The sequence below is a fragment of the Pogona vitticeps genome, chromosome 1 (genome assembly GCF_051106095.1).
Source record: "Pogona vitticeps strain Pit_001003342236 chromosome 1, PviZW2.1, whole genome shotgun sequence".
NCBI lineage: Eukaryota > Metazoa > Chordata > Lepidosauria > Squamata > Agamidae > Pogona > Pogona vitticeps.
The window spans coordinates 301,538,164-301,682,342 of NC_135783.1; the positions used below are offsets into that span (position 1 = coordinate 301,538,164).

Sequence of the window (144,179 nt, forward strand, 5' to 3'; positions counted from 1 at the left end):
CATCACCTTGCCAACAAAAGTCCGAATAGTCAAAGCTATGGTTTTTCCTGTAGTGTTGTATGGAAGTGAGATCTGGACCATAAAGAAAGCTGACCACCGAAGAATTGATGCCTTTGAATTGTGGTGCTGGAGGAGACTCTTGAGAGTTCCTTGGACTGCAGAGAGAACAAACCTATCAATTCTAAAGGAAATCAACCCCGAGTGCTCATTGGAAGGACAGATCCTGAAGCTGAGGCTCCAGTACTTTGGCCATCTCATGAGAAGAGAACACTCCTTGGAACAGACTTTGATGTTGGGAAAGTGTGAAGGCAAGAGGAGAAGGGGACGACCGAGGATGAGATGGTTGGACAGTGTCATCGAAGCAACCAACATGAATTTGACACAACTCCGGGTTGGCGGTGGAAGATAGGAGGGCCTGGCGTGCTCTGGTCCATGGGGTCACGAAGAGTCGGACACGACTAAACGACTGAACAAACACAACAAGATGTCAGCTTCAGGGGTCTTTTTGGTTCTGCACCTGAGTTCCAGTAATGAATAGCCATGTTGACTAGGGAATTCTGGGAGTTGTAGTCCAAAAGGTTGTGTCTCTGCTTCCTCGTCACATCTGATGGAAAAGGGAAAGGTTAGGGGTACCCATTAATCTGCAGTGGTTTATGAAATTAATGTAACAGTTTCATGCAATCTACTCAAGGATTTTATGTAGTTCAAGGGCTAGAGCTTGCCCATCCATGCCCAATATAATTGTTTTAACTAGTGGGCTACTTCCTGTAAGCAAGACAGAATGTAAAGTTGGGACCTTGTTTGTTTGCTTGCTTTTTGGTTTGTTTGTTAAATTTCTATACTACCCCATTTAGTGCAAGAGCTTTCAAAGTGTGCACTGTAGCGCCCTGCAGCCCTCACAGTTCCCTGTGGCTCCCTGGTGCACCTCCAAGCCAGCCGGGAGCTTTGTTTTTTCACTGAGATGTCGGTGGTGGTGGTGCTGCTCTTCCAGCCCCAGTTCTGGCTCTTTCGGGCTTCTTTGGTTCCTGCTGCACCCAACTCCCCTTGCTGCTGCTCCTGCTCTGCCACTGCTGCCACTACTCAGGGAAGCTACGAGTCCAAAAAGTTTGGGAACCACTGATCTAGTGACATGGCTACTACTTCAATATTTAGAAAACAGCTAAGACTTGAAACTGGTAGAGCCTTCCACAGAGAAGCAGCCACCACCCAGAATTCCTGCTCCTGGTGGAAGATTTCCTGTCTTCCCTCATTATATTGAGATATAATATAAGGTGAAAACAACAGCACTTCTCCATACTCTAGATTTAATGCATTTCACTTACCAATGAAAATTAGAGGAGAGAACTTGCATTACCCCAGCATTATAATTGTGTATACTGGAAGTCTCAGATCAAATGTCAAACATGGAAGTAGAATGGTTATATTTTTGTTTTATTTACAAAGTCCCATTTGTTTTAATAAGTTTGTTTTAGTTTTTTCTTCTACAGAACAGTGTTGCACAGCACTTTTTATAATGGTCACATACATTACAGTATTTCAACATTCCCTGCAATGACCCTTAAGATGATCCCAAATCATTATCATCCCTTTATTAAAGAAGGAAGGAGAGTGCAGTTTTAAAAGAGCCAGTGGCTGAAAGGAATCCAGTAATTCACAATTTGACATTTGATCTCTGTCCTTACCTCTATTAGCCTTCACAGTTTACCAGCTCACTAGAGGTTCATAAATTACAACCAGTAATTTAGCAGAAATAAATAGTGTTCTGGAAGGGACAGAAAAATCACTTGTGATTTTATGGTCTTTCTCACCTGATTTATTCACCCCATTCCACAACTTTTCAGTCTTTATTTAAGCACAATAACATGGCTACCCACTTTGCCCTAGTTTGTTTGTTTATTTAACTTATACACCACACTGATTAGTGATAAACACTACTCTGGGCAGTTTACATCCAAAATGAAACCAATATAACATAAATGGAACTAAATCATAAATCATATACTGAAGTCTAGACTACTTTCAGAAAAATAAAGCAACCCATATCTAATAAATCAAAAAAGAAAACCCAACTGTTGGCAACAAGCAACATTGTGGTGGTCCATCAGTAAAAGAGGGTGTTCTCAAAGGCTTTGACAGCCTTGTTTTGAGCCTCCTCTTAAAACTGGAAGGAAGGAGACCAGGTACAGCTCCACTGGGAGCCCATCCCAAAGGTCCTGTTTCAAGTTGATGATGTCCTGGCCTCCCTCAATGTGACAACTTGAAGGACGATAGCCTGGTAGGATTGACTGGCATAGGTAGATGTCCTCAGGAAAGATGCTCCAACAAATACCAATGTCCCAAACTATGAAAGGCATTAGAGGTAAGAACCAACACCTTGAATCTGGTCTGTTACAACACAGGGAACCAGAGAAGGCTAGTTAGAATTGAGGGAATGTGTTCAAACATATTCACAATCAATAGCAGTCTGACTGCTGCATTCTGTATCTACTGATGTTTTCATGTCAGGTTCATGGGAAGCCCCACATAGCCAGCATTGCATCAGTAGATCTTTGAGATCACCAGCACATGCACCAATGTTTTCAGGGCCACCCTGCCCAGCTCAACAAGCAGCCTCAGCTGATAAAATTTAGACCTGGACATGGCTGCTATCTGGGATTCCCATGAAAGGACTGGATCCAGGAAAATGCCCAGAATACATACTTGATCCCAAAAGGAAGGGTTACATTATCCAGCCTGGTTATTTTTAAACAACTTAAGGTATATTGATATATAATTTTATTTTCTACTTTAATAATCCTATTTACAAGGGGACAGCTTCTGTGCTAAATGAATATGATTTAAATCAACTGAAGACAGATCTAAGTATCCCTAAAGTCATACTAATCACATATCTTTAGCTTCTTAGCTAAATGAAGGTGTTGTTTTTGGGGATGACAATTATGCCAAGTGATTGGTTTCTTCCCCCCCCTCCTGTCATGTGTTAGAAATTATAGAAAGTGAGAAATACAATGGACCAGCTTTGTCATTATCAACAGATCTACCGTTTGGTACTTCAGAGCAGAGCTAGTCACACATATTTCAGAACCCCAAAAATTGCATCTTCACTCAAGCAGTTTCCACTGAAAGCAAACAATAATGTTTACATAAAATAGTATCATCATCCTCATGTGCCATTAAGTCAATTCTGACTTATGGCGACTCCTTCCCATGGTTTTCTAGGCAGAGAGTACTCGGAAGTGGTTCATCATTCCCTTCTTCTGGGAGGCACCCTGGGATTGTGCAGCTTGCCCAAGGCCACACAGGCTGGCTTTTCTCCCTGGAGGCACAGTGAGGAATCGAACTCCCAAACTCTGACTTTGCAGCCAGAAACCTAGCTCACTGAGTATGATAGCATATTTTAAATATGGAAATATAAAACTGACAAATATTTATTTGCAAAGCACTTGACTTTGCAGTACATTTGTCACAAAAGTTCCGTTTGGCAGAAATGTCATAGCGATAATATGAATGATTATATTTATATCGAATTTTATTCAGAGCCGTTTGTCCATTGGTTCCAATAGAGATTTTGTTGTCATCACTGCCTTGGGGATAGCCATTTGTTTTTACAACACTCTTTATCATGCCTGTGCATTGGTTTAATTATCTTTCTACACTTTGTTGTCTAGTGCAAAGTGTGATAAGTGTTTGTTAACAATACTGCCCGCAGTGCAAAATCCTGGTTTTCCATATTGCACAAATTTAGGATTGATTTTAAACATGCAGTTATTTTAGATAGCATATATTTCAAACAAAGCATAAACCACCCAAATGCACAGTGCTGTGGATCTTGGCTTGATATGATTGACAATCCATCCAAAGAAATGCCAAGGTCTATTGAGAATGTTTCATGACCTTCGTGGTGAACATGGTTTTGCTGAAGTCCTTCCACTAGACTGCAGCACATCATATTTTGGAAACTCCGTGGTATTAGCGTCATCCAAGCAGCAGCACAGCTCTTGCTTAGACTAACTTACAAGAGGAAATCAGTGACAAGTCACTTAACCAGTAGGTTTTGTGTCTGTGTGTAAGAACAGTGAATGGGATGTTTTTATGCCGGGAACAGAGGAGAGAAGCTCGGCTGCCTCCTCCGACCCGCTACATATGGAGCCTATTCCGGGTTTTCTCCAAAGGCAAAGATTCCAGAACCTTGGAGAGCTCCCGAGTCCTACATAGCCAAAGCTTGAACACGCTCGCCTATGGCTTGCTCGAACAGTCAGTTCGTGTCGCCTGACAATTACTATTACCCCAGCTTGGTATCTGTACGAAAAGTAGTCTTCTGCACGACAGATTTCCTCTCTCCTTTACCTTCCCCTACTCTCTTTACACGCGCACACACATACACACACTCACTACCCCAAAACATCCCTCCCCCACGTTCTCTTTCTGCTAGAGAGCATGAAAATGGTCCCATTACCCGCTCTTATCCCTTCGCCCCACCTGTATATGTGCCCGTGCATAGATACAGATAGAGGTGAAAATGAACTATATCTATTTTTTAAAAATAAACTATGTGCAAAAAGCGCTTGGTGGGATGTTTGCACCCTTGGACCTCGCCAAACTCATGCCATATAAGTACAGTATGCAAAGCGGTTTGGACACATGGTTCATTTCCCTAGTGCCACACTTAGGTCCTGTAGATCCCGCTAGCAAAGGTCCTGAGCGTTGTATCTCCCCCCCCCCCGCCGGTTGTTCTCTGTATGCGCGCCCCCAGCCCGTGTTTGCTTCTCTACTGCCCAGTCCGCTACGTGGGAGACCCCTTGGCAGGCATTCCGCACATGCAAGGAAACCGGCAAAACAACAACAGCAGCAGCAGCAGCAGCCGGGGCTCCCCGATGCCCTTGGCGGCGCCTCACCTCCTCTCCGGCATCTGCAGCTGCAGTCCCCGCGGCTTCTTGAGCATCGGTTGCCGTCGTTTCGGCGGCCGATTCGGGCTCCCCTTCCGGAGACATCCTTTGCCATTCCAGATCTCTCAGGCTGCAAAGAAGCCGGACGGTGGAAAAGTCCCCCCCCCCAACCAGCAGCTGGAGGGCCGGATCCGGCTCGCTCAGGCCGGGCTGGGAAGTTGAAGGCCGGGCGGGGGTGGCGGCGGGGAGAGCGAGAGCAATCTAGCGGTCTCTGCCTTGGGACTGCAGCTGTCCTCCCCCTGGTCCGGTTACATCCCCAGGATTCTCGCTGGCATCCTCCGAGCGGGAAACGGGAAAACTCTTAGAACAGAGAGGAAACCCCACCAAGGCGTATCCCCGGTTGGCGAGCGGGGGCTCCTTCCCTGCAAGGCTTAAAAGAGACACCGCCAGCTGTGGTGGCTCTCTGGGCGAAGGGGCTCCCGTTGACGCGGGCATCCCCGCCGGTCTGGCAGGTCGGGAACTACTGCGGCTGCTCGTCGTAACTTTCGCCGGGAAGGGAGGGCAGGGCAGGGGAGATCGATGGGGAAGACGCCGGACCAGGCGCCTCTGGGAGACGCGCTGCGCGAAGCGGTGGCGGCGGCGGCGGCGGCTGCGATGGCTTGGCCAAGGCCGGGGACCGTGGGCAGCCTCCGCCGCCGCTCTCCCGGCCAATAAATCTTCAGCCTTTGCAGTACCCAACTCTGCAGCGGAACTTGTTGGCTGCCAACTTTGCCCGCTCCTCTGGGAGAAGCAAGCCAAGATCTGCTGGGGACATGGCCAGCGGGGCGGGAGGGGCTTGGGGGGGCAACGGGGGGAGGGGGGGAGAGAGGAGGTGCCCACGAGGAGGACTCCCTGCAGCTCCTTCCTGCAGATCTCCTGGGAAAGCAAGGTAGTCTTGAGGACGATGGTGTGGCCTCAGCCAAGGGCTGGCACAGAAGAGGTCCCCCGGGGTGGTCTCAGGGGTGGATTAAAATTCTACATATGGAGACACGCCTGCCAGACATCTCCCAGGAACCCAAGTGGTCTGGCATCCCTTCCGGAAGAAGAACTATTAATCTTGACCTTCCCTGTTGAGATTTTAATATCTAGATATTATCTCCTGTGCAAAACCTCCAGCCTACTCAGACATTCAGAGCCTTAGATGTCAGCAAAGCAGATTGTTCCATAAATTGCCGGCTTCTCATCCATTTCCCCTACACCCCAGTATTCTGCGGGAATAAGAAGCCTAACTTTGAATGCCTATAACATCTCAACCTCTAGGATTTCTCTCTGCTTGTTTCAAATTCAGTTTAACAAGTTATCTCGCTTGTTAAACGGAAAACAACCTATTTTTGGTTGTTTTCTGGAAGGGACAGATTTAATAGACTGGCACCAAATGGCTACAGAAATTCACAGATTTATTTCAGATGCTGTTGGAATACACCCAGCTGCTGGATGTGCACAGATATGCATCTGATTTGCCTACTCTTCCTCTCTCTTTCCTGGGCCTCCAAATATAACAGTATAGAACAGCACTGTGTACTTAGCTTCTGTAGGGGTGGCACATTTAATTTTTCATCTTCCAACTCTTACCATTTCTTTTCCATGCTTTTAGAGCTCGGCCAGGACCCTGGTATAGCCAGGATCTGCGAGCGATGAAGCAAATAAGGAGACGGCTAGAGTGCATTTGGAGGAAGGAACCGACGGTTTACAATAAGCTTGCTGTCAGGATCGCAACTAACCGTTACCTTTATAAGGTAAAGGCTGCTAGAAGAGCTTATGTCGCTGACCGGATAAGCGAAGCATCCAACCGGCAGGCGGAACTTTTCCGTATAGTTCGCGATCTATCCGGAATTGGCCAGGGTGAAGGGCCTCCTTCTATCATCTCACCTGTCCAATTTGCAGCGTTTTTTAAATCTAAAGTGGAGGCCATCCGCCGTTACCTTTCGCCTTTTTTAAATACAATGGATCGAGCAGAGATGTCCAGCGCTCTGTCCTGCCCGGTAATTCTCGATTCTTTTCAGCCTGTAACATCAGAGCTGGTAGACAAGGCGCTTGATCGCTGTCGGGCCACCACCTCTTCTCTCGACCCTTGCCCGGCCTGGCTAATCAAAGCAGCCAGGCCGGTAACAACTGAGTGGGCCACTGCAATAATTAATGGGTCTCTCCAGGAGGGCAAGGTACCCCTTGCCCTCAAGGAGACACTCATTAGACCCATCAGGAAGAAACCTAATCTGGCGGCAGATGAAATTGGCAATTATAGGCCCGTCGCCAGTGTGTCCTTCCTCAGCAAAGTTGTTGAGAGGGTGGTGGCAGACCAGCTTCAGGCGCTCTTAGATGAAACCAATGCTCTAGACCCATTTCAGTCGGGCTTCAGGCCGCGCTATGGTACAGAGACGGCACTGGTCGCACTGCTGGATGACCTGTTGAGGGAGGCCGACAGGGGCAATGTGTCCTTGTTGGTCCTCCTCGACATCTCAGCTGCCTTTGATACCGTCGACCACGGTATCCTCCTGGGGAGGCTCTCCGAACTGGGAGTCGGCGGCCTGGCACTTGCCTGGCTCCACTCCTTCCTGGAGGACCGCCCCCAGAGAGTGCAGATTGGGGAGAATGTCTCGGCCCCGTGGAGTCTCAATTGTGGGGTTCCGCAGGGGTCGATCATCTCCCCAATGCTGTTTAACATCTTCATGAGGCCGCTGGGCGGGGTCATCAGAGGGTGTGGGGCATTGTGTCACCAGTACGCTGATGACACACAGCTCTACATCTCTTTTACTCCAACTTCAGTGGATGTCGTCCAGTCCCTTCAGCGCTGCCTGGACACCGTACTGGAATGGATGCAGTCAAATGGATTGAGGCTGAACCCGGACAAGACGGAGGTCTTGAGGGTGGGTGGCCCCCCTGTCAGCGGCATAGGTGATTCCCTTTCTTTTGGAGGGATGACCCTTGCCACAAAGAGTGAGGTCCGCAGCTTGGGGATACATCTGGACCTGGCGCTAACCATGGAAACCCAGGTGGCGTCCGTGGTCCGTTCTGCCTATTTTCATCTATGGCGGATTGCCCAGCTGCGGCCATATCTTGATCGGGGGGCCCTCACTACTCTAGTCCACGTGCTCGTAATCTTGAGACTAGACCTTTGTAATGCACTCTATGTGGGGCTGCCTTTGAGGCTCATGTGGAAACTCCAGATGGTCCAGAACGCGGCAGCCAGGCTTATTAGTGGGGTGAGAAAATATCAGCACATCTCCCCCACTCTGGCTGCGCTGCACTGGTTATCTATTCGTTTCCGCATTGACTTCAAAGTATTACTGATTACATATAAAGCCCTAAACAGTTTGGGACCTCAATATTTGGCAGATCGCCTCCTCCCACCCAGATCTACCCGAGTCACCCGACATAGCCAGCAGGGACGGCTGAGGGGACTGACGCCGAGGGAGGCCCGGAAGGAGAAAACAAGAAACCGGGCCTTCTCGGCAGTTGCCCCTCGGCTGTGGAACAACTTCCCACTGAAATTCGGCTGGCACCCTCGCTGGGTGTGTTCAAAAACCAACTAAAAACATGGTTATTCAGACAGGCCTTCCCCCCAGTCACCTAAGTTCTTTTCCCCCTTTTTTCTGGTTCTTAATGTTGCCATCTTGGATAATATTAATTATAATAATTGCATTATGTTAGTTATTGTTCTACATTGTTTTAATGTGTTTTAATTTTTGTAAGCCGCCCCGAGTAGATGTTGTCTAGGGGGGGGCGGGGTAAAAATTGAATAAATAAATAAAATAAATAAATAAAATAAAGAGAATATGACCACATTTGCTCCCCATGTTTTCCTCTGTGGGTGAATTCATTCTTTTTCTTTCTCATGCTGAAAAAACTCTGTGGGGTCACCAAACCTTTGCTTGCATGCTTTATGCATAGTTATCCTCACATTATCCTTATCATCTAGACTCTCTCCCTTTCTCTCTTTGGGGTCCTAAACAAGCATCTGCTTTCATTTTTGAGGTTTGAGTAAACAATAATCTTACACCACTAGGATATACAAAATCTCACCCCTGTCTCTGCAGAACCATCAAACTGCAATCATGGGGATTGAAAGCACAGTGTGTTTGTCATGGAGTATAAGTACCTAGATGGACAGATTCTGCTAGATTCTAAATAGTTAGAGGCTCAAAATGAACCAAGGGGTTGTTGGGACAAAATAAAAACACTATCAAGAAAGTGCATGGAATACAGAATGGACAATGTCTAGAGGTGGAAGGAATTTAGAGAAGACAGAAATATTGAATGGAGACTAACAGAAAGAGTAAGCAAGAAAAGGAAGAGCAAAAGTTGGTGCTGAACATATAACAGTGAGACACAGCAAAAACACTCCCTTCATAGCTGGCTCGTCCTTTTATGAATAGCTTCTTCCAGGACCTTTCAGGGAGAACCCCAAGAATTCATTAAGTAATGCCAGTCCAAATATGGCAGCTTTTTTTAAAAAAAGAAAACATTAGCAGCCTGTAAATTTGACTATTAAGAACATGAGACTGCCATTAACATAGTACGTCCTGATTTCAAAAAGCGTTTGACACGTGTCAGTGTCAACAAGACAGTAAAGAGGCTCCGAGTAGCATTACTTTTAGGCAGATCCACAGTCCATTGGACAACCATACTACTCAACACACAAAGAATGGCTCTTTATCAGTCTGGTGGGACACTTTGATCCTCACAGAGTTCTGTCCTGGGCTATGTGCATTCAATATGTTTTAAATAATATGGATGGGAATGTAGAGAGAACACTGATCAAATTTGCAAATGACACAAAATTGGAACAAACAGCACTATAGAGCAGTGGTCCCCAACCTTGGGCCTCCAGATGTTCTGGGACTAAAGCTCCCAGAAACCTTCACCACCACCTCTGCTGGCCAGGATTTCTGCGAGTTGAAGTCCAAGAACATCTGGAGGCCCAAGGTTGGGGACCACTGCTATAGAGGACACAGTCAAGGTTCAAATGGTCTTCACAGGCTGGACCAGTGGGCAAAAGGTAACAAGGTTAAATTTAACAGAAGGGAATGTCATGCCTGCTTTTACTTAAAAAACACATCTACAGTATAAACTCAGGTTTTCACTTTGGTGTGCTTCCAGATTCATCTCTGGATGGCTATGAGTGCATTTCCATAGTTAAAAGTAGTGCACTAGCTACTAATCTGGCTACAGTAGCACGTGCCTTAGTTACATTCCACTTTGGGCACTATTCAGAATACTGCTTATGACTTATAAAGGCCTATACGACTTAGGCTCACATTATCTCCCATACAAGGCTGGTTGGCCTTGGAAATATGCAGAAGAGGTCTTCCTCTTAGCCCTTATACTCACAGAGGTTTGTTTGGTGAGGATGCCTCTCTCAGACTTTTGACCTCCCTTCCACGGAATGCTAGTCTGGTCCCCCTTCATTTGCACTTCTACCTTTCTGTTCATTCATGCCTTTGGAAACCAACTACCTGTTCAGTTGCAAGGGTTTCAACTGGATATGCTGATATATTTAATTTTTAATACTATCATTGGTATTTGAACTGAACTTATTAAAAGTGTTTTCATTTTAATTATATTTTGATATTGATAGTTACTGTGTTTGTAATAGTACCATTGCTGTACTGTAGTACACCCACACACATACACACACACATTGTAAGCTGCCTTTGGTCCCTACCCTGGGAGAAAGGTGCCCTATGTATAACATAAAGAGACAAATAAAAATCAAAGGCACAAGTATAGAACGGGGAAGATTTAGCTGTGCCTAGCATATATCTCAAAAACCTAGGTGTCCTGGTGCACTGCATGCTGAACATATTGTCATGTAAGAAGGCTGCTGACAAAGCGAAGAAGGTCCAAAGAAGTGTAACCAGGATGGTTATGAGTCTGGAAGCACGACCTGTGAGGACCGGTTGAAAGAGCTGGGTAATTTTAGTTGGGATAAGAGAAGGTTAAGGGCAGACAAGAGAGTGATCTCCAAATCTCTGAAGAACAGTTGTACAGAAGGCTAAACAGACCTATGCTCTGTTTCTACAGATGGAGGGCTAAAACTAATTGAACAGAAATTGCAGGAAAGCAGATATCACCTAAACATTAGGAGAAACTTCCGAACAGTAGGAGCTGTTTGATAGTGAAACAGACACAGATTCTCCATCACTGGAGATATAGAAGCATAGGCTAAATGGCAATCTTTGAAAGACACTGTATCTGAGCCCTGCACTGAGCAGGAGATTGGACTAGGTGATCTCCAAAGTAATTTCTAGTAATGTGGTTCTACAAAGACACCACAGAAAATTGACTAATTCAAAGTGCACTTTACTGAAGGCCAATCAAGATGTGCAGAGAAGGGCCTGAAGGGAGATCTTTGGTACACTACTTTGGCAAACAGTTCCACATCCCGTATCATGGGATGTTTTCAGCCAAAGTAGAATACAGAGTGATGAAAGAATTTGGGTGCAACATCACTAAAAAAAACCCCGCAGGAACTGCTGTAGCGAGTTGAAAGGAATGTGGTCATTGTTCAAGATGTTACCATTCTATGGATAGTAAACATCGACTGCTTTTTATATGATGGAATCTGCCTATTGCCAAGTGTGTGCCCTTTAAAATATACCTAAAACCAGTTTTATATGAGCAAAGCTCTTTAGACCTGCAGTCTGGTACTCAAATGTTTTGGAGCAATCATCCCCAACCTTGGGGCCCCGGATGTTCTCGGACGACAACTTTCAGAAACCCTGGCCAGCACACCTAACATTGAAGACTTCGGGGAGTTTTTAATCCAACAACAACTGGAGAGCCAAGGTTGGGAACCATTGTTCTAGAGATATTACAACTGATGTACAATAAAGTGTATTGTCCATTGGTCAGTTACAGGATGTACGTACATTGGCACTAGTCACCTTGTCCACTGTCACAGCTGAACACATATACACATAAGCGTTTAAACCTCTCTATTTGCACCCTTTGTTACAAAAAGGTCTAACCAAAGTGACCTTTCAATTGTATGTGTATGTTTATTTTACTGTCTTTCCTTTCACCAGTCTGAATCAATTGTGATACGATTAGTTTCATATCTTGCTTATCAGAACCACTTTTTGTGTGTCTGTTTAAAGATACCAGTTTCCTGTGTTGAGTCAAATGGCTTATTATATGCAAATATAATATGGTGGCGCTGCGAGCTAAACCACAGAAGCCTTTGTGTGCTGCAGGGTCAGAAGACCAGCAGTCGTAAGATCGAATCCACGCGACAGAGTGTGCTCCTGTCGCTTGTCCCAGCTCCTGCCAACCTAGCAGTTCAAAAGCATGTAAATGCGAGTAGATAAATAGGTACCACCTCGGTGGGAAGGTAACGGTGTTCTGTGTCAAGTCGCGCTGGCCATGTGACCATGGGAACTGTCTTCGGAAAACTCTGGCTCTATGGCTTGGAAACAGGGGGTGAGTACCGTGCCCTAGAGTCGGACACAAACAAATGTCAAGGGGAACCTTTACCTTTTAATATGAAGATATTTAATAAATGGTTATCTGAATTCTTCAATACTCCTCACTTCTATATTGATATATATAGTGGTTATGTCAGATATATTTTAATAGTAAAGCATTCAAAATGGAAATTATATTATGAGAAAATAAATGTAATACTGCCTTAATCAGTAAGCACGGGGATGTGACACCAATTTTGTCCCACAGTTTGCAACATGGTCTGTGTTTTACAACTAAAATTGGCTTCAGGATCACAGGGGGTGGAAAGTTGTTCAAAAATCTTACATTCTTAAAGAAGTTTTTAAAAATCTGTAATAAGAAGCTAATTCTGGGATGCCATCAATGTAAGGGATCAGTGTCGCTGGTATTAACTTCCTAGGAGAGTGCTCTTTTCCCATAAGCTTTTCTTCCTATCCTAACAACATTAATTATGCACTTCTTGCAAAATATGTGATAAGTGCTTCATGTGAAGGCATATCACACTTAGCTGCCCTCTGCTAATTTTGCCTCTTAACAGCTGGGCATCAGAAGTAGGCAGTTTTTCACTCCCACAGCAAATGAGGGTGTGGAATTAATTTTTATGATGCCTTCAGTGGCTAAGAAGCTGGTGCAGGCAGCTATTTTAGGGCCATCATGCATTTTAAGGTAGGGGAGGGAATAATTCAAGTGATGATTAGAACACTTTCTGAAAGCTTTGCTACATTTTTCACTTCAGTTAGATGAGCAAAAGGTTAGGTCTCCAATGAGGGTTTTGCTCTCAAACTGACCTTAATCCTGTCTTTTGCCAGTCATATACTGTATATTGAAAGAGAGACATATCAAAACCAGTCTCCATTTCAATTGAGAGCCATTCTGAAATTTTATTTATTGTGCTGTTTAATTGTTACAGAACCCCTAAAATTCTGAGAAATAACAAAAGATCCAATTCTTAAATTATGCCTACTTAACTGAACCAATGACGCTACTAAATCCCCATGCTCTGCCATAGCATACTGGCATGTCAATTGAGGGTGTGACTCTGAAGTGAGAAAAATGTGAATTCATTCTGTGAAGCGGCACCTGGGAATGTGCAGATATGTTTGTATTACCTGGTGAAACAGGAAGAGAGGAGGAAATTGACTAAACAGCTTTGTCTGCAGCTTGTTAAAATAGCATTCTTGCAGCCCTCCTGATTTGCAAGAGGCATGGTTACAGGATAATTATCTTAATTAGTTGTAAACAAGGACCGAGTAGCAATATCTTCTTGTTCTCTATTTCTCCCCCTCCCCCAAGCTGGGATATCACTGCACAAATATTTCTCCATCGGTTCAAGTGATCACACTGCCTGAACCAATGTGAATGTATTCAATGCCAAAAAAGTGGAAGCTCCAACAGCAAAGAAAAAAAAACCCGTTGGGACTTGGGAGGGGAACTCTCGGCTGATACCCATTACCTTGTGTGCAATGTAGTCAAAGAAAAAAAATGCAAATCAGACCATCCCAATTCCATAGTATTTCCCATAGTTTATGTCAGTGTAGTCACACCCTCAGTTACTCTCCTCTGCACATGTGTAGTGGTATTGATATAGCCTCATACACAATTCTCTGAGCAGTGAGAACTCCTGGGATATTAGTAAGTGAATTCAAAAACTGGTTTTCTATTAAAGAGGTAACTTGAGGGCTATAGTACTTTTCTGATATGTGTTATTTGTCCAAATATACATGATGGGGGCTTACAGTTATTTTAAGATCATCCCAAAATAAATATTGCTTTCCACCAGATTTTCCTGGGGAAACAGCAGCTCCGTCAAAGCCTCCTAGACTACACAAATTAGCATTCTGTGTTTCTTTCAGTCCTATACCTAGAGCTTCTGTTTCTTTACATGCAGAGATTAAATGTCATCCTCTCCAGTTTGGCGTACACAATGTCCTGATTTCTGAAGGTCTCTCTCCTTACAGAACATCCCATACATCGAGAGACATCTGCCTAACAAAGAAAAAGTACTTACCCCTGTTTTATCTCTTTAGCAATAAGCAGATAAAGCAGACCTACTCTTGTCCAGACCCCAATCTTTAAAAAATAGAATATTTTATTTGGTAGGGACTTTGAATACAGGTTAGAATACAATACCATCCTACTGCATTCTTTACTAAAGATTATGCTGCTAGGATATTACCAGTATGGAAGGATAAACAGTCAAAAACGTGGTAAGAAGAAAGGAATGGTACTTCATAGGAACCTTACGTTGATCTAAGGATTTGCTGCTGCCACACTTTTTTGTGCTGATGCCAAGGCATTGATTCTTAGCAGCCTATTCAATGACTTCTTTAAGCCTCTGAATACTGTCAATTAAATCCCTAGAACCTCATGTGTAATAGAACTAATGTAGAATACATGGTGAACTCCAACAAATATTTATATGGAGTGAGAGACATTGAAAAAGAGAAAGAAGAAGAGTGGTGGGAACCCAGATGAATGAACCCAATAATCAAGACTGTATTAGGTACTATAGGTAGATCTATATGTGCACTTCATAATAAATAAATAATATTATGATCCCAAGAGGAACAAGCAATCCCTTTGCTGCTCCTCTGGACACCCATCCATTGCGTTTACTTAGAATTGTCTCTTCCCACCGTTGATGTATCATTCATCATTATGCTTCAAAGTGGCTCATGCAAGTAAATTACATTGCCATTGACTCACATGGAAACCCAAAGTACTATCCTGCATCACCTTCATTATCTCCTTTTCCTCTTCCTTCTCTGTTTGTTTATCTGTTACGATTAAATTGTATCTTTCCTCCAATGAGCTCAAGGCAGTGTGCATGTCTCTCCTCTTCCCCAAATTATCCTCACAACAGCTCTGAGAGGAATTTAGACTGAGAGTATGTGACTGTTCTCAGGTCACCAAGTGAGCTTCATGACTGAGAAGAGATTCAGGTCTCCTGAGAATCAGTCCTGTACTCTAACTGCTAAACCACAGTGTCACAAATCTTACCATACTTGCCGGGGTACAAGATGACTTTTTGGCCCTGAAAAACATGCCTCCAAATGGGGAGGTCGTTTTGTACACCGGGTGCATGTCCAGCAAACCCCCCTCTCTCCCAGCGGAGTCACTTACCTGGTAGTAAGACCGAGTAGAGCCCCGCTCCTAGCCTGGGAACTGCCTGACTCTAGCCGAACAGCTGGCTGTCGGGAACAGCAGAGAGGCGGCAGCCATTTTGAGATGCCACCACATGGCTGTTGCCTCTCCAAAATGACTGCCGCCTCTCTGCTGTTCCTTCTTCCAGCAAACCCTGGCTCTCTCCGAAAAGGAACCAAAAGGGGCAAAAGGAACTCTCCCCATGATGCAGCCAAAGCAGAATCACGCATGTGGAAGAGGGGGTAGTCTTATACAGCAAGTATATAACAAACTTTACATTCTGAGTGGGAATGTTGGGGGGCCATCTTATACACCCAGTTGCCTTATACACCGGCAGATACGGGGTACTTTGTGATCTCCCTAATTCACCACATTAAATAATAATAAAGTATCACATGCTATCAAGTTGATTCTGACTTATGGGGACCCTTCTCGAGGGTCTTGTAGGTAGAGAGTATTCAGAGGTGGTTGACAATTCCCTGCTTCTGAGGGATCCTGGAGATTGTGCAGCTTAACCAAAGCCACAAAGGCTGGCTCTTCACCTTCAAGATAAATAGGGGAATAAAATTTGAGGCTGGCCCCAGGTGCTCCAACTCAGTTAGCTATCCAGCCGGACACTACATTGAGTAGGTAATCACAATAAACCACTAAGAATTATCTGAATCATAACAATGAAACATATAGCTTTGAGATGAAATTGCCCACTTTGGTTTTCCTCCAAATGAAAATAGAAGCTAGAAAAGGATTTTCCTTAGGATCACAGTAAGCAAGGAACAGATTAAATCCTCCTCTTTTATCTTATTAATTACTAGCCCATCAGCCCAATCTTTACTTGCAGGAAGAAAAACGTAAACCTCCATTTTAAACATAAAGATGATTTTAGGGGCACATCTTAATCAGCCATGAAGTTGTCTGTGCTAGAATTCTTATCTAATGCTCCTGATGTTATGTGACATTTGGCTCCTTTGCCCACACTTTCCCAAAATGCTGCTTTTCAGGGGGAAATGACAGAAGAAGAGGCTCAACCCAGCTACTACATCTTGTTCCTTTGTGTTAGAAAGCCTCTTAATATTCATAGAAAGAAATCCTCCCCTCAAGTAGGAGGGCTTAATGTATGCCACAAAGACAAGGGGTTTATTTATAATAGTTAATAGGTGTTTTAACATGTAACATGAGAAGCAATGCTGTGAATCTGGGACTTTAGATCCATGTTTTTATGCCTGATTGATTTTCTTTCAATCAATCTCAAGGCTCTGCTTGTCTCTCTGATAACTTGTTCTTGGCTTGAAAATTTTATACGGCCACAACTGAGTTTCCAAGGTGTCAACATTGCCTCTGCCTCTCTTGAAGCTGACAACATCAGTTTCTCTCCTGTCATTCAAGGTCTATATTAAGATCCTGAAGTCTTTGCCGCTGGTGATTGGTGAATGCCAAAATCCTATCATTTCACCTTTCCAAGCTATCTTATGTGAACACTGTGAAATGCAATAAAATATTCAACAACACCCAGAGGTTTATAAGACTGGAAAGGATTTAATAGTCATCAAGTACACCTTCCCCATCAGAAGATGAAATCTTACCTGAAATTATTGTTCTTATATAAATGGCAGCAATATCTCCTCTCATTATGAACCTTCTCCAAAGAACACCTTCTTAAGTTACAACAAGTTAGAGAGCCTTTCTTAATAGTGGAGCCTAACTTATTTGGACATAAGGTCCTCCAGGGAGATATGTCTGCCATCTTTAAGACAGCAAGCAAGTGCTTTATTTTCTTGAGCACCTTAAAATATTTTTGTTATTTTAAATATTTTAAACTCTCTTGAATTTGCCTTTTATCTGCTACCTGCCTTGTCTGTGTTTAGACTTGCAACAGTAGCCCAAGATATCTTGTCACGAGGCAAGCCAGCAAAGCATCATCTTACAGGCTGAGTTGGGAGGATAATCTCAATAGGGAAAATGGGCATTAGAATACAAAGACTGGCATATACATCTCTTGAGCCGCTCCAGAAGCAAACTACTGTATTCTATTTGTAACCAGGACAACAACACTCCATCCACATTTATAAGCATTCCAACCAATCTGTTGTGAACTTCATTCATAGATTCATTCATGTGTTCCCTGTTTCCTCCCAGTGACAGGCTACTGGCCTTGTATACGTGCACTCCCATAAACAGCACCACAATACAATACAGATTGTATTTATAGTCCGGCAGACCAGAAGCCTCCACATCCACTAAGAACAAAAGATACTGAAGAACTCTCTTTGACAAAAAAGAAACACTTCTAATTTTAAACCAAGGCTTTAGTACTCCTTAAAAGAAGAAAAACTTTACAGTTCACCTCTGATGCCTCCTGCAAACAGCTAAGAGAGACATTTTGATCACCTGAATAGTTTAAGAGATTTTAGATAAGCAAGTTGGTAACACATTATAAAACAAATATGTAGAAGTGTGGGCATGATTTATTGATAGATAATGTGCTATACATAGTATCTTGACTATATTATTTAGCTGTAAAATATTAATGAGAGAAGAAATAGGGATACAGAGAACTGACAGCTTTGATAAGAAGTCCTGTGTTTGAGAACCTCTTTATAACTAAATATAATATTATAGCACCCATCTGTCAGAATATATTACAGCACTGCTGCTATTTTGGCTCTGATGCAAGAAATACTTTCCCACTGAAGCATCAGGCACCAAAACCTTATTTTCCACACTAAAAAGTCTGCAAGTGTTCTAGTGGAGCTTAGATAGAAATCGTATTATTGGTCATCTGCATCTTTCTATTTTTTTAAGGATTTGCTTTATTTATTATATTGAACACATGAAGCTAGCTTGAGTTAGAACATTAGTCTTTTGCTTGAGTGTGCAGTAACCATGAGATCCAGGTGCTGATTTGTTTGCAAACAGACCAGTTATCTGATTTGACTCTAGGCAGACTGAAAAAATGGCATACCATGCAGATCTGTATTTAGGGAAGAAACCAGCAAAATGTCAGCATGATAGGTTCAGATATATTTGTATCCAGCACATTTAAAGTTACTTTTGAGGAACATATGTTACTTTGCAACTTTGGTGAAATCCTACATTCAGGACACTAGCCAGTTGTTGGGTTGTTGTTGTTTTTGTTGTTATGGTATACATTTCTATTCTGCGCAAGATCTCACCTGGAACACTTCAAGTTCTGGATATCATAGTTTAGGAAGTGTATCAAGGAGAAAAAGAAATAAGATAAAGCATGTGGAAATACAGCTCTAAGAGGAATGCTTGAGGGAGCTGGGTTGTTCAACCTGATATGAGAAAACTGAGAGGCAAGATGGTAGCCATCCTCAAATACTTGGAAGACTTGTGTGGAAGATAAAGTAAGCTTGTTTTCCGTAACTCTAGGGAGTAAAATCGAAATCAATGGATTCAGACTCTAAGAAGAGAGATTTTGATGAAATATTTATTCTTTATTCTAAAAGCTGTTCTACAGTGGGCTGGATTACCTTGAAAGCTGATGGACTTACCTTTGTTGAAAGTTCTTAAAAAGAGATTGGAAGGCCATCTCTCACGGATGCTTTAGGTGCAGATTTCCTGCACTGGCAGGGGCTTGATATCCATCCCCACTCTACAGTAGAATGATCCTGTGATTCTAGGTACCCCTGAGAGAGTAATCTGTAACATTAAAAGTAGGCAGCCCCAGTAGTATTTTCTGCAAAAGCATCCTTGACATTTTGGGTTTTTTCAAAAAAGCAGTCCACTTACCAGAGTGAAAACAAAATCTGCATCCTCTGCTGCTACGCAAATTGACAGATTATTGTTGCTCAGTTCAGACAATTACCATATCTACTATTGTGGGCAAGAATCCCATAGAAGGAATGGAGTAGCCCTCATAGTCAACAAAAGAGTGGGAAAAGCTGTACTGGGATACAATCTCAAAAATGATAGAATGATTTCAATACGAATCCAAGGCAAACCTTTCAATATCACAATAATCCCAGTTTATGCACCAACCACCGATGCTGAAATTGACCATTTCTATGAAGACTTGAAACACCTTCTAGAACTGACACCAAAGAAAGATGTTCTTCTCATTATAGGGGACTGGAATGCTGAAGGAGGGAGTCAAGAGATAATAGGAACAACAGGAAAGTTTGGCCTTGGAGTTCAAAACGAAGCAGGGCAAAGGCTAATAGAGTTTTGTCAAGAGAACAAGCTGGCTATCGCAAACACTCTTTTCCAAAAACACAAGAGGCGACTCTACACATGGACATCACCAAATGGGCAATTCCAAAATCAGATTGATTATATTCTCTGCAGCCAAAGATGAAGAAGTTCTATATAGTCAGCAAAAACAAGACCTGGAGCTGATTGTGGCTCTGATCATCAGCTTCTTATAGCAGAACTTAAGCTTAAACTGAAGAAAGTAGGAAAAACCACTGGGCTAGTCAGGTATAGTATAATCTAAATCAAATCCCTTATGAATACACAGTGGAAGCGAAGAACAGATTTAAGGAACTAGATTTGGTGGACAGAGTGCCTGAAGAACTATGGATGGAGGCTGGTAACTTTGTACAGGAGGCAGCAACAAAAACAATCCGAAAGAAAAGGAAATGTAAGAAAGTAAAGTGGCTGTTCAACGAGGCCTTACAAAGTCTCAGAAGTCTTTCATTAAGGTCTTTATATTATATAGTTATATACCATGTCCTAGACCTGTTATTTTTCATGATAAAGGAACATATTTCACACTCCATATATTCGTCTTTTTTTCTCAAAAAAAAAAAAGCAGCTTGGGAAAAAACGGAAAAAAACTATTCCCCCCCCCCATTTTTTCTATTTTCCACCCAGGCCTTTTGTGAAGAGGAACCGATTAAAGCAATCATTCCTGGAAGTGAGCCGTCCCCTCAATCGTCTTGGGCAGAAGGAGCTGACACTGTGTTATTTAAATTACCCCTGGGAATGCGAGAGATGTCTCTAGATAGAAGAAGGCCAGGCTAGGGAGAAGGTGGGAGGAGAACAGCCAATAGTGGAAGGTTTTCTAATGACGACAGAGTGGGAGGAACAGGCAGGAAGAGGAGTTGGGGTTCACAGGAGTGGTTAGACGCAAGGGAGGTGCAACAAGACAAGGGAGAAGAACCTTATGTATTCTCTTTCCCAAAAAGAGAGGAAAGAGGTAGTGATAGAGGAGGCAAGCCCGGACGCAGATGCAGAGCAACAGGTATAGAAGTCCAGTTAGGGGAGCTGGACCCACTAGAATGCACAATCTATGTTCACCCAAGAGGGAAGGGTCCTTGGTTCTTTGCTGTTGCTACTGCATCTGCACAAAGTCATCCAGTGTAGTTGTTTTGAGTGGTCAGGGACTTAGTACATGCCCCACCAAAAGAACAAAATATTGACTACTCCACAACCCACTGTGAGGAATTTGCACGACACTTTGCAGATAAAATCGCTCGGATCCGCTCTGACTTGGATGCTGTAGTTGATAGTGGATGTAACTTTGGCCCCGGCTTGTCCTGCTTTAATGGACACTTCTCAGCTGGTGCAGCCTAATGATGTGGACAGGATTCTTGAATGCCACCACTTGTGTGCTCCCATCGCTTGTCCCAGCTCCTGCCAACCTAGCAGTTTGAAAGCATGTAAATGCAAGTAGATAAATAGGTACCACCTCGGTGGGAATGTAATGGCGTTCCGTGTCTAGTCGCCCTGACCACGTGACCACGGAAACTGTCTTCGGACAAACGCTGGCTCTATGATTTGGAGACGGGGATGAGCACCGTGCCCTAGAGTCAGACACGACTGGACTAAATGTTAAGGGCAACCTTTACTTTTGCCTTTACTGTACTGTACTCAGCACAGCCGTGCAGCTTTATCCAGGACGTTCTGTTTCTTGAGACCCTGACCTGACTGGCAGCAATCGAATGCAAAAATTACATCAGAAGCAAGTTATGATATGCACGTACTGAAAAGCCGAAAAATAGGGACAGGGGCTATTTCAAGCCAGAAACAAACAGGCAAGAGTCCACACCACAACCAACTCGAGGAAATGGAGCAGGGACTGAATATTGTACTAAATTCAACCTTCTATATATCTAAGTCACAATCTAGTCAATGGACTTCCTCCTAGGTAAGAATGGGTGCAAATTTGTAGCCTAAAGGTGCAAAGCTATTCGCCCTGTCTGGGGAATAAGCAGGTTCTCTTAAGAGATAGCACTCTTATTTATTTAAATTATTTGTAAGCGGCCTTTCTTCTCCATAGGGGACCCAAGTCTTGTGTATGCATGTGTAAAAAAGAAAAAAGAAAACCGAAGTATTACGATCCCTAGTGCAACAGCTGTATTTCAACGTGATCTTGGGTGGATTACAACACACCAGACATTTCTGAAAGCTCACACTGGAACAAACCTTTCCTTTTGTAATCCACAATTTATTCATTTGTTTGTTTGTTTATTCTATTTATACCCCGCCTATCTGGTCATTGCGACCACTCTAGGCGGCTTACAACATACAACACAAATATAAGAAAAAATTATAACTACAATGATGTGTTGTTTGTTTCTTGTTTTACACTGGGAATAAGCGACACTGAAGTCTGGTGGCGTCTGTGCCACACAAGGGGGGGGGGGAAACGAGAGAGCGCAAACCGAACACAACTGACACGCATCGGCTGCGTCTGCCGCTGCCGGACCGCGACGATGCCGACGCAGACGCAAACGGGCCCCTCCTTGCGGCTGCTGCGACTCCCCCATCCAAAATGGCGCCAAAGGCGGAGTCCCGCCCTTGACGCTGCTGCCCCCGAGAGTCCTCCCTTTCCTGGCTGCGGCGGAAGGACGAGCGTGTGCGTCAAGCACCTGGCGGTGGGGCGGGAGTTGACTGTTTTAAGAATGGCCCAAGAGCCCGCGGAGCACAGGTCAGTTGGCACCCGCAGAAGGAGCTGCTTCTGTTTTAACGCCCAGGGTGGGCGTCCTCCGTAGTGAGGGAGGGAAGAGGTTTAGGCATTAGTGGCAAGGCCATTTCTTTAGGGTACTGAAGCTTGACTTCAGCGGTAGAGTGAAATCATTAGGAAAAAAAGTGCCTCTGAGCATGTCTAGAGAGCATTCGCTTTGCACATAGAGACAGCGTCAGAATTCTTTCCCGCACCTCTAGGATTTCCGAGCATTCTTCTTAAGGGGGCGTGGACTCCGGACCCTTTTAAAAGTAACTATTGTATGTTGTTATTCTTATTCTTGCTACTTTTAATGCCGGCAGATTCGGAGTGGACGTCTTTTCAAATTCCGCATCCGCTCTTCGCGACGCAGTTTGTTCTGAGGACCGACAACTGCTGACTCGGAATTGCTTGAAAGGACTTTCTTTGTCCAGTCACCGAATTCTGTTCACTGCACCTTTGGAGTCGTAAGCTACTTCAAATACTTGAGAGGGCTTGTTTTGGACTAAAGCCCCCAGAATTCTGAGTGGGGAACTTCCGGCAGACTTTTGGGTGTTAAAAAATAAAAATGACAGCCTGATCCCAGGTTGTGACAGTTTCCCTCACCTTTGAAATTTTATATACCTTACCCAGAAATCCATACAAATGGGAAAATGCACGTGCATAATTTCCGAAGGCACACAGAAGCCTGTGAAATAGTATATCATCACTTAAACATTGATTTGACTAACCTACCCTTGTACGGTTTCAGCACTGCTAGGGGACTAGTTCAAACAGAATTCTCTGTTCCTTACAATGTTAGTTTAAAGGATCCTAGAGCTGCTTGTGAAGATGTGCATGATTTTGGTATGGCGCTGTGTTGTGGTGGTCTCATCCACGGAGTGATGTCACAGTAGTACAACTACCAGCTTTGAAGGCTAGAAGGTGGGTGGCGGCTATCCAACAATATCTGGAAGGCTGCACATTCTTCACCTATGGTTACAGTACTACAGTGTAGACAGTACACTGTTGTTTAATACGATTGTATGTACTTGGTACTTTTAAATAGAGCATTAATATGCACAGCTGAAGAAACGTACCTGTAATTTTTTATTGAGTATCTAATTTGTGGCCTTGTTGGCTTAGTCCATGCAGAATCTGATATAAACTGAGGAATATATGACCAATGCTGTTGCTCCCTGTTTTGGCTTTATTCACCAGGAAGGGACATTCGACAACAGTTGCATCCACCACCCTGGCCACAAAAGCCTATTACATAATTTGTTAGTTTTGGAGGTGCCACGAGACCCTTAATTCCTTTTGCTGCCATAAACTCACACAGGTAATGATTCTGGAAGGAGTTTAAGATTACCGACAGAGTTCACTGTGCTGTAGAATGATGAGGACAGAGAAAACTGATTCTAAGGCAGCCTGTTTGTATTCTAAACTGTTGCTGTTTGTGCTGTGGTGGTCCTTAGAAGTGTGTTTCTCCAACATATCAAACACTTGGTCTCTGAGACCCCACAGGGCTGCTATGCATATCAAAGGTGGCCCAGTGTTTTGAAATTTGCATACAGCTACTGCAGCTGCATCTAAAATTTCCACAAATAAACGGGCAAAAAGCGCTTATACAGTACTGTACTGTGAAGAACACAAGTAGAAAATGTGCTTTAGAACAGCAGTGCCTGCTGCAATCAAACTGAAGGCAAGTAGATGGTTGGACAGGGTGTTTTGCATGTCTCCTGAAATGGCCATCCCAAACACAGTAATCATTTCTCCTAGAAACATTAGAAGCATTCTTTTCCAGTGCCGTAGGAAAAGAATATCTCTATTGTTTATAAAGAAATTGTACAGTAGTTATTCCATGGAATTATAGAATAATTGAGTTGGAAGGGGCCTTTAGGCTATCAAGTCCACCCCCCCCCCGGCTCAATGAGTGCTGTTTTCATTGTCAACGTCTGTCAGAGCAGGAGACCTTGCCTAGGAGGAAACATCACCAGATGTTCCTCTGCTACCTGGGGACTTTGTATCAGGAGTCATATTTCTGAGGCCCTTAGGGCCCTCAAAAATGTGTGAAAACTGTGAACTGTGTTAATTCCTCAAAAGCTCACCTTCCCTTTCTTTCTCTAAATATATCAGGTAACCCCCAAAACCTGTGAGAGTACAGGACAAAGATGTTGTCAAGGCCCAAGCCAGGGGAGTCAGAAGCAGATTTGCTGAGGTTCCAAAATCAGTTCCTGGCAGCAAAATCTTCACCAGCAGTGAAAATTGTAAAGAAAGCAGATAAGAGGAGAGGGGATATTGGGAGTGGAGAAGATGAGAGACCGCCACTGCAGTGCGACAGGGATGTGGTGACATTGGATGGTAAGTCTGTTGGAAGGTGTTTTGGTTCATTTAGTAGGATTAAATGAGAGGGTTGCACATATCTGAATTAATGAGTATATATATATCTACTATATATTGTCTTGAGATTTCAGTTGTAGCTCTGCCCGGACTTGATGTGTCACAGGCAGACTAGCAGTTTCTGCACCCATTGAGGCTGTTTCAGTTGTATCAATGCTTCCCCAAATTATTTCATTCAGTTTGTGTGATGACAGTAGAATGCCACTGGGCTACCTCAAGTAGTTTTGGCTTTTACCATCTCAAGGTACCATCTCACTTTGAGAGAATTTGTGGAGCGGGGTCAGGATTCTGTGTGCTGTCCCTGCTCTGCCTCTAGAACATTTCATGAAAAGTGAGACCATAATTGTGATTCCTGATCCTATATACAGCTTGTAGATGAGAAATGTTTTTTTTAAAGACACTTCTTAAAATACTGCAGCCAATATTGTTTGTTGAGGTGTTGTTGGATTTGTAGTATGAAAAGCAAGTCTTCCCATCTCTGTACCTGTGCTGCACAAGTGGAGATCAAGGCAAGGCTGGGGTTATCTGAGGTCATTCCCCATCCTCCCACGATGTATTCTGTAACTTTAGTTTTTGAAGAGTAGAGTTGCTGGCAGGTGGAAATCTGGTGTCTCTTGTGCCCATGTCTGAATCTTGTTACATCTTTTAGGGAATCAGGTGGTCCTTTATTCTAGGTAATGTAAACTTTTCTACGAAGTTACTGTAATGTGGCTCTCAGTTATATATTATAATGTTGGCATGTTCCATCTGTGAATCTTGTAGCAATCACATACATATATATTTAGTTGGGAACTGCTCCACCATTGGAAGAAAGTCTTTTAAGTTCACTGGGTTTTTAATATTCTTACTGTTGACAGACTTAAAGGGGAAAAGAGAAAAAAGAGGGGAAAAGACAATATTGGGGCACCCTAAAGACAAACAGATTTGTTTCAGTGTAAGCATTTGTGGATCAAAATTCACATACTGTTTTGTCTGAAAAGTGGATTTTGATCCACAAAAGCTTACATTGAAACAAATCTGTTAGCCTTTGAAGTATCATACTTTTCCCCCTCCTTCTTTTGCTTTCTATAACATTTTGCTCTTTCCCCTTTTCCTCTCCCCCCCCCCTTAATTTTGTCAACATGCTGAGACAGACTAACACATTTACCTCATATTGTTCTATTGTGAGCCTAGGTCTTCAAATCATGTAGCTTCACAGTGGGCAGAAATTAGATCAGGATATACTTGCAAATCTCTCAGTGATTTGCGGTGTATTTCTGCAGAGTTTGGTCTCTCCGTAGTGTTTGTAGAGCCAATTGTATAACCCTGTCTTCAGTTTTCTACAAGTGGTATTTACTGTAGTAAATCTAAATGTACTCTTAACTGCTGGTGAGTAGAGATCGGGGTATTCATCCGCACAGGTGCACATAACGAGGGATGGGACTCGCCTGTCTGCCACCGCCGGCGGCTCCACGCTCCCTTCCAGTCGCTCTGGAGCTCGCGGTCGATTAGCTACTCCTGGCAGGAGGAGGAAAGACAAGCGTCCCTGACAGGCTGACGAGTAGCTAGTTGACGGCGAGCTCCGGAGCAACAGGAAGGGAGCACGGAGCCAGCAGCAGACGGGTGAGTGGACAGTCTGGCCCCAGGAGGCCAAACCCTTGTTATGTCCACCTGTGTGGGACAAATACTCCCATCTCTATTGGTGAGCATTTCTGATGCCCGTAGATCTGAGAAATAAAGAGCTGAAGCTGCCATCTTTGCAGATGACACAATCACTCCCACTTGCATTTAGTTCTGAATCTACAGTAGAATGATGTTTCTGTGGTTCTGCAAGAGCCAAGTGGCATTTTTAATTTGTGGTGCCTATCCATACCTGTTCTTCTTTCTGTGCAAAGTCTGGTCCAGCTCAGGACCCTCTGTGGAATGCTCTGGAACTCCTGACCATAGGAGGCTAGGCTCATTCCTTTGCTGCTCATAAGCAGACTTTTTTTTGTAAAGGGTGGTGGTGGTGAATCAGGCAGGCTTTTGCCATCTGTCCGTTCCTGAAAAAGGCATTTGTTACCAGTTGGCTGCTGTGTTATCTTTAATTATGTGTTTTTAATTGTTTTGCATGTTACTTATCAAAGGCAACACTCTACCTTGCAATGTATGTGTTTTTTGTATATCCTTGAATTGCCCATTAACTTTTGAAGCCCTCTGATACCTAATTGACACAGTTGCTGCATTTTTAGTAATTAAAATAGTAATTCCGAATGCACCTTTTATCAGAATTGTAGCAAGTACTCTAGTAAGAACAGCATAAAGTTCCATGTCTCTTTCTCCATGAAATGGAAGATGCCTGAGGTTTGGTAATACTGGATATGTTGTTTGTTTTCTTTGTTCTCCCAGGATTTCCTGATGTGCCCCCATCTTTAACACCAGCTCCTCCAAAGAAATCCAAATTCAAAAGGGCCCATGTCCATTTTGACGATGACCCAGGGCAGCTGTTAGATCAAGCTGATCAACACATCACAGCAGTCTTCAACAAAATCATTGTGTGTACTGTTTGTAGAAACGATTATCATAATGGTTAAACATTATGTGATGTTGATGGATGTGTACTATAGCTTGGGCTATAGGCAGAAAAGAAAGAGACCTAAATCCAACATGACACACCTTTCCTTGGGACATTGACTGGCAGTGGATGCTAGCTTTGGTGCAAATTTCTGGTGCTAGAGATCTTTGTAGTTGAGGCTGTGGCTTTTTCTGCATTCTGAGCATGAGTTTCACCATTGAGCTCTGCCCCTTCATCGGGGGCACATGCCTGAAATGTAGATGTGTTCTTAGTCACTTGGTTTACTCACCTTGTGCTAACTGTGTTTCATGGGCAAAATCTGACTGTGTCCATTTTGCAGTAGAACAGACACAGTCAGCAGTATAGACTCCACTGTATTCTCCTTGCACCTCCAACACCTTTCCTGTAGCATTGGGAACCCTCTGGAGAAGATTGAGAGGCTTTCGAAGGAGTCTGAAGGGACAAGAGTTCCTATTGCACAAGGGGCAATGCAGTATCTTCTGTACAGAGAATAGAATTGTCCTCATCCAATGAGTGTGAACTAGAATCTGCTCAGTTCTTATAGGCTGTCTCTTTTTAGTCTAGTTTAAAGTGAAGATTGAAAGAGTTGGGGAGCTTATATAAGCAGTTATTTTATGGCTTAGGAAAGGGTTTAATGCAAGCCATCCAGATCTAAGTCCAGGCTCTTTCTGTAGGATTGTATTACTTCATAACACTTTGGGGGGGGGGAACCAACCCAACCTCCAGTAGTATTGTCTCTTTTGTCTGCAACAGGAACATGACACAAGCACTGCTAGTGTGACCATGCCAGTGTTTACAGGAGATCCATTTCCCAGAGTTTTTCACAGGTCGGAAATAAAAACAGAGGTGAGAAAAGCAACTTTATTTTGACTTGTTACCTGCCCACTTACTTTTTAAAAAATGTATAAATTATTCTTTAACTTCTGTGCTTTATATTGGAGTTTAATGTCATCTGCTCCTGTTGACGTTCACTGCATTTTCATTCCATCTGTAAGCTGCTTTGAAGGTTATGGCTAATAAAAGTTTTAAGCAAAATGCCATGAGAAACAGTTGAGGCCTACAGTGCAGAACTGGAAGCTCATATGTGCGTAAGTGAGAAGCACATATGTTGAGTTTCCGTTGTGAGTGATGTGCTTTGCAAAATAGTGGGGCAATCCTTGACTTTGGTGGATCTCAAGATTGCTAGATTTCATTGGGATTGAAGCTCTGATGTTTCATAGAACATCTAGGATTTCAAGCCCGCTAAATACAGCTTTGAATGAAGCTGTGATGGCTTGATTTTCACTGCCTTATGCTGAGCCAGGTGGTCAGTTTGGTAACGCTGACTGGCAGACATACTGTAAAGTTTTAAGTTGGATTTTTTCCTAGTCGTGTCTGGATGTACTGAGAATTCAACTTGCAACTTTCCAAATGCAATGCATGTGCTGTATCACTGTATAATGTTCTTTTCTTGAGCAGGAGGTCATAGGAAGAAACAAATCCTCCTGGGAGAAAATAATACTGCAGTAACCATATGTCTAAATCTTCTTGCCTGTCTCTAGCATTGCAACAGAGGCAGAAGTAACTGTTCTATTCCTTATGGACTTCTTAGGGAATGGAAAATGCATTTCTGCAGTTGGTGGACGACAACTCCTATCATTCACTGTTTGTTGTCTTAAGAGTGACGGGAGGTGCATTTGGGAGGGCTACATGTTGTCGGAGAATGTACCAGGCCTGTCAGTTAGGTCTGTTTTGTCAAGGCACTGTGCTGAATTAGAAGGGATTCGGTCCTGTGAAGTTTGGATTTTTTTCCAAGTAATCATAGGGTACATCAAAAACATCTTTGTGGTCTTCAGACAAGGTTTAAAATCCATCTTTAATTTATTTTGATGATTTGTCATGGGCTGTAGGACAGAAATGAATTTTTGAAGAGATTCAGAGAAAGTCCATCACTTTACTGCTTCTGTCTGGTGTGGACTTATTCATAGAGGCAGATGAGGCAGTAGAATAATGTGGTGGGAAACAGACAGCCCTTCTTTGTGAGGATATCTAGTTTTAAATGTCTGCAACATAAATACAGTGGTGCCGCGCAAGACGAATGTAATTCGTTCCGCGAGTAACGCTATCTTGCGAAAAAATTGTCTTGCTAAAAGCGGCTTCCCACAGGAATGCATTGCAATGCATTCCTATGGGAACCTCGCAAGATGAATGAATTTTTTTCATCTTGCAAAACATCGGTCTCGGGGGGAAAAAACCATCTTGTGAAGCATGGCCATAGAAGAAGCCATCTTGCGAGGCACCATAGCAATCAAAACAACCATTCGTCTTGCGGTTTTTTCGTCCCGTGAGGTGTTCGTCTTGCGAGGCACCACTGTACCTCCCTGCAGACAGAAAATTGTTTCAGCAGGACAAAAGGTTTTGCTCTGTCCCCTGTGTTTCTAATATGAGAGAACTTTTAAAAGTTACTGCCCCACCTCCACCCCCACCAGAGCTGATATAGTATAGTCATGGATAGATGGAGTGTTGGAAAAGAGCCTAGGAGAATTGGGTTCAAATCTCCACTGAACCTGGCATATTCATTGATGGTTGTTGGTGGTAATGGTACAACCGCTCCTTAAATATCTCACATACCCTGAAACCCTGTTAGGGTCACTGCAAGTTGGACATAACTTGTCAGCACATAACATACTGTTTTTTGTTTGTTTGTTTGTTCGATTTATATCCCGCCCATCTGGTATATTCTACCACTCTAGGGGGCTTACAGAATATCAAAACAATTAAAAACTTAAAAACATTAGTGTACAACAATAACAAATAGTACAGGAATAAATTAAGTCTGAAGTGATAAAGTTCAGGGTTTTCTCACTTCATTGGTTGCATATATAAACTAGATATTCTAAGCCTATGATGCTGGAGGATTATGGGAGCTGCCGTCTTAACACAGTTGGCACAAAGTAGGGGAAGATTGCCGTAAGCTGCTTTAACACATTCCGATCCCAGTCCCTCAACACTCTCCACATGCCATTTTGAAATTTTATATAATAAATATGCATAATAAATGTAGGGAAATATCTGATGAACACGTTTCCAGCTTCCATAGTCATTTATGCAAGCTCAGCAGAGTTGGAATTAACTGCGTTTTCTCCTTAAGCACAAAAATTTGAACTTTTTATGTTTATGGCATAGCATAAATGTTATTTTTAGTTCAGCTGCGTTATGCTGTGTTTGCATTGTGTTTGCCTGTGCTGTGGACCTATTGCGTTTTTACCCAAGGGATTGCCTGTCAAAATTGGCAGGTAAATTCTGTTTAATAGGCACTCCTTTAAGCCTGATTTTTGAAGCCTAAGGAAACAATGGCTCAGAAAACAAAACTGAAAAAGAGAGAATGTTTGGGAGTTTGTTTAAAAAGAGCCTGAGTTTGGAGCATCCAAAGGACTTTTAAAATGATTTTAAAAAGACTTTTGGACACCTTGCAAGGTATCTGCTGAAAATGCAGGCATACAATAGTGGTATGCGTCACTTTAAATATTGATGGTGATGTATGTGCCTTGTTTCTTACTTAATAATCTGACTGGAGACTTGAGGACAGGATCCAGAGATGCTCTTCTATACACATAAACAAAGTCTTCCAGCTGAGCTAGATGTTCTGACCATTTCTTGAGGAAACCAAGTTCCCTGAGCAGAAACTCGTCTGCAGATAGAACATTTCCCCCCTTTTTCTTTTCTTTTTTCAATTGCTTGAATTCCTGGAATGGGGGTGATTTTGCCTCATGCTGTCTTTTCATGGCTTCCTTATCAGTAGTCAGACTGCGGCAGAGCCTGGGTATAAACGCCATGTGAATTTTAAAAAGCACTCGTTTAGCATCATTAATCTAATTTATTACTGTGAAATTCTTGCCCTCTTATGGTTCCGGAATCTTCAAGAATGGCCTTTCTGAAACAGTGATGTTTGTTTATCCTTGGAAGTGCAAAGCATTCAGATAAGCCGACTCTGGGATTAATCACAGAGAGCGAGTTGTGAGGTGCACTGGAGTGGAACAAACTTCCTAAAATTTAGCTATAACCCCATGCTTGTTCCTCCAACTTGTCTAGAAGTTTATACCGTTTTTCTTTCTATTTTAGCAAACAGCAGCAAAATAAATGAGCTCTATTGCAAAAAAAAAAAAAAAAAAAAAAGAACTCTATTGCATGTAAAATTATCTGAGGAACAATGTATTCGTGAAAGCTTTCACGGCCGGGATCTAATGGTTGTGGTGGGGTTTTCGGGCTCTTTGGCCGTGTTCTGAGGGTTGTTCTTCCTAATGTTTCGCCAGTCTCTGTGGCCGACATCTTCAGAGAACAGTGCTGAAAAACCCACAACAACCACTATCTGAGCAACTGCTTGGTTTCAGGCGTTGTTTAGACTTGGTCTTCATTGATCTCCAAAGGCTAATTTTAATTTATGGGAGATTCAGTTACGTTGTGTGGTTTCTGTGCTGAAATTCCAGTCTCTTGTTACAAAGCAATGGTCTAGCTCTGTTTGAATGAATATATTTTCACGGATCTACAAATATACGAACAGCTGATACCTTTAACCAGCCATTCAGAATGTAAAGCAAAACAGATATACAGTAATCTTTATAGTGGCGTAAAAGAGAGGTAGGGTCTGAAACACTTATTAAAGTGGCAGAAGGGAACCTTTTTGGAGGGAGGACTCAGGGCATAATTCCAATCTGGATCTACCCATAGAAATGTAGACCTGCTTACTTTGCTGTCTTCTTTTACTACAGGCAAAATTGGCACCTGGAGGGAAGAGTATCTTTGCCCAGAAAATAGCTGCTAAGAGAGCAGTCGAAGGGCCTCAGACCTCCGCTGCCGCTGTCAATAAAGCTGAACAGACAAGTCTTGAAGGTACAGTTCCAGAGGCATCCCTGCCTCCTCTTGGAGACATTGTTTCATAGAGATAAAGGTAACTGTAGAAATTTGTAGAAGTGTCTGTTGAGAGGTAAACATAGAGAAATAAATATCTCTCGAAAACTTGCTTCTTGGGACAGATGCTACAGTTCTGTGGATTTGTACTATATGTGAGGGGGTGCTGATGTTTTATATCCCTGGATTTCTGGCACAGGATTGTAAGTCAACCCAAGGGAGAGTAAGTAATATCCTGGGTTACTCTGATTAGAAATGGATTAAACTGCTTCATGCTTTTGGATCCACTGAGGAAGAGTACTGGAATCCATGCATTCTTATTTGTAATTCTTTGTCACTCAGCCTTGACTGCAGGAGTGGAGAGCTGTGACTCTCCAAATGTCTATGGATTCTAAAATCATAAGAGAGTCACAGTCAAAAGTTTTTTGCCCAACCGAATTCCTCTCAGGTGGAGCTTTAACGTGTCCGTTTTTAACTAATGTTTTAAAGTTAGTCAAAGTTGTGGCAGTTAGTCCTTAAGGTTCCACAACATTTTTGTCTTCTTTCCTTTTTATTTTCCTTTTTTTTTGCCTGATATATTAATGACAAAGTTAACTTGACTTGTATGAAGCCTCACAACAAGCAAGCAAACAAACCCCAAGCATCTTCTTTTCTGATCCAGAGATAAACATGGCTTCGTATCATTACTATTGGAGAAGTAGCAAATGCTTGCTATTTATTTGTTTACTGACTGAAAGAAGAAGGGAAAGTAGTGTTTACTTCTTTTAGAACAGCATCCTTTGATTTCTTGTTGTTCATAGATTCTATCTTCAGGAGCTAAAGCATAAGAAAAAGACATAATTCTGTCAGTTCTGTAGCACCTCTTTCCAAATGGTTCCTGAAAAGCTGGAATAAAGCTGAATATTGTTCCAAATATTGCTTCCTTAATGTCTGAAACAGATAGACAGCTTGTAATATGTTGTCCATTTTGATTTGTTTGTAAATTGTGCTCACAAAGTTCTTGGTTTCTAGATAAGTCTGTGGAGAATGTACACTGCCAGTGGTCTCATATTGTCACCGGGGAGGGTCTTGGAAGCCTCGTTGGTGAGCAAGAAGCCCAGAACATCCACAAGGAGAACATAGAGAGGTTGCAGTCTATGTTGAAAGAAGAAATCTTAGAGGAGCGGAAGCGACTCCTGGCTCAGCTAGGTACAAATTTTCCTAGCCTTCCTCATCATATGTTGATAGATTGTAAATAAATTTGTACACTTCATATTAATTTATGTACTTGAGTAGTTAAAAATCCCTCACTATTTTTAAGATTGGGGTGATTTCCAACCATTTTGAAAATATACTCCCACCCCCTCCCACATGCACATAAGATCAGAGGCCAGAAAATCAGTAGTAGAGGAAGAAACAAGAGACATAAATGATTACACTAGTACAAGTAGAGAAAAATTACTGAAGATGGTGAAAATGGAGATTTTGAAAACAGAAACAAAGGCTCAATATAAGAAACAACAATTTGAAAATAAATTAAGCAGTTGGAAAAATAAACCACTGCATGAGCAACACCTGAGAAATATAGATGGAAAGCATGATCATAATTCAACATAGGCATTGTTAGAACTGGGGACCCTTAAGAAAAAAAACAAAGGCTTGATTTTTGCTGCACAAGAATAACTGCTCTAAACTAATGTGATGAAAGCTAAGATCCAAGGGATTAGTGCTATCAGCAAGTGTTGACTCTGCCAAGAAAAAGATGAAACTGTTAATTTCCAAAAATTACAAAATTAGACATGACAGAATGGCAAAATTAGTTCACTGGTCATTATGCAAAAATATAATTTGCCAGCCTCCAAAGCCCATGGGAACATCAGGTAGAAAGTAGCAATGTCAAGATCCTGTGGGATTTCCGGATCAAAATTGATAGACACCTTGAACATAACACACCAGACACAATAGTGATAGAACAAAGAAATGTCTGGACCATTGACATCTCAATTCCAGGGGATGCCAGAGCTGAAAATAAAGAATTGGAAAAACTAACAAAGTACAGAGACCTGGCAATCAAAACATCTTGCTTGTGAATGAAACACACTTCAATGTTCCCTGTAGTCATTGGGGCTTAGGGAACAGTATCAAAAAATTTCACATAATATTATAAGCAGTTGCAGATTTCAGAAATAACATAATCAGAGCTACAAAAATAGTATTAGGAACAATGTATATACTGTGCCAGTATTTAACAAATACTTAGGTTTTTGGTTAAAACTTGTATCTATTATAATATACTACTCAGTGTTTGCTTAATTTTGATAGACTGTGCCTGGTGTTTCTGAATAATAATAATAATAATAATAATAATAATAATAATAATAATAATAATAAATAATTAATAATTAATAATAATTAATAATAATTAATAAATAATAATAATAATAAATAATTAATATTAATTAATAATAATAATAAATAATTAATAAAAATAATAATAGTAATAATTAATAATAATCATAATAATATAATAAACCTCAAAACCTTCTTCTCCAAAGCAGAGAGATTATTTAAGAACATGGAAAGGCACAGTGCTGTATAATTGGCAAATAACAAATGTATCATTTCCCCATATATTTACCGTATTTTTCGCTCCATAAGACGCACTTTTTCTCTCCAAAAAGGTGGGAGGGAAAGTACATGTGTCTTATGGAGTGAATGCAATAACCCAGGGTTCAGCCGCCACCACCCAAAAGCCTCCCACTGCCATGCCAGGAGGCCTCTGAACTGGCAGCAGAGACTGCTTGCTGTTCAGACCTCAGCATTCTGCACTGCTGGCTTTCCAAGATCTGCTCCCTGCAGCTCAACTGGGAAACCAGCAAGGCAAACAGGCCTATGGCAGCAAGCAATGCAAACAGCCAAGGACCAAAGGGGAAGGAGTGATACTATAAAAACCAAGGGAAACCAGAAACACAGTCCCCCATTTAAGCAGTTGATTTTCCCACATTTGGGGAAATCACAGGGGTCAGCTCATCTGAAGTGCAATAGATGAGCCTTACCCTGGGAAAACCACTCTTACAAGAATGGTATCTTCCCTGCCAGGTCTGAGTTTGAATGGCCCCTAAGCCTCCTGGCCCTTTGTGTGCCCTGCCCTCAAAAGGCATGGTGACCACCTGGCTGCACCTCCTGATCAGAACAGGGTTGCACAGCCCCAGTGCTGAAAGAGGCCAGGAGAGCTCCTCAGTGTTTTGGGGTGCCCCACAGGACCCCCATCAGGGGCTAGATGTTCCTTCCACAATCCTCCAGTGCACATATATTAGCATACCTAATATGTGGGGAAGGCGGGAAAAGCAGGGGAAATTGAAACTTTCAGTTAGTGAAGCGGCTGCTTGTCTGCTTCCTTGCTAGTCCAAGCAGTAAGAGAGCTGCTTGTTTTTCTTTAAAAGCTTCTTGTTTTGAGTTAAAACCTGTTTGGATTAAAAGGTGCTCCGTTTGAGTTGAAACCTGCTTGCCTGGGAAGAGGCTGATCAGCTGTTAGGTGGGGAAAGGGCAGGAAGGGAGAAGAGCACAAAATGGCTGCCGTCTGCAGGCTGCCTGCTGGCATTTAGCTGTTTGGGGCTCTTTTTTGGCTGTTCTGGGGTCTACCAAGGCACTGTGAAGAGCCAGGCTCAGTCTACAGTACCTGGTAAGTGAATTTCTTTTAGATTTTTTAAAGTTTCTGACCTTTTTCAATGTATTTCTATGGGAAATTTGGATTCAACTGGCAAACTTTTCAACTAGTTCTGGGCATCTAATAGAGAATGTATTTCCAAAGGGTGTTGCAGCAAGGAAACTAACTGTGCCTCGTGACTTCTAACTGGATTACAGTACCTGCTTCCTGATTTCAGTTACTATAGTTTGTATTCAGTTTTTTTGGCTGGTCAAGAACATTGTTCCTGGCTTTGTGTGTTGTGCCTTGCATGCTATAAAAGTTCAATTATGTCAGAAAATGGAGATTTGGTCTTATGCTGAGCATGTGCTACTGCTGGTGAATGGGATCAGGTTAAGCTTTGTGTTGCTGTTCTTTTGCATAACCTAAAGTAAATAAGGAAAACCAGCTGTTAAATAGTTTAATTCCACTATTTATCCTCCACACAACTAAAAGGGACCTCTCAGTGCAGTGCCCAATCAGACAAACCATTTCTAATTTAATATAGGATTGAGCTGTAGATGGGCAGAGTTGCACAACAATCTCATCTGTCATTTCTATACATGGGGAGGAGGTGGATGAAAGGAAATGTAAAATATAGGTAGCGTGGTATAGGTCTTATCACTGGCTGATAATGGTCTATATGTACTTGAATTAAATTTATGGTACATGAGTACACAAAGCTTTAAGTCTCTCCATTTGTTAATGACAGTGGTAATGGTTCTTAATGCCACTGTTGACTGCTGTTCACTTTATGTGGTTCAAATGTTATTCTGTTATAGTTGTATTAAATATTTTATTACACTATTTGGTTCAGAATATATTTTCCCTGTTTAACCCCTCTAAAAATTATGTGCGTCTTAAGATCCGGAGCGTCTTATGGAGCAAAAAATACAGTATATTCTTGTCACAAGATGTGTCAATCACAAACTTCATGGACTTTTCATGTGTTCATTACTAAATTAAGTTACAATTTAGAAATTGGAATTGGGATTTTCCAATTTAAGCTATAAATACATTTTGTGGTTTATGGTTCACTTCACAATTCCTAACATCTCCTACAGTTCCTCTTTTTGTTCCTACAGTAAAATATTGATTAACAACTTCTTGCTGTAAATCGATTCAAGTTCTGCAAGCTAGGTCACAACCTGAAATCTCTGTATTCTAATATTAAGACATTGCTATTAATTTATTGATTAGTATGATAAATTTAAATTCTGCTTAATGTGAATGACCCCAGATGCAGCAATATCTCCCACTGTGTGGACCACAGCAAACTATGGCAAGTCCTTAAAGAAATGGGAGGGCCTGACCACCTTATCTATCTCCTGAGAAATCTCTATGTGGGACACGAAGCAACAGTTGAAACTGGATATGGAACAACTGATTGGCTCAAAATTGGGAAAGGAGTACGACAAGGTTGTATATTGTCCACTGGCTTATTTAACTTATATGCAGAATACATCATGTGAAAGGCCAGACTGGAGAAATCCCAAACCGGAATTAAGATTGCTGAAAGAAATATCAACAACCTCAGATATGCAGATGATACCACTCTGATGGTAGAAAGTGAGGAGGAATTAAAGAACCTCTTAATGAGGGTGAAAGAGGGGAGCGCAAAAAATGGTCTGAAGCTCAACATAAAAAAACCCCTAAGATCATGGCCGCTGGTTCCATCACCTCCTGGCAAATAGAAGGGGAAGATATGGAGGCAGTGACAGATTTTATTTTCTTGGGCTCCATGATCACTGCAAATGGTGACAGCAGCCATGAAATTAAGACGCCTGTTTCTTTGGAGGAAAGCAATGACAAACCTAGACAGCATCTTGAAAAGCAGAAACATCACCTTGCCAACAAAGGTCCGCATAGTCAAAAAGAGAGGTTACTTACAGGTAACCATGGTTCTTCAAGTGGTCATCTGTGAATTCACACAAAAGGGTTAACCCAGCACCAGCATTGGTCCTCTCGGAACATTCTCGGGTTTCAAGAGAAAAGTAACAAAGTTTAGAGCTGCCTATACCGGGAGCTGCCTATACTGGGAGGAAAGCGATGATAAACCTCGACAGCATCTTAAAAAGCAGAGACACCACCTTGCCGAGAAAGGACTGCATAGTCAAAGCTATGGTTTTTCCTGTAGTGATGTACAGAAGTGAGAGCTGGATCATAAAGAAAGCTGACTGCCGAAGAATTGATGCTTTTGAATTGTGGTGCTGGAGGAGGCTCTTGAGAGTCCCTGGACTGCAAAGAGAACAAACCTATCAATTCTGAAGGAAATCAACCCTGAGTGCTCACTGGAAGAACAGATCCTGAAGCTGAGGCTCCAATACTTTGGCTATCTCATGAGAAGAGAGGACTCCCTGGAAAAGACCCTGATGTTAGGAAAGTGTGAAGGCAGGAGGAGAAGGGGACGACAGAGGATGAGATGGTTGGACAGTGTCATCAAAGCTACCAACATGAATTTGACCCAACTCCGGGAGGCAGTGGAAGACAGGAGGTCCTGGCGTGCTCTGGTCCATGGGGTCACGAAGAGTCGGACACGACTAAACGACTAAACAACAACAACATAGATTCCATGCTCAGAGGCCATATGCAGTTAACAAATCGTGTTTATTGATCTGGAACAAATATGGTACAACCAGCAGTAACCAACATTAACAAAAGTCAACAGTGACCTACAGTTTCCTTCACTCGGGGGGCTGCTTGGTAGGTACTATAGCGTGGTTATCAAGGATGGAAAAGATGCAGAGGCATGCCAGATAGGGGGTTCCGACAGCGGGGATTACTGGTAGATAGGGTCATGTGGCCTTTACGGGTCATTTCACCATCCATACTTAAAGTGGAGTATAGTTGGTTTGGTGCCAAACCAGGTCTGGTAGCTGAAGAGGGGCTTTTGGTTTTCCTTCTCCCTCTCTCATGTGCTCATTTGCACCTTTTTCTCCTTCCCCTTTCTCCACCGAAGGAGAGCTTCTGAGGGGGTTTGGCATGCCTGATAGGTTTGGCACCGTCCAGCAGGACACATAGTTTCACCAGCTCCCTGGTCCACAAGTCCTCTCGCTCTACCAACTCACAGGAATTATTTCTGGCCACCCTCACAGTTCTCCCCCCCCCCCCCCGCTTCCACTTGATAGGCTTCCTAGTCTGTTTCCTCCTTCACATCCTTCCATGTGTTCTTTTCCCCTGCTTAGTCTATTCCCCATTTTTATCCTTCCCCCTTTCCCCCTCCTCTAGGGGGCACTCCTCCTATTCTGAAACCTTATCTTTCCCCTTATGTCCCTCCAAGCCAGAAATGGCCTTTATCTGTAGGGAACTGGCCACGGGGAAGTCCTTCCTGGGAGTCAAGAGACACCATTGCCCGCCTGCAGGGATGGGGATGTCCTCGTTGTTGTCCTCTCACTCCCATTGGCTAGGGCTAGGAAAGAATCTTGCCTGAAACCATGGAGAGTTGCTGCCAGTCAGTGTTAGCAGTGCAAGGCTTAGATGGACAAGTGGTCTGATTCAGTATAAGGTGGCTTCCTCACAACCTAATATAAGCATCTGTCTTCATAACAGATGGATGAATAGGAAAGTTAGTTTCACAGACTTACAGCCTGTGGGTCTATCAGAATTAGCTGTTCACTTTATTATTTTTAATAAAGCACTTCTGAAATATGAATATGATTGCATGGCTTTAACTTGCAACCAGAATGACAGATCTCTGTCCGAAGTCTAAGTGGCTAGGCTTTTTCTAAAAATATGGTTATAAATACTTTTGACAGAAAGAATCAAAACATAAACCATGGCCATAGGATCGAGGAGGACTGTTAATCCTGTCTGTATTTTGTCATGTTGTTGTTGTCAGATCCCAGTTTACTTGCCTTCCTAAAGTCTCGACATGGTGTTAATGCAAAAAAGGAAGGTGAAGAACAAATGGAACATGACAGGCCAAGAAAGCTTATGCAACCAGAAACAGGTCCTCTGCCCCAGCAAGAGGGAGAAGACATGCCAAAAGCTGCTTTCTTACAGGAGTCAGACACAGAAGGGGAGCCAGGCATGGAAGACTCTTCAAGGACTGATGCTTGTCAAAGGATGGATGTCACAGGTAACAACATGTGTGCTGTTAATGAAGTAGATGTAGTACTTGAGAAAATTACTCCCAATATCCCCCATCTAGCAAGGGCAAGGGGATTCTGAGAAATGTGTTTCAAGAAAAGCAAAGTTCCCAAGTTCCGGAAAATCTGTCAGCTGAGAAAGTCAGGTTCAGTTTTGTTCATACTCAGTATTGCAGGACAATACCAGTAATCATGCCCACCAGCATAAATCTAGTGGCATAAATCTCAGCAGTGAACTGCTGCTAGTTGAGAAGTCAACACCTGTATTTGCCTTTGCATGATAGTTGTGACATGGCATGTGGTAAGAAAAAACAAGCTTTAGACTTCTTAACTTGTTCAGTACCGATGTTTCTGCTGTTTGGCTTATTCTGGCATAAGTAGGTAATAAGATTCTGGCTGTTGTTCACTGCCTGTTTTTAGAAGTCAGGAATTCTCAAACCAAATCTGTATCCTAAGTGGCACAATTGTGGTATTTTTGATCTGAGCACCAAGCCGTATTAAAGAATGGGAAATGAGCCATTTTACATGGTCTGGTGTTTAAGAAATGGAGGCAATAATTGTTTTCAGTTTAACATCAGGTCTTCATAAGTATTTTTTTTATTGCATGCAGTTCTTTGTCGTTGCATGACTCTCTGACAGGGTGGAAGAGAGGAAACAGGGTGATAGTTGGAAATGCAACTGCTGATGGCGAAATTTTGAATGGCACCTTCAGTTCTTGGCAGGTTATTTGTCCTTCGGGAGCAATCAATGTGTTTGGGTTTTTCCTGCTGATTCACTTATAATATTACCCAGACGGCCAAATGGCAACGTTACCTGTTCCCTGAAAATATATGCACATTTAGGAAAAGTTCTTCCCCCTCTGCAATTGTCCTTTTGGGTTTATTTTCTCCTTCTGCTATGAGAGACAATAGCACTGAGTACATCTTGAAATCCTTTCATTAATTTCTGCCATCAAGAGTATTCTCTGGGCAGTTTAGAAATATTACGAATCAGTAGAAAAGAAACACACCCTGATAGTAGCATGAAATAATGTGTTTTAAAAGCAATGTTGATATAACCAGCATAAAACTCAGCATAAAAGCATAGGAAGGGCAGAAGAAGAGTACTGGCATCCACCAACAGTAGTGGCTGGTGGCTTAGATTCCTTGGCTGAAGCCGCAGATAGGAAATGTAATTGTGGCTGGACCTACAGGAACTTCTGGGATAATTGGGTCCCCATTATGATTTCCATAGGTGTGCAGGATTTGCTAGGGGTGAGTGAGAGATTGTTTTGACGGATGGCCATGGGCTTGGTTGGAAAAACAGAAGTGCTCCTCTCAGCTAGAACATGCTGTGAACATAAGACATTTGGGTGGGGGAGGCATTTCTGGAGCTGCTTAAAACTAGCTGACATGGTGAAGCCTGTGGGATTTATGAATCTTGTGTTCTTAAGATTATATTTTCCTCAGCATGGCTTAGCAAGGCTTAAAAGGCAAACAGCTGGAGATTTGCATTGATTGGCAAGATCTAGTGACTTCTGCTTTCCATTTCTTTGAGACTATTTAAGGGGACCTTAGAAAGCTATATGTGAGTTGTAGATGTTATAATGGCTGAGATACTCCAAAATTTCTTCAGAGCCAAGTTTGAAAGAATGATCCACATGCTTCTATTAGATTTTGCATTCTGCTGCTGTTGTGGATAAGATTGCAGCACGACCTTGTGGGGTCAATATTCTCTATGTTCTTTCTATAATATCAGGGCACTTTCTGTTTCCTGTACTTAAGGATCAGGTAAATCCTGATTGAGTTACTTTCAGACAACTGTTCTTGCTGAAGGACAAGAAGATGAAATCATTGTCTCTCTTCTCCCCAAACGATAAGGATACAGAAAAAATAAATGTGTACATACACTTACTGCAAGTTGCTATGGTGACATGTGGGAAAAGAAGTATTCCCTTTATGTTGTTTATATAGCACCAAATGCTATATAAGGTGCTTTGAGGGATAAAAGAAGTGATTTACAAAAACCAGCAGCAGACCATATCTCTGCCTCAAGGAGCTGACATTTAAATATTGGCTGTGAGTGAGAGGAAGGAAAGAGAGAAATAGAAAGCAACAAATACACTTTAATGGATTGAAGTATTCATTTCAGCTGAGTCAAGTTAGAGGTGAAGAATCCATGACTCTTCCTGATGTTGTTAGAGGGCAACTTCCATCCTCCCTGAGCACTGGCCCTGGGATAAATCTGAAGAGCCAAACCCTGATGGATGGAGTCAAGGCAAACATTCCTTGTCCTTTATTGTGGGCTGATAAAAAGCAACAGACAGTTTTTGGGTCCTGTTCTTCTTCTGATTGCCTTAGATTTATAACCTGAAAGCACACCTTTTCTTTCTCTTTAAGCTGATGAACAAATTGTGACCACTAAATAACCATATAAAATGGCCTCCAGGACCAAAACATGTTCCTAATTTTCATGGGACTGCAAAAAAGGGGGGGGGAGGGTGGCATACCCTTGGGAAACCAAGAGTAGCTGGCCAGTTTGGTACCTGTATCTCAGTGGATGACAGATTGTGCAGGTCTCCTCTTTAGCTCTGGTTTCCTGCTCACAATCCTTTCTTATTCGTGTTCCTTTCTTTTATCCTGCTGCTTGTCTTTTCTCATGTCCCTCATCCACTCTTGCTCTGTCTTGTTCTGTTTCTCTTTCCCTCTCTGATCTTTTGTTCTGACATATTCTGTGGGTTTCACTGCCGTGTGGGGGCTGCTTAATGAGATCTCTGAATAGCTTTTGGTTTTGAGCAGTGTGTGGTTTGTTGAGATAAGGGTACTGTTCAGTGTTTTCTGGTCGAGAGAACGGTTTTAATGTGTAGGAGAGTAGAAGGAAGGGAAGCACGTCCAGAAGAGCATGTCTCATCCCCCATAATTTCTTTTTTTCCTCAACACAACCTGCAAATTGCATTCATATTGCGCTTAATTTGTAGCCATCTGGTGCTAAAAACGCTTTATTTAAAGGGAAGTGTTGGTGTCTCCTATGTGAGGAGGGTGAAAACTGCCTTTGGGCCAAACAGTCTTTTAAATTTGGCAGAGCAGCAGAGAGTAAGTAGACTAAGGGAAAGTGCAATATTAATTTTGCATTAGCACTTAGCATTGGAAAGCCGCCACTGTCAATTCCAAGGAGCCAATTCATTGTGAATAAACTAATGGTAGCCATGTTCTGAAAGGAAATATGTCTCTCCACTCTTGCAACAGAAAAGTGATTCATTTAAATCTAGTCACTTGTTCCGAACAAGATGGAAGCTTTTCTCTTCTAATTCTCGAGGTTCTTTATCCATTCTCCCAAATGGAACCAGCCTATGAGTTCTGTGTTCAGCAGTTGGTGCTCTGTGCCTTCCATGGTCTTTTGGGGTTGGAAGGAAAGCACAGACGGTCGCTTTGAAGAGAGACTATAACACAGGGACTGAGCCTTTGCTTTGCTTTCAGAAGGTCCTACATCCAGTCTTTAGCATCTCTTGCTAATAAATAAAGGATTGTTGTTTGATAATTTAGTCATTCATTTGTGTCCTGCTTTTCTCCCAAACTGAACTCAAAGCAGAACATAACTGAAAAGCATTGCCCTTAATTCAGTACATCCCATGGACTCAAATATCATGCCAGTGTATGTGCAGGAGTGTGCGGAAAACCCGAGTCGTATTCTTTGGATCATGTTTGTTCAATGTTAGAAAAAGTTGAAGGTAGTAGAAAAAGAGCACGACCTATTATGAGATGGATTCAATGAAGGAAGCCATGGCCCTTAGTCTGTAAGACATGAGCAGGGTGATTAAGTATACGTGACCTTTGGGAGATCACAAGGTCCCCAAAAGTCAGAAGTGAATTGGTGGCACATGACACGTACATAGTGCTTGCTTTCTGCACACCTTGCTCTTGGTGTCTTTCATGCCACCACAAAGAAGAAGAATAAACGATTACTGTGTGTATGTCCAGGAAGTCAAGTACTTCAGTACACATGGGTGAGCGAGCTTGATGTACTGTGCTTGCAAAACAGCACGTAAGGGGGAGCCAAGTTGCAGGAAATGGCACTATACGCTGACAATGTAACGCATGTCTCAAAAACAAAACATGCACTTGGAAAGATTCAGCGCATATTCACCATCCGGGCTGTCAGCTTGTGTTTCTGTAAAGGAGGTTCTCAGCAACTGAACAATCTGTTGATAACACTAGAATATGTATCAATCTTTCCCCCCCCTGTTGACAAGATTGCAATACTTCTGTCTGAGGGTGTGTATTACTAATCCAATTGACAATATGGTTTAATCAGTCTTCTCTATGTAGTGATTATTGGAGAGGGGAAAACAGATACTCTGACAATTAGAAATACCAGAAGAATGCAATTTACTACTAACTTCCACCTTTTCCTTTTTACACCCACTGCCCTGATATATTCAGCCTCCATTCCAGCATTTGAAAAATAACCTTTAATTTCTCATGTAAACTTGAAAGAGCTCTTGGTGTGCTGGTGGACAGTTCAATGAAAGTGTCAACCCAGTGTGTGGCAGCAGTGAAGGCCAATTCCATGCTAGGGGTCATTTAAAAGGGGATTTAAAATAAAATTACCAACGTTATAATGGCATTATACAAAACGCTGGTAAGGTCACACCTGGAGTATTGCTTACAATTGTGGTCACCGCACCTCAAAAAAGACACAGTGGAACTGGAAAAGGAGCAGAAGAGAGCAACTAAAATGACTGGGCTGAGACACCTCCCTTATGAGGAAAGTCTACAGAATTTGGGGCTCTTTAGAGAAAAGGTGCCTGAAGGTGGAAACGATTGTGACGTATAAAATTATGCAGGGGATGTATAAAGTGGATAGAGGGAAGCTCTTTTCACTCTCATGCAATACCGGAACCAGGGGAGATCCACTCCAGTTGAGTGTTGGGAGAGTGAGAACAGACACAAGAAAAGATTTCTTTACCCAGCATGCTGTCTGTCTCTGGAACTCCTTGCCACAGGATATGGTGATGGCATCTGGCCTAGATGCCTTTGAAAGGGAATTAGACAGATTTCTGGAGGAAAAGTCCATTGCAGGTTACAAGTCATGATGGGGATGTATAATCTCCAGGCTTAAAAGGAAGGTACCTCAAAATGCCAGTTGCAGAGGAGTAGCATCAGGAGACAGGTATCTAGTTGTCTCATGTGCTCCCAGAGGCATCTGGTGGGGCCACGGTGAGATACAGGAAGCTGGATGAGATGGGCCGTTGGCCTGATCCAGCGGGGCTCTTCTTATGTCCTTACGAAAAAGTAGAAAGAAGTAGCACTGAACTGAATGTACAGGTCAGGTTGAAGTTTGGTACTTTTAATAGTGTTTGTGCGCATATCAGTTTTGACATCTTAACATTTAATCGAGCTCTTCTCTGCAAAACCAGTAGATGAAAGGCAGCTTGAATTGCCAAAGAAACAATCAGAAGAGCCACTGACTCCTGGCAAATGTACGGGACACACATTTCTGGATCATTATCAGGACCTCACTGCAAGCATTTAAAAAATAATAATTGCAGTAACAATACTGAGATACTGTGATGCTATGCCCATTTGCATGAGAGTAAGCCATGGGGTCACGAAGAGTCGGACACGACTAGACGACGATGAAGCCCTATTGAAAATAGGATTTACTTCAGAATAGATGTGTGTTGGAGTACACTCTAAATGAACATCTGTATCTCAGTACACCTTTCTCTAAATGACTGGTAGAATGCTAATATTAATTTTTCCTATGTTGCAACACTCAGAGGCTACTTTGCTATGCCTGTCATCCAAAATAAACAATAGGTAGAGTTTGAAAATCACACCTAAAATGACTGTGTAAACTGGCCTGTACTGTAAATTTACTAGAGTTTTGTTTCAGTGTGATTTGGATATTTACTTCACTGTGGCTCAGAACTTCATCTCAAGGAAACATTCCTCAAAAATCTCAAAAAGACTGGTAGAATGCTGATACTAATATTTTTTGCCACTTTGCTCGTTTTTATTGCTTAGTTTTGTAAAACTAACTGGATTCTTTCATCCTTACATCTTTTAGAGATTTCTTGACTGTTGACATGGCCTCTTCAGTTGTTGATGAACCAAAATGTACACAATTCTTTCGATTGCTTGTTTATTTCTGGCTTGCTCCAAAACGTTGAACAGCATTTCAGGAGAGAATAAAATAGCACACTGCCTACTAAGCCCCTCTTTTTTTCCAATACACTTCTCTCTTCAACAACACTATGGTTTAGAGGTGCCTGATCTCCATGTATTGGAAAATATATGTATAACTCTTATGCCTCAAAAATGTAGCTGCAAATCATTTGTTGCTGTTTAGTTGTTAAGTCATGTTCAACTCTTCATAACCCCATGGACCAGAGCACGCCAGGCCCTCGTGTCTTCCACTGCCTCAGTCAAATTCATGTTGGTAGTTTTGATGACACTGTCCAACCATCTCATTCTCTGTCGTCCCCTTCTCCTCTCCAAATCATAAACAAATGATTAAAACATATATACAGAACATATATCTTCTCTTTGATAGCATTAATAGTCCTTTCCATACAGGGCCATGTGTAATGAGCCTTAAAGGCCATTATGACCCCCTGTTCTAGAAGTTGAATTAGAGATGTTGTGTTTGAAGGAAAGTAGACTACTTTGATATTTTCGGTGTTGAACTCGTGGGATTCTAGTTGGCCAGGGGCACAATATTTATTGATTGACTGTTTATTGATTGTTGATTGATTGATTGATTAGGCTATTTATTTGTTGAAAAAAAAAAACTGTATATACCCAAAGCGGTGCTGTTCAGACCTGTGCAGTTCAAAGAAGAAGTGTATTTGTTTTCCTAGATTATCAGTTTTCTTTATTTTGTAGTTTCCTTTTCATGCTTATTCTTACACTTGGTAGAGAGCAATTTAAATCACAAAATTTCATTTCACATTCTGCTCTTGATTTCTAATCTCATTGTATTCGTTTCACATACAAATTGATATTCAGATCATCATCATTTTATCTGTGAATTTCGCTAATGTCACCAAACACTTTCCTTCTCTAGATCTTATAGAAGATTAAATTGTTGGCAGACCTTTGATGTTTCTGTATTGATGAAAAGGGTTTTTTTCTCTCTCTCCCCCTCCTTAGTTGTGCCATGAAAGCAGAATGTGAAAAAGTTTTCAAAGCCAAAAATATTGCCAAAGAAAGTGGTGTATGCCTAAGAAGAATAACATTGTCTTTCATTTTCCAAAAAGATGCTGACCTTCCTGTGAAGCCTCAGAAAGAATGGCTTCACATGGTCAATGTAGAATTTGAGAAGCTGGAGTGGATGAAGGATTTACCTCAGCTTCGACAGAGAAAAACCAAAAAGGTTGGTTAGGAGAATGAAATGTAATTAATTTTTTCTTTCTTTCAAATTATCTTCTCCTAGAATGGCCTTGTACAGCCTGTATGTGTGGGATAAATGCCCCCTTCACTCTCAACTGGTATGTCTGTGCTACCTGGGAGTACTACAAGCTTCTGGAGGAAGCCAGCTATCATCATCAGATAATTACCAGAACTGGTTTGGGATAAAAGATAGGGATGGGATTTTCAGGTTTTTTGGACTTCCACTCTTAGAATTTGCCCACAACCACCCAGACAGGATTCAGGGAGCAGATACTCAAAAACAAGGAAGCGTGCCACTGCCAAAATTCTGCCTCATGGGCTCTGGGCGAATTCTGTAAATGGGAGTCCTAAAAAACTGAATTACCTTCCCTGATAAAAGATCTCAATCTTGCTAGACTTGAATAGTCATGTTGTATATGTCTAAGTGATATAGTAAGTAATAAGGGCTATATATTTTCTTTTTATTTGCCTCCCCACTATAGGGAATGCAAGCACGCTTTAGTCTGAAGGGGGAACTAATTCCACCAGAGAAAGACTTGCCTACACATTTGGGCTTACACCACCATGGAGAAGAAGCAGAGGTAAGAGCAAAATAGCTCTGAAAGTGATTATCTGCATTGTCAATGCATGTTTTGCTTTCTAAGTAGTCCTTAGGCTGGGTAGCCAAAGATTGAGCATTAGTGAATCTCCGTTGCAGGTGTGTAAAATGCCTTGATGCTATACTAACGCAAAGAAGACATAGAGAGAAATAATTGCTTTAAAAGAAAAGAAGAAGACATAATTTTTCTATCATGCATAGTGCGGGGAATTTTCACCACCTTTCATAGATCAGCAAGCCTGGGCTGGGCTAGAATAATATGCATTATAATGCAACTTAATAATTAAAAAGTGGTTTTCTGGGAAGACTAAATTTAAAATCCAATTATTGATCCCAACATGATTATGCCTGCTGAATCTATAAGAGTTACATATTAGAATCTATAAGAGTTAACCAAGTTCCCATTAATTTCAGTCTCCTCTAGATTTGGTAGAGAAAACACAGCTTCTCCATCTCCTGATACCAATTACATAGTCCATTGGGTTTCTTCTTTGGTCATCTAGTGATGTCCATGTGTACAGTCATCTGTTCAGTTGCTTGAATCATATAAAAATATTGTCTGCTTCCCAAAACTCAACATATTGTTCTCTTGCTTCGTTTCTGACCTCTAGACCAAATTTTGCGATATTTGGTTTTGCTTTGTTTCTTACTTTTACATGATTTTAAGCATGCCTTGTTTTGCTGTATGATTATTTTTTTTCCTGGATGCTTGCATAAAAGCTTTCGGTGTCATCTTCTTGTTTGTTTGTTTGTTTGTTTGTTTGTTTGTTTGTTTATTTATTTATTTATTTATTTATTTATTTATTTATTTATTTATTTATTTATTTATTTATTTATTTATTTATTTATTTATTTATTTATTTATTTATTTAACTTATATGCCGCCCACACTACCCGAAGGTCTCTGGGCGGCTTACAGCATTTAGCATCTATAGTTGGAGCATGGACTTCATTTCTTTAAAAAAAACCTCTGGTTTATGAATGTGAAATATTTTTGCTTCTGCATCCACGATTTAAAGAGCCGGGAAATGGCCTGATATTGCTGCATAGTTTCTTGCCAGCATTACAAGCAGAAAAAAGGATGCCAAACTTTACATAGCAAAGGGGAGCCTGAATATTAACACCACCAATAGCAGCAGTCAAAATGGTCTACAGGCTACCCTCTTGTGCTCAGGACCATTCATTAAGTGACGGCAAGCAAGGGAAAATCCCAGAAGCTGACTCCTTTTTTTCATCAGTTAACTATGTACAGTATCACTATCATGGCTGTTTTTTGACAAGTGTGACTGATAGTGAGCACAAAAGGATATCCTGTGGTGATCCAAATACAAAAAGATGGTCCTCTTGAACTTCTCTGGACAACTGGTATTCTGTTAAAGGGATTATAAATTTCCAAGCTACTGAAAATATAGCCCAATCATAAATTGTGTGTAATGGTCCAGAGTCCAGACCATAATGTTTCTGTTTGGGTTCATTTATCATTTCTAACAGAGGGCCGGCTACTCACTCCAGGAGCTCTTCCACTTGTCTCGCAGCAAGGTGATTCAGCAAAGGACTCTGGCTTTACAGGTGCTGGGCCATGTTGTCCAGAAGGTGAGTTTATCTCTTTCACATGATTATTTTCCTCTTTGTCTGCATTTTAGTGGAGACCCATAGCCTTTAATGTGACTAGACGGCAGGTGAGTGAGTAAATCTTCTTGTATCTCTCCATGACCAACCTACCCTTTGACAATTCATCACTGTTCTTTGGTTTCCGATCTGCTATGTGATAGAATTTAACCTGAAGAATGTTCTAAGTTAAAATATTGAGGGCTTTATTGCCCAGAGTTAAGGAATGGCATGTGTCAGAGTCCTTGGACTGTTCTTAATTAGGTTGTTTCTTGAAAATATAGCTTTAAGGGTCCTGCCTCATGACTTAATAATTTAAAGAATGATCATAACTGTGCATATTCTGATTACATATGGTGGCTCTGTTCAACCATGGAGGTCTATGTTGAAACAATGTTGTTTAAAACCATATTACGTGTTTTGTTCTTTCAGAATGCTGCTGTCCTGTTACTAGCTAACTGCACATATCCCTAGGAGCAAGTTCCATTGGGGGAAAAAAATCAGTAGCTTTTTAAAGATGTTGGTTTAAATATGAAGTTGGATTTTACTTGTGTGATAAAGATGATATATTTAAGAACTATCAGTGTAGGATATTAATTTATTTAAAACAATGAGAAAAGGTGTGAAACATGACTGAAATTTGACATCATTGTATATTATCATTATTTTAACATTTTGGTTGGTCGAGTGTTGGTAAACTTTCATTTGTGGCCTGCTTATAGGATGAAAGTGGTGGGGAAGCACGTTCTCTGCTTTTTCATTGCTCTGCTTTTTCACTGCTCTTAGAATGCATCTAAAATACAGGGTAGAAGTCAGGAGCAGGTCACTCCTGTTATCTTTGACTTTGCATGGCCCTTCAAATATTTTGACTTACTTGTGAAACACAAGGTGAAGTCACAGAAAGGAAGGAAATTCCCTTGGAGGTGAAAACTACAGCTTCCATAGTCGGCCTGCAGTCTTCTTTGTGGACCCTTAAGGAGAAAGAAAGGCACAGCTTCTTTGTCACTATATACAGTGAAGCCTCGCAAGATGAAAACAATTCGTTCCGCAAGTCCCTTCATATCGCGAAAACGATCATCTTGCGAAGTGTGGTTTCCCATAGGAATGCATTGAAATTCCAATGGAACACCACACAAGAGAAATGCCATTTTTTCGTCTTGCGAGCATCACTGCAAGACAAAAAAAAGATCATCTTGCGAAGCACAGCCATAGGAAAAACCGTCTTGCAAAGCACCTAGGACATCACAAAACACTTTCGTTTTGTGAGTTTTTTGTGGCGCGAGGCGTTCGTCTTGCGAGGTACCACTGTACATTTTGTTGAAGATTGTCGTTAGAAGCTGAGAAACATCTCCTTTATAATACAGAATCAAAAGTAACATTAATTTAGGTGGCCTGTGATTGCTCTCTGTGTTGTTGCTGTTGTTGATGCCGAAGTAACTACTGGAGTGTGGCTCCTTCCCATGCTGTATGTTATCTTAGCAGTCCAAGATCACATGGGTGGATTCTACAATATGTTTCCTCCTGTGCCGTTGATACCTCCATACCAGAGCAAAGTAAAGGGGCCTTGTGGTACAGACCTGCAGTATTGCAATCAAAAATGCTCATGAACTGCATTCATTCCTGATGGATTCTGGCATCCAGCTCAAGGCTGACAGCCATTCATCCTTCCGAGATCAGTAAATTGAGTACCCAACTTGCTGGGGATGGGGGGCAATGTGTAGCCTGCATAATTAAATTGTAAACCACTCAGAGAGTGCTTTAAATGCTATGGGGCAGCATATGAGCAGAACACGTTGGTTTTTGCTTTAAGGTACTATCTTACAGTTGCTCTACTGCTGTTGGAAGAGTTATATAGGTGTCTATTTCTGAAATAATTCTCCTTGTTCTCTCTGTGATGTGTCTTCCAGGCCAAGGCAGGGGAATTTGCCAGCTTGCTGAAAGAAAGTGTCCTGCGAGTGCTGCTTGATGCTGGTTTCCTCTTCTTGCTGCGTTTCTCCATGGATGATCCAGTGGAGAATGTCATTGCAGCCACCATCCATGCCCTCCATGCTCTTTTGGTCTCTCCCAATGATGAGGTTAGAGCCCCTGAGTACATTTAAAAACACATTGATTATTGTTGGCCTTTTATTATTGCTCTCTAAGCCTGTGCACTGCTTTAAGCTCTTGATAGATCGCAGGTAATATCTCTCTCATCCTAATGGTAATAGATTTGAAGCTATACAAAGCACATAGTAGATTAAAATGTCTACTTTAAAGGACTATTATAATTCCTGTATTGTAAAATCAGTGAGAAAATTCTTGGTTATTGAACATGGTTTTTAATTAAAAGGAACATTTTTTCAAACCTGTAAACTAAGACCAACTTGAAAACATATACCATTTACTTTCAGATGACATGGTAGTCTTCTGTTAGATTTTAGAATAAATTAAATTCTCTGGAACCAAACCAGTACAGTGGTGCCTCGCTTTACGATCGCTCTGTTTAACGATGAAACCACATTATGACGAACTTTTTGTGATCGCTTTTGCGATCGCTTTACGGTGTTTCCTATGGGGGAATTTTGCTTTGTGATGATCGGTTCCCTGCTTCGGGAACCGATTCTTTGCAAAACGATGATTTTCAGACAGCTGATCGGTGGTTTCAGAATGGCCACCGGGTAAACAAAATGGCCCCCACTGTTTTCTGGGACGGATTCCTCGCTGCACAGGCAGTGAAAATGGCCGCCCTATGGAGGATCTTCACTGGACGGTGAGTTTCCAGCCCATCGGAACGCATTAAATGGGTTTTAATGTGTTTCTATGGGCTTTTTAATTTCGCTTTACGACGTTTTCGTTCTACAGCGATTTTGCTGGAACGAATTAACGTTGTAATGCGAGGTACCACTGTATATGCAGTGCTTAAAGAAAAGAAGAGAGTAACACTTCCTATGCATTTTTTTCATCTAGTTATACAGTTCTTACGTTGAGCAAGAGGTTGGACTCAGTGGTCTTATAGGCCCCTTTCAACTCAATTAGTCTATGATTCTGTTTTATAATCCTGTAAAGATACTTATGGTTAGCATTGTTATTCAACAGAAGAGCCAAAAATCTCTAACAAATTTATTTAAATATTTAAAGGAACCTTGTAAATAAATCCTTTATTTTATGCATCCTTCCCCTCTATGAGCTCAAGTGGTATTCTCGAAAGGTATTTCCTCTAGATCTAGCTCTCGTTCCATTCATCCTTCCACTGAGAAATTCTTGTTTTTCACTTTCTTCTAGGAATATCTTGACAAGACCTTCTCATGGTATCAGGGTATGAGGTTTTACCCTTTTACTGCAACCAGTAAGGAAGAAGATGAGGAGGAAGAGGAAGAAGGTGAACAAACTGTAGAAAAAACACTGGAGAGGAAATCAACAGACGAAAACAAACCAGATTCAGAAGTGGCTCGGTATGATGTTGTGAAGGTAAAGTTCCACATTTGTGCCTGAAATTAGCACACTTTATACCTATTTTTCTTAAAAATCAACAGGAATCCTATGGGGATTTAACTCCAGAGGAAGTAAACTTGCAGCAAATGGAAGCATACACATGGCAGCAATGGAAGCTAATTAATAAAGTGCCAGTGAAGTACCTGATCTTTTGTTACGAGCAGGCAGATGACATGGGGATATGGAAGGAGCCTCCCAAAAGAATGTGAATGTGAAGACATTCACGCGTCCCCTGGGCAATGATAATACGTAGCATGGAAGATCTTGGCTTTGGTCTCTAGTGACAAATCCTTGGCATCACCAAAGAAGTGGTTGTGTTAGCCTGTCTTGGCATACTGGTAAAAATAAAAGGGGAGAAGAAGAAAAAAAAACAGATAAAGGCAAAAGACTGCAGCACTTTAAAGATCAAGGCTGAAATCCTGATGCTTTGTGTAGTAAGTTGCAATTAGAACAGGCCCGTTGAATCATTGGGCATTTGGTAAGTCAACTCTTCTGTAATTTCCATTGATTGAAAAGGGCCTACTGTATTCTAATTGCAACTTTAGTGTAGTAAGGCACATTTGGAATAGTCCCATTTGAGTCAATAAGAACTTACAGAGGAGGTCACTCACCAAATTACCATTAATTCAATGGGGCTACTTTAGTAAAACTTAATATGATAAGTAACAGAACTTCAGCCATAGTGGCTAAGCAGAGTTTTCTGAATTAAGAAAAAAAGATTCCCCCCCCCAAAACACAGAATAAATAATAAAAACCTAAATGGCTGTGGGAGTGACCGTGATGGTTTGTTGCCTCCAAGGGACTTCTAAAGACCAGGATTCTTCATCGCCTGAGATACATTCTGGAAGTGATGCGACCTGTGCCCTTGGTAGTTGTGGAGATTTTAGAGATCCTCACTCGCATCGCAAGGCACTCCTCTGAAGCATGCAGTCAGGTAGGTCCCTCCGTGTCCTGGGATTGAGAAGAAGCAAAAGTAGCCATCTGGGCTGAAAGAAAAGAGTGCAGAATCATGGTTAGTCCAACCAGAAGGTTACAAAATACTGTGCAAACTTTCAGTTTCTTGGGCCAGAAATACAGAACAAAACAGACAGTTAAAGGGGTCATGCGGGGGGTGAGGAGTCATCAGTGGATTCTGCATTGGTTTAAATTCTAAGATAAGGGGTGAGAAGAGAATGCAGATATTCCACATAGGCTGTGTTGGTAAATGAGATGATCTCCGTTACTTTGACTCATTGATAAGAAGAAGAACAAATATATTTAATAGCTTTAAGCGAAATGCATAGGTCGCTTGACAGTTGAAAACAAAAGTAGAGAGTAACCTTTAGACCAGGGGTGTCCAACCTTTCACCTTCCCTGGGCCACATTAGAAGATGAAAAGTTGGTTTGGGCCGCACATACATTTTATTTGGGCCGCATGGGAGGGGCAGCCCTAGCCGTCCTCCACACATCCCCTCCAAGCACGTTTACTGGCAGCTGTGATCTCTGACAGCAGAGGCTGCCAGCTTTATGGGGCCGGGAGGGGGTCCACCTGTTGACGGGGACAGCACAATGCAGTCACGCAGCCCCCCTGTCCCCTCCCACTCCTTCCTTCCCTCTCTCCCCCTCTACTGTTGTGACACGCCGCGGCCACATTCTGGCCGCAAGGGCCGGCAGTGTAACTCGAAACTTTGGAATTTCTTTAAAAATAAAAAATTGCACTGGGCCGCATTACGAGCTGAGCTGGGCCGCATGCGGCCCTCGGGCCGCAGGTTGGACAAGCCTGCTTTAGACAGTTTTATCTTAACAAAGCTGCAGATAATTTTAGATGATGCAGTAACTTGAAAAGAGTCAGTAAAAGCTTGGTTTGGTACCTTTGCCTAGTAGTTGGAGAATGCAGCCCCTGCTTCAGGTGGCATAAAATCATGTTCCTTAGAGAAGATGTAAAAGAAATAAAAAGGAAATTGAGGAAGTAGAAAAAGAGACTCTCAGATTCTTTTATTTATTTAATTTTGATATCCTTTGCAAGATGGCTAACATAAGCATTGCTGTAATAAAATAAAAAAGAGATAACTTGGTACTGTGTCGTATTTAATAGGTCTTGGGTTGCCCTCGTCTGATTGAGACTGTCAGCAGAGAATTCCTTCCCACCCAATGGAGTCCAACAGTGGCGGAGCCTGGGCAGTTTCTTACAAGCCTCCATGGAGTTCCATGTGCCCCTGCCATGAAACTAATTAGAATCTTGGCATCCGGAGGGCGAAATGCAGCTGCCAGGCTGGTAAGACTCTAATCAGTTTCCCCTTGTGATTTTTACAAAGAACTAGGATTTCTTGCTCTAGATTTCCAGCCTGTGAACTGCTCTTAGTTGACTTTGATTCCCTCACTTTCGTTTATTTTATTCCCTTAGCAGACCTACACTAGTGAGGCCCAGACTTCACAACTTCTTTATATATATTTTTTCCTCTGATTTTCCCATCTGAATATTCCTGGATCAGTTTTCTTACACATTCCCCTTAGTCTTCAGGAACTTGTTCTTTAGAATAGGTAGCTCTTGTGTCTGTCTTGACACAAAATGGTTGGGGACATAGTGAGCTTAATGGCCAAAAGCAATATTTTGTCAAGGGCTAACTATGGCTAATTTTGCTTCTTATAATACCATCTGATACTTTAATCCAGATAGTTTTACATTATAGTTTTTCGGTTTGTTGTATTGTGTTAGAAATTCATTCTGATTTCTTTTACATTGTGCCTTCTTTTCGTGCATCTTATCTGCTATGAAAGTTTAAGCCACTAATAATATTGAGAAATTGAAACCAGCTGGGAAATTTGAAAGCAGGAAGCTCCACTTTAGTTTGATTCCAGCAAACACATGTTCTGGAAATGAACCACAATTGGAGTGATCCTATCCACACCTAAAAAAGAGTATCCCTCGACAGTCAGAAAGGTATAAGAAGGCATGCTTTAGGGATGGGCCGGTTCGTTCTAGCAATTGCGTTCTTTAATTGCAGCAAAAAGGGGGAACCAATCTGACAGCAGACCAGATAGCAGGCCAATTGCCTGTTTAGTCACTCCCTTAGTTCCAACAGGGGCCTTTCCTTAGTTCTAGTCTTCAGTCTAGAACTAAGGTCTTTTTGGTCTTTCTTTTTCTTTTTCTTTTTAATTTCCAGGGTAAGGGGAAATGAATCGGGATAACAGGGAGTATATCATTCCATTCCTTATCACATATTATTTGTACTTACACATATCATTACATTAAGAACTTTTATGGCTGTTAGTTGCTTATATACTTCCCACTAGAATGATTTGACTATTTTGTATTATAGTTATCGCATTTGACTTTCAGGTTATAGAACAGATCCAGTTATATACAGGGCTCCATTTTTCAGTTACTTATTGGATTGAATTGTCTTTTAAAGTTCTGTTAATATGTCCATCTCCGCCACTTCCATAATCTTTTGCATAAATTCTTTACGGTTTGGTATTTCAGTTTTCTTCCATTTCCAGGCGTATAGTATTCTGGCTGCAGTTACTATATGTATTACCAAATGGCTCTCTCTCCTATCCAAAGTATCTGGCAACATGTTTGATAAAAATTCCTTCGTTCTTATCATTGACGGACACACCCTCTGTAAGTTCGTCTGATCCACCTGTTGAAGTCATTATTAGCATTCTTCAATGTTGAAACCACTTGATGTTCTTCCTATGTTGCTGTAGTTGTAATTCTGTGTTGCCCTTCCCACAAGTCTCTTCTCTTATGCATCATCTGCTTATTATTTGTAGCTTAATAAGTTTGAAATGAAGAGTCGACTGAGTCGTTTTATTGCTGAAGATCCCAAAGATCTTCCTCTGGGGATTGAGGAAGCCATAAGGATAAACACAGAGGCATTCCGCTTGTGGGCTATCACTGCTGGCTACGGTCAAGCCTGTGATCTCTATGTGTAAGTGCTTACAATGGAACATAGAACCTGGTGTTTCTTTTCTTAGATATCTAGAGTGGTAGAATATACCAGATGGGCGGGATATAAATCGAACAAAATAAATAAATAAATAAATAAATCTCCACTATACAGTGTTATATACTGTAAAATGTTACTGAATATCACATTGTACGTTTCTCTGGGACCAGAACATCAGCCATGTTAACATCTGACATTTTTTGAAAGACTATATTGGGAAAGAGATTGTCTTTCCATTGTAAAAAAAAAAAACAGTTTGATTTGTCTGCCCCTTCCTTGCCTATCTAATGCTGTAACTGGAAATTCACTTTGCAGACAGGACAGGAAGAAACTTGGGTTTACTTGCTACAGAAGCACGTTAGGGAAGGAGGTACACTATCAACCTAAGGCCATATATAATTAGACTGGGAGGGCTCGATTCCTCCTGTTAATTTCTAAGCCAAGATAGATAATAAACCATAAAACCAATTTGCTGCAGTAACCAGAGCGGAAGGTAGTCTGATAAAGCAGTGGTCCCCAATCTTTTTGGGACTGCGGACTGGCTGAGCCTCTGAGGAAAGCGGGGCACCGCGCGGGTGCATGCATGGAGGGGTGAGGAAGCGCTCATGTCGGCGCATGCGCATGTGCGCAAAACAGCTGTGGGGAGGGGAGCGTGCAGGGGGGAGGTCTGTCTCTGCGTCCCGGTCTGGCTCAGGCCACGGACCAGCACCGGGCCGGGAGTTGACAACCTCTGTGATAAAGGACCTAAAAAGCTAAGAGGAGTGAGGTTCTCCCTTTATCGTAGATGACCTCTGTATCATCTAGGCCCATCACTCAACAAGTCCTACCAGAGATTAAATAAATCTCAGTCTACCATTGACTTGAATCTAGACCAGTCTACACGATAGACAACATTTCAGAACACCATTGTGATACAACATATTCAGTCTAATAAGCACCATGTTATAAACACCCACCCACTTATGGTTATACATGCTTGTGTTCAGCTTCTACCCAGAACTCATAATAAAGTTTGTTGTTTATAGTTCAGTTGTCATACAACCACATCTGCTGAGTTCAGCAACACAGAGCTTGTGGGTTCTTACACTGCTGTACCTAGTAGGCAGTTCTTACATTGCTGTACCCACTCATTCAGCTGAGGAAAAAATTGACAGCAAAATAGGTACCTAAGAACAATCTACTACAAGGCAGATTGAACAGAGAGGGTGACAGAGCACCCTTGGCTGTCACCTCCATCTCTTAGCTGAGCCCACTCACATGTCAAAAAGCTCCAGCCCATTGTGGGCAATTATGCTTCTATCTCACAAGCTTTGGCTGGCAGGCTTACAGACAGTCTCTTTTATTTTAAACAACGACTGACAGTACAGTGGATCCTCTATTTATGGAATTAATCTATATTGAAACGGTGGCTGCAGGTCGAAAAATCTGTAGGTCGAGTCTCCATTGACCTACAATGCTTTGAAAACCGATTAATCCATAACCGGCCATTTTTGTTCTGTTTTTGTTCCATTTTGGTTTTTTTCTGGTCTTTAGGTTGATTCTCCGGCTGCAAGTTGAATCTAAATTTTGCAGCCAGAGAAGTCTGTAACTCGAAAAGTCTGCAAGTCAAGCCGTCTGTAAGTCGATGGTCCACTGTATAACATGGATACTAAGACATGGACAAGACCCTACTATAAACCTAGATATCACATCTACCCAGGCATCAGGGGCTCATTTACTCACTCAACGTCTAATGAGATATATGCCATCCAGTGCCAGTAGTAGTGCTCTGATTTCTCCACGGGCAACAGGACATGCTCTGTGCCAGAGATTAAATGAATAAATGAACACAAATCTGACATCAGAAACTTCTGAGGATGCCCATTCATCTCTAAGTGGCTATTGCATAAACAATAGAATTGCAAATAGAGATTTGAAAGAGAAGCAGCTGAAGGAGGGTTGTATTAATTCCATTGTACATCTAGAGCAGCAGTCCCCATCTTTTTGGGCCACGGACCGGTTGGAGGGAGCGAGCTCCATGTGCGCGTGGGGGGGGGGTTGAGGGCTGACATGCCCCCCCTGCGTGCATGAGGGGGGGCGGAGATCTGTATCCGCGGCCCACTTCCAGCAAGCCCACAGACTGGCACCAGGCTGTGGACCAGGGGTTGATCTAGAGGATTACATGCAAATGCTTTTCAGCACACTATATGTATATTTATAAGCTGGTTGCCTTTATTGTCTTGGTTATAATCAAACACTTGTTTTTGGCAAAAGCCTGACCTCAATACCGTTTATTTTTCCTGAAAGCTCAAGTCCTGAGAACTCACATCCTTTCCATCCTGCTATTGCCAGGATGTTAATGTCATCAACATATGGAGTGTTCATTGCTAGCAATAATAATGCTGTTTGCCACCTTGGAAGCTCTTCACCAGGTGTTAATATACAATTGCCATTCCCCTGGGTCCCATCCCCGCCCATTCTCCCTATCTTTGCTATATAGAGAGCTGTTGCCCAGATGTTGTGTTCCATGTGTCTGAAGAAGTACATTACAATTCATAGAAGCTCACACACTGATCGAAATGTGGTCGTCTTAATGGTGCTTGAATACTTTTGGTTTTGGTTTTGTTGTCGCAAATTGTCTCTGAAACCATAGCATAGCCTCCTTCTCAAACATTCTCTAAACGAAGCGGGTTGGAGTTATTGTAAGGCTGACTGCATTTTTATACTGTAAAAACTAAGAAAAAAAGTGTAATGTGTAAAACATATGCACGTTTTTATGTGGAATTTTCCATAGTGAGGTTTTGGGTTTTTCTAGAAGTAAACAGCATTTTGAACCATTAGCCTTACTTTTCCTGTGATTTCTCCCTTCCATCCCCTTATTTCTGAACTTACAGGGATCTCTATCCTATGCTGATGAAGATGGTTCCGTCTCTGACTCGGCTGTCCAGTGATTTTCAAGCAAATAAGTCTACATTTGAGCTTTGTATCCAGCAAGCTGCAGCAGTGGTGACTCTGCTCACCCAAGTGACACAAACTGCGGGCTGCAGAGCAGAACTACAGGCTCAATTGATCAGGTGTAGCCATCAAAATCAAAACAAAAATGTTCACTAAGTTTGATTCTTAAATCAGTGAATGCTTGTTTAAATTAGTAATGCTTTGATGGGTACTGAAACAGACCTTGTTCTACAAGTCTCTTTCCAATGCTTTCTTTCATTTGTTATGTTCTTAGAGTAGATTTGTATGTTCTTGTTTTTTTTGTTTGGAATCTTCCATCTCACATTTCCATGTTTTCAAAAAAGCCCAGGATGGTTTGCAACATAACAAGATATTGAAATGACAGTAATATATGAGTTATAATAACATAATACATTATTATTATTATTATTATTATTATTATTATTATTATTATTATTATTATTATTATTATTATTATTATTATTATTATTATTATTATTATTATTATTATTATTATTATTATTATTATTATTAGTATTAGTAGTAGTAGTAGTAGTAGTAGTAGTAGTAGTAGTAGTAGTAGTAGTAGTAGTAGTAGTAGTAGTAGTAGTAGTAGTAGTAGTAACAGCAGAGAAGCCTGGTATGATGTAGTACAGTGGTTCTTAACCTTTGTTACTCGGATGCTTTTGAACTGCAACTCCCAGAAACCCCAGTCAGGACAACTGGTGGTGAAGGCTTCTGGGAGTTGCAGTCCAAAACTCCTGAGTAACCCAAGGTTAAGAACCAGTGATGTAGTAGATTGATAGGGTGACAGAGTAGGACTCAGAGGACCTGGGTTCAAATTACCACTCAGTCATGGAAATTATTGGGGGCTTGGAACTGGTTTATCCACTCCTTAAATATTTCATTTACCTTGAAAGCTCTACAGTGGGGTCTCTACTTAAGAACTTAATCCGTATTGGAAGGTGGTTCTCAAGCGGAAAAGTTCTTATGTAGAATCTGCATTTCCCATAGGAATGCACTGAAAACCATTTAATCTGTATCTGCTCTTTTCCGTCCATAGAAACTAATGGGAAGCTGCTATTCCGCCTTCTACCACTAGAGGGGGATATTTTTTCTTTTTTTTCCCCTTAGGTCAGGGAACAGTGTTAAAAGCACTTCTGACGAAGCTAATTTTGAAGCAATGGACTGAAAACCAATTAATCTGTTCTGGCTGTTTTTTTTTGTTATGTAGCGGTGCGTTCGTACATTGAAGCATTAGTTCCCATAGGAACTAATGCAAAGCTGGTTAATATGTACTCTACCACTAGGGGGAGAACTTTTTTTTAACCTAAGATGACCTAAGGTTAAAAAAAGAGCAGGAAAGGTTTTTTTTCCTGTTCTTATCTTGGATTTTTGTTCTCAAGTAGAAGCAAAATTTAGCAAATGGAGCTGTTCTTAAGTGGAATTGTTCTTAAGTAGGGACGTTCTTAAGTAGAGACCCCACTGTATTAGAATTGCTATAAGTTGGTTCCTATTTCCCGGCACATAACAGTAGTAGTAGCAGTAGTAGTATTTTCCAGCTTCAGATAATGGAAATTGAAAAATGAGTATGAAAGAATAGGGGAAGCCATATGAAACAGAAAAGAAATGGTAGATAAAATAAAACAACTACTTATAGGAGATGGTGGATTGCAGCTTGGTAAATAAAACATCTTTGCACAGTTGTGGAGGTCATCAGATGTTTTATATCCTGCCTTTGTTTAATCATGGCACTCAAGATGGTATGATGGAGGTCTTCCCTTTCAGATACAGGCCACATTTGGATATGCTTAGCTTAAGGTTGCTGTATCATGTGCTGAATATCTGTGTCCACCCCCACACACAAAATTGTCTTTTTTAGTCATCAGTAACAGATGCTGTTAGAATCGAAGTGTCTTGCTTGATTAGACCATTTCTATCAAGTCTAGCATTCTGAAAGTGAGCTGACAAATGCCCGTGACACTTCACAAACAAGAGTAGCTATCCCTTTTTGGTGTCTCTTTTGTTGTACTGAGCAAGCTGTGTGTGTGTGTGTGTGTCTGCACGCGCGCCCTGTCATAGCTTAGTGAATAATTGAACACATGCATTTTATTAAATTTCAACGAAAACAGTTCCCCAGATCAGGTTTTGCTGACAAGGGAACAGAAGGAGAAAATCTTCTTGTGAATGCAACCTTATTTTGTTTGTTGTCTTGTTGATTTTTAAGGAAAGTTCATACTGAGCTAGAATTTTGGCAGTGTTGCTTTTAAGACTTAAGAGTGCCATCATGTGCCAACTTTACATAATGCTCAAATAACAGCTTATCTAAATGGAGGCACTTTTTTCCTGAAGGCCTCTGTTACTTAGAGAGGATAACAATTGGTTTGTTCTCCATTAAATGCAGTTGAAGTAGTTTCTCTCTCGAATACTATTTTCAGTTGGAACTCTTAGAATACTCTTTAACCTGTCGTGAGAAGGCAATACTTGATATGGAGTAAAAATGGATTTTAAAAGATGGATCAGACTAGTCACTTGCAAAGTAATGTATAGGGAAATGAAGCAAGTATTGTTTTTTTAATCAGCTTTTCTTAATTATATCATATGCAGCGTTGAATATGCTAGGTTTTAACTTATTTTTATCGTGTTTTTAAGTTTTTTTGTCCTTGTATTTTTGTTAGCCGCCCAGAGTGACCTGGTTGCCAGATGGTGCAGGATATAAATTCAGATAATATGTAAATAAATAAGAACCACGTTCCTGTGCTTCTTGTAATTGAAGTATGGGAATCTGGGCTTTCCAAACAGAGGAGCTGTTTAAATCTAGAAAAATAAATAAATCTCGGAGACTTATAAGAAACGAAGATAATCTGTCCATTCTTTTACCTTCAAAAATTAACATGTGAAGAAGGCCCCCCCTCCCCGGGACAGAGAGGAGCAGGGCTAGGCACTCTCTTCTGCCGATGCTCTTTTCTCCAGGTTGACTAACTTCTGACCCAAGACTCTTCACTGACCTTTTAAGTTGTCGTTGTGGAGCAGAGAAATGTGAAAAGGGAGGTTAATGCGAGGGACTCCTGGTTTACATTTCGTCAAGAACAGAGATTTCTTGTCATAGTGCATGACTTAATTGGCTTCCCTAGGTAGTACCTGGATGTCTTTCTTACCAAAACAATTAATTTAGTGAATGGTCACATTTAATAATGTAACTCTTTCAGACAGGACATGCTGTGTTCAACTTTTATCTGATGTCAGCATCTGATGAAATGGGCTGTGCCTGAAACCATATATCATAATAAATGTTGAGTATTTAAGGTGCCCCATAACTCCTTGATGTTTTTGCAGCATACTATTATGGCTGCCCCTCTCGAAATCTATTTCTTTTCATTCCTTACCTTTCTCTAACTTCTTAGGAGGAGCAGGATGAAATAGTTAGTCTTTATAGATGAACAGTTAATAATGGTATTCCCCATGGATACCATGTTCAGGCCAGCAAGTGTCAATATTTATTCCTGCTGTAGAAGCGGAGGCAGGTAGTAAATTTGATTGGAAAGCCAATAATTTGAGTAGGTGTAAATACCCGTTTCAGTCAAGACTGGTGGGCTGATCTAATGAATCTGAGTGACAGAGACAAGTGTAGGATCACTTTGAAGTAAAACAAATAGGAACTGGTAGATTGCAGGAATAGCCCAGATAAAAATCCCTTCTCTCACCACTGCAGAAGAGTTAATGCTTGGTGTATCTATCCATCAGAAGAGAAAAATTAGTTACATATGTTTTTCAGTATTATTATGGGCTGCTTAGGGCAACTTCATGCCTGTGACATCTGGTAATGTATTGCATGGAAATTCTAAGGGCTACACATGTGACGTCCGGAGAGAATATCCACCATCACAGATCTTAATGCTATTGATGGAACTTACAAACAATGCTTTTCAGTCAAATTCACTAGATGCCACATGTGTAGCCCTACATAAGCTTATTACATTTGCTTGTATAAAACAGTTCTTGTCAGCTCTTTGTCCTTTTCCTTCTGTTTTATTTTTTTTTAAATTTATATTCCACTTATTGTCTAGGCAGTGTCAGGGTTGCTCGCTAAATAAAACAAGCATTACAAATGAGTTATATTTCAGCCATATGTCATGGGATACAGCTTCCCCAGGCTTGTGGTAAAGTGCAATACTAAGCAGCATTGCACAAGTGGTGCTTTATCTCTCCCACAGTGGAAAGTCTGAAGATGGAGGATGAGCTGTTTCTGGCCCATGGAGAGAAGGCATTTTAGTTCATGAAATTCTTGTATATGTCAGATATTGAGAATATCAATGCCAATCTGTAAACATTTAAATTTAGAAATGTGATACACTACTGGCTGAAATTTATTCAGAATATGCTAATATACTAGCTAAATGTTTTCAGATCGGTTCAGAGAGTAAACCCGAGTAACAAAAGAGCATAAAACCTCTTATGTTTTCCTTGGATTTCATATTTGTTCTCCTGTGAGTTTTGTAAAGGCTCCCTGGACTGTTGGCATTAGTAATTTAAGTTTTCTTTCAACATTTTGCCTTTTCGTTCTGTTGCAGAAATGATCCAGAAGGCAGTGATCAAATTCCACTTCCACCAGTCACCTGGAGTCAGGTGTCAGGTTTCAGACCCATAATTGACTCTATTTTGAAGCAGTGCCTTAAGCAGATATCTCACTTCGATACCTGGCAAGAACTGCAGCCTCTCACTACAGCCTGTGTCATCTATCTGGAGGTGTATTACAGTAATTGCAGTCAACAGGTAAGGCACATGTGTCAAACTCAAGGCCCATGGGCCGAATCAGGCCCACCAGGCTGTTTCATGTGGCCCTCACAGTTTTGCCTGCTACTGTGCAACATAGAATATGCAGGCACTTACTTGGTCACCCATAATGCTCTGCAAGGATGCTGGGAATCTGTCCAGTGGGACTTCTAATCCCAGTATTCCAAGCGGCAAAGAGTCAGAAAGTGCAGCCACTTGGGCAATGTACAGCACCTTGGGAAAGGTAGTCCTCGCTTTTGCCTCCCCACCCATTGTTAGGGCTCACAGTGAGGACCAGTGACGTTGCCTAGCAGCGGCCATCTCTACCTCCTCTCCCGCATCGGCTATGGAAGCGAGTGAGGAGTCAGGGGATAACGAGGACCATGGCAAGTTCAAGGGAAAGGTGGAGACTTCTGTGAATAACTAAAAAAATAAACATAGGTGGGGCTGTGGAGCAGGCATCAACATGTGTTAATAAAACTCACTTTTCAATAAATTGTACGAGAGTTGTACACTTGAATATCTGCTTGCCATTATTTCTAGATTTTGAAAATAGACTTACTTTCAGAGCTAATTATTACTTAAGTTGTTACTAAAACCGGTAATAATTGAATGAGGAATATATTTAATATGAGAAAGAGTAGATACATTTATATAGTCTTACAGATACAACTGGCCCTTTGAGGGCAACCATAATGCCAGTGCGGCCCAAGATGAAATTGTCTATGACACCTCTGAGGTAAGGCCTGTGCATGTGAAGCCTGTAAAACCCCTGTGTCTGCAGAGAATCAGTTCCAAGCCTTCCCCTGTGGATGCTAAAAAACATGGATTATAGTGAATAGCAAATACTATACAGTCAACCCTTGACTTACGAACGGCCCCACATATAAACTTTTCGATTTACGAATGGCTCAGTTCACAAAAATTGGCATTGACTTGTGAACGGAGCCTCTGCCTACAAACGAGGTCGAGGCTCTGTTCGCACGCCAATGCCATTTTTTGCGAACGGAGCTGTTGGTCGCTTTCGGAGGTCTCGAAGGGCTTTCCGCCCGACATGGGTGGCAGCCCTTTGAGAGCTCCGACGACAACAAGGCAGAGAGAAAGGGCAGGAAATTCGAATTTCCCACCCTTTCTCCCTGCCTTTTCAGCTTTGGAGCTTTCAAAGGGCTTCCTCCGATGTCAGGGCAGCGATTGTGGCAGCGGGGACCCCCAGGAAGGTCTTCCATGGTGGCGGGCAAGCCCTGGGAGACCTCCTTGGGGGTCCCCACCGCCGCCATCGGCAGCTTCGGAGCTCTCAAAGGGCTTTCCCCTGACATCTGAGGAAGCCCTTTGGAAGCTCCAAAGGCAAAAAGGCAGGGAGAAAGGGCGGGAAATTAGAATTTCCAGCTCTTTCTCCCTGCCCTTTTGCCTTTGGAGCTCTCAAAGGGCTTTCCACCCGACATCGGAGGAATCCCTTTGAAAGCTCCAAAGGTGCCAATCTCCTTTCTCTCCTGCCCCACGGTTTCTCGCGAAGGGCTGCTCCCGATGGCTTTTCAGATCGCCTTTCTCTCCCCCCCCCCCCCCCGCAGCTTCTCTGCTGCCACAAAAGCTATCGGGAGCAACCCTTTGGGAGAAGCCGTGGGGTGGGAGAGAAAGGCGATCCACTCTTTCAGACATGTGCAGCACACGCGCGCGCACACACACACACACACACACACACACACACACACACACACACACACACACACACACACACAGACAGACAGACAGACAGACAGACAGACACAGAGAGAGAGAGAGAGAATCCTTTAGAAAGCACAACCATTTATCCGGTAAACCTTATTTTCCTGTTCCCCTAGCTAAGCCTTTAAAAGCTTTTTCGGAAAAATGGAGGTGACTAACAAGTCACACCCTCTTTCAAAAAAGGCCATTTAAAGCCTAAAACAGGGCCTGGAGGAAACAAAGTGACTTGTATGCTATAACTCGTACCTCCCAGAAGTCTCTCATGGTGCAAGCTGCATTTTGGGAGGACAACATGACTCTGTTTTCTGCTTTTGGGGTGACAGTGTGGGGTTATTGGAGTGTGGGTGAAGTCATGCTACGTCTGAGGGAGAAGAAAAGTGACCCAGGTCCATTGGAAAATACCCACCCCTGGACTAGGCGAGACTTTGAAATGTCCAACTCTGTGATTTGGTCAGCCTCCATCCTTTACTGAGACGTGTCTAGCTAGGATCAAATGAGATTATAGGACCAGCTCTCTCATTTTAAGTAGGTCTGACTTGCTGAGCAGAAATTGCTGACTTCCATGAAAAGTCACAAAAGCTCCTTTCCCCTCTATTTTCTCCACAGCCATCAGTTAACCCTGTTGACTGTCTGGAAGAACTGGAACATCTGACCTCAACTACGCTGTTGCCTCTCCTTAAGCAGCCAGCTATGCAAGTCCTCTGGGAAATGCTCAGGTAAAATTTTACCCAGGTACCTAACTGTTGCAGAGCCCTGGTCTGCTAGTTTTCTCGGTGTTAATGGTGATGATGATGTCCTGTAGATTCCTGAGCCACTTGAATAGCCTTGTGAGATTGATCTAAAATCCTGAGCTACTTGAATAGCTTTGCAAAGTTGATCTTCTGATCTTAAAGGCCAAGAAATAATGTGTTTTTAAAATTCTGCTTCAATTTCTTATTTTTCCCCCTAGCACTGGCAAAGGCAGAATAGATTGTTCAAAAAAAAAAAAAAAAAAGCTTAACTTGCAACTTATATAAAGATCATAGAATCCTGCTTTTCCCCAGATATATCCGCTTCTGGGATTTTCCCTTTAGTGTTACTTTATAAATGGTAGTGAACACAAGAAGGTATCCTATAGACCATCTTGACTGCTGCTGTTGGTGTGTAAAGCTTGGCATCCTTTTTCCTGCTGGCAGCATGGGCATCGTATTGTGCAGCAATATTGGGCCATTTCATGGCTTTTTGAATTCTGGATACAGAAGCACAATATTCCACATTCATTAACTGTAGCTTTTATGAAGAACTGAACATTTGCATGAGCACACTGTGATATAACTCTTAGATGCTGCAAGTCCTGCATATTGAATAGCAGTAAGAAGCTTTTTTGCTCTGGAAAGGAGAGATTTGCTCACATCAAAGGTTTGCTTTTGATGCAGGACTTTCAGCCACATTCTAACAGAATGATCTAGCTCTGCAGCTCAGAGTAGAGGAGGTGTACATTTCTCGTGCACTTAAAAACACATGTTTATTTAGATAACAATGGGACATTGAAGTTATATGAAATACCTGTTGTAAACTTATTGAATCAGCTGAAAATCCATTGGCACCAGTAAATTTTTAACTGCATGGCTATTCCCTCTCTCTCTCTTCTCTCTCTGCAGGCCATGCTCTGCTCTGTGCAATCCTTTGTCCTGTTCGCCAGCACCAGAATCTCTCCCCAACCTTGTTTCTCTGAGTTGCACTGGAAGGAAGCCTCCAATGAGTTTAGCAGGCTCTAAATCACCTTTTCCTTTCCTAACTGCCTTCCTCGCCCTCATCAACAGCATCATTCATCTCCACAAAGGGCTGGTTGGTGAGGTGAGTCCTGGCTTTCTGAGGCGTGTTTTTATAGAGAGAGCTTTTCTGTAGGGAACATGCTCTGGTTGCCCCAAACAGGAGTCCTTAGAAAGGGACACTTTTCTGCATTTGAGGAGCTTGTATAAATGAGCACTGTAACTATGTTAGGTTCGTGCTGGTTATGTTGCTAAGGCAGCCAGCCTGATAAAACCTGCAGAATGGGGCCGACAGTTGGGCGTATTAGCTGTATTTGGATACACATCACACTGTGGTGATATGTGTGTGTCTCTGGCCTTTTCTGGATTTTCATGCTCCCCCACTTCTTTCTTTTCTCCCATGACCATGAAGAGGTATTTGGAAGCTTGATTAATCACAGCTTCCAAACACCTTTTCTCAGGTTTGCAGGAGGAGGAAAGGACAAAGTGGAGAAGAGTGAGCCTACGAAGAATGTGCCAGAGGGGAGACTCTCATTTGCATCATCCCATAATCAGCTGGGGGCTGTGATTGATTGACTGCATTTATGCCGTGCCCTTCAGCCAAAGCAAGTCTCCCAGAATGGGTTTACAGTCTAGGCCCTGACATAGCCTTGTCCTCAGGCACACGATCTAAAGTGTAAGGAATGACACAGAACATTAAGGGGTATGAAAGGAAGAATGGCACAGGAAACAGAAATATTCCCCTTCCAGGGAAGCTTTTTGTGAGCTGGGATGATTTGTGCATCACTAGATCCCTGATCAAAGCACAGGGACCCTTGGGCCTTCTGCAGAAAAGGGAAGAGGTGGAGCAAAAAGCTGTCACTTGGTGCTTGGCAGCGGAGCCTGAAGCTAGCAAAGGAATCCCTCTTAACTCTGGTGATTGATCAAAGGATGTGAGAATTCCTCTAGTAGTGAGGTTTGGGGAAGGAAAGGAAGATTGCAGGAGAGATTAGGTGTCTCTGTGGGCCAGGTTAGGCCATGAAGCAGATGTTTCCCTGGCCTGCATTAAACCATAGGCCATGGGGTCTGCTTGCATAGAGGTTGGGGTGGTCTGTGACAGTACACAAAGATGGAATGGTATTTGTCAGTTCCTGTTTTGAGTCCAGACGTCTGGAGCACACAGCACTGGGGTCAGATCCAATAGCATTAATGTTGCCCTGTGTCTTCAAAAAGTATAAGTAGGGAAGACTGTAAATGCAGAGTGCATTATTATCTCCCAGGAAGCCATCAGTTTTACAGTTTCCCAGCATATTATGAGAAGGATGTTATAGTAACTGATTGCTGGCCATATGAATGCTGTTTCTGTTTGTCCATAGTGGCCAACTCAAGAAGCTCTTCTCTCTGGATGTATGTGTTTGTAACTAACTCATTTGTTCTTAACAGTATGTTTCTATAATGGATGTGAAAAGTCTGAAAGATTATCTGATCCAAAGCTGGACTACTGGGCCACCTTTTCTAGCCTTTTCCTCTGCCTGGCTTTTGCGCCATGAATACCACTTTCAATATTTTGTCCTCGCACTCGCTCAGAAAATGGTATGTTCACTCCTTCAAACATCTGTTCTGGATTCTTGATTTCATCTGCTTAGAACCTACAGAGGAGGGGAAGGAGGGTGATGGGAATGATGGTAAACGGGACGGAGGCATCTTTTATTCAGTGTTTGAAGCCTGTTGCTGCACTTGACACGCACACACACCCAGCCAACACCTGCAAATGTTTTTCTTGTTTTGATAAAGAAATGGGGGAAAGAAGAAAAATGTTGCCTTGTGTCCCAGTTTTGCCACACATGGACACACAAGAGAGTAGCTTATTAGCAGTTTACAGGTACCTAAAGGTTTGTTTGCTTCAAATGACGGAAATAGACAGCTTCTGGGCTGCTTTCTTTGTGCGTAATGTGAATTTTTAAATTGAGGGATGGGGAATATGCAGCCTTCCAGATGTTGCTGGACGGCAGCTCCTGTCAGTCCTCTCCAGCTAGGGCTTCGTTGGGCTACACTGCAATCCAGGAACTGGAGGACCACATGTTTTCCTCTCTTGCATTAACCATGAGGTGATTGGTTGTACAGGCGGCTGGCAAATTCTAGACTTTCATCAATCAGAATCTGTCTTGGTTTTTCTCTTGTGATGCTGGATACACACGTTTGGCAGTTTTGGAGATAATTGTGTACATATTAATGAAAAAAAAAGGAGGAATGAGTGTTGGCAATATAGGCATCTTATAAGAAACTGTTCACTTTTGCAACTTGGCACAGAATATCTCCTAATGTCCTCATCATGTCCTTCTGTCTATGTTGTTGGAATGTGTTGCACCACTTACATATATTGGATTTTTGTTTCCTGTGCAGGCAGATACTTGTCCGGATTACAACCAGCATGCTTCACTCCATCACTTTGTTGCCATGGCGCTGTTAAGTCGTTTGTTGCCAGGCAGCGAGCACCTGGCTCACGAACTCCTATTGGGCCTCGTTTTTAATCCAAAACTGATTCCGTAAGTTTCTTTAGTTCACCGCCCCCATATGACTTCCCTTGAATAATACTTTTCCAGTGCTCAGGGAAGAATACGACTGCAGCTCCTGTCAATCCTCATCTTTGGAAAAAAAGAAGGGAAGGAATATTTTCAGTGGAGTCTAGTTAAAGCAGTTTATGAGTTGGCCCTATTCAGCAGCCTTGTTTCCTTGTAGCTATGGTTCCACTCTTGGTGCAACTGAGGCAACAGTTTCCATTCCAGTTTTATTACACTGACACACAATTGCTGCTTCCTTGTTCTTCCTGAAACTGAGAGCTGTTATAAGTCTCCCAATCCTCTTTATTGGCTTTCATTTTGTAAAGTTCTCCTACTGCATAACAGATTTCTTCCCTCCCCTCTCCAAAGATGGCAATATAGTATTTAATATAAGCACTAAAAATAAATGATAAATAAATAAGCAAGCAAGCAAGGTGGGGTGAGGGATAGGGGAATAAAATTTGTCCCATGGCTCTGCCCTATATATTTGAAGAAGGGGTTTGTATCCATAAAACAAATGAAGCAAATATGTTGCTCTGAAAGTGGGCACAGTGTTTTTCTTTTTGTTAATTTCTCCTTGATCTTGGGTTTCATCCAGATCTGTTTTAAAACCGTTTCCTTTTCAAGGTATGCCATTTTTTAACTGCCCAGCTGCCCAGCTGCTCTGTAGAAATTCTTCAAATAAATCCATGTGGAATTTCAAGCATTTATCATAGATTCATAGAATAATGAAGTTGGAAGGGCCCATAAGGCCACCAAGTTCAACCTGGCGCTCAAGGCAAGAATGCAAATCAAAGCATATCTGCCAGGTGATTATTTTTTTCTTGAAAAGCCTCCAGTGTTGGAGCATTCGCCACCTCTCAAAGTAATTGGTTCCATTGCCGCACTGCTCCAACAATTATGAAATTTTCCCTGATATTCAGCTGAAATCTGGCTTCCTGTAACTTGAGCCCATTGTTGCATGTCCTGCACTCTGGGATGATCGAGAACAAGCCCTGCCCCTCGTCTGCATGACAGCCTTTCAAGTATTTGAAAAGTGCTATCATATCCCCTCTCAGGAGATATTCTGCACTCAGATTGCACACTGACAATTCATAAATATCCTCAACATGATATCTAAAATCTTAATGGTACTTGGTAGTTCCAATTTTTGTGGAATGAAGTCAACAGAAATTAATTGGTGTCCTAAACTTATTGTTTGCCTGGTTTGGGATACAAATTCGCCTAGCAGATAAATGGTCAGATACAATTTGAATTCTGTGTTTTCTGCTGAGATGGTGAGAATCCTTCCTCCTTTCTTTCCTCCCAAATAATAGAGAATCTTGTAGCACCTTGAAGACAAATGTTTGTTTTTCTTAAGTTTTTGTGAACTGTATTCCACTTCGCATCTGATGAAGTATCATGCAATCTGTGCAAGTCCATGTAAGGCAATTAAAACTTGTTGGTTTTTAAAGTGTCAGAAGACCCCTTAGTTTTGAAATCCCAAACTAATCTGGACAACATCCAAAAACATCAGGAAAAAAAAAGAATTTGTCATGTACTGTACTTGCAGGACAAAAAAAGAGCTGTTCAACCACTATATTTTGTATTTACTGTATTTTGAACCCACACAGGCCAAATCCAGCATACTCTGTACTACTGTGCCATGTCAGTCTGAGCTGAAACATGGAGTGCTGAGTTTCATCCTGATCAATATCAGAACACTCTCCCTGCATTAAGAAACTGCCTAACCTAATCGTGCAATAATGTTTTATGCCATTTTATTTTCACTAACTCCTTGTCTATATTTCAGCAAGCCGCCTTCTCTGAAATCACATAGTGTTGACTGCAGAAATGCACAGCCCCCTCAAATGGAGGAGGATGAACATTGCTTGTCATTACCTAAGCCTTTCAAAACTCATTTGCAGTGTGTTTTTGCTTAAGTTTGTTAAAGACCAGTTAGTGTCCAGAGCATGGGCAAAGACTGAATGAAACCGTAAGGCAATATAAGGGCAGTTGACAACCCAAACTAAATATAATAAAAATCCTGCTTTTTTTAAGTTCACTTGTTCAGGGTATGATGGAGTTAAAAAGTACTACCCATATTGATGTAGGACTGGTCTTTCTGTCACAACAGACTCTGATAGCTTATGTGGAAAGGGCCTCTGAGTTCCAAATGCTTGAGAAAAACAGGACAGCTTTACCTTTTCACATTGTATTTATGAACTCCACCAGCTATGTCTCCTTCAGGAGGGTGCAACGTATGGCTCTCCAGCTGGACTGCAACACCCATCCTCGTTCACCTTCCCCTCCACTCGCTTTGGGGGGGGGATAGGGGTACAGTTGAATAACTGCAGCTGGACATTCACATGTTAGCCATCCGTTCTCTAGCCATGGAGTGTTCGACTGCGTGGGTCTCTGGTCCAATCTAGTATAACAGGGCTTACCTTCTTATAAACAACACTTTATAAAACTGTAGAATGTGTCTCCTCAGGGGATAAGAGCCATGGCTGACTTTCAACCCAGTTCACACAGTGGCCAACCAAAGGCCGAAGAGAAACCTGTCCACAGTAGAATGATAGCAGTGACCCTTGGAACTGAGGAGCTCTTTTATTTGTAAACCAGGAAATGATGTACTCTCTTGGGGGTTATTCTTATGTTCAGGAAAAACATGAGAAGCATGTATTAGTAAAAAATGCATCCATGTTTATGATTCATTTGCCCTTTTTCACAGAGAAGGCAAAGAAGGAGGCCCAGAAGCTGCTGACTTCTCAGACCTTCTGCAGTTGGACTCGAAGGCAAAGCCAGGCTCAGCTGCTGCCATGCCCTCCTTCCCTACTCGTGGTGCCTTACTGAAAGAAGCATACCAGCATCTCCCACTTATCCAGGCCTGTTACCTTTCTCATTTTGCTTACCTGGAACCTGCTCTTCATCGCTCCATGCATGTTTACCAAGGACGAACTCACCTTGTGCAATCCATGCTGCTCCCTGAGGTCAAAGGACCTGTTCTTCCTTCTGACTGGCCATTCCTTCCTCTGATCAGCCTCTATAACAAAGTGACAGGATCAGAACCCCTGTGGGCTGTGCTGCCTTCTCTTCCCGTGGACCTAGTGAATGTTGTGACTCGGAACCTGCAGTGGGTCCTCCTGTTGGAGACCTGGAGAGCCAAAGTCCTTCAAGGCATCTCAGCAGCAGCCAAATTCGCAAGACTGATGTGTGTCTTCCTCACAGGCAGTGACTTGTTCCTGGAAGGCCCTGTCCACTGCTACGTGGCTGCTCTCCTCTCCCTGTACTGCCATCCTAGAGTGCAGGACTCATTGAACTTAGATGCTCCTCTCCCTGGCTTAGCTTCTTTTCACGACCTTTACATCAACCTCCTTGAACAATTTGAAGGAGTTTCCTTTGGTGACCCTCTCTTTGGTATCTTTGTGCTTCTTCCTCTTCAGAGGCGGTTCAGCATTCAGCTAAGGATGGCAGTCTTTGGGGAACATGTGAGCACCTTGAGAGCACTTGGAGTCCCGCTCCAGCAGGTCCGCCTCACCATTGCTGCATCTGGTTCAGAGTGTGATGTGATGAGAGCCTCAGGGATGTAATAGGCTCTTTCTGGTCATGAGGAAAGGGACCACGTCCTTCATTCCAGCCAAAGGCATTCTAATCAGACATGCCAAATATTTTAGGACAGGGCAGGGGGAGGAGGCGAGCATGGGCAGTTTCTCCTCCTCAGTGAAGAATGCTGTCTATGTGCTGTTCCATCTGAAGAGAAAACTTCAATGGGAATGGCATCCATAGCATCAGTTTTCTGTCACTGATCTGGAGAATTTTGATCCCGGAAGAGCCTTAAGCTCTTGCGTGTTTTCAAAGTGTGGCTGAAATCCTTAAATTAATTTTGATTGTTTTAAATCCCACGGCAAGGAACCTGCTTCTCTTATCCACACAACCACTGTCTGGAATCATGGGGGCACAGTTGGTGTGTAGCTTTGGGATAGCAGGGGTCTGGAACAAGGCACTACTCTACTGGCTTACAAAATAGGTTTTGGGAAAGAACTGTCACGCAGTCCAGAAAAATCTCTGGAGCAGGGAGGGAAGGGATCAAGAAGGGATATGTGCCAGCAGAAAAAAAGGCTATGGGAAGAAGATATTTATTGGTTACATTTATGCTCTACCTCAGTAAGTTCAGAACATCATTCATGACTCTCTTCCTCCCTATGTTGTCCTCACAGCAGCTCTGTTACGTAAGTCAAGTTGAGAGAGATTGTTCCAGTGTCATCCAGAGAGTTTCGTGGCTTTTTGGGGGGGTTAAACCTGGAGCTCCCAAGTCTGAGCCTAGCACTCCTAACCCCTACCAGCTGCCTCCAGCTGGCTTCTAGAGTCCTTTAGGAGTATGGAACTTAGAATGATTTATTGTACCATAGCATGCTGTTGATTCCTCTTGGTCCCTGGGCTCAGGTGGACTGATTGTCCAGCAAGTACCTCTAGGAATTGTTAACTGTGAATGTTTTCTTCCTTAATTCTCTTAACTAATAAGGATCAAGTAAAGTTTTCTTTGTGCCTCTCATATTTAAGCAGAATGCTGTTGTTGTCTTGGCTTTGTTTTAGTTCCCTTTGCCTTTGGAGCAATACCTTTCCCCTCCTGAGGACAATATCAACCTCCTACAGCAGTACTTCCAGGCCCTGGTGACAGGGGCCTTGCGTCAAAATTGGTGCCCAGTACTTTATGTGGTTGCTGTGGCCCATGTTAACAGCTTCATTTTCTCTCAGGACAGCACTACAGAGGTAGGTAATCATCTTTCAAAGTCTCATTGTGATGCAGGCTGTTGTGCAATGCACATTTCACCCAAAAAATACTCCTGTGTGGTTTCAGTGTCTTTAGCAAGATACACACTCACTCACACAAAGCTTACCTTGTGAGACCAGCTGTGTAATGTGTTCATAAAATCCTCAGGAAACCAGGCTCTGGCACATCAGTTTACTTGTTGGGCCTGCCAATGGAAAGCTTATGTTGCAAGATGGCAGACCAGAAAAAGCAGCCTAAGGAAGAAGATATATTTTCATTGATTCTTCTGTGCAACCCAGACTCTGGGAGAAAGACACGTTTGATATGCAGGGTATAGAGATTTGAGCATTTGTATTTTTCGGCATTCTCTGTGATGACAGAGGTCATTCTTGTGGGAGGCATTTTTGCTCTTTAAAAAAAATAAGCTAATAAAGATATCTGAACTTGCATGTTTTGTATCTTGTCTCAGGAGGCTGATGCTGCCCGAAAAAACATGCTGAAGAAGACCTGGTTCTTGGCAGATGAGGTAAATTTTCTCTGTCAGGCACTCAACATATTACAAATATTAAAAAATTCATACATCTCTTATGCAGGGCCATTGACTATAAAAAAAAAATCTATATGGGTGTGTTCGTGCCTAAATAGATTGACGCTGAAAACCATTGTGTTATTTGCCACCCTTACCCTATTTCCCAGTTCAGACAACAGAAACAAAGAGCCACAAACCCTATTCAACCAATCTTAATCATGTTTAGTAGAGACATAAACCATTGCTTTTTTCTTCTCATAGATGAGAATGAAAAATTTCAAAAGCTTTCTTCTTGCTAAACCAAATTGCAAGAGTTTTTCTGCATTATTCACACCTTGGCACAGTTTGTAAAAAATCTGAAGTGTTTTTAGCTCAGGAAACCTGTTACTATATGCAGAAAACCTTGTATTTTGTATAAAATGCAAAGTGTTAAATGCAAAAATACACCTTTCTCATGCAAAAAACAGGTGTTTTTTGCTTGTTTCAAATGCCATTGCTATAAACAAAAATGTGATCCTTTAGCTCTTATAGACAAGCCAGAATGCTTGCTGCTTCTGCCCAATATTGTGACGGGGTGCCCCTATATATCAAGGCACTCCTTTGCATCAAGGCCAAGGAAATATGTAAGTATTTTTACCTTCTCAGTAAGTTAGTCAACACACAAGAATGGGCAGTGCTTTTTCCATTCCTTGCACTGCTGTGTTGCTTGTATAAAAAGCGGTAGGCTTGAAGACAAGAGTCTTTTCTATCCCAGGAGTCTCTCCATTCAAGCCAGAACCCTGATTTTCTGCATTTTGGCAGTGGCTTCCTGCAACAGATGTGCTCATTAGATGACCATTATGTGGTTTGAGTGATTTAGTGACCTTTGTACATTTTCCTTGCTCAAACAAAACACAACACATTTTCTGGAAAGGAAAGGCTTGTAGTTTCTCAGAGTCTTATTGGAGTACATTGGAGGAATTTGTTTTGCTTTTCAATTGCACTCAATTTACTATCGTTTTTAGGCACTGAAGAGACATCTACTCTATTACAAATTGCCTAACAAAGATAGCCCAGTGGGGTTTGACCTTTACAAGGAGCTTCCTGTCATTCGACTGAAATACCTGCATGCTGTGACTAAGAAGGAACACACAAGGGAGACCTTGGTGCCAGACTTGTAGAGAAGAATCTCAGCAGCGGGAGAGATGGCACCTGGGAGATGGCATAAAGGCTCAGTGAACTCCGCGATGTCTCCTGTGAACCCAGTGCTCATGGTCTGCGTAGTCAGCCTGGGGCTCCCTTAGCCCTGGTAGGATATCAGACGGCTTCTAAGCAACATTAAAAAAAAAAAAAAAAAGAATGGAGGAAAGGGGAGGGAGAAGGAAAGAGACACACACACACGTGTGTGTGTGTGTAAGAGGAATGCTTTAAAGGAAACAATAAAATGACGTTGAAACGTGGGCGCAGACGAAATTTATTAATATCCCAGATTGGAGTAGGGTGTGTCTTCCAACATGAACGCTTGCTTATCTTCTTCACCTGATGGGCGCCATTCCCTTTGCTAGAAAATGTCCAAAATAGAAGTTTGCAGGAAAGAGAAAACCAGTTCTCCCAAACCAGTTCTCGGGGTAGTGATCTGCACAGTCTGTTAAGTCCTGCAGCTGTTCTGTGCCAGACGTCTCAGGAAACAATATTAAACATTTTCATCTCTGTTCAAAGCCACCTGCCTCCCCCGGCTTCCCTCCCTCCCTCCTTACTTCCCTGTCTGTCTCTCTACATTAACTGTTTTCTCTCTTTTTATTTTTGTAACCTTATTATATTTAATAAAGTTACAGTTCACAGAACAGGATGTTTTGGCAGCTGCAACCACTCCCCAGCAGGGAGAGAGAAATAAATACACAACTGGTTGGTTAGGAAGGCATGTTGTGAGAATTGGAGCATTCGCCATCTGAAGGAATGCATAGGGCTGCCAGCTTTCTGTGGGTAGGAAAGTTCACAGGTTCAGCAGCTCGCTCTTTGATCGCTCCAAAGTTAGAATGAAGAAGTGAAGACATTTTGGCACCTGCCCATCCTTTTTTGTGTACAGTAGTTTGCAGGGGAAATTATGGCAGGGACCAGAGCTTCCATTTGTTGTACCCCGTTTACCCGAAAATAAGACCTAACCTGAGAATGAGCCCTAGTATGATTTTTCAGGATGCTCGTAATATAAGCCCTACCCCCAAAATAAGCCCTAGTTAAGTGAAACCCCACCCTCCACCATTGTGCAGCAAACAGAAGATGACATGACTAAAATAAAACATCCCCTGAAAATAAGCCCTAATGTGTGTTTTGGAGCAAAACGTAATATAAGACACTTATTTTCAGGGAAACATGGTAATAAGTATTTCCAACAGTGGGAAAAAAAAAACATTGTTCATTGTTGTTGGACATGCTAGCTATGACAGATCAGAGCTGTACTCCAACATCTGTACTCTGTAGGGCCATATATTTTCCAATTCCTGCCCACTAGTGAATGGGGAATGTAAGCTAGGCTTCTAAAATAACCCTCTGTGAGCCTGCCCAGGTGTTAAGAACATCAGGGGAGGCCTTTCCTCCAATCCCACCACCTTCACAGGTCTGTTTGATGGGTACATATAGAGGGTCTTCTCTATCCCTGCTCTCCAAGACTTTGGAACTCCCTCCCACAGGAGGCCAAGTCTTTGCTGTCCTTTCCCAGGCAGGCAAGACCTTTTTCTTCAGGCAGGTTTTCCCTGAGGAACTGGCTATCGAAAGAGAGCTTTTAAAAAATGGATTGTATGAACTGTTGTTTCTTTTAAAACAGCTTTAGTAATGTTTTTATCTATAGTAGTTTTTAAAGCAAAGCAAAGTGTTCTGCTTATTTTTAGTATTATGTTTATTTAATTCATTTTTAGTATTCTAACAACTTACTGTTTTTTGCTTGTAACATTATTTCTTTTTAATGATGTAAGCCACCTTGGGTCCTTTTTAGGAAAAAGGTGGGATAAAAATAGTTTGAATAAATAAAATGAATAAATGACTGCTGTAGGACTAAGTCCTCAACTGCTAGTTTAAGAATTGACAGCATGTTCTTGCTTTCTGTAATCAGCATTAAGAAACTTACTTTCGTCTACCTAGGACACAGTTCCTTTCTGGAATCAATTTGGAGGCAGTGGCAACATTATCACATTAAACCAAATTGCAATAATGTAACAGTAGAACACCACTAATTATAACTGGAAAGTGCACACAATTGAAAGGCAAAGGCCATGGTATGCCAATAAAGAAAAGGGCATTGATCAGCTTTTACAGGTCATTGTATTTCAGGAAGCCATAACTGTTTCATCACTGGTCTCATTTTGTACACTTGTAGGATGCAAATGTGGGGCCTACATCACAAGATTGCTACGAAGGTTAAATAAGGCAGGTCTATAAAGTACTTTGTGCCTAATAGGGAAGTATCTGGCAGTAGCTTCAATATGAGTCTCTACAATTATTGTTCGATAATTTTATCTTGTTTAATGATTGTCCAGTATTGACTGTACAGCATCTATATTGCCTGGCTGATAACAGTCTTCTGGATGGAGCACCCAAGATAAAACCTTGGCTTTGGAGAAAAGTTGAAAAACAGACCAAACCGGGGTATCTATCCCCCCCCTTTTCCTTGGCCAATTACAAGGCAGAACAAGATAAGTACATCCAAGGGGGTCTATGAACTCCAGCAGATCATGCAGGTTCACTTTGGCAGTGCTGGAGTTAAATATGTAGCACAAGGAGGAAGGGCCATTAGAAAAGATGTCAAAAAGGCCGTTAAAGAAGGTGCCATGCAAGCCTTTCTGGGGAAGGTATTCCCAGCTTTCTGGAGAAATCCGTGGCCAAAAAAGGCCTCTTTGTAGGAACATTCACCTCACTTGGTAGCAGTAAATGGAGTTGGCTACTGAAGAGGATCTAAGCGTTCAGCTGGGAAAGAGGGAAAAGGTTAATTTACTAGTAATGGAAATGGACTTCAGGTGAGTCTAGCTGACTGAGTCCTGGCAGAATAGGTTTGAAATGTCTGGTCTCTGTTAACAATTTTTGCAATTCTATTTTGGATCAAGTATTATTTCCATTATGTTTATAATAGCAGGCCAGGGTCAATATACTGCAGTAGACTGAATATCCAGTGTGATATAGTGACAGACTAGCACTTAGAAAGCCTGAGTTTGAATCCCTGCTCATCCATAGAAGTGTACTGGACGTGTGGAACTGGTAGAAGCACTCTTTAAATATCTCACTTAGTTTGAAAGCCCTATTAGGGTCACTATAATTTGATTATACCCCTTCACGGGTTGCTGCCTTGTCGTGGTGAAGGGGCTTGAGTAATTCAGAGAAGCTATGGGCTATGCTGTACAGGGACAACCAAGTTGGACAGGTCATAGTGGAGAGTTCTGATTAAATGTGATCCAGCTGGAGCAGGAACTGGCAAGCCACTCCATGAACAGAAATAAAAGGCTAAAAGATATGATGCTGGAGGATAAGCCCCTCAGGTCGGAAGGCATCCAACATGCTACTGAGGAAGGTAAAGGTAAAGGTTCCCCTTGACATTTAGTTGTGTCCGACTCTAGGGGGTGGTGCTCATCCCCGTTTCCAAGCTGTACAGCCAGCGTTTGTCCAAAGACAATTTCCGTTGTCACGTGGCCAGCGCGACTTAGACCCGGAAGCTCAAGTACAAGTAGCTCCAGAGCTAATAAAGTGGTTGAGCCAAAGCAGAAAGGACACTCAGCTGAGGATGTGCCTGGAAGTGAAAGGAAAGGCCGATGCTGGATAGAAAAATACTGCATAGGAACCTGAAATGTAAGATCTATGAACCTTGGTAAGCTGGATGTGGTAAAACAGGAGATGGCAAGAATAAACATTGATATCCTGGGCGTCAGTGAACTAAAATGGATGGGAATGGGTGAATTCAATTCAGACTATTATCATGTCTACAATTGTGGGCAAGAATTTCATAGAAAAAATGGAGTAGCCCTCATAGTCAACAAAGTGAAAAGCTGTACTGGGATACAATCTCAAAAATGATAGAATGATTTCAAGGCAGACCTTTTGACATAACAGTCATCCCAGTTTATGCACCAACCAACGATGCTGAAGAGGCTGGAATTGACCATTTCTCTGAACACTTGCAACACCTTCTAGAACTGACACCAAAGAAAGATGTTCTTCTCATTATAGGGGATTGGAATGCTAAAGTAGGGAGTCAGGAGAGAAAAAGAACAACAGGTCAGTTTGGCCTTGGAGTTCAAAATGAAGCAGGGCAAAGGCTAATACAGTTTTGTCAAGAGAACAAGCTGGCCATCACAAACACTCTTTTCCAAAAACACAAGAGGCGACTCTACACATGGACATCACTAGATGGGCAACACTGAAATAAGATTGATTATGTTCTCTGCAGCCAAAAATTGAGAAGTTCTCTACAGTCAGTAAAAACAAGACCTGGAACTGATTGTGGTTCTGATCATCAGCTTCTATAGCAAAACTCAAGCTTAAACTGAAGAGAGTAGGAAAAACCACTGGGCTACTCAGGTATAATCTAAACCAAATCCCTTATGAATACACAGTGGAAGTGAAGAACAGATTTAAGGAACTCGATTTGGTGGACAGAGTGCCTGAAGAACTATGGATGGAGGCTCATAACATTGTACAGGAGGCAGCAACAAAAAAACATACCAAGAAAAGGAAATGCAAGAAAGCAAAGTAGCTGTCAAAGAAGGCCTTACAAATAGCAAAGAGAAGGGAAACAAAAAGCAGGGGAGACAAGGAAAGTTACAGAAAATTGTACTGACTTCAAAGAATAGCAAGGAGAGACAAGAGGGCCATCTTAAATGAACAGTGCAATGAAATAGAGGAAAAGAACAGAAAGGGAAAAACCAGAGATCTGTTCAAGAAAAATGGATATGTTAAAGGAACATTTTGTGCAAAGATGGACATGACAAAGGATGAAAATGGTAGGGACCTCACAGAAGCAGAAGACATCAAGAAGAGGTGGCAAGAATACACAGAGGAATTATTCCAGAAAGATTTGGATATCCCGGACAACCCAGATAGTGTGGTTGCTGACCTAGAGCCAGACATTCTGGAGAGTGAAGTCAAGTGGGCCTTAGAAAGCACAGCTAGCAACAAGGCCAGTGGAGGTGATGGCATTCCAGTTGAACGATTTAAGATCTTAAAAGACGACGCTGTTAAGGTGCTACACTCAATATGCCAGCAAATTTGGAAAACTCAACAGTGGTCAGAGGACTGGAAAAGATCAGTCTACATCCCAATCCCAAAGAAGGGCAGTGCAAAAGAATGCTGCAACTACCGTGCAACTGCACTCATTTCACACACTAGCAAGGTTATGCTCAAAATCCTACAAGGTAGGCTTCAGCAGTATGTGGACTGAGAACTCCCAGAAGTACAAGCTGTATTCTGAAGGGGCAGAGGAACTCGAGACCAAATTGCTAACATGCGCTGGATTATGGAGAAAGCCAGAGAGTTCCAGAAAAATGTTGTAAGCCGCCCAGAGACCTTTGGGTAGTGTGGGCGGCATATAAATTAAATAAATAAATAAAAACATCTACTTCTGCTTCATTGACTATGCAAAAGACTTTGACTATATGGACCACAGCAAACTATGGCAAGTCCTTAAAGAAATGGGAGTGCCTGACCACCTTATCTATCTCCTGAGAACTCTATATGTGGGACAGGAAGCAACAGTTAGAACTGAATATGGAACAACTGATTGGTTCAAAATTGGGAAAGGAGTACGACAAGGCTGTATATTGTCTCCCTGCTTATTTAACTTATATACAGCATACATCATGCAAAAAGCTGGACTGGATGAATCCCAAGATGGAATTAAGATTGCTGAAACAAATATCAACAACCTCAGATATGCAGATGATACCACTCTGATGGCAGAAAGTGAGGAGGAATTAAAGAACCTCTTAATGAGGGTGAAAGAGGAGAGCGCAAAAATGGTCTGAAGCTCAACATCAAAAAAACTAAGATCATGCTACTGGTCCCATCACCTCATGGCAAATAGAAATATGGAGGCAATGACAGATTTTACTTTCTTGGGCTCCATGCAGATGGTGACAGCAGCCACGAAATTAATGCACCAGCAGAAGTTCTAGAATGGATGGTCGTGGTCTTTCCGCAGGGACAATGTCATTCGAGGAAGGTGATTCGGCCAGACCCTTCCTTCAACCATCCACCGCCAGAGGAAGATTGGGCCAGACACCCTTCTTGTAGTGTGGGACAATATGTGCAGTCTGGAGTGCTATGCTGAGCAAGCCCACCGATCGGGAATGTTTTAGGCCAGCCCATCAATGAATCTTGTCAATTTCCAGACAGAGTTATTGTTCTCACAATTTGGACAGTTGCCAGATCTTAGTTGTTTTGAGCCAATAGAAGTTGTTGTAGACTCATCTAATATTAAACTAAATAAATCTGTTAATGTTCAAAAAGAGACTCAGTTGTCATTTCCCGCCAAAAACGAGGAACTGTTTCAGATCTTTTAATAAATTCAATCACACATTCCCAGGCTTTAATTAGTTCTTTAACTCTGACCACTGGTCAGAGGTAGGGTCAGAAGAAGCCCCATGGGACAGATAGGAAGCGTCAGTGATACAGTAGACCTACTTGTATAGAACTATCTCATCCATAACTGGGGGGGGGTTCTTATTAATGCACAGTTGTCACTCCTTGCAGATCACTAGAGGGTGCTGCTGAACAAAACATTTAAAAAATCCTAGGTGAAGCCTGCTGGGGTTACAGAAGCTTTTCAGAACCCCCAATTAGGGGAGAGTGTTGCCTGCACAAATTAACACCTTCAAAAAAAGTTTTAAATCTTCTTGCCTCTTATTTATGTTCAAATCTGAGAGATTGTTAGGAACCAGTCCAATGCCTTTCCAGCACAATGGCAGTTTTTAAATCTCAAATTGATGTGCTGTGTTTTTTTAAAGGGGGGCAGGGAACAAAACGTCTTAACTAATTGAGGCTAATGTTTATAAAATTAATAGTGATTTGACATTTGGCTAATGCTTGTCCTTGGCTGAGATATAATGGATAATATCAGAGGACAGAGTCTTTTTGTGGCTCTGGGTTGCCAATTTGCTCATCTTCCCAACCTAACTTCTCCATCTTATTCTCTGGTGAAGGTTCAGAGGTTGAAAACTTCCTCAGCAAGTAAAACCCTGGTGTTCTGCTCTGTTTGATAAGTAGCCTTAAGAATACTATCAATTTGTACTTGTGGCTATGTAAGTGGAGTAACAACTGCCTATAGGGCCAGCTCAATACATTGTGATAACTGAAGCAAAAAAATGGGTGAAGATGATTACCTTCCCCAACTCAACTCCATTAGCAGTTGAGAAAGGACGTGGTGGTGCTGTGGGTTAAACCGCAGAAGCCTCTGTGCTGTAAGGTCTGTAGATCTTCAGCTGTAAGATCAAATCCATGTGACAGAGTGAGCGCCCGTCGCTTGTCCCAGCTCCCGCCAACCTAGTGGTTCGAAAGCATGCAAATGCGAGTAGATAAATAGGGACCACCTTAGTGGAAAGGTAACAGCATTCTGTGTCTAAGTCGCACTGGCCATGTGACCATGGAAGATTGTCTTCGGACAAACGCTGGTTCTATGGCTTGGAAACGGGGATGAGCACCACCCCCTAGAGTCGGACACGACTGGACAAAAATTGTTAAGGGGAACCTTTACCTTTACCTTCTTACAGAGCAGGCAAAAGGCAAGTCATTTGGCACACATAGCTCTATCTTCCTACAGATTGCTATTGCTTCCCTTCCCCCCCCATTGCCCCTCACATTTGCTAACTAAGCAGCTGCCTAATGGCAGGGAAGTCCCTAATGAGTATGTTTTTAAAAAGATGAATCATTTTCAAAAGACAGATATCAATGTTGTTCATATTACGAAAGCCCCTTTCTTGCAGGCCCATGGGTCACCTGACCACAGTTGTCCCATGTGTGAGTTAACTGCTTGTGTTTTTATCACATGTATGCAAAATAACATCTATATGTGTGTACCTTAAGGGGTGTTAAATGCAGATCTCGTAACGTGTGCAAAAAAGGATTATACCATGTGCAGTACCTAAAGATACTAGTTCAAGACCACTGAGTAAAATGCTTGCAGGAAGGAGAGACTGATAAATTCATTGCTGGACCAGCAGATGATATCTTCCAATTTCTAATAGCCTTAGAACAGAGATGGTTTGGTTTAGTAGATGCAAAATGGGCAGCACAAGGGAAATAGCAAGGCAGGCTCACAAGACCTATGGACAACAGGGGAAACACAGCTTTCAGGTAGGGATATACCATTTATTTGTGTTTGTTTTTTTAGCTACAAGTCCCATAATTCTCAGTTCTGGGAGTCTCCCATCTGACAGAAACCTTGGGGCTTGCTGTGAGCTTCCTTTCTGCACAGGAAGTTAAGTGAGTTAGGGCATGTGGCCTTCTAGCTTAGGCTTTACTCCCAGGTAAGGCCAGCTTAGGTTTTACCATTTAGATGTCTGCCTGTCAGGTGGGACCCCAGAATGGAGAATCCTGATATTTGAAGAGAGAGTGTGTGTGTGTGTCGTAATTTCAGTCATACCAGCTTGAGTTGAGTTGATTTAAATTATTTTATGTCCCAACTTTCTTCCAACAAATAGACCGAAGACGGTTTACAACACTTTAAAAAAAACCAAAATTTTAACAGCTAAAATTGCAATGGATTTAGAAATAATCACATATATTATGAATTAAAATTATTGAATAAAAACAATTTAGCACATTTTAAAATAATTTTAAAAAACACACACGCCTATTAAAATTACTTCCTTTGCAGGCAGTTAATAAAGCATTCCCTCCCAATAAAGTTTTTTGCCTGCTAGTGAAAAGAGCAGGGAGGTCCAGTGTGGTCTCCTGTGGTTGGGAGTTCCACAAGGGAGCAGTCTGAAATGGCTCTGTCTTGTAGTACCTTCACCTAGAGTGTTTGTGAGGGTGGCATAATCAACAGAAAAGTCTCCTCTGAAGATCTGAAGAACTGGGAAGGTTTATAGGTTCAATTTCTTTTTTTTTTGAAGTTGTACAGTATATTTTTGTTATTTCTTGGGAGCACCTATAGTAGTGGCTCGTCGACTAAATGGGTGAGGGGTACAAGTTTAAACGAACAAACAAATAGTGAAGTACAGGTCTTCAGGTTGGGTACCTAAAAGTCAGAAAGCCTAGATTTTATTTTAAGACATGTCAGGGTAAATAGAGGGACAAACAGTGGTAAATAGAGGGGAGAGAGTGGTATATTTATGATTCAGTGGAAGTGAAGCACCTTGTGAAAACCAATAGATCAAGAGAGATTCAGGCCATCTTCCCACTGAGGAAGGAAGATTCTCGTGACAATTTACCTCTTGTGGACTGAGTTACCTGTAGACTTTGGTCATGTTGACCCTACAGAACTTGTTGTCCATAACCCTGTTAGTTTTGTTAATAAAAAATTTGTTGTAAAGGAAATGAATTCTTTGTATTTTCCCGCCAAAATTAAGGAACTGTCACACTCTAGTGATGAACCCTGCCACACAATGCAAGATCAACAACAGTCTAACTAATTATTAAGGACCCTGAGACACCCTTCCCTTTCTATGTTGCTCAAATGCAGTTTTGCAGACATGCTTTGCTTTCAGCCCTAACTAGAGATGTACTGGCAGGTAGGACATGCAAGGAACTCAGCCAAAGTAATTACCAATGAGCCCAATTACTAGTCTTCCAGTCACAGCAAACTGATTTCCAGGACCAATAACAATCCTGCTAGGAAAATAGATATATTAAACAAAAACAAAAGCAGAAACGGAAAACACCTTTCTATTTATGAATCTGAGGTACTGTTCTTCTGTATTCAAGATTAATTCCAGGAAATGGCCTGATATTGCTGCACATTAACTACTGTACCCATGTTGCCAGCAAAAGGATGGCAAGCTTTACACAGCAGAGAGTAGTCTGAAGGTTAACGATGCCAATGGCAGCAGTCAAGACAGCAGAGGTCCCCAACCCCTGGTCTGCGACCCTGCAGCGGTCCACGGACAGATATCCTGCCGCCCCCCCGCGAGGGCCCCCCATGAGCGCACTGCGTACATGTACGTGTGCGTGCTTTGCCCTCTGTGAGCACGCCACACGCACGCAGGTGCACCGTACCCCTGTGAGTGTGCCACACCCCTGCAAGTGTGCCATGCCCCTATGAGCATGCCACACACACCGCAAAAGCATGCCACATCCCCCTCCAACCAGTCCACATTGAGAAAAGGATGGGGACCACTGGTCTACAGCAGTGGTCCCCAACTGTTTTGACACCGTGGACCAGTTGGGGGAGGACTGGGTCCATATGTGGGGAAGGTGGGGCACTCCCATGCTTATGCGCATGCGCATGTGCGAAGGGGTGGGGCACTCATGTGCACACTCACATGCATGCGTGAAGGGGCTATGCGGTGTGGGTGGAAGATCTCTCTCCACGGCCCAGTCCGTCCCAGGCCATGGACTGGCACTGGGCTGCAGACCGGGGGTTGGGGACCCCTGGTCTACAGGATACCCTCTTATGCTCATGACTATTCACAAAGTGACAGTGAGCAAGAGAAAATTCCAAATGTGGATTCCCTTTTTTTTCACCAATTAACCACTTTTCACCAAAACACAAATCAATTCTGGCTTTTTTTTTTGAGAAGTATGATACCAGACACAGCCAGAAAGGTGGAAAAGTGGGTGCTCAATCAAGTCAAGATTGAGCTCTCACCAGAGCAAAAAATGAATAAACAGAGGCTATCCTACCTTATAATGAAAATACAGAACTGACCAGAAAAGACAATAGTGCTGGGAAGGGGGGAGGCCGTAGGAAGACAGCAAGACCTAAAATGAGAAAGATTGTCTCAATAAAGGAAGCCACAGCTGTTAATTTGCAAGACTTGAGCAGAACTTAATGGAAAAGACAATATTGCTTGGGGAGGGGCAGTAGGTCAAGAGAAATAATGAGATGCTGTTAGTTTGCAAGATCTGAGCAGAACTGATACCAATGTGATCTTAAGGAGGTTCATTAACTTATATAGCCACCACACATCAGAAGTGACTTGATGGCACTTAGCATATTTGGTGGGGTTTTTTCTTAATTACCAGAAAACTGTATAGTGAAAAGATGGGTGGAATGGCTGAGTCTTTGATAGGATATAGGCACCAAAGCCGTGCTAATATCAGGTAAAATCATGCCCAGCCACAAAGCAAAAAATCTTGAGAATTGACTGTTGTATGCTCTCTACGTGGGGCTTCCTTTAAAGATGATATGGAAACTACAGCAGGTCCAGAATGAGGCAGCTAATCAGTTAATTTCAGGAGCTGGGAGATTTGCCCATCTTTCTCCAATCCTGGCTCATCTGCACTGGCTGCCTGTTAGCTTCTGTGTCAGATTTAAGGTGTTAGTTATGACTTATAAAGCAATAAACGGTTTGGGACCTCATTACCTATTGGAGTCCAACTGGCTTCTCTCAGGCTGCATTATTGAGGGCGACTACCCTGAGGCAAATAAAGAAAAATAATACTAAGGCCTGGGCTTTTTCAGCAGTGGCACTTGCTGTGGAATAAATGTCTACCAAAAACTAGACAGGCCTTCTCCCTATAGATCTTTAGAAGATTAGTAAAGACAGAATTGTTTAAGGAGGCCTTTGGCCTCCTAGACCCACATGCTATTGTCACTATTGATTACTGTATTTTTCTTATACTACTGCATATATTGTTTATTATGTTGTGGTCTATGTAACTTGGTTTGATTTAAGTTATCAAGTGTCAGTCTTAGGTCACCTTTTCTGTTCTAGTTTGTAGTACCATGCATTTTGATTTTTTTATTATTTTAAGTTGTTGTATGCTTTGCCTCATTATGAAAACTGCCTCAAGTAGTGTTCTCACTAAGTTAAGCAGTCTATAAGCTCAATGAATGAATGAATGAATGAATTCATGTACTCATGTATTCATGAACCTGAAACACATTCCTGGCTACACAACACATCCTTAGAGTAGACCAGACAAAACGCTTGTAAATACATTTGAGTTTCTCAGTGACAATGGTGAGGTCTATTCTACTCCAATTTACATGACAATTATTTCTACATTTGCATTTATATATTAGAGTACACGAACCCTTTCCTCTCCTTCTCCTTCTTGGTGGGACATTTGTGACCAGCCAAGTCCAGAGCCTTCAAGAGAAGGTAACCACCAGTGACTACAATCTAGTGCCATAATCTTCAGTTGCTGTCTATACAGTTTTGCAGTATTTGCTTGTATTCTGTTGTTTCCTGACTGCTGCCAGCAGTCTCTCTTTCCCTCCCCTTCTTCTTTGTTCTGACTTTTGGTTTAGTTTTGAACCAATGCTATACCAGGCCCACCATAATTTTCCATCTGCCCTTTCCCTTTCTTACCCACCATATCATAAATAAACCTCTCTTAACTGTCAGTGTTTGAGGTATTAAACTGTCTCTGGAGGAGCCTTCAGAAACAATGCAGGCTATAAGAGCTGGGGGAATAATCACCTTAAACATTCACCTTTACTGGTGGAAAATAATAATAATAAACTGAGGCCAGAGACCTTCAGCGGAGAAGTCCTATAAGCTGCATCTTTTGGTGTCCTTTAATCAAATTTTATTCATTACCCAGTTCAAGAACTTCAGACATATAATCAAATTTAGTGCCAAAATATGTTTACTTACTGCTTATAAAACCTTTCAGTTTTCTCTGTAGATCTCCTGATTTCTCTTACGCAAATAATTTGATACTAACCAGTTTTTCCTTACTTTTAAAAATGCTTTCTTTTTAAAAAGAAACTGCTTGGCTATCATTGGTCATTTTTCTTTAATGAAAGTCCCCTCATCTGCTGTCACATTTTAACTCCAGTTTTTAAATTATACTAAGTAGGATAATTCATTCTTTGCCCACATTGTGAACTGACAGTAGGGTCTTTTTTTTTCAGATGCCAGTGAAGTTGTTACTGTGAACAGGAGGGACCAAAAGGTACATTTGGGTCAGAGCGCAAAAACATTACATTACTGAACTATGGTCATTGATTACACTGTCTGGAGGAATCTGGGAACTATAAGTAGGTTGGTAAGTGTTGGAGGAGTTTTTGGTTAATTCCTTTTAGTTAGCAGAGAATGAAGTACGAAAGCCAGCTACGGTAGAGGAGAAATGTGGAGGAAAATAGCTAAACGTCCCAGCTTTCCCCCAGCCCCTTTTCCCAAAATGACTAGCTCTTTGCATATAAAAATCACTCTACAAGTAGCTTAAGTAGAAAAAGAAAAACATATTTACTTACAGTTGTGGAACCTTAATTGCAATCAGAAATATAAAAAAGATGAAGAAATAAATTGCACTTACAATAATGCTTGGAGACTGAAATCCACCATGCTGGCCACATGGTCAGAGGTCAGGAACAGAGTTTTATATGTCTGTTCAGGTTGAAAGTTAAAGGAGAGAGAACAAAACAATGGAAGCAAGCAAAAAGAAAGTGGCTCAAGACCAGGAAAAAGGACTTTGCTAACAGGTTATTGAAAAGCATAATTATGTTAGGGTGGGAAAGTTGTTGTTAGGTCACATGCAATATTATTTTTCTCCAACAGTGACTGGGGCAGGACAATCCAGACTTTGCCCCAGGGCACTAAGATTTCCATGGCACCAAAATCTATAGGTTAATATTAGGGATATAAATGCATATTAGGAATATAAATGACAGCCTGTCCCAACATTTTCTTCCTTCCTTTTTAAAAACATAAACCTTGTTTGCTTTTTTGTTTGTTGTGTGTGTGTGTGGGGGTTGCCACCATCTTCTCCCTTTTCAGATGTGGGTTTGCACCCTATGCCTCAGGACATCACAGGTGAGAGATGGTGGCACTTGCTACAGGCTGCTAGTTACGGCTCTGGTTATAGGCCAGGAAAATTTAATGTTTCCATGCTGTGATTTGGATGTCACAATAAGGGACAGTGCTTTTTGATCCCTTTTAAAAATCTCTTTTGCCTGTAGCAACAGCTCAGCAGTCCATACTTCAGTCCTGCTTCATTTTGCCTAATGTGTGTCAGCGCTGTGTGTTGTTTTTCTTCCAGGAAAACAGAAAAACAAGTCAAGAACAAATTGTGTGTTTCTTTCTGTAGTTTGTTGGGAGGGAAATGAGTCGGAAGGCAGACTGCTGTGGCATTTGGACATGAGCAACAAACCACTGGAAACTGGACCACACTGAAAATGAGACTCTTCTCCAGCAACCTAGAATTGTCCTGAAACCTGATCTTTCGTGTAGAAATTCTGACGAATCCAGACAGCCTGTATGCCCGGCATGGCTAGAGACTAAAAATCTTTATGGGGTGGGTGGGATGATGCCCTTGTCTTCAACAGTCCTGCCCAGCTCTTGGGAACTCAAGCCTGTGGTTTCTTTTAGGGAGTCAGCCCATCTGATATTTCGTCCTCTTTTTCTGCTCCCTCCAATCTTTGCCAGCATTTTTGTCTTTTCCAGAGAATCCTGCCTTCTTATGATGTGCTCACAATAAGGCAGCCCCAGTTTCAACATGTTTGCCTCCAGAGATAGTTCGGGCTTGATTTGCTCTAGGACCTATTTGTTCATCTTCCTGGCAGTCCAGGTTATCCACAAAGCTCCCCTCCAGCATCACGCTATGCAATATATTCATCTAATTGCTAGCATTGTCCAGGAAGCCTACATATCCAATAGCCTCATCTTAACTGTTCATTCTTGGCTGAAATCAAATAAAGCTGCTCACTTTTGCTTTGAGGAATATCCATTTTGCATTGTTCAGCTTATGTAACCTCCCGTCTCTCCTATGCCAGTGATTCATGATCCATCTATTATAATTATAAATTACCATTATGTGCTTTCCCTGTTAAAAAGTTTCAGAAACACTTTTGTGAAAAAAAGCTTTTGCAGTGTTGCCTATAGGCCGGAAATAACCCTAATGAATAAAATTGCCTTATCTTCCATCTGTTCATTTTCTTGCAATAGGACATCAAAATGCATCATTTCTCTTCAGCATCATCTTGACTTTTTATGTGCAAAGATGCCTCCACCTCACCGGAAGACAGGTAGTAATTTGCCTTGAATGACCACTGCTTCTTCAGTATGTTACGTGCTTTCTTGGGAGTAGCCTCATTGAACACAGTGAGCCTTTTCGTCTGAGTAAGCTCCTGTAATGATAAGCCAATTCATTTTACATACGTACATCACAAGGGAGCTCTGCTTCTAATGATGCACTAGTTCTAGTTCTGCCTTGGCACAGACCAGAGTTCAAGGGGCATCCCATTAGCATCTCGAACACAGAACTGGAGCACATGAGGAGGGGACATGGCCCAACTGAAGAACACAATGCGACGTCTGTGTGTGTGGAGTTCCTGTTCTCCAGCACTCAGTAATAATGTGATCATCTATCAGGTGGACATTTAATCATCATCATCATCATCATCACACATCTTCGAGTCAATTCTGATTTACAGTGATGCTTTTCAGGGTTTTCCAGGTAGAGAATAATCAGAAGTGGTTTAACATCCCCTCCCTTTTTTGGGGGGGGGGGTAATCCTCAGATCATGCAGCTTGCCCAAGGCCACACAGGCTGGCTGTACTCAAGGAGGCACAGTGGGGAATCAAGCTCCTAACTTCCTAAACCACTAAATTGCCCAGCCAGGCAACTCGGCATTGTACCACGCAGGGAAGAAGAAGGCAGAGCCCTGATCTTAAATGTTCTCATCAGTGGTTAATCCTTGTACTTAGAAAGCAGACCAAGCATGCAGACATAATTTTTTCAGTCTTCTCTGCAGTGGTGAGGTGAATTGTGTTTCTATTTAACTTACAGCAAGTACTATGAAATATACATTAATAAAATTAATAAAATTAAGATTTTATGGCAACCCATCTCTTCCTTGCCCCCCCCCCCATTTCCAACACAAGGAATCCTTGCTGAAATGAATTGTTCTTGAGTAGAGATGGGAGTATTTGTATTTGCATATGAATATCCCTGCGCAGCTGGAGTTAATGAGGGTCCGGCCCCTGGGACTGAACCGTCCACTCACATGTCCGGCGGCAGCAGCACCCCACTCATCCGTCCAATAGCTCCCAAGTGCCGTTCTCTTCCCAGTCATCTAGCCACTCCTGGCAGAGGGAGGAAGATGGGTCTCCCTGCAAGGCTGCTGAGTGGCTAGCCGATCAGGCGCTCCAGAGTGATTGGAAGGAAGAGAGGGGGTGTCACTGGTGCTGGATGTGTGAGTGGACATTCCAGCGCCAGGAGCCAGACCCTCATTTACTCCAGCTGCACGGGGATATTCGTATACTGTACAAATACCCTCATCTCTATCCCTGCGTAGTTTCCTGTCCTAGCACTCACATCTCTTTTGCTTAAACAATGTTACTCCCTCTTAACAACAGTTGCAGGACAACCTAAGTACAGTGTACCTTATATCTGAAAGAATGGAGGCAAGGTACAATTTAGCACCCAATGGCCAAATTCCTGTTGTTTAGCATAATAAATCACACTAGACTAAGCCCACTCAATCCTATCTTAAGTTCCATTTATTCTAATGAGCCTACGCTAAATGCAGCTTGCTTTAGCATGGTAAGCCACAGTTGGAGTAAACCCATTTGAATCAATAGAACTTGCAGATGAGTTGACTCACTAAATTTCCATTGACTCAGTGGGTCTCCTCTAGCACAATTTACTTTGCTAACCAACAGGATTCTGGCCAATGAAGCACAATTTGCATCATAGCATTGCCACTAACAGTAGGTATGATGGATGACGGATTGCATTTTCTCAGCAACAGCAACTCACAATTTGTAACTGAGCTGAAAACACATCATTGTTGTGGAGAGGTGATTGCAGCAGCTCAGATCGAAGGAATCCTATGCTCAAGTTCATCTGCACCCTCTTGGAGGTGAGAGAAGCTCTTGCTGGACGTTTTCATTAGTTAAGGATTTTCCTCTTCTGATCACAGTTGATTCCTAAGGTCTTTTTTCTGGCCTGAGTATTCAAGGCAGGGGGAAGTCTTTGGTGGCCTCTTCATAGAAAGAACTAGCACAGTGGTGGTGGTAGGGAGACATCATGGGCAACAGTTTGGAAAGAGTTGTGCATTTGCTATGCAAGCAACCCTTGTCAATCTGGTGTGTTTCTTCTTCTGTGGATGCTGCTCCTCTATTAGGACAGACCACAGAAGGCTGACACAGCGGCCTGTCTTCATCATTGTCAGGTCACTGGAGAGCTGCCTGAAAAAAGAGCTGGCATGGCTTCTTTTTAATCCATTGCTGCATTCAAAAACATTTTTGTAACCTTGTCAGCAATTGGGAGAATGAGAGAGAAATGCTGGAGAACGCGACTTTCACGTGTGCACATTTTTAATGCTTCAAATATTTAAAATATTGATAAAGGGGCCTTTTAGCCTGCTGGCAAGGCTGGTTTGCTGGGCATTCCTATCAGTAGCACCACACATTGCCCCACATTTATGTGCAACACAGCACAAACAGGTAATGCATTTCTTAATTTTAGAGAGAATAAGATCTTGTTGGCAGACGCAAGCACAAATGGGAGCAAACCTCTTTTCCTACCCTACTTTTTCCTACTTTGGCCATACAGGCTGGCACTGAGTCAGCTGTATGTTGGAGTTTTATTTACAAGCTCACCTGTTGTCTGTAGGAACCTTTCCACCACTAACCAAGCATTCCTTTCAGCTTTTGAAATTCAAAGAGATCCCAACCTCTCTGCTGAGTGTTTTGTCCCTTTCTTTCATCAGTTGGTGGCAGTTGTTTGTTGCTGTTGATCTGTTTGTTGAGTGTTAGTATTTATCCTGTATGTATACAGAGGTCTGTAATTTCAAGTAAGTGTAACTAAAAAAATGTTTTTTTATTCTTTCTCCTACAAATGTCTCAGAGTGGATTACTGAGAGTTTAAGTGCCAGTTAATGAGAAAGGGATGGTCTCTGAAGAACTTTGTGGCTATTCTCCTCCTTGGATCTCTGCACTTTCTACTGTGAAGTGAAAAAAGAATTTTACCAGAAATTCAAAACTCTTCAATATTTCACAGGTTTGTTCTTAGTCAGGTCTTTGTTTCAGGAACTAGCATATATTTAGACTATAAACCAGAGCTTCAAAAACATAATGGCCATGGTGGCTAGGGGATGCTGGGAGCAGTGGCAGTTTAAAAAAAGGGAGATTTCCATCTGAGTGTTGCAATGTAAATAGAAATGCTGCATGCAGGATAACTTGCAGATTAGATGCAGATAAAAATGATGTGGATTATTTTATGTAAGAAAAAACTGGGGGGGGGGGGAACCAGACTAGGGCCTATAGCCACATGTCCTCCCTTACAGAGTAGCCACATGACCATGTGTCCTACTTGACAGAACAGCCCTCTAAGATTTGCTCTACATGCGAATTTGTCTCCTTTAACTCCTGTTTCAAGGCAGTGTGAAGAAGGGAAGCAGATCTGAGGAAGCAACAAAGGACATCTGGTCACAGTTTCCCCTGTGTTAGTGACATGGGTGGTGTTTATACTATAGCGATTATATAAAAATTGACAGTATATGCATTAAATATGCAGTAATGTATGCACATTCATGAACTTTGTCATCTTCCTTCCTTCCTTCCCACTGTGTAAGCAGCCACCTTAACTCTGACAAAGTCTGAAGGCAAAACTACATACAAAAAATAGGGATTCTGCAGAATATCATTCAGTCTGCATGTTTAAGTGCAGATTTATTGGACTAATATGTAGATTGGAATGGAATTATGCTTTAGTTCTGCAGCTGACAAGGAAGGAAGGAAGGAAATCCCCAGAGGAAATGCATATAAAAGTCTTCATTTTTATTATAAGTATTAAAAATATATATTTTGTGGACAAACACAAAAATCCATATTTTAGGGTAAAATGTAAAACAAATGTAGTTTTTGTATAAAAATGTATAAAATAAATGATAATCGTTAAGCACAGAAAACATGGATGAAGAAGTAAAACTCTCAGCCTTAAATTCCATATTAGCTAATTTTCATTTTTCATAATCTGATCTACTGTGTAGGAAAATCAATTTGTATGGCCCACAGGAGTAGTTAGATTTCCTGTCCCAAACCTACATTGTAAATGAATGGACCGAAGATTAAAACTTGTACTTGTGAGGGGATTGCCTTAGGCCCCCCCTGGTGGGCCATCTGGCCCCATCCCACAGGCTAGGGGGAGCCTAGGAGAAAGGAAGTCTCCCCAGCCCCTGGCAAGCAGGGAAGTGCTACCAAAGCTAGAGGACGGCAACAGCCTGGGGTGGGGCAGATGGGGATTGGGGAAGTGGTGGCAGGGATAAAAGGGGGTGGAGCTGGAGGAGTTGGAGTGGTCGTCGTCCTCCTCCTCCTCAGAGGAAGAGGCCTGGGGAGAGGCAGTTGAGGAATGAGACCTCATCTTCTGTACCCACCACAGAGATCCAAGGTGGGATAGAGGACCTCTGGAGTCACCTCCTCCTAGCCAGCCCATTTGGCCGAGGCTGGGGTCCAGGGGATACTACGTCATCCCTTGCTGCTGGTCCTGCATTGCCTCAGCCTTGCTCTCCTCACTGCCCAACAGGAGCTGCAGCACCTAATCAAACCCAGCTTCAGCACTGGAGGGTCAAAAACCATCAGGAACAGCAAAGGAAAAACGACATAGTGGACTATCAGCTCTCCTTAAGAGGACTCTGACCCAGACTGGGTCTTATTCTTCCATCCTGCTTTGCTGGACCTGGACTTTCAGGGGTCCCAGTGCAGCCGACTGTGGTCCCACTTGGACAGACTTCACCTGGGGGGGGGTTACTGCCAGAATCTGAACCCTCTGGGGACATGAGAGAGGGGACAATTGGTAAAATGTTGTTTTGGTAATAAAAACCATTTCAATTAAAAAACCCAAGCTGTAACCCATGGAATTATTGTCTGGGGACTTTTGGGCCCTTGAGCACCCAGGAGGTGGGGACATTTGGAATTTATTTAATTCTCACAGGGACGTGGTGGCGCTGCGGGCTAAACCGCAGAAGCCTGTGCTGCAGGGTCAGAAGACCAAGCAGTTGTAAGATCGAATCCACGCGACGGAGTGAGCGCCCGTTGCTTGTCCCAGCTCCCGCCAACCTAGCGGTTCGAAAGCATGCAAATGCAAGTAGATAAATAGGGACCACCTCAGTGGGAAGGTAACAGCGTTCTGTGTCTAAGTCGCACTGGCCATGTGACCACGGAAGATTGTCTTCGGACAAAACGCTGGCTCTGTGGCTTGGAAATGGGGATGAGCACCGCCCCCTAGAATCGAACACGACTGGACAAAAATTGTCAAGGGGAACCTTTACCTTTACCTTTAATTCTCACATTCTTTAATCTCTATAGTAGTTATTCAGATAACTACTGTAGAGTAGTTATCTGAATATATTCAGTGCCTTTTTACACTTTATTCTGTTTTTTTCCTACTTCACTACGGAGCTTTTTATCTTTTCAAAGCAATTAATTATTGGCAATATTCTTATTGTTATTATTTAATATCTCATTGTTTTTTTCACTGAAAGTACTCATACTAGCAAACTGCATCAAAGCTCGTAAAAAGTTCTATTACTAAATAATAAACGTTTTCTAAAATAAATTGCAAAGAACATATAGTATAGCCAACTTTACCATAAAAGACAAACTTGACAGTCGCCCTAAAATGAGGCTACAGCATGCAGTTGCACTGTAAGCAGACCTATTCTAATAGAGCTTAATCTGAACAAGGATTTATCTTGCCTCATCCCAGAACCTGGGTTTCAAAGTGGTACATCTGCACATATTCAGAATGCTTTAGTTACATTGCTAAGCAGGTGCAGTTGTCCCGTGTGCATTTAACAATACAGGAGATAGGACTGTGTGACTTGCAGATAATCTTGAGTCTGGCACTTCTTTCATTCTGGAAGTTCATCATGTGTTGGTTGATTGCCTGAAACTCTATGGAGAGTGAGAATCCATCAGACTGCACTGCATGTGTGTTGATAAATATACAGTTATATCTCAAGGGTTAATACTTACAGAGCTGATTGCTGATGTCCTTTTACACTTTCATTGTGCCAACTCTGCTTAGTTTTATTACTTCAGTATTTCATGTCTTCAGTAGACCTGCCTAGAAGTTTTATTGCTATTGAAGGGAATTAGGTTTTGAATTTCCCCCTGTAAAGTGTTTCTGCCAATAGTGGGGAACTCCTTTCCTCTGACTAAAACAGCCTGCTGACATAATCATTTGTACTTTCATTTCTCAATTCTTCTGCTTCTTCTCTTTTATAATTACAGTCAGTGCTAAGTCAATGAACAATTACAAACCAATCCAAATTCCCGTGGGAGCCAATATGCCATCCCTATTGTTCATAGTGGAATAGCGCGAACATATTACAGGAATCTATCATCCTGTTGATATGACAGTGCTCACCCATAGGAGTAACACTATCTGGGCAGCTGACTCAGCCCTAAAGCAATCCCAGGGAGACAGACAAGACATGTGGGCAGATGATTCCTTATACGTATACTGTTGCCATGTGGGTGGACACAGGAACACTGTTCCTCTGATGCTAAAGTTACACATTCCTAAGGACTAAGCTAGCCTGATGCCTCAGGCACATCACTTGGGAACATCCCAGGCACCCCTGCTAAGTGGGGTAGTGGAACTAGAGCTCACAGATGTGAAGACCCAGAATCTCAGTGGCAGAGACCTAATCCTCAGGAACCACAGGCTTCCTGTTCTCTCTGAATTTAGCTGTAATCCTCCCAGTAGGTGAGAGGTAAATTGATTTTGTATATTGTTGCAATCAGTCCTTGTTGTAATATGAAATATTTTAGGCTGATTTCGGCTTGAGTTGGCAATTAAGAATCATTTACTTTACAAAAGACCTGGTTCTCATTTGTTGACATGGACTGATTCAGCTGCATGCATTTTGGGTTCTCGGGACCCTCATGATGAGCATCTGCACTTTCAAATTTACCCAATGCCACTGCCCATGCTCTTAACTGCCCATTCCTAACCAAACCACTCTCAACTACTTTGCATCACGGCAGGGATAGCTTTTCCTGGGAACATGCATTTGTGCCCCAGGTGCTGTAAAGACTGGAGCTAAGCTCAAAGAAAACAAGGAATCCTAAAGTGTGTGGCGGATGATGCCACAGTCCCTGCTACTTAGAAAGTTCTAGGGCTTTGACCTTGCAAGCGTTGAATGCATTACACTACAGCTCATACTAGTTATGATGAATCAAAACAAAGATTTCCTCCATTTCATTCTGTAAGATGCACCCTGTTATCCTAAATCCCAAACTGGAATTGAATAAAAGTATATATATAAAGAGAGAGAGAGATAGCTGGTCTAGCATATTTTGGAAGCGGACATTTTATGCTGATTCCTGGAATTCAAAACCTACCCCTCCAGCCTAGAAGTGGGGCCGGGATGTTATTTCTGTGGGGGTCCTTTTTAGATCATTCCTGCCTTTTTCAGAAATATCACCTAACGTTAGAAGAACATACTGCTCCAGGCTGTTCCATTCTGTCTTGGACGACCTCTTAGAATTTAGGGCTTCATCAAAGTGTGATAACAGAACATGTGCAGTTCTGCAGCACATTGTCAAGTATGTTCAACACAGTACACTGTCTTTGGCATCAATTTTAATCATAAAGAGGTCATTCTGCCTCCTTTTCTTTTGTTCTAGCTTTCATTTCATTTCCCCCATTCTGGTCTAACTTTATTGTGCTCCTTTTGCTAAATCACAATCCCTTGATCATACACACTGCCTATTGCTTTTATTGTTTTCTCTAGAGTTAGAACAACGTTGAAGCCAGGAAGCCATGTTAAGAGAATAACAGAGCCTACCAAAATGAAAACCTCCATTCTGGCTTTTTGGAGAACATTCAAATGTGCCACAATTCAGGTTTCTGGTCAATTAATGTTTTCAGTATTTGAGTCAGCAGCAAGTGAAGAAGTAAAATTGAAATCAGGAGGTTTTGATTTTGACAAAAATAAAGGTCTTTTTTCTCCTTGAGTCACCATGTTGTTATTACTGTATTTTTAAAATTGAATTTAAAAACTGACTGTGCTGCTCTGTGTGGTGTGGTGTAAGTCTGTAAAGCCTCATGGCTGATGACTTTATGAATGCTGAATTGTAAGGTAGGTACACTGTGGTTCCAAAAAGGTCATGATAAATAGTCTTCTTTGGCTCGTCTGATAGGCACTGGGCAGAAGGAATGTACTGGGAAATGGAAATCTTGCTGGTTATGTTGATCTTTGTATCTGACATCAAATGTTTCCTCAAAGTTTATTTATTTAAAACATTGTACCCCACCTTTCCCCTTAAAAATAACCCAATGTAGCTTACACAATTGAAAAGACAATGTTTAAAAGTGTAACCAGGAAGTATGCAAATACTTTAAATATATATAAACAAAATCAATATTAAAAGCACAATTAGAAGCAACAAGACACAAGAATACATTTATAATCTACTCCCAAACAAATAACTAAGGAAAAGCCTGTCTAAAAAGTCTTTGATCACTTGAAGGACAGAAAAGATGGGGCCAGTCTGGCTTCCTGTGGCAGGGAATTCCAGAGACTGGGAACAGCAACAGAGAGGGCCCTCTCCTGTGTCCCTACCAAACACACCTGTGTGGGTGGTGGGACCAAGATAAAGATATTCCCTGATGATCTTAACCCCCGGACAGCCTCGTAAATGGAGACGGGGTCTTTGGGATAGCTTGGAGCCAAGTTATTTTAGGGCTTTACAGGTCAGAATTTTGAATTGTGCCCAGAAATGAACTGGCTGCTAATGAAGCTGCTGTAATGAGGGGAGGGGCAGTTATGTGATCCCTGTGACCATCCCCAGTCAGCAATCTGGCTACAGTGTTTTGTTATTATTGGATTTAGACGTTAAAGAGGATCAGAATGGGTTTTTAAAGGGACAACAAATGGCAAAATTAACTAGGAGGGTTTTGAATATTATATATAATATAGAAAAAGATAAGTTAAAGGCAGGTATTATATCATTAGCTATTTTAAGGCATTTGATTGTGGAGAATGGCCAACATTAAAGAAATTTTTTTAAAGGGTTGGGGTCTTGGGAAGAAATTTATGGGGGTAATAGACCAATTATATTTGGAGAACACTTCTGTAGTAATAGTTAATGATGGGATGACAGAGCAGATAGCTCTAGGCCGAGGCACTAGACAGGGTTGCCCTCTTTCTCCTGTTTTGTTTGATTATTGAAATGTTAGCAATGCAATAAAGAATGACAATTTAATTGATGGTATGAGTGAAAATCCCCTTCACTGACTGCTGCCTTGTCATGGAGAAGGGGCTTGAGTAATTCAGAGAAGTTATGGGTTCCCAATGCCGGCACAAATCATTTCCTGGTGGATAGTTACTACAATCCGCCTAGCATACGAACTGGCTCATGCACCTTTACCGAATACAGTTCGGGCCCATTCTACTAGAGCAATCGCCTCCTCCACAGCCTTCCTTAGAGGGGTAGACCTGGCAGATATCTGCAAGGCTGCTACATGGTCCATGCCACTCACCTTTGCGACCCACTACCATCCAAATGTTTGAGCCAAAGCAGAGGCTGCTGTTGGATGGGCTGTCTTGGCATCTGCTTTTTTGTGACACCCACCACCGGGTAAGTCAGCTTGCTAGTCACCCATTAGTGTGCATTCAGAGAGACCACGAAGAAGAAAAAGAGGTTATCTACCTGTAACTCTGGTTCTTTGAGTGGTCATCTGTGAATTCACGCTCCCCACCTTCCCCCGCTGTATGTCATAATATTCATTTGATTCTAAAGGACTGATCTGGATGATGTTGTTCAGTAGAGGGAGTGGTTAGTGGTATATATGGCTCATGGTAGGCACTGTACTGGGGTGCATTCAGGGAGTCAAAAAGGCATATGCCTGAGCGCACCAGAAAGGGTTGCTTTACATCAGTGGTGTCCAACCTTGGCCCTCCAGATGTTCTTAGACTACAGCTCCGAGAAGCCTTCACCACCACCTCTGATGGCCAGGATTTCTGGGAGTTGAAGTCCAAGAACATCTGGAGGGCTAAGGTTGGACACCACTGCTTTACATGGAGACAGTAAACATTGTAACTAATAGTAGTAACTAAATCCTTGGACAAGTTGCTAAGACTTGGAATCATAACTTTAATTCATTTTCAAAATTAACTTTCCAAGCTTTTGAAAAGTCTTAGGAATTGATAGGAGAGATGGAACATATTAAAACATGAATCTCCCTAGGGCTCTGGTTGAGTGATCTGGTAACACCAGACCCACAATTAATTAATTAATTAATTAATTTATTTATTTATTTATTTATTTATTTATTTATTTATTTATTTGATTTCTATACCACCCGTCGGGCAGCGAAGGCCACTCTGGATGGTTTACAACAGCTAAACAGTAACAATAATAGAATCACAAAGCATAACAACATCAATTAATTATAAAAGTGCAAAACAAAAATACTATAAAATACAACAGGAGACATAATAAAATGAAATGAAATGAAAAGCATGGTGATAAGTCAGATGTTACATTATCAGAAGCCCCATTGCATTGGGATGTTATTTGATCTGAGAAGACCTGTTTAAATAACCAGGCTTTTAGTAGGTTTTTTTTTAAAGTACCCAGTGAGGGAGCCAGGCAGACTTCAGGCAGGAGGCTATTCCACAGTTACAGAGCTACCACCAAGAAGGCCTGATTTCTGGTGGTAATTTTCCGGGCCTCTCTCAGAAAGAATACAGCACACAAAAACAGGGATGGTACAAAGTGCAAATAAGACCATTATGTTTAATAGCTCCTTCACGGATTTCTGCCTTGTCGTGGCGAAGGGGCTTGAGTAATTCAGAGAAGCTATGGGCTATGCCGTGCAGGGCCACCCAAGACGGACAGGTCAGAGTGGAGAGTTCTGACTAAACGCGATCCACCTGGAGCAGGAACTGGCAAGCCACTCCAGTACCTTTGCCAAGAAAACTGTATGGACAGAAACAAAAGGCTAAAAGACATGACGCTGGAAGATGAGCCCCTCAGGTCGGAAGGCACCCAACATGCTACTGAGGAAGAGCGGAGGACAAGGACAAGTAGCTCCAGAGCTAATGAAGTGGTTGGGCCAAAGCCGAAAGGACGCTCAGCTGCTGACGTGCATGGAAGTGAAAGGAAAGTCCAATGCTGCAATGAAAAACACTGGATAGGAACCTGGAATGCAAGAGCTATGAACCTTAGTAAACTGGATGTGGTCAAACAGGAGATGGCAAGAATAAACATTAACATCCTTGGCATCAGTGAACTAAAATGGATGGGAATGGGCGAATTCAATTCAGACAATTACCATATCTACTATTGTGGGCAAGAATCCTATAGAAGAAATGGAGTAGCCCTGGTAGTCAACAAAAGAGTGGGAAAAGCTGTACTGGGATACAATCTCAAAAATGATACAATGTTTTCAATACAAATCCAAGGCAGAGGAGAGTGCAAAAAATGGTCTGAAGGTCAACATCAAGAAAACTCAGATCACAGCCACTGGTCCCATCACCTCCTGGCAAATAGAAGAGGAAGATATGGAGGCAATGACAGATTTTGCTTTCTTGGGCTCCATGATCACTGCAGATGGTGACAGGAGCCATGAAATTAAAAGACACTTGCTTCTTGGGAGGAAAGCGATGAGAAACCTAGGAGATATTAAAAACAAATTACAGGAATATTCTAATTTAAAACTTTCTTGGTTTGGAAAGATTGTGCTGAGAAAAATGAATATTTTAACAAAAAATAATTTTTATTTAGAATGTTACCAGTACGATTAACAGAAGATGATTTTAAACTTTGGCAAGGAATGACTAACAGATATTGTAGTGATAGGAAGAAAGCCAAAATAAATAAAAAGTATTGGTATAGAAGTTTGTCACTACTGAAAGATTTTCACTGGATTTGGAATACAAGTAAAGCCGACAAGTCCTGGGACTAAAACCTAATATATTTATTAGAGCATGAGCATAATCAGGAAGGGGAGGAAGCCTCTTACTGTGTATGTAGATGCTTTCAGCAATTCAGGATTCCCTCTTCTAATGATGGTTTCTGTAATTTCTCCTTCTCTCCTGAGATTTTGGGAACCATTGTCAGTGGGAGTAGAACCAATGTTGGTTGGACTAGAAGTCAACCTCACATTGCTTTGGGTGCTATGTGCCTGCAATGAATGGGCCCAGGGCCAGAAATACATCAACTACCCCATTTATCTGTCTTTCTGCTGCCCCTTCTTTTTGTTTCTCTGTTTTCCCTACCCCATTGTCTTGCTCCCTTGCTTCCTGCAGAAGAAAGAAAAGATTGCTCTTTCCAGAGCCTGAAGTGATAGTTGGCAGGAATAGAGGGCTTTTGAAATCATCCTTAGGATGGCAGTTTACACAGCCCTACAGTACAGTTCAGATGTAGTCAATGACTGACATACAACAAGGCACAACAAAAACAAAAACAACTCCCAGATTAGTATAGCACCCCTGAGATTAATAAATTGTTTCCCTGTTGTGGATTACATTGCACCAGGGGATGGGCATCAGAAGAGATGCAAAATTAAGTCTCCTATGAGCAGTCCCTTGGGTGTAAGACCTGTTGAACTGAACATGACAGATCTCTATACGAATAGGTGACAGGGCCATCCTTGACACTGGTATCAAGTAGAGTTAATCCATCTGGAACACCATTATCTCTTCTTTATCATTGCTTGAAGTTACTTTCAGAAATACTAGATTCACAAATAAACATCTTTTTCTAAAAACCTTTGGAACCTCTGAATGCAACTAGACTAGAAAATAATAAACATTATTTTCCATCTTACTGTAAGTTTTGTTTAATTTTGATAAATAAAATTTTATTTTATGGTTTATTATTGTTTATATTTTGAATTACACAAATATGGGGGCACCAAAATCTTTTAAGTGCTTAGAGCCTCTAAGGGTCTTAATCTGGCCCTGGAGAAGACAGATTTGGTTCCTGGTTAATGAACAATATTCTCTCTTTTTTTAATGAAACACCAGAGCCTGTCTGAGGAGTTTCCAAGTGAATTAGGAAAAAGATCAGAGGGAGACATGCTTTCTGTACCCAGCCAGCTATATCTCACCCTACTGGTGTGAGCTGAACACACACAACATTAGTTAGTTAGTTAGTTAGGCATCCTTCAGTCTCGAAAGACTATGGTATCGTGCTCTGTATGGAGGACTTGGAGCAGCGTCTAGTGTGGCTGAGGAGGCCGATTCGAGAGTGACAGTCTCTTCCACACTGATGACAAATCCAATTTGTCCCCTGTCCAGCTCCCTGGTTTTGCTGCTTTTGTGACTTCCTCTTTGCCTCAGCCTGCTGGGCAAGGGTCTCTTCAAATTGGGAGAGGCCGTGATGCAATGCCTGCCTCCAGGCTGAACGCTCAGATGTCAGGGTTTCCCATCTGTTGAGGTCCATTCCTAAGGCCTTCAGATCTCGCTTGCAGATATCCTTGTATCGCAGCTGTGGTCTCCCTCTGGGGCGGTTTCCCTGCACTAATTCTCCATACAGGAGATCCTTTGGAATCCGACCATCAGCCATTCTCACGACGTGCCCAAGCCAACGTAGACGTCGCTGTTTCAGTAATGTGTTCATGCTGAAAATTCCAGCTCGTTCTAGGACTACTCTGTTTGGAACTTTGTCCTGCCAGGTGATACCAAAAATCCGTCGGAGACAACGCATATGGAAGGTGTTTAGCTTCCTCTCCTGACGTGCACAAATGGTCCAGGACTCACTACAGTACAGGTTTGTGCTTAGGACACAGGCTCTATAGACCTGGATCTTCGTATGTGTCGTCAGCTTCTTATTGAGCCATACTCTCTTTGTGAGTCTAGAGAACATGGTAGCTGCTTTGCCAAGGCGTTTGTCCAGCTCAACATCCAGAGACAGGGTGTCAGAGATGGTTGAGCCAAGGTACACAAAGTCATGAACAACCTCCAATTCTTGTGTGGAGATGGTAATAGAAGGAGGTGAGTCCACACCCTGGCCCATGACTTGTGTTTTCTTCAGGCTGATTGTTAGTCCAAAGTCTTGGCAGGCCTTGCTGAATCGATTTATGAGTTGTTGGAGGTCTTCAGCAGAGTGGGCAACAATGGCTGCATCATCTGCGAAGAGGAAGTCCCGCATGCATTTCAGTTGGACTTTGGTCTTCGCTCTCAATCTAGAGAGATTAAAGAGCTTTCCGTCTGATCTAGTCCGGAGATAGACACCCTCGGTTGCAGTTCCAAAGGCATGCTTCAGCATGACAGCAAAAAAGATCCCAAAAAGTGTTGGTGCAAGGACACAGCCCTGTTTCACTCGGCTTCGGATGTCAAAGGGGTCTGATGCTGAGCCGCCAAAAACTACAGTGCCTTTCATTCCCTCATGGAAGGATCTGATGATGTTAAGGAGACGGGGTGGACATCCAATCTTGGGAAGTATTTTAAAAAGGCCATCCCTGCTAACCAAGTCAAATGCTTTTGTAAGGTCTATGAAGGCCACAAGGAGTGGCTGTTGTTGTTCCCTGCATTTCTCCTGCAGCTGTCGGAGGGAGAATACCATGTCAGTGGTGGATCTATTAGCTCGGAATCCACACTGTGATTCTGGATAGACTCTGTCTGCAAGAACCTGGAGCCTCTTCAGCACAACACGGGCAAGCAGCTTCCCTACAACGCTAAGAAGAGAGATGCCACGGTAGTTATTGCAGTCACCCCTGTCTCCTTTGTTCTTGTACAATGTGACAATGTTTGCTTCCTTCATGTCCTGTGGGACTCCACCTTCCCTCCAGCAGAGACAAAAGACTTCATACAGTTCAGTGGTGATGATCTCCTTACAGCACTTCAGCACTTCATCAGGGATGTTATCCTTTCCAGGTGCCTTGCCGCAGGCGAGGGAATCCAAGGCCGCTTTTATTTCTGCTAAGGTTGGTTCACTGTCCAGCTCTTCCAAGACAGGCAGGCACTCAATGTTATTTAATGCTTCTTCGGTTACTACATTCTCTCTGGAATATAGCTCGGAGTAGTGCTGTACCCAGCGTTCCATGTGCTGTGCTCGGTCCTGGATGGGCACACCTGTAGCAGACTTCAAGGGAGCAGATTTCTTCTGCATTGGACCTAAGGCCTGCTTGATGCCATCATACATTCCTTTGATGTTACCTGTGTCCGCTGCTATCTGTATCTGGGAGCAGAGCTGGAGCCAATAATCATTGGAGCATCTCCTGGCAGCCTGTTGGACTTGGCTACGAGCAGCTCGAAGAGCTTGCAAGTTGTACTCGCTAGGACAGGTTTTGTATGCTGCTAGAGCTCTTCTCTTATCCTCGATGGCTGGCATTAGCTCCTCTGAATGGGCTTCGATCCAGTCAGCCATCTTTTTGGTCTTCTTGCCAAAGGTGGACAAGGCGGTGTTATAGACAGCGTTCTTGAAGTGTTCCCATCGTTTAGGTGCATTTACATTAGCCGGACCTGGGAGGGCTTCCTCGAGTGCTTGGGCGAATTCCTTCACTTTTCTTTGATCACGAGTCTTGCTGATGTCAATACGTGGTCTTCCTTCCTTTTTCGTGTGATATACTCTCTTTGTTCATAGTTTTACTCTACTACACACCAGGGAGTGATCAGTATCACAATCAGCACTCTGGTAACTGCGTGTGATCGTAATACTAGGGAGGCTAGAACGTCTAGTGAGGATCAGATCAAGCTGATGCCAATGCTTGGATCTTGGATGTCTCCAGGAAACTCTGTGTTGCAGCTTCGTGTTAAAGAATGTGTTGCTGACGCAAAGACCATAATGGCAGCAAAGCTCCAGCAAGCGTTGGCCATTTTCATTCATCTTTCCAATGCCAAAACGGCCTAGACAAGTGGGCCAAGAATTATGATCAGCACCAACTCTAGCGTTAAAGTCTCCAAGAATGAACAGTGCCTCTCTTTCAGGGACTTTTTGGATAGTAGCTGCCAGATCGTCATAGAATTTGTCTTTCACTTCTGGAGTGGATGACAGTGTTGGTGCATATGCACTAATGAGGGTTACTGGTCCTGCTGATGAGTGGAGCTGCAGAGACAGGATTCTTTCACTCCCCACAGTAGGTGGAACAATGCATCTCAGGAGAGTATTTCTGACTGCAAAGCCAACACCATATTCCCTGGTCTCATTCGATGGTTTTCCTTGCCAGAAAAATGAGAAGTTTTTTTCTTTGACAGATCCCGAGTCTGGCAATCTTGTCTCTTGCAGGGCAACAATGTCCATCTGTAGTCTACTTAATTCCATGTCAATGACAGCTGTCTTGCGCATATCGTCTATTTCTTGGAGGTCGTCAGGAAAGCCATAGTCAGGAAAGCCAGGGGTCATTGTCCGTACATTCCAGGTGCCCAGCTTAAGGGCAGAAGTTTTCTTGCATGGTGCACGGTTATCGATCTGCTTGTCGGGTGTGACCCTAAACCCCACGCACCCCGTGAAGTTAACAGACCGTGGCGAGGTAGCACCTTACTGGCTGGGGGCTGCCCAGCTTAAGGCGGGCGGTATCTACCTAGTGAGGTGCAATGACCTCTCCCACCGTCAGAAGTAGCCCCTGGCGTCCTGCTCTACGCCAATTGAGCAGAGACTTATAACCGGTAACTGCTACTTCCCGTGTTGTTTCGACGCTGTATGCGAAGCTGGAGTGTCCTCTCCAGAGCACGAAGCCTGGGTAAAATAATATGGAGGACAGGCTGTTACCCAAGCAGCAAATCCCCCCCTCTCCACGTCGCTGAAGTAGTCCAGTGGAAAGGCAAGAGCCAGTACAACTGGTTCCAGTGACGTCGCAGGAGTTGGCAGAATGACACAAACTGCCTCCGGGACTCCAGCTCCGGATTTTGCCTCGAGGTTCTCTCCTGAAGCCCTTTCCATAAGTGGATATAGCCACAAGGCAGTGGAGGTTTAAATTCGGAGTTTTCCTTCTCCTAGATGGGCTGCCTTCCAGGGCTGACGAGCCCCACCTACCCGGCCTCCTCTCTAATAGTGTGGAAGTAAGGCGCCCAGAGACCTCTGGGTAGTTTGGGCGGCATATAAATTGAATAAATAAATAAAAAATTGAATAAATAAATAAATAAAGTATGCAATGTTAGTTGGGTTTCCTATTTATCAAACTGGGGTAAAAATAGGATTTGAAAATTTCATACACCATTAGACATGCTCTCCTGCTCATCTTCCTTCAAAGCTGAAACTCTACCTTCCCACAGGTCATATACACACAACATAATACACACCAAAACCAGTGTGTATTATGTTGTGTCACAATGTGTAAAAGGTCCATTACAATTCTGACTGCAGGTAATATCGGCAAAGCAATGATTCAAAAACGCTGGGAGCCCTTGGTCTGAAACAGCTCAGTTTGTCAGGGCTGACAACAGCCAGGACTAGCCTTGCTTATCTGGTTCTCAGCCACAAATTTAGATAAGAACACTTAGTCCATCTTGCTCCACTGTCACCAGGCAGAGAATGCTATGTCTGAGGAGGGGATATTCATCTTTGTATTTACATTCTTGGTCCAAGCAAGCACCTGATTTTTTTAGGATTATTGTTTTTGTGCACACACTACATGGAAAGAAGACACTTCTCTTCAAACACATTGCTCTTTATGTAGAGAAAGGAATGATGGAATGGGGGCTATGAACACAACCCCTCAACCCCTGCAATAATTGTTTATGAAAGCAACGGACGTACTGACCAAATAGGGTAAACTGTCATTACTTAAGAGAAATAAAAAGTCCTCATCAACCTTCCTGTGTTTGAAAGCAAAATGCTACTTGTTCTATCTTTTTACTTCATGGAAAATAACTGAACAAATTAAAAATGAATCATTCAAGAAAAGACCTCTAGAATAAGAGAGGGACTACCAAAAAATACCAAAACCATATATATACTGTAAGTAAGACATTTTTTGGTGTTGTATGCAAGGCACTTAAGGCTCAATTAGACAATACGGTTAGCACAACATTAGAAGGAGAGCTCCCTTAAGACATAAAAGATTTCAACAGGAGAAAATCTCAAATCATGTCTTGCAAATTAGTTTCCTTCTGCTTAGTATTTGGTCATTGGGAAATAAACATGTTTTTCATTTGTATGTCTGAACTTGTAGCTTTGAAATAGTGCATTCCTGGAAAAAAATATGTAAGAATAGGTAGTGTGTATTTCCCTGGATGTGTGGCCTGACCCTCAGAAGAGTAGAAGATAAGTTATTTTCAGGATTTACTGACTAAAATCCACTAATAAGTCACAGCTAGAGTATGCCCATAGAATCAGTAGGAATTTGGTGAGCCAACTTTTCCATAAATTCCTTTGATTCAATATGTCTATTCCAGTTGTGACTTACTACTGGATTTCAGCCATTGTGTTGTTTTGTTAGGATTTTAAAATTTGGCAGTTATCAGTCAGTGTTCTTTAGCTTTATAGTAAAACTGTAGCAGTTTTAAATATTATAACTCAGGGCTGAGCCTGGTATCATGAGCTTAAAGGCCATGATTATGGGTCACATGAGTCTTTATAGAACAACTCTTGAGCAAAGTAGAAATTCAGTCACATAGGTGTATGTTTTGGTGTATGTTTAGAGGGAAGTTCGGTTCTGCTTTAAAATTAGGAAGAGCCATGTATCTTAGCTAAGGGCCCCACACCTTTTTCTCCCGGGACATAAACAGCACGCAACCCTTCCAAACTAGGACGACAGACTACTGTTCAATAAACTTACTTAGAATCTGAGAACTGCTGAGCTGGAAGGGACCCTATGGATCATTGAGTCCATCCCCTGTCAAGAAGGCACAGTGGGGAATCGAACTCCCAACCTCTAGCTCCACAGCCAGAGATCTAAACCACTGAGCAATTCTATTTACTTAAATGAAAAATGCTATACAATTCTCTGCTTGAATGTCCATTTGGTCTGGTTGTCAGATCTTCATCTGACAACCAGAGCAAATGGATAGATTCTTATTGCACACTCTCTTTGCTGTTTACTGTCTTGATTTTTTTTAAAAAAATGTTTTCCTCAACTACAGTGGACTGGATGACATGAAGGAAGGACAGTTTTAAGCCTGGAATCTGCCAGAGCTCTTGATTCACAGTAACCTCCTAAATTGAAGCAGAAAATTAATTCAAAATTAATTTGATCCAAGTATTTTCATGTGCACCACAGTCTTAATGGACAAACATCAATGCATGGAAAGCACAAACAGCAATGTGGGAAATTCTGAGGCCAGATTTAGAAAGGGAGGATAGCCATGGTTAGCACCCCATCTTCTTTCTTTATTAAATAAAACCTTCATTGGGAATGGCACCAACACAATAGCATAAAGAATTTTATAGATGTTAGCTTTTTGGAAAAGATAGTAGACTTTGTATGAACACAAAATGTAGGGCAACTGCTGCACCACTTCTTCTTTGGAGGTATGTGGGGGGGGGATGTGAATGGTGCCACTGCCCAAAGTCTTTGCCACCACCAGTGCTGTCTTCACTTCTCACAGCCCTGATGTCATCACCTCAGCACATCAATGATTAGCACCAGGATAACAGTCTAAGCAGCATGCAGATGACATGATCACAGAATTCCTCATTCGGCGAAATATATTGTGTTTCTACTTAAATTGGCAGGTATACAAGCACATTATATCTACATGTAAATGTTATGGAAATTTGTGTCCTGTTTACTCTCTGCTTTCATTATGCACCTCTTTGGCATTCTAAGCAGCAACAATCACGTCGAAAGAATTTTCTGATGCACGTCTGCCTTTATACTATCCAGGTGGGATCTGGAAGCTGCCATGAGAATTTTACCTGAACAGAGGGCATCTGTGCAATAACAAAATAATGGCTGCCATTTTTGGCATGGTGGTGCTTCTTTCAGACATGTTCCGTTTGGTTTGGAACAGAAAAGATGTGCACCAAGTTGCCTGCATAATGGATGGTGTGCCTGAGCTATAGAGAGACTTGTAGGGATGATTCGTCTTCTGGGCAATGGCTTTGCCTGCACTTGTAACTCCTCTGTTCCAAGACACGGCAACATCTTTCTCGCGGTCAGGCTTTCCTTCAGTCTTTTTCGGAGGCAGAAGTTGCAACTTCAAATTCTTTTTGTTAAATGAGATTCTGCACCTCAGCAAGAATCACTCTAGCAGTATATAATGAGAATGTGTAGGAGTCATGGGCACTTCATGTGATATCACTAATTATAACTGGCTGGCACTATTCTCTCCTAGCTCATGCCTGAAGGATCGCTTCTATGTAAGAGTTTTGATTTTTCTATTTCATTGTTCAGAGACTGAATACTTCCTTGGTTTAACAAAGCAACAGACTTAATAGGCGTTTTTCATCTCACTCTCCAACTGTGTCTCTTGTCATTTCCAGAATCTTTAAAAAGAAATACTCAGACCCCACCCTCCACCCCCCGCAATCCCCACAGCAACTCTGTCACCCTCCACTGTAACACTCCTTCACACACTACAAATATTTATGTAAATACAACCATAAACAATCAATTTATATTCATTCTAATGAAAGGAAGGCAAAATTAAAATGTGTTCCAGCAAGTCAGCAATGCAGGTAGAATAAACTGGTATGAGGGATATACTGTGTGTTTCAAGAACACTCGCAACAGGTTTGCCATAAAATGTATCTAATTCAGAAAAGATGGTTTCTCAACTTCTTGATTTTGGATTCAATCATCTGAATAACAAAAATGAATAAATGACTAAAATTCGAAGCCATCCCTGCAACAGAGGTTCTTGGTGATACATATCCATATTTTTTTTGCTATCATCCTAGATATATTTAGCTAATCCCATCTCTCTTAAATGCTATAACAATGTCACCTTTCATTTGTGCCACGTCATGTTCCTCTGATGTTGGACAGAAATTAACTCTCTGGTGGGACTGGCTATATTACACAGAACATCAACCTCAGGTTTTGTAGTCTGATTTATGCCACTGTGCCATAAACATCTATAAGCCCCCCCCCCGTCACCTGTAAGCAAAAGACGGAAACAAAACCACCATCGGTTAGGTACGTTAGTACTTTTTGATTTATAGGCGTAACATCCTATGGCCTTAACCTGTAAGACATCACAGGACATTATCCGTCCACTTTGGAGTACTGTACTCTGCATTCCATAATTGCCACCTTGGAAACAGCACACTTTTATTTGGATGAATGGAAGGAGATGGAAAGCAAAACATCTTGCCACAACGGTGTTTTAAGTGGCTATAACTACATGCTTCTGGTATCCAGAAAGGACTTGTATAGTGCTGTTTGATGCTTGAAAAATCACACACAGGGAGTAGCATAGAAAAATTATCATTTCTTTATTATTTCCACTTCTTTGTGCATGTCTACTGTGCTGTCAAGTTAGAACTGACTTATAGCAACTCTAATACTGTATTTGATATTTAAGGAGTGGTTTTACCAGTTGCACTTCCCCCAGTGAGCTTCCACGGCTCAGCTGGGATTTGAACCCTGGTCTCCAAAGTCCAAAGTCCATCACTCTGTTCACTACACCACACTGGGAGTTCCACTTCTGTACTGCTCCATTAGTGTTATCATCACTCTCTAGAAAAGGGTGGAAGTGGAGGAAATAATTGCTGCTCCAGCTGATTCTTTCTTTCTTTTGCATGTCTTCAAACCTTGACACGTCTTTCTTACAGTGAAGAGGAGTTAACAGGTTTTTCTCTTTCTCTTAGAAACTGCTACTTGCTTTGCTGTAGCTTCAGCATAATGTTGGAGCTGTCTAATTGAGATAGTGCCTCTGATGTCAGTGGAAGTGTACATGCATACTTCATCGAGTGCACATTAATCCCATACAAATGTATTTAGGTTTTGCATCAGCAGTGTAACATATGTCAACATATTTAATCAGCATTTCTGATTCTGAACAGTGTTCTCTTCCTGCCCAGGAATCCTGTTGATAAGACCATCCAAAGACATTTTCCTGAACTGAGTAGAATAGGAAATGCATCCTCACTCCAAAGTAAAGACATGTAGTACCTGAAGCCAGAAGGTATAGCATCCAAGAGGTTGATAATCCCCCAAGAGCTTCTCCCCATCTCTAGCAGTAGGACTGCAACAACAGTAAATTTAATAACTAACCCATTTCTGTTCTTTTTTGGACACCTGAAATCTGCTGCGTGCAATGCCTGCCTCACTCAGTCTAATTTAACAGCTGGTTTGCTCTATTGAGAGCCTTCAGCTTCCAATTTCCTTAACACAATCTGTATGTAGAATCTCAGCCTGTTGACATTTCAGAAAAAATTACAGTCATCCTTGATCCATTAAAAGTCTTCCTTACATTTCCTAATTGTAGAGACAACAAGTTGGAGGGGGGACTGGCTTGCAATTGGTCCTACTTTACAAAGGACAGTGTGGGTTTTTTTAGGGGGGTGGAAGGGATGGGTTTTGGGGGAAGCCATTCTTTATTCAAATAGCTGCCCAGTCAGACTCCCATTAAAGAACCATAAGAAGGGAAAGCTGCAATTTTGAAGTTGCTCATTGTCAACTTCAAGATTTATTCATACTTTTATTTTAAAGCATCGGTTCATTGTGTTTCGGCCCACCGGGGTAATTTACAACAGATTCAAAACATTAAAAATAACAACCAATTCAAAACAGAGTAAAACATTTTCCAGAAGCCACTTAAACAAGCAAGCAGGCAAGCAAACAAACAAACAAACAAACAAACCAGTCCTAATTAATATTTGCACAGTAGACACAGTAGATATAGAGATAGGACTCCAGACAGACAGCTGAAGTCTCAGAAGAATATTATGTTTTTCTATTTCTCCATGTGGTAATACAATTCTCAGAGCAAACTGTTAGGGAAGAAGCAAGTTTGATTTTTGCATGTCTTCATCCATTCAACATTATGGTTCATTGGTTCAGCATGAAGGTATTTGTATGTATGTTGTTTTGTATGCATAATATTTGGAGGCACTGCAGGAAATCCATACATCCACAATATTTTTTTGCCACTGCAGAACATCCATTTAATATGGAACAGACTGCCTCAGAGAGTGGTAGAGTTGTCTTCATGGACAGGTTATAGACTAGAAAGGGGAATTTCTGAGGGGAATCCCCTTGCCTCAGCCACTTCTTTCCTTTCTCTGAAGTTTTTTTTAGCAGAAGTTAGATAGATGGCCAGGATGATTTAGTCATAGATTTCCTGCTTTTCCAGGGAGTTGGAGTAAATTGTCAGAGTTTCGATGATTGTATATCTGTCCTTCTTTGATATCATAAGGTTCCCTTCCCTCGTCTTGGTTTCAGCCAGGAAACCTCAAGGAATGGAAGCTGGCTAACTTGGCAGTCTGACACACAAGCCACATTACTGATTGTAGTCTTCTCAACTATGATCAGATTGTTTTATTTTAGTTTATATTCATTAATTCTAAAGGTGCATCTCTAGATATAAATTGACATGATGTCCTGCTTTTTCCGATGCATCTTTATCTTGGTGAAAACTTGGTAGACTATCCAGAACTCTTGGGTGGCCATCCAATCCAGTGCATGATCCTATAAATGTAGGAGGAGCATTTATGAAAAAAGAAACTGAGAAATTGGGGAACACAGAACGATAAATCCATCTTGAAAAATCAAGGCTTTTCTGTGTGTACCTGGGAAAGTTGGCTGAAATTTGTAATTGTTAGTGATTTCCTGGTAACAAGGAGGATGAAACACCTGCAGCTTCTCTCATCAGAGAGAGGACTTCAAGGCTAATCCAGCTTGTTTCTCAGGACTACACTAGTTCAAAGATTATTTCAACTGCGAGAGAAGGGAAGAGGGCAGAAAATGTGCTGAATTCCTTGAACTTTTGAGGGAACTTGAAGCCTCATATGGAAAGATCTAGAACAGGATAGTTAATGTATAAAAAAGGGTTCAGAAGCTACTTTAGTAGGTTAGAATATGGTTAAACTGCCATTAAGAATTGCTTTGATTCGGCTTAGAGTTAAGGTTTATTTTAAGGTTAACCCATGAAATACATGGAGGCACAAATTTCTCTTTCTTTCTTTAAACTGGGAACTGTATCTTTTGATTGGAAAGCAAACTAAAATAGTTCACTGACAGAGGGTCATTTATTTTATATTGTTGGTGAAACCAATTTATTTCAATTAGTTTTGCAGTTGTAAACCCCCCTGTCAGAGTAAATTGCCACTGCACCTCCCAGCTGATCCAGGCAGACAACCAAGAGGAGTCATGGAGAGTTGTACCACCTGGGCTTCGTTGCCTTCATCAGCTGGGCGGCACAGTGCCTGCTCAGAGGTACCAACCCAGCTTCACTGCCACAGTTCCTCTCGGATGGCCTCTCAGTGGCACTAACAGCGATTTATAACCAGGTGATTGTCAGGTGATTATAAATTGCAATGAAGAATTGTGTGGTATATTGCTAATGTAGCTCTGCTAACAGCTTAATTCTCAGGAGATGCTATAGTGTGAATGAGGATGCACTCTGTACATGCTGCAGAACTGTGCTGACTTCTGTGCTAATCTTTGAGCACTAGATAGAATAGTTTCGCTTTCTTGTTTTATGGTGTGTCCTCTTGATTGCCTTAGATTTCTCTTAATTGTATTTCTGTTCCAAATGTTGTTTGCAAGTTTGTGGATCATTCTGCCTTTTAATTCTGTTTAATAAAATTAAAAAATGTATCCAATGAACTCTCTGGGCTTTTGACTCAGAGGGTCTGAAGTACTAATTTCAGATCTTGTCCTTGACCATTTTGAATAACAGAATCATAGAATAGTGAAGTTGGAAGGGGCTTATAAGTCCATGAAGTCCAACCCCCCCTGCTGGATGCAGGAATACAAATCAAAGGAGATCTGCCAGGTGGTTATCTAAATTTCTAGTATTGAAGCACTTACCACCTCTCAAGGTACTGTAATTAGTTCCACTGTCTTACTGCTCTAACAGGAAGCTTTTCCTGACATTCAATCAAAATCTGGCTTCCTGTAACTTGAGCCCATTGTTGTATGTCCTGCACTCTGGGATAATCGATAACAGATCCTGTCCCTCCTCTGTATGACAGCCTTTCATGTATTTGAAAAGTGTTATCATATCACCCCATTGTCTTCTTTTCTGAAGGCTAAACGTGCCCATTTACCTGGAGTTCTGAGTCTTTTGTGGGTGTGGTGGCAATTCTACCTTTCAAGATGTCAGTACTGGTTCTAAGAATCTAGCCTTCAGGATCTTTAGACTCCTTAGAAGCACTGCCAAGTATTAGGAGCATAGGTACCAGGCTGGTTCCACAGTCCTAATTACAACTCACTTGTCTGATTGGATCCACCCTGGTGTAAACAGGATGGTGTGGTGAGTGGCTATAGGAGTGCCCCTGGACTTGCACATTACTCACAGAGGGTGCACAGAAAAGAGCAAAGAGAAAAAACACAGTGTGATACCACAAACATAGTCTCTTGAATGTTCAAAAACCAGGACACATGTTGGATCACCTTACAATTATACCTACAGTCAATTCATATATCAAGCAGGAGGATGTCTCACTCCCAAATTTCAAGGTAGCACCTCCTCTGCTTAGGTAGAAGGCAGGTATAGGTGTGCACATACCTAAAGCACTATTAAATCTTATTTATGTGGCAAGTATAGCCACGATAGGATATAGGAACAGGAAGACCAAGCTCAGATCATGAGACTTTTCCCTTTTGAAAGCATCTGCATGTTGATGGAGTCCAGTGTGGCTGAAGGAAAGGTGGATTCCAACCATTTAACACTTTTTAAAAAAATGACTGGACCGTCCACCATAAACTACTACAAAGTACAGCTATCATAACTGTCACTTTTTCTCCATCAGGCAATTTTGATGGGATGGCAGTGGGAGGGAAAAATAAAACAAAGCATTCCATACTGATGCGCAAACACAGCATGCGGAGCATCTAAAGCTAAATTGGACTCCTGAAAGCCTCCTGGAGGGCACAAAAGTTGGCAATGGGGCCACATGCATTATCCACCCTTGTTCTATAGCAACATGGCAAGGAGGTCACAATTGAAACACATAAACACATTCACATATCACTGCTTATAATAAGAACTAGAGCTTCCCAGGCTCCTTTATAAAAGTTTGCGGTGGGATAGTAAAGAGACCTAGCCTAGCTATAGTTTAGGTTAGCATATCCTTGACTTTATTGAAGCATCACCATGAATGTTCTGTGCTGTTTCTCTTTCATCAAAGTCATGTCTTTTTCTCCATATCCCTGAACCAACAGCCATACTAGCTTGAGGATTTAGGACCTTGTAGTCCAGAGAGTATACCTTTTTTTGAGTTCTGGAAGGGAAAACATATCTGTGGTCCTCTTGTGAAGATTTAGAACTAGGACTATCCTTTTTTGTTTCTTGCTTTTTTCCTGATCTATAATTCTTTTTTTCTCCTTTCTGCTGCTGTTGTTTGGCCTTTAATGGAACCACCCAGGAACCATTTTATATACTACAAAGATAATCTAATCAATGCTAATTAAAAGCACAATGGAAGCTAATTCCCCAAAGTGGGGAGCATTTGTGGCTTAATGGGCTATTTACACAGTTCAAATGCCCCTAATGACTGTGAATCTTGTTTGAAGCTGTAAATAAGTGTCAAACATAATAAACATGTAAAGAACTGCCTGCCAATGGGGATGACTGCAGGGGGTGGCTGTGCGGGTGAAGATAAAGAGAGAGACTAATGTGAGCATTCACCCAGTCATATCTGGCTGAGTGACCCCTCTTTGTCCTAAAGGGCCCCTTCGATCATCTGCAAGGTCAGAACTGGCTTAAAGAGAATGGCTGCTTTTTGTCCAATGAGGTGTGAAATAGCATTCATGGCGTAGCTTTCCAAATATTGATTCAGAAAGCGCTCTGACCACTGGCTGCAAGAACAGCCTTCCTGGCCAACAAACAGGAGACACGAGGAAAGACAGACATGGTTCCCTCACCTGAAAGGATGTGGGAGAGTGGATTTTCATGTAGATGTCATCTCTTTATATAAAAAGGGAAGGCAGGTTCCCTAGGGAGCAATTCCATTCTGAAAATGCAGAGGCATAAGTTATGTTCAATTTAATTAAAACGGACTGACTGAATGAGGATTGTAGCCTCAGTGGATCAACTCCCCAAAGTGTTTGTGTTGACATTCTGTCATGGTCCTGGTGCATAAAAAAAATTATGGGTTGATGAGAAGTGTGCTGAGCGAGAGTTAAGGAAATGCAGGCTACCCGTCTGCCACTGTATAACAAAACGTGTGTCTTTAGTAAAATCATACTTCCACTGTGGCATTAATTTTCTTTAACTTCTTCCTCTCCTCTTCATTTGCAAATTCAGAGAATGTAATTCGAACAAACAATAGAGAAAATAGAGCATTAAAAGACATCAAGGTAAATACCAAACCAAATACAGTACTGTATACAGAATTCCAGGAAGGGATAATACAGTAGTGTTGGCTATTCCCAATCATAGTGTTTTGAGAAAAGTGAAATCTTTGCAATAGGATGAACCTAGAATACCAAATTCTGTGTTCTGGCTGAAACATAGCTCTGCTTGCCATATGTTTTCTGTAATTTGATTTGTATAGCACAAACACAAAACGGTGTTTCTTGCACTTAATTGGTTAAAAAAAGGGGGGCTGAATTCATGCTAAGAAATACATTAATTTCATGGAGGCTGCCTAGAAGGTCTCGCTCTAGAGAAATAATATTTGTCATAATCTGATCACCCTTCTTCAGAGTGCAACCTTCACAGGTCATTGTGCAGCAATATACTTCTTTTGATAATAATCTCCTTTAACTAGCTTGGAAATTAGTAACTTCTGAGACCAACAAGGGTCTGTTATTGGGTCTGTCCGAAATGAAAAGGCCTTTAAGCTATTTTTTAAATATAGCGGTGGAACAAGAGTTCTTCATACATGAGACTAACATCATACCTGAGCTTCATCATATTTGAATTTCTTTCAAACAGAGGATTGTTAAACTCTGTTATAAGCTCTACAACTGGTAACCTCAATCAATCTGCGCAAATATTAAACACTTTGTGTAGCACATTGGAAGACTGCATTTGTCCTCCAGTCACTTGCCATGCCCTTCATGCCCCATTTTTTAAACTGGAAGAATAGCCAATCACATCCTATAGAGAGTATGATTAGCCTGTTTGTGCTGGATTTTCTCAAAGGCTTTATCATAGCCAATATTTGTTCATGTTATGGTATCTCCATGTCACAACATCTTTCTCCAAATAGATATACACAGAACAGTGCTTCCCTGATTCCAAAACCTCCTCTAAAAATAAATTGTGTTTCCTGCCTTTCTTAATACTGCTTGTATATTCTGCTATATTCTTGATGGTTTTTTAAGGTTATTGCATTTTATTAATTAGAAATGTTTCTTTCTAATTAATAGAATAAAGGGCAATCTCAGTTAAATTTCAGGAGTGATTCCTGATCTATAGATATAAGATTCTTTAAAATATCTTATATTCAATTAGCTTTAATAGATTTTCAAAAATATCAACGACTCCAGAAGCTTTGTCCTTATTATTTTTTTAAAGCCATATTGCATTTCAGTGGATGGTGTCAGCCTGAGAGGACACATTGCTTCATCCCAAGTTTACAAAGGAAATAAGAGAGAAGAAAGAGAAATTCGGCAGGCCTTCCCATCACATAACTCATGACCTCTTTCTTTCCCCCTTACTGTTCTATGTTTTGTGTTTGTGCATCGTAATGTAGTGTTGTTATGATTTAGAACAGTTTATTTACATTTTTATTGTATTATTTTAAGATTGTTAGCCGCCTAGAGTGGTCCTCGCTTGACCAGATAGGCGGGATATAAATAAAATGAATGAATAAATAAATAAATAATAAATAAATAGTGGCTGAAATCCTGTCCAGTGGGTTTAACATCATCAACAGAATCAAAGTGCTGCTGATTAAAGGCTTCCTTTGGTGATTTTGAGGTTCCTGTGACATTGTATACATGTACAACACAAAATCACGTATAATCAGAAGCAAATTGCTGTCATTTATTTATTTATTTATTTATTTATTTATTTATTTATTTATTTATTTATTTATGTATTTAATTAGTTAATTAGTTAATTAGTTAATTAGTTAATTAATTAATTAATTAATTAATTAATTAATTGTATTTATACCCTGCCTATCTAGTCATTTCGACCACTCTAGGCGGCTTACAACATAAGGATAAAAAGTTCTTTTAAAAAATTATAACAATTAATTAATTAAATGATTCTACAAGATGGAAAAAATTAAAATAAATCAAATAAAGAGGGGAAAAAAAGGAAAGAGGACAGGAATTAACTGGAAGGGAAGGCCTGCCTATACATCCAAGTTTTCAGTTGGTTCTTAAAAGTACCCAGCGAGGGTGCAGTGCGAATCTCCGGAGGTAGGTTATTCCAGAGACAAGGAGCCGAGAAGGCCCGGTTTCTAGTTCTTTCTTTCCAAGCCTCCCTCGGCGTCAGGCTCCTCAGCCTCACCTCCTGACTCGTGCGGGTGACATGGGTAGAACTAGTTGGGAGTAAGCGTTCCGCCAAGTATCAAGGTCCTAAACCGTTTAGGGCTTTATATGTAAGCATTAAGACTTTGAAGTCAATGCGGATACGGATGGGCAGTCAGTGCAGCATGGCCAGAGTAGGAGAGATATGTTGGTATTTTCTCACTCCAGTAAGGAGTCTGGCCGCCGCATTCTGCACCACTTGAAGTTTCCGCATCAGCTTCAAAGGAAGCCCCACGTAGAGCGCGTTACAGTAGTTATTGCTATAGACAAAAAAGTCTGCTGCACATGCAGAGCTATGCATGGATTTCAGCCACTATTTAATAAAAAGTGAATTCATTGTGTTTCATATAAATTTGAAAGAAAATAATTCTCCACACCGTAAACAAGTATTATTGTTATAGAAGCTGCTGCATCTTCATCATAACAACGGCAGTAACAAAGTGCCTTCAGTGCTGTGCTCAAACTCAGGGCAACACTTTTGTTCAATGCGCTACCATGCTGTGTCACCACTTGGCAACAGGTCACATGTCCCCCTCTCTCCTGTTACAGGATCCAGATCTCCATTTCATGGTAGAATCCTAGCAGTATCTGGAAGATCAGAAAAGGGGGGGGGGAGAGAACAATCTCCTTCTGTCTAGTTCTCAGTATAGCTCATCCACCACAGATGGACCTAGACCATTTCAAGCCAAACCCAGATAGACCAGATTGAAAGAGATTTGGATAATACTGGGCCCAGTGCGGTGTAGTGGATAGAGTGATGGACTAAGACTCTGGAGACCAGGGTTCAATCCCCACTCAGCCATGGAAAATCACTGGGGGAGTGGAACTGGTAAAAAAAACTCCATAAAACCACTCACTTCTTGAAAGCCCTATTAGGGTCTCTATAAGTTGGTTCTGACATAACAAACTAAGTACAGTCATGCCCTGCTTAACGATTGCCCCGCATTGTGATGAATCCGCTTTAAGATGATGTTTTTGCGATCGTAATTGCGATCGCAAAACGATGGTCTAAATAGGGGAATTTCGCTTAGTGATGATCGGTTCCCTGCTTCGGGAACCGATTTCTGCTTTACAACGATCAAAAACAGCTGATTATCGCGTTTTCAAAATGGCCACCAGATGCTTAAAATGGCTCCCCGCTGTGCTTAGGGACGGATTCTTCGCTATACAGGCACAAAAAATGGCCACCTTATGGAGGATCTTCGCTGGACTGTGAGTTTTTAGCGCATTGGAACGCTTTGAACGGTTTTCAATGCATTTCAATGGGTTTTTTAATTTTGCTTTACGACGTTTTCGCTTAACAACGATTTTTCTGGAACGGATTGTCGTTAAGCAAGGCATCACTGTAACTAACTTTCAGAAATATGTGGAATTAGCTTCCCCTACTTATTTCATACCTTTGTATTTTAAATGGTAAACAAATATTCCTGTTGATAAGATCTAACAAAAACTTTGAATCATTCTCATGCCAGGTTATCTAGTGAAGCTCTAACTATTGTAGTTTCCCATTAGAAGTATTTATAACCTTCTCCATTGAAGGGGCAAAATGAAGGGAGAAAACTGATATTCCTCTGATCTCTTAAGAATTCTGGCTATACCCGCATGCAGTAAATTTTAAAGGAACAATAAAAATGTGACAAGTGGAAGCCAGGGGAGTACCAAGAACTGATTCAGCTATTAATGTGGAAACCAGTTTCTGTTTCCATTAACTGCAATGAATCTAAAGGGCGATGAATCAAAATATTACAGCACTAGTATTTGACACATCAGTGGATTTTGAAATTAAAAATAATTTGTTACTTGGTACAAGGCAACTGTCAGTGTTTCAGCAGAATCCCAGAACAGTTAATTTTTGTATTTTCTAGAGATCCAAGAAGATTTTTAAAACGTTGTGATCTTGTTTAATATCTATCGAGCAAATTACAGTAAGTAGGATTTGAGAAAATACTTTGTGGAGCCATGGCAATTATTTAGAATATTTTTGGGACACAGTATTGTTATTGAGCTAGTTTAATGGCCTTAAAATATCTGTAGTGTCAAGTATCTTATTGAAACAACTATATTGGTCTCCCCTCTGCAGTGGGTTATTTGTCAGTTGAATTGGAACAAGATTTGGGATATACAGTGGGGTCTTGACTTAAGAACTTAATCCATATTGGAAGGCGGTTCTCAAGTCAAAAAGTCTGTAAGTCAAGTCTCCATTGACCTACAGTGCATTGAAAACCGATTAATCCCATAACAGGCTGTTTTTGTTCTATTTTGGTTTTTTTCTGGTCTGTAAGTCAAATCTCAGTCTGCAAGTCAAACCTAAATTTTGCAGCCAGAGAAGTCTGTAACTCAAAAAGTCTGTAAGTCAAGGGTCCACTGTAGATGTGATGTCATGAGCTGACTATTTAGGTAATGACCTGAGAGAATCATCCCAATACAACACAAACAAAAGATAATGAATATTTTGTGAGATAAAACAGCCCAACACCTTTTCACCAATTATTTATTTTGTGGCCACCTTCAGAAGCTATTAAACAAGAGAAAGGAACAATGCAATAGATACAATGATAATATATTTTTAAGATAATGATCTAAAATATGTAAATCATACAATTTCCTTGTACATGCCAATATATTAATAATGCCTACAGAGATCTATGACTGTCATAGTGTCTAAATTTCACAAAGTGGCAACTGGAACAACTGAAATGAATCCAGGTCTGTGCAAAACCTGTCACATCTGCAGTGTTGTAGTATGGTAAATCTCATGGCAATGCAAGATCTCAAACCTCCGTGCTACCCACCCAATTGATTTGATGTTTCGTATATCATGGAATAACTCGTAACACACATCTTATTAGTACTTTCCTCTTCTCTGTAGTAATTTTCTGTATATAATTCTTCTCAATTTTTGTCTTTTATTTTGGACCTAAGCAATTTTTGAGTAATAATAATAGCAACAACCATCATCACCTATAACCTGGACATTCCCCAGCCAGGCAGACACATTAATCCACTAGAAATCAACCAACCAACTAACCAACCAACCAAAACAAACAAACAGACAGACAGACAGACAGACAGACAGACAGACAGACAGACAGACAAAGAAACAAACAAAGAAACAGATAAAGTTGGCCACAGTCTACAATGCTCACACTAAATAAAACTTGTTAGGCTTTAAGATGCAACAAGATTCTGCTACAGTATTTGGAATTGACCTGGACACCAATTGTATTCCTGGTTCTTTCTTCAGCTTACTTCTCAATTATGACCTCTGCTTTGTCCTTTGGAATACATGCTTGACTTCCAGCTTCATTTGGCAATTTTTGTGCCAGCTACTGGTACTTGTTTTTCAACTCCAGTCTCCTGCCTGAAAACATTCTAGTTCAGCCATGAAAGTGCCTTGTACATGTTGGAAATTCAATTATTTAAAAACTCTCCAGTTTATGATTGTGGGATATTGTGCTTCTCTACCTATGATTCCAAAGACCAGGAAATGGCCTGATATTGCTGCTCAACACCATGCCCACATTGCCAGCAGAAAAAAGGATGACAGGCTTTCCATAGAAAAGGGCAGCCTGGATGCTGACAACACAGTCAAAATGGTCTATAGCAGAATCTGATATTATATGCATCCAAGAAACTCATGTGAAAAGAAAAGACTTGAAACTGTTAGAATGCCCAAGGTTAGGAAAATTATTTGCAGCCTCGGACGTGAGTAAGAAGAAGAAAGAGGTAGCCATCTATATTAAAAAAGAATTAGAACCAAATCTGATTTTTGCCTCAGATGATGGAAGGATATTAATGGTGGAAATTTAAAGAGAATCAAAGAAATTGTTAATCGTCAATATCTACGCACCAAATGGAAATCAGGAAAATTTCTATAAACAGCTGCAACGAGAATTGGCAAATAAAGATTATGATCACTACTGTGTAATTGGAGATTTTAATGCCGTCTTTGATAAAGAATTGGACACAAAATCAGAAAAAAGAAGTAAAAAGAAGAGAAGCACAATTCCAAGAAATTTTTTACAACTGGCAGAATAATTAAATATTGTAGACGCATGGAGAACATGTAATCCAAGGACAAGAGATTATACTTTTTATTCTAATAGACATACAGTGGGGTCTTCACTTAAGAACAGCTCGAGTTAAGAACATTTTGACTTAAGAACCACTCTCATAGGAAAATATTGACTTGACTTACATACTTAGATTTGAGTTAAGAACTGAAAAAAAAACCACGTGGGAGGCAGGGAAAGTGCAAAATGTGAACTTTCAGTTAACTGTTGGCCAGTGAAAAGGGTGCCTGTCTGCTTCCTCACTCCTCCCAGCGTTTAGAGAGTGGATTGGGAGACAGTCTTCGGACTGCCTGGTACTGTACTGCCTGGACTGTATTTTCCCTGCCTTCCCTGAACCTTTCTTGACCTAGGAAAAAAAGAAACAAAATATCCCCCTCTAGTGGTTGAAGGCGGAATAGCAGCTTCCCATTAGTTTCTATGGACTGAAAAGAGCAGATATGGATCAAATGGTTTTCAATGCATTTCTATGGGAAATGCAGATTTGACCTGAGAACTTTTTGACTTGAGAACCGCCTTCCAGTACGGAGTAAGTTCTCAAGTCAAGACCCCACTGTAAATCATGGTCAAGAATTGATACATGCTGGATGTCAACAAACTTAATGAAAGAATTGGAACAAATAGATATTCTACCTAATACATTTGCAGACCATAATCTAATTTTCTTACAAGTAGGCAGTAGACCCAGAGAATTTAATTGGAAGCTTAATACACTTCACTTAAAAAATGAAGAATTCAAGAAACAAGCAAAAGAAGAAATGGATTTCTTTTTTAAACAGAATATGAGACCAGATACCTCAATGTTTATGATCTGGGAGGCAAGTAAGGTTTTCTTTAGAGGAATAGCCATAAGATTTGCAGCAAAACAAAAAAGAGAAAGACGGAAAAAATATAAGACTTTGGAAAACAGACTAGCTTCAGATGAGAGGCAGTTGAAACAAAACCCAACAAATAAAGAACTGACAGAGAGGATAAAATTTGTACAACACCAGATAAACATATTGCTCACCGAAGAAACTGCAAGGAAGTTTAAATTTGCTAAGCAAATTTTTTTTGAGAACGCAAATAAACTGGGAAGATGGCTAGCATATAAATTAAGGAAAGAGAAGGAGAAGACAATAATACGAACTTTGAAAGATGAAAAAGGAGTGGACAAATTTAAACAGGAAGATAAAAAAGATTGCCGAAGACTTCTATCGGAAGCTATGCAAGAAAAAAGAACCTGACAAAGAAGCCCAGAAAGAATATACAGTGGTGCCTCGCTTAGCGATCACTCCGTTGAGCGATGAATTCGCATAGCGAGGGGGTCCAGGCCATCGCTGGAGCGTTCGCTCAGTGATGGCCCCTATGGCGTTTTTTCGCTGTGTGACGATAGCTAAGCGATTCGCTTAGCGATTTTCGCACAACGAAGCGGGGGAAAACAGCTGATTGGCGGTTCCAAAATGGCCGCCGCAACTTTTCCCGCCGTGCCCTCGCTTTGCGAAGGCCCGAAAATGGCCGCCCCTATGGAGAAGCTTCGCTCAACGGTAAGTTTAGGGCCCATTGGAACGCATCAAACCAAGTTTAATGCGTTTTAATGGGTTTTTTGGTTCCGTTGAGCGATGTTTCTCATAGCGATGGTTAATCCGGAACGGATTAACCTCACTATGCGAGGCACCACTGTATATCGAAGCACAACAAAATGAAATTGACTGAAGAACAAATTCAGTCCCTAAATGAGCCTATAACATATGCAGAAATTATAGAAGCTCTCAAAAAACAAAAAATGGGAAAGCACCAGGTCCACACAGGCTACCAGCGGAATATTATAAAGAATTGGAAGAGGCGTTACTTCAGCCATTTAAGAAGCTTTTAGAATGTGTTGAAGAAGAGGGGAAAATACCAACAACATGGACTGAAGCGACAATCTCTCTTATCCATAAGGAAAATACGGAAGGTAAAGAAATTCAAAATTATAGACCGATTTCATTGTTGAATGTGGATTATAAAATATATTTATTTTTTATTTTTTATTTAATTTATATGCCGCCCACTCTATCCAAAGGTCTCTGGGTGGCATATAATATATGCGACCATCCTGGCAACCAGAATGAAAAGAATTTTAATTTAGTTAATACATCAAGATCAGTCTGGGTTTCTTCCAAAAAGGCAGATGAAAATAATATGATAGTCCTAAATTCCCTGGAATATTATGAAGCACACCCGGAGAAACAGATGGCCATGATATTCCTGGATGCGGAAAAAGCCTTCGATAATCTCGATTGAAATTTTATGACATATTTGCTGGAAACACTGCAAGTTGGAGAAAGATTTTTGAAGCTAATTTAGTTAGTTGGCATTAGTTAGGCATCCTTCAGTCTCGAAAGACTATGGCAACGTGCTCTGTATGGAGGACTTGGAACACCGTCTAGTGTGGCTGAGGAGGCCAATTCCAGAGTGACAATCCCTTCCACACTGAAGACAAATCCAATCTGTCCCCTGTCCAGCTCTCTGATTTTGCTGCTTTTGTGACTTCCTCTTTGCCTCAGCCTGCTGGGCTAATTAAAGCAATATATACCCAACAAAAGGCAAAAGTGAGAATTAACTGCGAGGTGTCGAAAGAAATACAAATACAGAAAGGTACTAGTCAGAGGTGTCCACTCTCTCCACTACTTTATCTTGACTCTAGAAATATTAACTGAACAAATTAGAGATAAAAAGGAATTGAAAGGATTGAAAGTAAAAGGCCAAATCTATAGACTTCAGGCTTTTGCAGACGACTTAGTCATTATACTGGAAGATCCAGTGCATTCAATAGAAGACCTGATGGCAATGTTAAAAAACTTTGGTGATATGGCAGGAATGAAAATAAACCCAAAGAAAACAAAAATACTTACTAAAAACATAAGAGAACAAGAACAGCAGAAGTTAATAGAGAAGACGAACTTCCAAGAGGAAAAGAGAATTCGATATTTAGGGATCCAAATTACAAAGAAGACGAGTACACTATTTAAAGATAATTACATGAAATTAATGAAGGAGATACAGAACAATTTGGAGACATGGGATAAATTACAATTATCGTTGTTGGGAAGGATTGCGACGATTAAAATGAGTGTCTTGCCAAAAATCTATTCTTATTTCAGACTATTCCTATCATATTAAAGCAGTCCTTTTCCCAAGAACTTAATAAGATAACCATGAGATTTATATGGCAAGGTAAAAAAACAAGAATTAAAATTAAGGCAATGCAAGATGCTAAACAGAGGACTGGCTTTGGTCTTCCAGATTGGGTTCTGTATTATAGATTGTGTATTTTAGATTGGATAAAATAATGGATAACTTTGGAAAATAATAGATTACTTAACTTGGAAGGACACGATTTACAATTAGGCTGGCACGCTTATCTATGGTATAAAAAGGATAAAGAGCAAAAGCATTTTAATTTACATATGATAAGAAGAGCTTTATTGGGAATGTGGAGAAAGATTATACAACAAATTTATCACAAAACACCTGTATGGGTGTCACCTATAGAGGTCTTTACACAACCTAATCTCATGACAAAAGCAAAACTTTTAAGATACCAAGATTTATTTAAAAAGGATGGTGAACTAAGGTCTAAAGAAGAGCTAGAGACACAGAACATCTATATAGACTGGTGGTCCAGAGCACAGCTGGAATCTAGATATACAAAAGACAAAATAGAAGGTTTCTACTCAGAACAAACAATGTTTGATAAGCTTTTATTAAGTTCAAAAGATAAATTTGTTAAGAAAATGTATAACTATCTGTTAGAAATTAAAATGCAAGATGAAATGGTTAAAGAATGTATGATTAAGTGGGCACTAAACATAGGGCATAATATCGATATTGATCAATGGTTGAAAATATGGCAAAATAATATAAAGCTCACAAGATCGGTTAATTTTAAGGAGAATATATATAAGATGTTTTATAGGTGGCATATGACTCCAGAAAAACTTTTGAAGATTATACAGATGTATCAAATGTGTGTTGGAAATGTGAAGCACAAGTGGGAAGCTATTATCACATGTGGTGGTCATGTAGAGTAGCGAAACAGTATTGGAAAAGAGTACATGCTGTGTTGCAACAAATATTGCTTTGTAAGGTGCCATTAACCCCAGAACTATTTTTATTGAGCATGATACCTGATAACATAGATAAGACAAAGAAATATACAGTTATATACATAGTTACTGCAGCCAGAATTCTCTATGCCAAAAATGGGAAAAGTCCGATGATACCGAAACAAGAAGACCTTATAGAGAAGATATGGGAAACAGCGGAAATGGACATTTTATCAGAAGTGATGAAGGACTTTCCTTTCCAAAAGGCAACAGAAAGATGGGACTTATTCTACAAATGGACTGAATCAACAGGCAGCGTATGAAGAGCATATATTGAAACGAGGACTTAAAACTGGAAGGCAGAAAATAGTAAAAATAATAATTTGGAATTTTGATATGGCAATAGGTATAGAATGGACATTAGTATGTTATTGTTTCTCCTCTTTCCTATTAACCTCAATTCCCCTTTTCCTTTTTGTCATCCCCTTGTTAAAAATAAAAAATAAAAAAAGATGGTCTATAGCAGTGGCTCCCATCCTTGGGATGACTCCTGACATTTCCAGCTCAGTTAGCCAGAAATATGACTTCTGTCATCTTTCCTATTCCAAGTTTATTTCTCTAATAAGCACAATCTTTCTTATTTCCATGGAAAGACGTGTGGTCATGATTCCTTTACAAAGGAGGAAGTGTGCTCAGGTAATAATTTTCAGTTTCAAAGGCTGCATCTACCAGTTAACCTTACTCCAGTGCTGCTGTATGTGTATTCTCCAACAACACAAAGGTTTGTCTCGTCACCATTTTTTGTTGCAGTGGCACAAATTTGGCTTTCTTTGTCTTATTTTGTTGCTGTATTGCAAATCCACCTAATTAATCAGATTGCTAGAACAGTTAATTGAACAATCCTCCAAATTCTGTTGTAATGTATGCCAAAACCTATGAGCTTCCCATAGAGTGCTATATATCTGCGTCAGGACTAAAAGTGAATTAGGGTGTTTTTTTTAGTGAACCCAATACTCATGATAGGACAAATATGACGCAACTCCCTTGACATCCTTATGATGGCTAACAAGAAGAGAATTGTTGCAGAACAACGTAGGATGTGTTATGATTAAAATATATGAAGCCACCCATCTGAAAGACATCATTTATGTATGTTATTTACCAAAGCGAAGATTATTACTTTATATACTGTGGAATATTGGGGAAAGTTTGACTGTTCTTTCCTCACATGCAGATCCTGTGGTTTTATGGTCATCGACTTGGGTAGTCATGGATCCTAGCTGAAAGAATGATAAGAGCCATCATTGCTTGGTTTGCAATGCTGGTCAAACCTTATACTATGACAACATTTGGCGTATTAGAAGTTTCAGCCAGTACAACATTTTCAGAGACAAGGCAAGGTATGTTTTTGTCATTTTGATCACACCCTTGTTTGCACTGTTAACCTCTTTTTATGTGGTCATGAGAGCTTCTGTTCAAAAAGCCGTCGATACTTATTTGAGTGTAACGTATCATCACATCACAACACAAATAGCATTAACTAGATATAAAGAATCTAACAGAGAGAGGCCTCATGATTTAAAACGGGTGGGTCTGCATGATGTAACAGAGGCAAGGAGCCAAAGCGGCTTATGGGACAACTAATTGTGGAAATGGGTACCAGAGGAGTCCAGATAAAACCCAGCAAACCAGATAATGTGGCTTCCTAGAGTTTGGGAGGGGATCCTTTTTTAAGTGGGTCAGCTGCAGAATATGTCCAGCATCTGCCTCAGTTGCACCATTTGTACTAGGACTTGCATCCAAGGCAGCCTTACCTATAATGAAGAGTTTTTCAGATGTCTATGTTCGCCTGGGGCTTACTGTATGAAAGGCTCAACATCAGCTCATGGAGGAGTTTCTCCTGCTCCTATGCTTCTGCCAGGGCTTGTACAACACAAAGGTTCATAAGTTACAACACTTAGCTCCTGCTCTCTGCCCCAGTCCAGATGGCCAGATGGATCAAACTCCATACACCCACTGGCTCAGTCCTCAGTTTCTTTCCCTCTCTTCTGGCTTACTGGTGTGCTACAATTCACATACAAGCCCAAGAGCAGCACATGTAGAAATCTTCATATACAACTTGTGACTGGGAATGCATGGAGATGAGTGCCCAGTTCCCTTGAATACAAAATTCAGTATTTTTCCTACTTCAGTGCTGCTCTCCTAGGATTCCCCCCCCCTCCGGAGACCTGGGAAAGCACAATATTTCAACTGATGACCTAACACACAGCACCCCTGTTTGTGCTGAAACATATCTCCTTTTTCGGAAACACAGAGGAAAGTGGACTTAGTTTTTCAGTTCCAGTATTCTTGCTTTTCAGTCATATACAACAGGCATAATTTTCCAGTGCTGAGTCTTCTACAGACACATGCTCAACTCTGATCAATCCTTGCGTCTCTTTATAGAAGATTCAACTCCTTCCTGATCAGAACTTTCCCATGTGGTTTGTTAAAATAGTGTTAGTATTTCTTGGGCTAGATTTTTGGTTTATGAATAGTTCTGAATCAGTGTTGATTTCTTAGGTGTCCCTTCCTTTCTCCATTTTATTTTATACCGGGGAGGCCCAGATTTCACTGCTTTTATCTCACATTTTTCTTCTATTTCCCTCTGAACTAATTTTTACATCTGAGCATGTTGATTGCATTGTGGTGCAATCTTTCTCAATGTTGATTGTTTAAGAACTTGTCATGTGAGTTAGTAGCTTTATGTTTTTCTTTATTGTTCTTTAGATCAAACTGGAAACATAGCAAACTTGAACATGAGAGATGCTGGAATATTAGAGACAAATGTAGTGTTTTACCCTGCTTTCCAGTGATTATTTTGCACTCGTCAACAAGGCCAGTACTTGGTTCAATCTGGTTTTTGCCAAAGGCTCTAGGGTTATTGAACCATGTCTATGTTTGTATGCAGCCTAATTAGTCATATTACCACTGCTGTTAACTGCATTTAATGAAAGGCAGATGGTCAAGAAGGTTGCATTATTGAAAGAACATTGACCCTTCTCTTTTACAGCCTACGTAAAGTGTAATGTAATTTTAAAAGAAATATGGTGGTGGAGAGCACGGTTAAATTGTATTTTAGTTTGTGTATTTTATGTTTATGTTATAGTTATAAAAATAAAAATAAAAAATATATATTATTCCAGTTGCCTAAAACAGGATATATTATTGTTAAAGCTCTGTTCAAGAAAGGGTGCAAATCCATTTTGAAGTGAAATATTCTCTTTCAAGAGATGTTACTCTTATTGTGTAGTAGGGGTGCTATTCTTGTTGTATAGAGACAGCAATCCTTATGTCACACACATACTCCATAATTAACACATGAGGTAACACTGAAATAAAATCAGTGGCAAGAAAAAAAGGGATTACATAACCACCCAAGTGCTCAATTTAATCTAGATTATTTGCATTTTCAAAAATCTAACTCAAAACAATATTTAACCACCTTCACTTAGATTTTCCAATGCTTGTGTTTATACATCAGAAAATGTATATCTGTTATGCTCATCAAGTCACTTCTCACTTATGGAGACCCTAATAAGGTTGCTAAAGCATGTGAGATATTCCATGGCAAAAAAGGACCTCCAACTCTCTCTGGTGATCTTTCAGAAGCACAGTACAGAAAGATTTAAGGGAACTAGCCGGCCTTCAAAGAGTTGGAGGAATTTGGAATTTGTTTTTCCTCTTTTTGGTGCAAAGCTGAAGGACATAGGGAGCTGTCCATTCTCACTCCCTCTCTTGGAAAATGAAAAATGGTAGGTCTGGATTGGTTGCGTACCTGAAATACTAGGCCAAATCACAATCCTAACTGTTAATCCTTGATCCGTACTTTAGAATAGTCACAGGGTCAGAAAACACAAGCAAGGTTGTGCCATTGTTTATAAAATCCTGGTTGATGAGAGTTATTCAGGGACACTTTTTCAATTAACCCAAACATTTTACATTGATTATGCTAGGCCATTAATCGACTAAAGATGGCAGTCCCGAATTCTAATTGTCAAGAGCTGGATGTCAACGCATATGAGTATAAAGGTGAATGCTTTGGGCTGTTGGTAGTGACTGGGTGCAACTCAACTTGCCGGTGATTGTTGTAAAACAGTGGCAAGTTGCATTTATAGCATTTGGGCTCAGTTTGCGAGAAAACACAAGGGTGAAGTGAAAAAACACTTCTGAAATGCCTAGACCACTGGTTTTATATATATTGGGCAACGTTTTTTTGTGCAGGCATAATGTATTACATCTACATAAATGTGCCAAGAATTACACCCAGCAACAGGGAATCGCACAATTCATTTACACAGTCCCTGGGGATACGACTGCATAATGCATTAGCAGAAGTGGATAGTTCTTCTCCCTTCACACTTTTGTATTTTCCCCCAGCATTATGCGATGTCCATTTTATGTGTGTCATCAAGTCAGTTCTCACTTATGATACCCTTTTCAAGGTTTTCTACAGAGGGAAAATTCAGAAGTGGTTTACTGTTCCTTTCCTCTGGGGGTGTCCTGGGACCATGCAGCTTGCCCAAGGCCACACAGGCTGGCTCTATCCACAGGAGGCACAGTAGGGAATTGAACTCCTAATGCCTGGGTCTGCAGCAGGATTCCTAAATCATGGAGCTGTTGTGTAGCTATGCAAAAGGATTTTGCCCTTGTGTCAGTGTACATACTCATATAAAGAAAGGAAAACTTATTCCAGTATCCCGCTCCTTATTAACCACATGTGAAATTATTCCTTCCATATGTAGTTTCACTGTCCCCATTGCCTAAGGTGTGGGGCACTCTAGTTATGGAGTCTCTGTGCTCCATGATTGCCAGTGGGATTCATCTGTTAGTTAGTAAGAGAATAACCTCATCAGCCTTTGTGTTATTGTGTGCTGTCTGCCAATTTTCCAGCTGGCAGCAATGAGCAGTCTTCCTGAACACCCAAAAATGCTGTAAGATTTTTATATTAGAAATTGGAAACTAAACTGTAAAGAGTAATAATGAACCTGGTTTAGGTAAGAACTGTATGATCTGGTATAACGACATGTATTGCTGGGGTATAAAATTTTGTTTGCTCCAACTTGGAAAATAAAGATAAGGGAAAAGCAATCAGATGTTTACTAACTACAGTTGCATAAGATTGATGGGAGGGAATATTAATGTTCCTGAAAATTGTTTTCTAGTTGCTTCATACTGCAATTTCAGTCCTAATTTTGGATAGCATTTATATTCCTGCAGCGAATTCTCAGTATAATTCAACTGCTGTCTGGTTACTTCTGGAATGACTGAGCTTTATGTTTAGGATTCTGAAATGTTCTAAGTATTATGATGGATTATTTTAATGCCCCAATTGGAGCATCTCCCACAAAACGGGACCCCAGATTATTTCTCCTTGTACATAATTTTACCATTAATGGAGGTAGTGTTATTGAATATATTTGTGAGTCAAGACATTAAAGCCATCTTATTTCTAGCATCTCAGCAAACATTAGAGACGATAATGCTCCTCAATTTATATTCACACAGCTAACTCTTCAATCCACTGAAGAAAAGCAACACAAGTAGACAAGAAGGTGAAATAATGCTAGGAAAAACATCAAGTAGATGTGATGAATTTCAATTTCTTTTCAAATTTGAATATGTTTTCGTGTTCTAGGAAGCATTGTATGGAAAACATTAATCTTGTCTTAGGTGTATATCAAGCTATTTTATTGCAACCAATGTTTGCACGCCATCAAGTCAATTCTGATTTATGGCGACCCTTCCCAGGGTTTTCTAGGTAGAGAAGGCACAGAAGTGGTTTACTCTTTGTTTGTTTGACAGAAATTGGAGGACTGGACAAAGCAAAATTCCCTCTTAGGAGAAGAGGAGGCAGGTTTTAGCAGGGAAGGTCCGTTGATAACCGTTTCATTATGTTGCATTTCATAAAAAGATACATGATAAGGGGCGGAGCCAATCAGAATGTCCAGGAAGGGGAAAGTAGGAATGTTGAAGCTCTAAAAAGGCCTGAATTGGGTGGAACCTACTGAGACTGTTCTTTCTTTATTTTGCTCATTCCTTTAAGGCAGTGGTCCCCAACCTTGGGCCTCCAGATGTTCTTGGACTTCAACTCCCAGAAATCCTGGCCAACAGAGGTGGTGGTGAAGGCTTCTGGGAGTTGTAGTCCAAGAACATCTGGAGGCCCAAGGTTGAGGACCACTGCTTTAAGGTATATAAGCACCTAGAAACATTTATCTTGTGCTGCCTTTCTACCTGACCCCCAATCTCTGTGCCTTGGATTCTTTCCTTTTTCCCTTGATTTTGGAGGGATTCTCATCACCACCATTTATTTGGGAAATATTTTTGCTGCTGCTTCCCTGGACTGATAGATAAGAGGAGAATACATTAGGTGCAGGAGAAGAGAAATCTCTATATTCTAGTTATTTTAGTTGCAGGGCCTTAGTGTGTATTTTTTGCCTTTATTTTCTTTGGGGGGAATTGGCCTTCATTAGTTTGCTCACTTGCTTGCTTTTCTTGGTTTCTGTGAGAAGAACCAAGATTTGTGGGTATGCTTTGTTTTGCTATTTTTATTTCCTGTGGGAAAAGGGAGGGCTTTCCCTGTTTTTTTTTTAATGTTATTTAATTTACCATGTGTAGTTATTGTGGGAGGGGAACAGGATGTTTTATTTGGAGGTGTTTGTTGCCTGTATTGTTGCCTTTGCAGTAGGATTGATTGTTGCCTTGTCTCTGGTTTTTTGTAGTTTTTAAAGGTTCTTTAGGGTTTTGGGACAAGTTTCAGATAGAACACGAATGGGGAAAAATGAAATAACCTGAAAGAGGCAGTCCTTTTCATGTGAAATAATATAATTGTTGCAGAAAAGACAAAAGGAAGTTAAAGAGGCTCTTCCCGGAAACGACCCAAAACGAAACAAAAATAAATTTTCACTGTGCACATCTCTATATATGAGAAAAAGAATGACACTGACTAGAAATATAGTTGTGTAACATTAGTAAACTACATATCATGAAAATAAATTATTTCAAAGTATGTTAGCTAGTTCTAGATTATATGTAATTAAAATCATAGCAGTTACCAGAAGCAATAGGAACATGCCCCTGTAATTGGTGTTGAGGATCATGGCTGTCTCAGATGAAGAGACATGAGCAGAGGGGCTAAAAGTGTAGGGAAGGTGAACAAGACAGAAAAGGGAGATTATAGGAATGTGAATTTCCATCATGACAGGATGAGATTCAAAGGCAGGCAGAACAGGAAAATTTAGCAAATGGAGATACTTTCTGAAAACTGGTTAACTGCTCAGTCCTGCTACTAGAGAGGGGAATCTATTACTATGAATTAGTGATGTTAGTTTTAGGTTTAGGTTAGCCATCCTTCAGTCTCGAAAGACTATGGTAACGTGCTCTGTATGGAGGACTTGGAACAGCGTCTAGTGTGGCTGAGGAGAGTGATTCGAGAGTGACAATCTCTTCCACACTGAAGACAAATCCAATCTGACCCCTGTCCAGCTCCCTGCTTTTGCTGCTTTTGTGACTTCCTCTTCACCTCGGCCTACTGGATAAGGGTCTCTTCAAAGTGGGAGAGGCCGTGATGCAATGCCTGCCTCCAGGCTGAACGCTCAGATGTCAGGGTTTCCCATCTGTTGAGGTCTATTCCTAAGGCCTTCAGATCTCGTTTGCAGATATCCTTGTATCGCAGCCGTGGTCTTCCTCTGGGGCGATTTCCCTGCACTAATTCTCCATACAGGAGATCCTTTGGAATCCGACCATCAGCCATTCTCATGACGTGCCCAAGCCACTGTAGACGTTGCTGTTTCAGTAATGTGTACATGCTGAAGATTCCAGCTCGTTCTAGGACTACTCTGTTTGGAACTTTGTCCTGCCAGGTGATACCAAAAATTCGTCGGAGGCAACACATATGGAAGGTGTTCAGCTTCCTCTCCCGCCGTGCACAAAGGGTCCAGGACTCACTGCAGTACAGGAGTGTACTCAGGACACAGGCTCTGTAGACCTGGATCTTGGTATGTGTTGTCAGCTTCTTATTGAGCCATACTCTCTTTGTAAGTCTACAGAACATGGTAGCTGCTTTGCCAATGCGTTTATCCAGCTCGACATCCAAAAAGAGGGTGTCAGAGATGGTTGAGCCAAGGTACACAAAGTCATGAACAACCTCCAACTCTTGTGTGGAGATGGTAATAGAGGGAGGTGAGTCCACGCCCTGACCCATGACTTGTGTTTTCTTCAGGCTGATTGTTAGTCCAAAGTCTTGGCAGGCCTTGCTGAAACGATTCATGAGTTGTTGGAGGTCTTCAGCAGAGTGGGCAACAATGGCTGCATCATCTGCAAAGAGGAAGTCCCGCATGCATTTCAGTTGAACTTTGGTCTTCGCTCTCAATCTAGAGAGATTAAAGAGCTTTCCGTCTGATCTAGTCCGGAGATAGACACCTTCGGCTGCAGTTCCAAAGGCGTGCTTCAGCATGACAGCAAAAAAGATCCCAAAAAGGGTTGGTGCGAGGACACAGCCCTGTTTCACTACGCTTCGGATGTCAAAGGGATCTGATGTTGAGCCGTCAAAAACTACAGTGCCTTTCATTCCCTCATGGAAGGATCTGATGATGTTAAGGAGACGAGGTGGACATCCGATCTTGGGAAGTATTTTAAAAAGGCCATCCCTGCTAACCAAGTCAAATGCTTTTGTAAGGTCTATGAAGGCCACTAAGTGTGGCTGTTGTTGTTCCCTGCATTTCTCCTGCAACTGTCGGAGGGAGAATACCATGTCAGTGGTGGATCTATTAGCTCGAAATCCACACTGTGATTCTGGATAGACTCTGTCTGCAAGCACCTGGAGCCTCTTCAGCACAACACGGGCAAGCAGCTTCCCTACAAATCTAAGAAGAGAGATGCCACGGTAGTGATGTTAGTATGACAGCAATTATTACAGCTCTTTGGATTAACACTCCCATTTGCCATCAGTGATTGGGATTAAGGTTTCCAAGGGGTTATCCCCTTAGTTATGAGCCTCTGAATGACAACCAGGAACAGTTGTTCTGTGGAAATTGAAGACTTTGACTGGGGGTTCATGTTCTTCAATAGATACGAGACAACGTTGAAAATCTTTTGGGTTGTAGGCCAAGATCTTGATTGAACTGTCACTATGCCGTCCTAGTTCCAGTGCTTCATCTTCCTTCCGGGCAACTGAAAAGACTTTCTCAGAGATTTTGTCAATTTTCTTTTTTATAAACCAATTCAGGCCAGTCTTGGCAATTATTTTTTATCTGCTCCAGAACTTCATATGATGGATCTTTTGCCAACTTTCTGCCTACAACTAAGCAATTAAGACCTTCATTAGAGGTTCACTTTAGAGATAGAAATTTTGGGGCAAAATATTGATAAGGAAGGCTGTCTTTTACCTCAAAAATTCTTGGGATGTATCTCTTTTTTATTTCCAGAAAGAAGGCTGGTAAATCAGTCTGTTCCGCTCCTGTTTTGTGGTTAATTACAGTAATGTTGGAGCAGAGTTCAAAGACTTCCTGCTATCTTCACTGTTATCTCCTCAATCCCCGGTCTTCATGGCTATCTTTGTAATTACCAACACTAAATAATAACTAAGGCATGCATTCCTCTCCAATATATGTCCTCTATGTTACAGATGGGCTAGATTATGCATTTTTCTCATGTTGCTATCAGCAACTAGAGGAATGACCGCAAGTAAACTTAGCTGTTCCCCAAGTGTTCTGAAAAATAAGACTGGGCTACCATTCATAACTGTCTAAGAAATAAACAGTCTAAATATCTTCAGACAAATTAACAGGCACTAGAATACAAAGGCTGAAAGTCTGTTGTGCAGCTGCACATGCATGCATCTTGATGACATCATCAACTGCAGCTTTTTGTTGCCGATTAAAAGTTTCTACTTCCCTCTACCCATGTTCTGGGGCTCCCTAGGAATGCCTTTTGACTCGAGGAAGACTTTGGGAGCCATGGAATGTGGGGGAGCCTGTCATACTCAACATTGTTTTCACTGGGATAGGGACAGTGGTGCAATTTGAGAGGCATTAATGGCTCCCTCCCATTCTGAGGTTCCCAAAGGCTTCTGCAATTCAGATCCTCAGAACCTGGCGGGTGGGGAAGGGAATGGGAAACTTTAAAATTAAAGATTAGCATCAATGGCTGAAAGCATCAAGAAAAGTGACACGTGCACAGCTGTGCAACAGCATTTCAGCCATAATGTGGGAACACTGGTGTAAATAAGGAGTAGAATTATGGTGTTGCTTTCCATATGTTAATAGACTGCAGCTTCTTTCTGACATAGCTAGCATAGCCGATGGATAATGGAAGCTGTAGTTAAAAAATACCTGGAAGGCTCAACTCTCATCTCTCTGGTCTAGATTATGTCATCACAAGATTTATGAGGAAAAAAAGACAGAGATGAGAATTTAAAAAACCAGAAAAAGATGCTTTTGGGGGGGAAAGACACCAGTCTATGAACCCATGTAGCAAAGTGTCCAATTAAGAAGGACTGGATTAGGGAATTGGAGGCATATAACAGGACAGGTAGTTGTAGGGAAAAGAACAAGGAAGATAGAGAAGTGTAGCCTTTCCTTAATCTGTTGATACAGAATGAGGAAATCAGAGTCAAACTAGCCATCAACTGGGCCATGGCTAGAAGCTTTAGGAGAAATCTTGCAAGATGAGTACCAGAAGACCAATCTCAAGAGTTCAAGGAGTAGAAACACAAAGTACCTCAGCCTTGTGGAGTCTGGGTTGGTGTGGACATGGTCAGCCATCTGATTAGGAGACTACTGGGAGGATAGATATAAATAAGTCAAAAGAGAAGATATCCCAGCAGTGATAAATGCTAACATATTAAAATTGATGAATTAAATTGGGCATTTAATACTGGAAGGGGACAATTTAATTAAATTTTAATCGAAGTGACTCATTTTGGATTGGATTTTTACATTAGATTTTATAAAAACTAAATAATCGTTAGTATTTGGTGATGCTCATTCAAGGAAGTTGTAGGGTGCAATATCAGGGTAGGTCTCTCCACAGATTTTTGCCATCTTTCTTCTATCTGCTTTGTTTGCTAGAACTGCTAGATGGAGTTTTAGGGAAATGGGCGAGGATCTTACCAACAGCAGATTTATGTTATTTATGGTAAACCAGAAAAAGACTGAGATTTGGAAGGACAGTAACGAAGGAATTGGAAAAGACCATCAGGTGGAAGGATATGGCACCAGAGACCAAGATAATCCACACTCTTATGTTTCTAATCCCCATGCATGGGCGTGGAAGCTGGATACTAAAGAAAGCTGAAAGGAAACAAATTGATTCATTTGAAATGTGGTGCTGGAGGAGAGTTTTGTGGGTACCCTGGACTGTCAAACATCTCTCCTTTTCTTCACCTGCAGGTGAGGCAGTGCAGGTCCTTGAATGTTGTCTGGCAATGATAAGGGACTGGTCATGGGCCAATAAACAAACTGAATCCAGATAAGATGGTGATCCTACTGTTGAAAGGATTGTCTGACAGGTTAAAGGGAGATTTCTCTGGTCTTAATGGGGTTACACTCCCCTTCAAGGATTGGGTCTGTGTACTCTTGGGCCCAGATGTCTCTATGGAGGTGCAAATAGCTGCTCTGGCCAAGAGTGCTTTTCATCAACTCCCAGTTGTGACTCTACCGGGAGAAGAAATGCCTAATAAAAGTGGTTCATATTTCAGTAATCTTCAAAATAGATTACTCTAATGCTTTCTACATAGGGCTGTCCTTGATGTCGGTATGGAAACTCCACCAGGTCCAAAATGTGAAGGCCAGGCTGATCTTGGTTACCAATAAATATCATAACCATATACTGTATCCCCAGTAGAGGCATGCCTCCACTGGCTCCCTGTTATTTCCATGCTCAATAGACTGCAGCACAGATTTGCCAGAGTCCTTTTTTTTAGTCTTTAAGAAGTTAATATAATCAGAACTGATTAAAGGTGCCTTTATTAGATATCTTATGTGTCATGTCCAATGTTATCCTAAATTGTTCATTTATCTAAAGATGTGTTAGCTGGATTAGTGGTTTGTTTGATTGATAGTTGTTGTTTCTTGATATGTACCCTCTTTCCCCGAAAATAAGACCTAACCTGAAAATAAGCCCTAGTATGATTTTTCAGGATGCTCGTAATATAAGCCCTACTCCCAAAATAAGCCCCAGTTACGTGAAGCCCCGCCCTCCACCATTGTCCAGCAACCAGGAGAAGATGACTGTATTTGAAAAAATGGAGGTTGTTGTATATGAAAAAAAATAAAATAAAACATTCCCTGAAAATAAGCCCTAATGCATTTTTGGAGCAAAAATTAATATAAGACTCTATCTTATTTTTGGGGAAACACGGTATTTGTATTATTTCTGTTTATCCTTTCTTTCTCTATATGCTTTGCTATAAACTGCAAAGGGAGTGTGTTGCACTATGGGGCAGTATATAAGATAGATGAGATAGATAATCTGTATTCCAAGAAATCCAGATTCAAGTCTTCATGGAGCCATGAAGCTCACTGGGTGACTTTGGGCCAGTCCTTCTGTTTCAGTAGTAAATTAATATCCATCAAAATTCCAATAATTAAAAAAAAGTAGAGATGTGCACTTAAAACTGTGGGTTTGAATTAGAAATTGATCTGTGAAGACTAAAAGGAATAATGTCATGATAGGATTTTTAGCTTCATTGATTTCTTATTTAAATCAACTTAAAAACAAAATATCGAACACACACAAACACACAGATATTCTACAATGCATATGTATATAAAAGTATACATAAAACTACAAAGTGCCGTCCATTGGAGACATATAATAAGAATTATTATTTTCTTTAAAGAAACCTACAATAGATTTTTAAAAATCCAGGTTTCCACATCAGTATTTTTTTTCTCCTAATGTTGACAGCTATCCTTGGCAGCACTACCATTTTATCCCCAGTTGGGATCCTCCATGTCTAATGTATGTATTTCAACAACCCATGAATCAAAGTGGATCTTGTCTACAGGGACACTCAACTTCCCTGTTTCCCCTTCTTTATGGACAGCATTTTAGATGAATTACTTGTTTGAAACTACAACTTCCCCAAGCCCCTCTACCATCACCATCATACTGGGACAGCTAAAGAATGTAGTCCAGAAAGTACATTTTATAGGAACAGTTTTTTCCTAAGTACAGTACCTTTGTTCAGGAGGGTAAATGTTGTAAGAGGGACTGCCACCTCTTCTTAGGCTTTGGATGCCATTTTAAGAGGCCTTGTGGCTGATGTTATGGCTGCTTGAGCCTGTTTGCTTTTGTTGGGAGCAGAGTGGAAGGATCATGAGGGATGATCAGAGATTTATTTTCTTGAATGGTAAACATAGTTTGCTCAGGCAGGACCCTGTGGGATTCCTCCATTGGGGCATGCAAACTGGCTAAATGTCATTTAGCCAAACTCCTATCATATCTGGAAGCACCATCAGAAGTTGCTTCTAGCCACGGGTCTAAGTCCAGTACTGTAACTGAAAATCCACACAACAATAAAACATACAGCATTATTATGCCTAGCTCATAACATTATATACATTATATATTATATACAGTATTATATAATTTACAATAGCAGAAGACATTTCAAATTGCTGCTGGGTTTGGTGACAGACACTGGTAAGATTTCAAGGTTTGTTGAATGCTAGTGTTGGCCTTACATTTTGGTTCCTTGCTTAAGCAGAGCGTCAGCAGATTCCTCCCCCTTCCAGAGTCAGAAATTACAGGTTTAATTGACCTCTTCCTGAGGAAATGAGTGCCAGAAAAATTACTTCTGGTAATAAGCACTCTGAATCACGCTGTCATACATCTGCCTGTGTCTTCCTACGTCCACTCAATTTTGCTTCCACCTGTTCACAGAAATGTTTTGAAGGCTCATCTTGAAATTTACCTTTCATTCACATGAGAGATACAGTATTACCACAGGAAACACATTTTATGAGTATAATTCTATCGCTTGTACCTTTTGAAAACGTAAGAGCACAGACAGGTCCAATTCAGACAACTGGCCAAGGCCTCATAAACATCTTCTCTTGCTCTGCCAGAACCCTAGCTCTCCCTCCACCCCCGCCCTATGACAGTTACTTTCGCTTTTTGCTTTGGGTTTATGAAATGTCATTTAGCCAGATTTCTTTGCTTCACATATGCAACTACATTAGTAGCAGGGATAGAGCTAATGTCAGACATTTTGGAACATTCGGGCTTGATTAGAGCAATCAAATCAACTCCGACAGGTTACACAGAAGTCATTCCTGCCAATATCATGGATTTGACTACAGATGGTTTCCTGAGTGGCCCTTTTAAAAAAAAAGACACAGAAAAGATTTTTTTAAAACTAAATCATAACTGCTGCAGGGCATCAGCAATAATCCATTATACAGTAAAAACAAAACTAAAAAAGCACAACCACTTCCCCAACCCGCTGCAGAGGAAGGAGCAGAAAAAGGGATTATCATAGAATCATCGTAGGGCTGGAAGGGAC

The 144,179-nt window shown here is 41.5% G+C and overlaps 1 protein-coding gene, 2 long non-coding RNA genes and 1 pseudogene across 7 annotated transcripts; 3 read left to right on the forward strand and 1 right to left on the reverse strand.

The window, feature by feature from the left end:
* Nucleotides 1–22,262: 22,262 nt before the first annotated feature.
* Nucleotides 22,263–79,023, forward strand: RPAP1 (RNA polymerase II associated protein 1). Of its 4 annotated transcripts, XM_020793766.3 has the most exons (27): nt 22,285–22,404; nt 22,743–22,886; nt 23,620–23,740; nt 24,538–24,762; nt 27,169–27,314; nt 28,109–28,201; nt 32,104–32,224; nt 33,254–33,430; nt 39,745–39,984; nt 47,235–47,350; nt 47,850–47,948; nt 49,457–49,558; nt 51,481–51,648; nt 52,835–53,020; nt 53,844–53,978; nt 55,119–55,298; nt 56,801–56,958; nt 59,850–60,029; nt 64,482–64,683; nt 67,012–67,121; nt 68,046–68,241; nt 69,579–69,728; nt 70,539–70,681; nt 73,410–74,205; nt 75,272–75,448; nt 75,919–75,975; nt 76,983–79,023. In XM_020793766.3, exons 4-27 carry the CDS (start codon nt 24,573–24,575, stop codon nt 77,136–77,138), a joined length of 4,278 nt encoding a protein of 1,425 aa, XP_020649425.3. In that variant the 5' UTR covers nt 22,285–22,404; nt 22,743–22,886; nt 23,620–23,740; nt 24,538–24,572; the 3' UTR covers nt 77,139–79,023. The 4 variants fall into 4 exon arrangements, with proteins under 4 accessions (XP_020649426.3, XP_020649425.3, XP_078247518.1 ...); XM_020793767.3 differs by lacking the exon at nt 23,620–23,740 and having other exon boundaries at nt 22,263–22,404; XM_078391392.1 differs by lacking the exon at nt 23,620–23,740 and having other exon boundaries at nt 22,743–23,343.
* Nucleotides 35,174–35,328, reverse strand: LOC144586192 (U1 spliceosomal RNA; annotated as a pseudogene).
* An 8,636-nt stretch (nt 79,024–87,659) lies between the features above and the next one.
* Nucleotides 87,660–96,887, forward strand: LOC140703175 (uncharacterized). 2 transcript variants are annotated; one of them, XR_013544052.1, is made up of 4 exons: nt 87,660–89,198; nt 89,957–90,090; nt 94,897–95,049; nt 96,574–96,887. It is a non-coding gene; the product is annotated as an uncharacterized LOC140703175 (long non-coding RNA). The 2 variants fall into 2 exon arrangements; XR_012082546.2 differs by lacking the exons at nt 87,660–89,198; nt 89,957–90,090 and having other exon boundaries at nt 94,826–95,049; nt 96,430–96,887.
* A 12,665-nt stretch (nt 96,888–109,552) lies between these two features.
* On the forward strand, nt 109,553–134,430 carry LOC110078995 (uncharacterized). The gene is made up of 3 exons (XR_002300545.3): nt 109,553–116,345; nt 130,866–131,031; nt 132,401–134,430. It is a non-coding gene; the product is annotated as an uncharacterized LOC110078995 (long non-coding RNA).
* Nucleotides 134,431–144,179: the final 9,749 nt, after the last annotated feature.

Bases quoted from the DNA above. Each gene is read 5' to 3' on its own strand.
- RPAP1 (XM_020793767.3), top strand. From the start codon at position 24,573: ATGTTGTCAAGGCCCAAGCCAGGGGAGTCAGAAGCAGATTTGCTGAGG. The intron at 64,684-67,011 runs GTAAGGCACATG...TTTTCTCCACAG, and splicing joins ACAGTAATTGCAGTCAACAG to CCATCAGTTAACCCTGTTGA. The intron at 75,976-76,982 runs GTAAATTTTCTC...TATCGTTTTTAG, and splicing joins CCTGGTTCTTGGCAGATGAG to GCACTGAAGAGACATCTACT.